General features: G+C 32.7%; 11 protein-coding genes and 1 pseudogene across 13 annotated transcripts; 2 read left to right on the top strand and 10 right to left on the bottom strand.

The window, feature by feature from the left end:
- Positions 1-667: 667 nt before the first annotated feature.
- Positions 668-6,820, bottom strand: LOC146931484 (glucan endo-1,3-beta-glucosidase-like). The gene is made up of 2 exons (XM_085702972.1): positions 6,689-6,820; positions 668-1,749 (listed from the first exon to the last, which is right to left on the bottom strand). The coding sequence occupies exons 1-2, from the start codon at positions 6,741-6,743 to the stop codon at positions 815-817; spliced, it is 990 nt and encodes a 329-aa protein (XP_085559098.1). The 5' UTR covers positions 6,744-6,820; the 3' UTR covers positions 668-814.
- A 4,695-nt stretch (positions 6,821-11,515) lies between these two features.
- On the bottom strand, positions 11,516-15,316 carry LOC146931483 (glucan endo-1,3-beta-glucosidase-like). Its single transcript, XM_085702970.1, has 3 exons — positions 15,157-15,316; positions 11,963-12,906; positions 11,516-11,639 (listed from the first exon to the last, which is right to left on the bottom strand). The coding sequence occupies exons 1-2, from the start codon at positions 15,209-15,211 to the stop codon at positions 11,972-11,974; spliced, it is 990 nt and encodes a 329-aa protein (XP_085559096.1). The 5' UTR covers positions 15,212-15,316; the 3' UTR covers positions 11,516-11,639; positions 11,963-11,971.
- A 6,112-nt stretch (positions 15,317-21,428) lies between these two features.
- Positions 21,429-25,648, bottom strand: LOC146931482 (glucan endo-1,3-beta-glucosidase-like). The gene is made up of 2 exons (XM_085702971.1): positions 25,349-25,648; positions 21,429-22,504 (listed from the first exon to the last, which is right to left on the bottom strand). Exons 1-2 carry the CDS (start codon positions 25,401-25,403, stop codon positions 21,570-21,572), a joined length of 990 nt encoding a protein of 329 aa, XP_085559097.1. The 5' UTR covers positions 25,404-25,648; the 3' UTR covers positions 21,429-21,569.
- Positions 25,649-34,842: 9,194 nt separating this feature from the next.
- Positions 34,843-37,313, top strand: LOC146931481 (uncharacterized; annotated as a pseudogene).
- A 4,903-nt stretch (positions 37,314-42,216) lies between these two features.
- Positions 42,217-43,978, bottom strand: LOC146931480 (glucan endo-1,3-beta-glucosidase-like). The gene is made up of 2 exons (XM_085702969.1): positions 43,648-43,978; positions 42,217-43,237 (listed from the first exon to the last, which is right to left on the bottom strand). The coding sequence occupies exons 1-2, from the start codon at positions 43,700-43,702 to the stop codon at positions 42,303-42,305; spliced, it is 990 nt and encodes a 329-aa protein (XP_085559095.1). The 5' UTR covers positions 43,703-43,978; the 3' UTR covers positions 42,217-42,302.
- A 3,652-nt stretch (positions 43,979-47,630) lies between these two features.
- Positions 47,631-49,219, bottom strand: LOC146931479 (glucan endo-1,3-beta-glucosidase-like). Its single transcript, XM_085702968.1, has 2 exons — positions 49,106-49,219; positions 47,631-48,745 (listed from the first exon to the last, which is right to left on the bottom strand). The coding sequence occupies exons 1-2, from the start codon at positions 49,164-49,166 to the stop codon at positions 47,811-47,813; spliced, it is 996 nt and encodes a 331-aa protein (XP_085559094.1). The 5' UTR covers positions 49,167-49,219; the 3' UTR covers positions 47,631-47,810.
- A 2,943-nt stretch (positions 49,220-52,162) lies between these two features.
- Positions 52,163-54,607, bottom strand: LOC146931478 (flotillin-like protein 2). Its single transcript, XM_085702967.1, has 2 exons — positions 53,558-54,607; positions 52,163-52,814 (listed from the first exon to the last, which is right to left on the bottom strand). The coding sequence occupies exons 1-2, from the start codon at positions 54,488-54,490 to the stop codon at positions 52,308-52,310; spliced, it is 1,440 nt and encodes a 479-aa protein (XP_085559093.1). The 5' UTR covers positions 54,491-54,607; the 3' UTR covers positions 52,163-52,307.
- Positions 54,608-64,753: 10,146 nt separating this feature from the next.
- On the top strand, positions 64,754-73,737 carry TPR16 (Heat shock protein DnaJ with tetratricopeptide repeat-containing protein). 2 transcript variants are annotated; one of them, XM_085702966.1, is made up of 12 exons: positions 64,754-65,254; positions 65,402-66,440; positions 66,839-67,078; positions 67,585-67,714; positions 68,498-68,650; positions 68,862-69,106; positions 69,238-69,307; positions 70,513-70,719; positions 71,043-71,278; positions 72,307-72,385; positions 72,464-72,601; positions 72,983-73,737. In XM_085702966.1, the coding sequence occupies exons 1-12, from the start codon at positions 64,846-64,848 to the stop codon at positions 73,166-73,168; spliced, it is 3,132 nt and encodes a 1,043-aa protein (XP_085559092.1). In that variant the 5' UTR covers positions 64,754-64,845; the 3' UTR covers positions 73,169-73,737. The 2 variants fall into 2 exon arrangements, with proteins under 2 accessions (XP_085559092.1, XP_085559090.1); XM_085702964.1 differs by having other exon boundaries at positions 64,754-66,440.
- A 728-nt stretch (positions 73,738-74,465) lies between these two features.
- LOC146931476 (Saccharopine dehydrogenase) lies at positions 74,466-82,643 on the bottom strand. 2 transcript variants are annotated; one of them, XR_015006743.1, is made up of 13 exons: positions 82,316-82,643; positions 82,117-82,214; positions 81,090-81,172; positions 80,831-80,957; positions 80,539-80,608; positions 79,657-79,754; positions 79,473-79,557; positions 78,456-78,579; positions 77,263-77,364; positions 77,037-77,101; positions 75,058-75,131; positions 74,856-74,935; positions 74,466-74,754 (listed from the first exon to the last, which is right to left on the bottom strand). XR_015006743.1 is itself a non-coding variant. In XM_085702963.1 (13 exons), the coding sequence occupies exons 1-13, from the start codon at positions 82,510-82,512 to the stop codon at positions 74,697-74,699; spliced, it is 1,269 nt and encodes a 422-aa protein (XP_085559089.1). In that variant the 5' UTR covers positions 82,513-82,643; the 3' UTR covers positions 74,466-74,696. The 2 variants fall into 2 exon arrangements, 1 of the variants encoding a protein (XP_085559089.1); XM_085702963.1 differs by having other exon boundaries at positions 75,058-75,139.
- Positions 82,644-83,821: 1,178 nt separating this feature from the next.
- On the bottom strand, positions 83,822-92,546 carry LOC146931475 (beta-adaptin-like protein C). The gene is made up of 15 exons (XM_085702962.1): positions 92,418-92,546; positions 90,953-91,150; positions 90,576-90,689; positions 90,185-90,435; positions 88,910-89,045; positions 88,608-88,787; positions 88,394-88,486; positions 87,632-87,843; positions 87,463-87,526; positions 87,200-87,379; positions 86,559-86,651; positions 85,882-86,270; positions 84,878-85,067; positions 84,591-84,794; positions 83,822-84,359 (listed from the first exon to the last, which is right to left on the bottom strand). The coding sequence occupies exons 1-15, from the start codon at positions 92,502-92,504 to the stop codon at positions 84,060-84,062; spliced, it is 2,691 nt and encodes an 896-aa protein (XP_085559088.1). The 5' UTR covers positions 92,505-92,546; the 3' UTR covers positions 83,822-84,059.
- A 4,518-nt stretch (positions 92,547-97,064) lies between these two features.
- UBC20 (ubiquitin-conjugating enzyme 20) lies at positions 97,065-99,377 on the bottom strand. Its single transcript, XM_085702961.1, has 6 exons — positions 99,199-99,377; positions 98,290-98,317; positions 97,834-98,061; positions 97,670-97,733; positions 97,423-97,482; positions 97,065-97,329 (listed from the first exon to the last, which is right to left on the bottom strand). The coding sequence occupies exons 1-6, from the start codon at positions 99,303-99,305 to the stop codon at positions 97,277-97,279; spliced, it is 540 nt and encodes a 179-aa protein (XP_085559087.1). The 5' UTR covers positions 99,306-99,377; the 3' UTR covers positions 97,065-97,276.
- A 5,108-nt stretch (positions 99,378-104,485) lies between these two features.
- Positions 104,486-117,684, bottom strand: LOC146931473 (PHD-finger and DNA binding domain-containing protein). Its single transcript, XM_085702960.1, is given in 11 exon segments — positions 104,486-104,603; positions 104,606-104,737; positions 104,963-105,634; positions 110,299-110,327; positions 111,326-111,783; positions 112,163-112,287; positions 112,385-112,673; positions 113,449-114,487; positions 114,980-115,591; positions 115,667-117,453; positions 117,562-117,684. Coding segments are annotated over 10 exon segments (5,130 nt in total). The 5' UTR covers positions 117,406-117,453; positions 117,562-117,684; the 3' UTR covers positions 104,486-104,568.
- Between the last annotated feature and the right edge of the window lie 26,495 nt (positions 117,685-144,179).

Here is a 144,179-nt window from a genome sequence, read left to right as displayed (position 1 = left end):
TTACTACTCTTCGTGTGATAATTATAGATCTTTCATTTCAACAAATTATGATAGCATAAGTTATGTTTTATGATAGCATAAGTTATGTTTCAACTAAATTATAATAATCCTATAATATCCTGTAGTTGTTTTTTTTTTTTTTAAAGAATGTCTTGTAGCTGTTTGATAGATACGAATTTTTTTGGTGGTGATCGGGATTTGAACCCCAGACCGTGCATATATTATGCATTGTCCATACCAACTGAGCTAAGTTCACGAGGACGTTTGATAGATACGAATATTATTCCTTTTACTTGCTGAAGAAGCAACATAAATATATACTTCTATATATCTTGGATAGAAAAATAGTATGGCCGCGTAAATTTCAAATTATGCTATATATATGGTATATAAATTATTAAATATAACTTACTAGCAACAACCCCGTGCTTAAAGAGCCATCCCTTGGCCTTCAGATCATCAGTACACAATCAACCCTTCCAAATATCACAAATTTTACAACACCACTTCACTCACCTACCTTCCAATCAGGATCATTCTTTTGCCACAAAATTTCACTTCCATATTCCTATGCACAAAAGAAACATTTTTCAACACCAACAATATGTTTTTCAATTTGCTCAAAAAGAATCTCAAACTCAAACTAAAATATAATGCAATGGCAGAATTACATAAGTAACAATATATGATATTTCATTTATTTATTTCATTACATTACATACATAGAAAGATGGAAATAACATGTGCACACATGGCACAATTATTCATAGTTAACTATATTTAGCTGCATATCTTTTTTAAACTATCAATTTATTCAATTGAAACTTGTTTGATATTTAGATGATTTGTCAGGATTAAAGAGACCAAAATGTTGTTCGGTTGCTGCACCAGTCTTCTGATTTTCATCAAACATTGCGAACAAGTAAGTCTCAATAGCTCCGGGTCTCTTAGGAGTCCCATTCTTGACGTGATTGATCAAATTAGTATAATATGTGGAAGCATTGTCAGTTGAGGCACTATCTCCACCATCAGATGGCCATCCACTCTCGGACACAACTATCTTCACATCGGAACCCCCAACTTTCTCAAGAGCCGCATATACCGAGTCTAACTGGGCATCAAAGAGGTTTTGGTACCCAACCTCATTGTTTCCTTGTTGTTTAAAAAGAGCATAGTCAAGAGAAATGCTTTGCTTATTACCGATATAAGCGAAGTACGGATACACATTGGCAAGAAGTGGTGCTCCATTGTTCTTTAGGAAGTCTATTATTGGTTGTAAATATTGTTTTGCTTGGTCAGTGAAAACACCATCATTGGGTGGATATGAATTACCAATCAAGGTCATGTCAATTGCTGTTGAGACCTTGATTTGGCCTTGTAAACTTGCAGATGAAATTGCATTTTGAATGTTTTGCATGGCAGTGGCAATGTATTGGGCTTCATTGTCATTAGGTTTAATTTCATTTCCAACACTGATGTACTTGATTTTTACATCTTGAGCATAGGGTGTCACATACTTTTGGACCCAATTTGTAGCTTGATTGGCATCTGTGAGAGAAGAAAGGGTTTCCTTGGCCACATCAAGGATCAATTCTATGTTGGAACCTTTAAGGGCTTGAAGGGCTTGTTCGTCTGGGGAGTATATACGCATTTTGTCAATGCCATTTGACTTGTATAAATCCACAACTTCTTGACTTGATGGTAGATTATTGCCAAGCATTCCATAGCAAACTCCTACGGATTGCACAACTGCGTAACAATAACGAACCAAGTGTGAGTCGTTGCAAACGACAAATTTTAGGGTTTATGATGCACATGTATGCGTAAGGTAACAATGCGGAGAATAAGATACAGTAGTTTAAAATAAATTAAAGTAGGAGTACGTCAATAAAAATTTTGAGTTTTTATATAGTATAACATGGGAGGACTAAATTATTCAATTCACATCACAATAAAAAGTTTAAAAGTAAAAAATTGTGTTTGGTTATGATAATCAACATGCTTAAATACACAAATAATATTATAATAATACATCAAAAATCCACAAACATCACTCACAACGAAAGAACTAAAAAAGTAGATCGTACCAAACAAGTATCATACGTGTACCAGTACAGGTACTTAACCTCTTTATAAATACGCTTGCTTGAGAGGTTGATGGTTAGTTTGTTAGGCAACAAAAAAAATTGTTAGCAACTTGGACATTGAACCTCAATCTTAATTTATACTTGGGTTAATAGGTCTTTACCCTCCAATAATATAGATCATTTCCGGTTTTCCTTCCTGTAATTTTTTTTTATTTACCCTCTGTAAAAAAAAATTGTTTTGATTTACCCCCTAATATGCCAAACAAAAACGAAAATTTCTTAAAAAAAAAATCGGTTTTTGTTTGGCCTATTAGGGGTTAAATCCAAACAATTTTTTTTACAGGGGGTAAATCAAAAAAAAAATTACAGGGGGAAAATCAGAAATGACATATATTACAGGGGGGTAAAGACCTATTAACCCTTTATATTTTTTCATCGTCGTAACCTATAATACAAGTAACCTACATATTCAGAATTTTAAGTAATTAAATTAAATTACTATATATAAAATAATTGTCTAAAGTGAGCTGGACTTCAAATTTAAAACAAAAAAAAACATTTTTTTTAATATTTATGATGGCCGAGGTTGAACTCCGAACCTTACATATATTATGCATTGTCCCTACCAACTGAGTTAAGTTCACGAGAACAATATTTGTAATTCTATCTACTCGGATATAAACACAACTGTGTCGAAGTAAAAAAAAAATGTAGATGCACAAATGAGAAATGAGATTCCTTTTCTAATAACACTTGATTCTATCATTTTGTAACAACTTTTTATCTCAAACTTACATTATGTTCTTTTTATTATTTTTATTTTGTATCAATATCTAATTTTCTTTGTATATCTTTGATTGTTTCGTCAATTGTCCCACAAATAGTTCAAATAACAAACCTCTGTGGAAATTTGCATTCCCTTGAGCAAAATGTCGGTTGACAAAAATGGAATTGCAATCAAGATATACTTTTAGTTTTGAAGATTCCACTTATACACAGTAAAATATTAGAGTCGTGCTAACTTGTGCCCTAAAGGCACAAGCTAAAGATCTAAAAAAAGAATTAAAACATAAGTTTTATATTGAAAAAACAAGTTTTTAAACTTTCAAGATATTAAATTTTTATATTTGACTTCTAAATTTGTGACTTCAGGATACAAATGAGCATTTCCCAAAATATTATAATGTGAACTCTCATAATTGACAATTTATTGTGTCCCTTGAAAGGTAGACATAGTCATTTGGACCTTATTTTATTGAAGTTACACATCCTTAAGGGTGAGGCCTCACACTTATGAGGTAGGTGTATGGCTACTAGTGTAACACTCGTGCGTTTGCACGGGTTAACGTATCTTTTATCGAATAATATAATTTGATTTTGGACAGAATAAAAATATTTTTTTTTGAAGAATTGGATAAAATAAAAATAATGAAAACAAAATTCAAAATGATTTAACAACATAAACAACAAAATAAGGTTAAAAAACATGACATGCAACTTACAAAATAAAGTTTACAAATTACACTACACCATCAATATGAAATCAAGATATTCAAAGTGTTTCGATATAAAGTTTCAAAGCCTAGTAATAATTAATATCGAAAATTAAATCTTAGTTGATCGGTTGTATTAAACTCATTTAATATAATACATGCAATATTACAGACCAATATGCACCAAACGGAAAAAGAAAAAAACGACACATGATTTGAAACACTTCATAGTGCGAAAATACATCGTTCATAGTGATTTGAAATACTACAGATATTAAAAACATGACACACAATTTATAAAATAAGAATTACCAATTACACTACACAATCTATACGGAATTAAAAAATGCTGCCATCCCTTCGCCAATAAAATAAGATAGGTTTAAGTTAATGATTTAAAACCAAATTCAAGTTAAAAAAAACAGATACTATTTAAATTGTTTTTATTATTTTCAATAGGAAAATATCTTGGATAAATTTTTGAAGATAAATTTTAGAGTGTAAGTATTATTTTTTTTGGTAGTGAGAGTGTACGTATTTTGAAAATTAAGTGATATGAGTTATGGGTTTGAAATTATTTGATTAAATTCAATAAAAATTTAATTTTTAATGTCAAGTTGCATTTATTTCAAGCTCTAAAGAGCTTTTACTGTTGTAAAATAATTTATACCATGTGCAGGTGTAAAATGTTGAAGGAAGACATCCCATATATTTATGCTTTTTTTCAAGAAAAAAAGAGATACAATGAAAGAAAATATGAACTCAATAAAATATTTTTGATAAAATATTATGGGGGACATCCCCTGTAAAATCCATAGGCTCTTCTCATAGGTTTAATGTGGGACACCCCCTATAAAATTTTTGAATTGAATTTTATATTCAACTTTAATTCTAGATCATTCATTTGATAAAAACTTTAATAAACAATGACATAAAATTTTCTTAGAAGCTTAGTTTTTACTGGTATATATAAGGTTTTTTGATGATATAGAACACACATACATAAATATTAAATACTATATTTTAATTTAAGTCCGTATAAAATTGTAAATTCTAAAGTTATAGGCCATATATTTTTCTAAAAAAAAAAATAGAAAGTTTAGGCACTACATAAATTTTGTTAAATTTTATTTTATATTTTATTTTTAAAATAATAAATACAAAACTAACACTCAATTTAAAAAAAAACAAATAGAAATAAAAATGGACAAATTTATGTAAAGACTAAACTCAAAAGTTGTAATGTAAAAGACTAAACTCAAAAGTTGTAATGTAAAGACTAAACTCAAAAGTTGTAATTAAAATTTTCTTAGAAGCTTAGTTTTTACTGGTATATATAAGGTTTTTTGATGATATAGAACACACATACATAAATATTAAATACTATATTTTAAGTCCGTATAAAATTGTAAATTCTAAAGTTATAGGCCATATATTTTTCTAAAAAAAAAATAGAAAGTTTAGGCACTACATAAATTTTGTTAAATTTTATTTTATATTTTATTTTTAAAAGAATAAATACAAAACTAACACTCAATTTTTTTAAAAAAAACAAATAGAAATAAAAATGGACAAATTTATGTAAAGACTAAACTCAAAAGTTGTAATGTAAAAGACTAAACTCAAAAGTTGTAATGTAAAGACTGTAATGTAAAGACTAAAGTTGTAATTAAAAGTTGTAATGTAAAGACTGTAATGTAAAGACTAAACTCAAAAGTTGTAATTAATAGGACTTTTTTTTTGTGAAATAGGACTTTTTTTTTGTGATAGCCGGGGTTCGAACCCCGGATCTTGCATATTTTTATGCATTGTCCATACCAACTGAGCTAAACTCACGATATATTTGATTATATAAGTAATATATACAATAATACGAATAAATACAAAAAAAATGACATAATGGATACATTAATAACGAAAACAACAATATGATGACATCATTTTCCTAAATATTTTATATTTTTATTAACTTACTTGGTTAAATAAGCTTCATTATTTGTACCAAAAAAAAAAAAATAAGCTTAATTATTATAAGGAATAATTTTGTGACTATGAGTAAAAAAAACTAATTCACCTTTCGACCCTATCCAAATGTGGACTTAACTATTAATAGTAAAATTTAAGAAAATATTATATTTATTCTTAATTTTTTTATTAATATAAAATTTATTATTCTTGATAAAAAAAATATTTGTTCACTACTAGGAAAAGCAAAACTAGGTAGGGAAATTAGTGATGGAGAAAAATAAAATACCTCACAAATTCTTTGGTTTCAAAATTTAGTGACTGAATTAGAGAGAGATTTTATGTTCTTCCTCACTAAATTTTCCTCGCTAATTTTTGTTTTTTTAGTAAATTTACTGAATATGGTAACGGTCCACTTTGAACTATTTTTGAGAGGTCCATATTTAGCTCCGTCAAAAACAAAAAAAATTAGCTTCGCGACTAAACAACCTTTCAAAAATTTATATATACTAAAAGTTAATAAATAATTTTTTTAAGTAAAAATTAATTAATTTTTTCAACATAAAATAGTTTATAACACACATATTCAAAATAATTATAAAACAAACATATAAAAATACTTGTAAAAATATGTATAGAGTAGGTAGAGATATGTTCATAAAAAGAGAGTGCATAAACATGTAATTAAGCAAATCATTATGCTTTAACAATAGAGACATAATATATTGATGCTCACATTATTATAAGTCAAATCCTAGATATAAAAATATATAAACAAAATGATGCTCGAGTTAGCATTCTTAAACATATCATGAAAAGCAAAGGGTTAATAGCCATGTAATATAGGTCATTTTCGGTTTTCCTCCCTGTAAATTTTTTTTTTTGATTTACCTCCTGTAAAAAAAAAAATTTGTTTTGATTTACCCCCCTAATAGGCCAAACAAAAACCGATTTTATTTTTTATTTTAAGAAATTTTCGTTTTTGTTTGGCCTATTAGGGGGTAATTAAAAACAAATTTTTTTTACAGGGGGTAAATCAAAAAAAAAAATTCAGGAGGGAAACTGGAAATGACCTATATTACAGGGGTAAAGACCTATTAACCCTAAAGCAAAAGAAAAATGAAAATATAATGCAATACAGACCTGGAAATTTTAGTCCGATGGACAGTATACCAACAAGTATAAAAATGATAGACATGATCGATCAAAGAGTTTCTTTTAATGAGTGTATTGCTTGAATTATACCAAAGTATAAACCAAGTATGCAGCTCTGATATCCTTATTCCACCTGCTAGTCCATATTTATATGCATAATAATAAGAAGAAACAAATACTATTCCTAGTACTAATTGCAGGGTTAAAGACTCTGAGCCCCGTCAATCACTCAAAGGAAAATTAATGCTATGGTTTTTAATTCCAACTATTTTTCCTGGTGAAAACGCATATATTGTTGAATGATGACCTGCCTAATGCATACAAGACTAATGTTAACCAGCCGCCATTGATTTTGTATACTAGTTAGTTAGCTTAGCTACGTGAAGGAAAGGAAACCTTCTCAATTATATAACTTATTCAGTACGTTCAAAATTTGAATTTTTTTGTTGTTGTTTTTTTGTGGGGAAGTCTATGGAACTAATTAAGATGACGTGATAAATTCATATGGTTATTTGTAAGTGACTGGAATTCGTAACAAGTCATTAGTTTTGTATCACCTACAATTCTGACTGACACTTTTAATAGGCATGTTTGATGTCAGATTTGTGTCAGACTTCGATACAACACCAATGGTGTGTTTGATGTCAGATATGTGTCAGACTCTCCGATACAACACCAATACATGCGATTATTTTCAATCAACTTATTTTTATTTTTTTTTAAAATTTACTACTCCATTTGACATATAAAGCACTAACATAGTGATATACTTAAGTCGCTTCCGATTCGTTACGAAATCTCCCTATAAATGGAGAGTTCGCTTCACTCATTCAGCACATCGAAAAATGTTGTGATACTTTCGATATTTTTATTCTCTCTCCCCTTTTCGACTTGAGTTGACGAGTTTTTCTTCTTTTCTTCTACTCCTTATGTCCCTTCGCAAGGCCGTCTCCGACAATTCAGAGGCCACGTTGTAATCTTGACAATTTTAATTTAAAAAGTTTTGCTTAAAATAAATTGAACACCACTTAAAATGATAAACATCTACGTTCTAGTAAAATATACGAGTAATGGTTCAAACATGACTTTTACCCACATAAAAATAGACATTTACCTAAGGACAATGTATAATCAACGGCAAAATAGTTGATTTCTGGACTTTTATCTACGGAAAAATGACGTTTAGTAACGGATTTTGTCCGTAGGTAAAAGTTTTTTTTTCCTTTTTTCAAATGTTCAGCCCCCTTTAAGTTTGAGGCCCTGTGCCAAGGGCCTTGATACACTTGTGCAGGTCCTTCCATGTCCCTTCGGTTTCGAGTGGTCTTCGTATCATATAAGAGTGGTTTTATACCATATTGAGGGTATTATTTCTCGAACGATTACTTACGGTACAGTACGTAATCGAACAGGGGAATTAGACTATTTTATCTTGAAAGTGGCACGGTTGATAGCTTACCTTGCACAAATTTGGATAGTGTCGTGAAACGTCTTAAAGAAAGCATAGTCGTGACTCAACTCAGTAATCTCTTCAGTGATGATTTTTCCTTTTTAAGGTATACTTTTTCTAATTCCAAAAACCACAAGATTTTTCAAATCTAACCAATCATTTTTACCCAAGTTTAAATTACTCTAATCTACTATATGCTACAATTGTCGCTAAATATATGATTATTTTGAGAAAATACTGCAATTAAGAAAATTGATTGTTATATTAATTTTGTTGACAATTGCTATTGTTTTACAACTTTATCTTTTAGGGAGAGAATTAACTTACGTTTTCATAAAATATTTATTATTACATATTGTAGAAAAATATGTAACTTAATAGGGATATATTGATAAAGAAATAATTAATGCACTTTGAAATTTGAAAAAAACTTAAAATTATATTATATTTAGGGATGGAGGCAGTAATTGCTGTATGTATTCCTTCATTATCATGCATGCAACAAACCAATCAACCCATCGAGATACCGGCTTGATCTATTATACTTCCTTCGTTCTTAAATACATGTGCAGTCAACCACTTCACACATGCCAATAAAGAATTTTGACCGTTAATATCTTTACGGGTCTTACTAACAAGTGTCATAAGGGCATTGTTTAAGGAACTCACAAAAATAAATTTTGTCTTGAAAATAGAAGTCAAACACATATAAAAGTTATAACTACGCAATTTTTTTTATGTAAGATTTGCTACTTTTAGATGCTTAAACAATGTCCTAATGACACTTGTTAGCATTTTCCTATCTTTAATTACTTACAATAAAAACTTATAAAAATTTGATATTTTGAAAATTTCATTGAGACAAATCCAATAATATTTTGCCGTCACTCATTTCTTCTCCTTGTCTACCAAAGAGGGGTGATTTAGGATAAATTTTGACTCAAAATCACCTCTCGGAATTGTTTTTCCTTCTTTTCCAATTGAACAAGTGATTTTCACATATTTTTAGTCTTCTTCTGTTTGTTTTTGTTGAAATATTCCTTGAAATATGTTAGGAAAATGTCCCACATTTGATAATATGAAGAAATATGCAAAGACTTGGCCATATAAATAAAGGCCTTGTGTATTAGTAATTTCTTGCACCAATAGTTAGTGGTTTTGCTATAGCTGGTATTACATCTACTATTCAGCATATGTAATCTGTAATTATCGATCATAGTAGACCTCTTTTTCGTGGCTTTGCCCGTGGATGAGTCATCACATTGCTGGATACCACGTTAAATCTTATGTTGTTTTCATTCTGCCTTTTACTATATATTATTGTCATTATTCTCATGTCGCGTTATAACAAACTAGTATCAAAGCTTGTTCGGATATGTCCAGGCGGGAACGATGGTTGAAGGTAAAATTTTGAAAGTCGACAAGTTCACTGGGAGGAATAATTTTGAAAGCCTGCATCAAATCCTCTACCTGCTGATATCGTCACTCTGGATGAGAAGGCACAATCTACGCTGCTCCTTGATTTGGAAGTATAGACGCATTTTGTCAATGCCATTTTGTCAATGCCATTTGACTTATGCAAAGACTTGGCCATATAAATAAAGGCCTTGTGTATTAGTAATTTCTTGCACCAATAGTTAGTGGTTTTCCTATAGCTGGTATTACATCTACTATTCAGCATATGTAATCTGTAATTATCGATCGTAGTAGACCTCTTTTTCGTGGCTTTGCGTGTGGATGAGTCATCACATTGCTGGATACCACGTTAAATCTTGTGTTGTTTTCATTCTGCCTTTTACTATATATTATTGTCATTATTCTCACGTCGTGTTATAACAAACTAGTATCAGAGCTTGTTCGGATATGTTCAGGCGGGAACGATGGTTGATGGTAAAATTTTGAAAGTCGACAAGTTCACTGGGAGGAATAATTTTGAAAGCCTGCATCAAATCCTCTACCTGCTGATATCGTCACTTTGGATGAGAAGGCACAATCTACGCTGCTCCTTGATTTGGAAGTATATACGCATTTTGTCAATGCCATTTGACTTATATAAATCAACGAAGCACTCCAGAGCAAACTCCATCGGATTCCACAGCTGTGTAGTAATAACAAACTAAGTGTGAGTCGTTGCAAACGACAAATTTTAGGGGTTATGATGCACATGTACGAGTAAGGTAACAATGCAGAGAATAAAATACAACAGTTTAAAATATATTAAAGTAGGAGTACGCCAATAAAATTATGAGTTTTTATGTAGTATAACATGGGAGGACTAAATTATTCAATTCACATCACAATAAACCTTGCTTCCTAACTACTCCCTTATCCATCTTTTAAAACTTGATTCTATTCTACTATGCATATTATGCATATGTGTATATGTTTTTATTATGGATCCTGCTAATCGGTGCCCTCAGGGCACGGGTTAAGGATACTCAAAAAGAAAGTTATTACCATAAAAGGAAAATATTTTTGACTTTTTATAAATTAATTACATAATTTCAATACATTAACTACTATATAATTTTCTCTTTAATATCCTTAACCAGTGTCGGGGGCACCGGTTAGCATTTCCCTTTTATATATAATTAGTAATTACATATGTTATGAGCTATTTATTATAGCTACTTATTTTCATATCTTATTATGAGATATTAGTCCAACGTTATCAATTCTTTTATGGGTCATGTTAACTTGTGCCCTAAGGGCACATGTTAAACAACCCAAAAATAGAAATATTCCATTAATATTTGTGCATTCAATTAATTAAAAGTTAAAAAATTAATTTCAATGTGCGAGTTCCAACAAAAAATTTCTACATTTGATTCATTAACTTGTGCCTTAAGGGCACAAGTTAACGTACATTTCCCTTCTTTTATTTATTATAATTAAAATCTAATAACCATTATACCTTACTATACTAGTGAATGTTATCTGCCAACACAATTTCCTATCTCCTCTCTTATGAGGATTCTAAAATTATAAACCAAGCCAGATGCGAAGGATTAATTCACAAATTTACATGAAATTGTGATTGATTTATTTTTAGAAGTAACATTGATGCTTCAAATATTCTCCCTTCTAACTTTTGAGATAAAAATGCTTCTATTATCTATTGCATAGTGCTCATTACCATCCCACTCTCAATTTTTAGGCCAAATACCTCCTTGGGTTCTTTAAGTTTTAATTACACTTAGTTATAAATATTTATTGCATACTTTTAAATCATGACAATCTATATTTCTTATTCACATATTCAATTTCATAGAATTTTAAAAAGTGAGCTGGACTTCAAATTTTAAAAATATATGATAAAATTGGAGGCTCAGACTGATTTAGTTTAATGACTTAACTACAACCATAAGTAACAATATATGATATTTCATTTATTTAACTCATTATATACATAGAAAGATGGAAATAAGATGTGCACACATGACACAATTATTCATAGTAAACTATATTTAGTTGCGTTTCTTTTTTAAATTACTCCCTCCGTCTTTTTTTATAAGCAAAAAACACTAATTCACACTTATTAAGAAAACCAATACTTAGTGATTTGAGGTATAATTTTTTGTGTTCTCCTTGGAATAAGTTTCATGGAAAGATGTAAAAATAATTCTCATTGGTTAAAAATTATGGAGAAAATAAAAAGAGAAACAAATTGAATGCAACATGCATTTAATTTTATATTGGAAAAGATGATTTGTTTGAAAAAACACAATAATAACATAAAAGTTGGTGTTTTTTGCTTATATTTTGATACAAAGAAAATGAGATTTTTTTGCTTATATTTTAGGACGGAGGGAGTATCAATTTGTTCAATTGAAACTTGTTTGATATTTAGATGATTTGTCAGGATTAAAGAGACCAAAATGTTGTTCAGTTGCTTCACCATTCTTCTGATTTTCATCAAACATGGCAAACAAGTAAGTCTCAATAGCTCCGGGTCTCTTAGGAGTCCCATTCTTGACGTGATTGATCAAATTTTGATAATATGTGGAAGCATTATCAGTTGAGGCACTATCCCCGCCTTCCGAGGGCCATCCACTCTCGGACACAACTATCTTCACATCGGAACCCCCAACTTTCTCAAGAGCAGCGTATACTGAGTCTAATTGGGCATCAAAGAGGTTTTGGTACCCAACCTCATTGTTTCCTTGTTGTTTAAAGAGAGCATAGTCAAGAGAAATGCTTTGTTTATTTTCTTTATAAGCGATGTACGGATACACATTGGCAAGAAGTGGCGCTCCATTGTTCTTTAGGAAGTTTATTATTGGTTGTAAATATTGTTTAGCTTGGTCAATGAAAACACCATCATTGGGTGGATATGAATTACCAATCAAAGTCATGTCAATTGCTGTTGAGACCTTGATCTGTCCTTGTAAATTTGCTGATGAAATTGCATTTTGAATGTTTTGCATGGCAGTGGCAATGTACTGGGCTTCATTGTCATTAGGTTTAATTTCATTTCCAACACTGATGTACTTGATTTTTACATCTTGAGCATAGGCTGTCACATACTTTTGGACCCAATTTGTAGCTTGATTGGCATCTGTGAGAGAAGAAAGGGTTTCCTTGGCCACATCAAGGATCAATTCTATGTTGGAACCTTTAAGGGCTTGAAGGGCTTGTTCGTCTGGGGAGTATATACGCATTTTGTCAATGCCATTTGACTTGTATAAATCCACAACTTCTTGCCTTGATGGTAGATTATTGCCAAGCATTCCATAGCAAACTCCTACGGATTGCACAACTGCGTAACAATAACGAACTAAGTGTGAGTCGTTGCAAACGACAAAAGGTAACAATACGGAGAATATGATAAAGTAGTTTAAAATAAATTAAAGTAGGAGTACGGCAATAAAAATTAAGAGTTTTTTTTTTATATAGTATAACATGGGAGAACTAAATTAATTCAATTCACATCACAGTTGAAAGTTTAAAGTAAAAAAATTGTGTTTGGTTATGATAACAAAAAAGCTTATATACACAAATAATGTTATATTAATACATCAAAAATCTACAAACTTCACTCGCAACGAAAGAACTAGAAAAAGTAAATCGAATCAAACAAGTATCGTACGTGTACCAGTACTGACTACATATCCGATACAAGTAGTTAACCTCTTTATAAATACAGTTGCTTGAGAGGTTGATGGTTAGTTTGTTAGGCAAGAAAAAAAATTGTTAGCAAGTTGGACACTGAACCTCAATCTTAATGTATACTTTTTCATCGTCCTAACCTATAATACAAGTAATCTACAAATTCAGAATTGTAATTCATTAAATTAAATTACTATATATAAAATAATTGTCCAAAGTGACCTGGACTTCAAATTTTAAATAATAATTATTTTTTTAATATATGTGATTCTATCTACTCAGATATATTCTTTTTATTATTTTAATTTTGTATCAATACCTACTTTATTTGTATGTCTTTGATTGTCTCGTCAATTGTCCCACAAAGAGTTCATATAACAAACCTTTACACGAATTTGCATTCCATTGAGCAAAATGTCGGTTGACAAAAATGTAATTGCAATTCTTAAAAAAAAAAATGTAAATGCAATCAAAATATACTTTTAGTTTTCTAGATTCCACTTACACTGTAAAATATTAATGTGAACGTACTCTCATAATTGGCAATTTATTGTGTCCTTTGAACGGGAGACATAATCCTTTGGACCTTATTTTATTGAAGTTACACATCCTTAAGGGTGAGGCCTCACACTTATGATATAGAAACACACTTACATAAATACATAAATATTAAATGGGAAATGCTAAAGAGTGCCCTTGGGGCATTGGATAAAAGAAAAAAAAAAATAGAAATTTTGTGTTGGAAAGTGATAAAAAGTGGACAAATCAACTTGTAAAAAGTTTACAAATTGTTGTTTCCAATGCACCATTACCCTAAGGGCATTGGTCAACAAGACCCATATTAAATATATCTTAAGTCCGTATAAAATTGTAAATTCTAAAGTTTAGGTTCTACACAAATTTTGTTAAATTTTATTTTCTATTTTATTTTAAAATATTAAATACAAAACTAAAAACACTCATTTTTTTAAAAAGTTATTCAAATAGAATTATATTAATTGGACAAATTATGTAAAGACTAAAATGAAAAGTTATAATTTTACCCTATAAGTAATATATACAAAAATATGAATAAATCTAAAAAAAAAAAATTGACAAAGAATAGATACAATAACAACAAAACAACAATATGATTACTTCAAAAAAGAAACAAAACAATAATATGATTACTTCAAAAAAGAAAAAAACAATAATGTGATGAAACTATCATTTGCTTAAATAATTTTTTATTTTCATTAACTTACTTGACTTATTAAGCTTCGTTATTATAAGGAATAATTTTGTGATCGACTATGAGCCAAAAAAAAAAAAAAACTAATTCACCTTTGGACCCGGTCCAAATGTGGACTTCACTATTAGTAGTAAATTTTAAGAAAATATTATATTTATTTTTTATTTTTGTATTAGTATAAAATTCATTATTTACTGAAAACGGAAGAGTTCACTTTGAACTATTTTTAAGAGGTCCATATTAGATGCACCTTAAAATATATACTTAACTCCCTAAAAATAATTAGATTAGCTTCGCCACTTTACATCCTTTCAAAAAGTTATATTACTAAAAATTAATAAATAATTTTTTTTAATTTTTTTTTGACAAAAAATAATTTTTTTAATTAAAAATTAATTAATTTTTTCAACATAAAATAGTTGTATAACACACATATTCTAGTTATAAAACAAACATATAACAATACTTGTAAAAAAAAAATGTATAGAGTGGATAGAGATATGTTCATAAAAAAGAGAGTGCATATACATGTAATTAAGCAAATCATTAAGCTTTAACAATGGAGACATATGCAAACAAATATGTTGATGCTCACATTAATATAAGTCAAATCCTAGATATAAAAATATATAAACAAAAGAAATAATTAACATATAATGCAATACAGACCTGTAAATTTTAGTCCAATGGACAGTATACCAACAAGTAGAAAAATGATAGACATGATCGATGGAAGAGTTTCTTTTAAAGAGTGTATGCTTGAATTTTTTTTGGTTACTATGCTTGAATTATACCAAAGTATAAACCAAGTAAGTATATATGCAGCTTTGATATCTTTATTCCACCTGCTAGTCCATATTTATATGCATAATAATAAGAAGAAGAAACCAATACTATTCCTAATGCTATGGTTTTTAATTCCAACCATTTTTTCTGGTGAAACGCATATATTGTTGAATGATGGCTTAATGCATACAAGACTAATGTTAATTAGCCGCCATTATTTTGCATACTAGTCAGCCAGCTTAACTACGTGAAGGAAAGGAAACATTCTTAATTTTAACATTTGAATTTTCTTTTTTTTTTTTGGTACAAAAATTTGAATTTTCTGTTGTTATTTTGTGGGGAAGTCTTAAGATGACGTGATAAATTCATATGGTTATTTGTAAGTGACCGGAATTCGTAACAAGTCATTAGTTTTGTATCAACCTACGTACAATTCTGACTGGCCCTTCTAATAGGTGTGTTTGATGTCAGATATGTGTTAGACTCCGATACAACACCAATACATGCATGCGATAATTTTTAATCAACTTATTTTTTTAAAAAAAATTAATAGTATTTTGACGTCTCCATGTCGGTCTTGTGTCTAGTACATATGTGTGTGTTACTGCTTCATACGTGAGTATCACCCTTGTTTGAGACTTTTCTTTAGAGAAGCCAATTCGTTTAAATGCGTATCCGTCAACTGGTTTATACTACCAACTTGAATGTGGAGCGGGCCATTTTATTTTAGAGAAACTTATACCTATGGAGCCCTCATCTATATATAAATCTAGATTTTTCAAATCTAACCGATCATTTTTACCCAAAAAAAAAAAAAAAACTGGTTTATATAGTTTAACTGTCTTCCTGTGATTCATTAACCTTGGTTTTTTAAATGGTAAATAATAATTGTTATTTTTGTTAGTGAGAAAATTTAACCTATAACCTCCTCATAATCTCCATTAGGTTAGAGTTTACGACATCATCAACATCGTCTATAGGTGATTGTTTTATCAATGTTTTACCAATTAGTCTTGTCATCTCTGATGTAGATTCTTATACATATCCTGTCAAGAGAGTCCGAAAAGGAGGCGTCAACATTGCATTTATACATACTTAGAAATCGAAGGATATGTTCTTTGTGTTATTCAATTTAGGATTTTTTTTTTCTTTTCAATTTGGGAATAAAAAATTAGTTTAGGGTTTCTAAATTTATTCTCCAATTCTTTTTTATTTTAATATTAATTTCTTATTTAATTTTATGATTATATTTAAATTTTAATGAAGTGGATATAATATGTCAAAAGATGTGTCACATACACAATGTCACATAGGATCCACGTCATTAATGAGCTTGTCACAACATCCAAAAAGGAGGGGGACCAAATTTTTTTGTTGACTTTCTAACTAAGGGATGAGAAAGTTGGTTTTGAAAAAAGGGATGTCAAAAGTTAACAATTTTGAAAATATGGGGATCAAAATTGCATTTAAGGCAAAAAAAATTACACATATTATTTCATGATATCAATCTTTAATATATTGTCGCGTCATTTTTCGGAGATCAATGCTATTTGATTAGCTTATTGACTCACTAATTATTTCACGACTTTGAAAAAAATTTATTTAAATTGGGGGGTCCGGGGTTGGTTATATTTAGGGAAGGTATTAGCACCCTAAATATTCGTAGTACTCTACGAGAACCTTTTGATTTTTATTTAAATAATGTGTTATAACTTGCTTATTTTTTTGGAAAAAAAAAAGAATTTGATCTTCAATTGATTTGGAAGGACGAGTGTCCTCTGCCTACGTACCCGTGAGGGATCAAAACCTTGTAGTTCGGGGTAGAAAATGACGTTTGATTGGTGGAGTGCTTTTTATTAGTTTTGAAAAAGGTTTTGAAATGAAAAATCCAAGTGGCAAAATAAGTTTGTTTGTATTTTTTATGTTAAAAGGAAATAGACTTATGATAAAATTAAATTGATTGATGTTTGACTTAAGAAAATAAAATAAAAAGGACGGTCACTTGATTTAGGATCAAGGTTTATTATAGAAAAATATTTTTGTGAGTTTTGTAATATTTGCATGTTTTTGTTGTTTTTAAATGATAATTAAACTAAAATTGAAACTAACGGAACAGGAAAAATAAAAACTTAGGCACTTTGTGGTGACGTTGGATCACCACAAAGACCATTAACCTAAAACTATAAAGCATAAAAATAAAGCATACACACACACACGCACGCACACATGCACCTAAAGCTATTAGCTTAAGCCTATTATACATTCTAAAGTCTACGGAAAAGGTAAATAACAGAAAAATAAAATATGCATGATTTACATTAACCCTATATTTACATTCTAATATCCATGTAATAAAAATAAATGACGGAAAATAAATATGTAATAGGTGGAATAATAAAGATGCATGAGAATTAAAAAAATAAAATGCTAAAGAAAAGAAAAAAAATGCATGAAGAAGAAATAAAAAAAAGAAATGCAAAGGGGTCACCAATTCTCTTTATGATTGAATCTTTTAACTTTGGAGAGCAGCCACGACCTTGCAATTGGAATGGAATAGAAAAGCCAATGCAAACACCTACAACAAGCTGTTAACGATGGATTCTCTAGATAAAAGAAGCGGTTGCTACCTGAAACAATTCAAAGCAATATGATATCGATAACAGTGCATCCACGCAGCAGTTTATGCATATGTATATATGTGGAACACGGCAGTCAAAAGTAACAACAGCAATAGTGGTGCTCAAATTGTAATATGGAACTAGAAAATTGAAAGAAAAAAAAATTGCCTCCAACAAGAATTCTAAAAAGTATATTATATTATGGTAGCTGGACGGTTTGGAGCAGTGACGTAGTAGGAATGAAATAAAATAGGAGGCAATCAATTGAAAATAAAGCAGCGCTAAAGGGACTCAAATGAAATAAGGTGAATAGTAATCGTATGAAGTAGCAATTAAATTCAAATGAGTGTTGACGGCTGAATGGAAAAAAATTACAGGTTCAAAATATTATACGGTGGTTAGCAAATTTAAATTCGATGAATTGGAATCAAACCATGAACAATAGCGATAAAAATGAAGGAATCAATGCAAAACTTAAAATTGAAACCAAGTTAAATATTCTGCAGAACTCTCTTGTAAAGTGCGGTGGCTAGGGTTTTGAAATATTTTGTGTGTTGCAGCTTTATGCGTCCTTTCTTTCTTGGCTGTGCAGCTTTGGTTTTATAGTGTCAAGGTTTTGATTTAGGGTTTGTTAAAGAGTAGCAAAAAGTGTGGCTTGGAGAGGAGGAAAGCAGCTGTGTTCCTGCAGATGAGGCAAAGCTGTTTTTTTGGATTGGAATGAATGAAACGTACAGGCTGTGTTTGGACTGAATTTGATTGAACCTGGACTATTTTTTGACTTAAACACTTTATAATAAAAATAAGTAAATAAAATGAAAGGTAAAAAATACCAAGAGATAAATATGCATATTTTTGGGTTTTTTTATGGACATAATAACAAAATAAATAAAAACAAAATAAAATAAGAAATAAAAATGAGATAAATCAATATATATACATATATTTAAAAAGAAAAAGAAATTAGAGTCAATTAATTAAAGAAATTAACTAGAAGATGGAAATTAAAGTTAATTAAAAAAGTGAGAAGAGGGCCCGACTTGGAACCAAAATGAGGTATTTTAAAATACCTCTCTGCCAAAATTTTCACTGAAAAGTCAGAGACTGATCAGTGTTAAACGACGTATGAATGTAGGGTCCATCGACACGTGTCAGTGATATCTTAGGTCAAAAATTGGGGTATGACATATATTTAAAGTAATTTTTAAATCAAATATTTTTAAATTTAGTTAATGGAATAATACTAAAAAGAAGTTATTAAAGAGTATCCTTTCAGCATTATTCAACTTTTAAGAAGTCAAATATTGTTGTTTCCGGTGCAAAATGTCTATCTTTTGCTTTCTTAACAAAAAATTTTAGAATACTTATTAGCAAGACCCATAAGTAATTTAAAAAAATTAAACATTTTGAAATCATGTTACTCCACATTAAAATCGTTTGTGGTCTTGTTTTTCTGGCACAGTTTATCGTTTTTTTGACGTGCTTTGGTGATTTGATTTTGTATTAGTTTTGGTCACTGCTTGTGTTGCGGTTCTCTGCAGCTTCTATTTGTGGTTCTATGTTGCTCATATATTTTACCATGGGTATTTTATTCTTTACAAGTTCTTCATTTGTGTATTTTACTGTTGTCCTTGCTTGATACAATTAGGTCACATAGACAACTCTCTACAATATGTTAGTGTCCAATTAAATGGGTAAAACTAGTGTTTATCGGAACTATGTAATGAAAAAAGTTAAAAGAAAAGAAGATGCCGAGTTATATTGATATATAGAACCTCTATTAAGCCCACAAATAAAAAGATGAGAAGTATTTAGAAACATGTGATGTTAATAATATGAAGACCCTTCAAAAAAAAAAATATGAAGATCTTTACTTTGATCAATAATTATATTTCTCAATGGAAAGGTATGCAACTTACATGCCCAACATGCTTAAAGTTGGAAGATAGTGACGGATCCAGAAATTTTAATAAGTATGGTCAAGTTATATCATAAAAAATTTATAAACACGTAAGCGTGCAAAAATTATACAAGTTATATTTATAATTGCCCTAAAATGTTGATTTTTTTAAAATATTTGTCCATTTATTGCAGGATATAAATAATATAACCATAATTAATTATTTTTTCACCACCAACGTAGCGTCAGTCACAACATTTTTCAACAAATATAAGAATAGTTTATATTATAATAATAGTTGTATGGTCTTGCTAATGATATGCTCTGAGATAATTGGTTAAAGATTTCATAAAAGAAAATTTTATCTTAAAAATAAGCATTATTTGTATTGATATAATAATTATAACAACTTTTTTTATAAAAAAACTACTTATTCTGATTTATTAACTAGTGCTCTTAGAACACTGGTTAGGATCCTTTTTAGTTTTGTAATATTTTATATGTAATAAATAGGGGTGCAGATCCTCTCCATTTTGGGAGGAAATTGCAATCTCAATTTCCATTGAGGAAAACATGACACGTGGAAAAGGAAAACATCAATGGCTCAAATTTATTTCTAACACATACTTCTATCAATTATTTATTTCAGAAATAAAAAATAATAATAATTGTTTATCCCACTCCTCCTTATTCGGTTTCAACAACACACCCTTCATCTTCAACCTTTCACCATCGACACTGTGCCCTTCACCTGTTTCCATCAACTGCTTTACAACCACTTGTCGCCTCCTATCTAAACTTATTTCCTCTTTCTATGTGACTGTTGTGTTGTGTTTGCAGTTTAATGCTTAAAGTTCAATCTTAATCTTTAAAATTCTTCTGTTATAGTTTCTCGTAATCTTCTGGTGTTGGGTTAACCAATTTGAGTTTTTACTGGGTTAAACATGAATTGAGGCATAAACAGACCAATTTTTGTATGGGATAAACAGACCCATTGACACCCACCTCCGATATAACTAAGATAGAAGGCCAATCAGCGACGGTAACAAGAAAAGCCTTTGCCTCCCTACGACGTCGAAACTATTATGAGTCGGAACAGCGACGGCGACATAAAGACGAGTAGTAACAGTGACGAAAACTTCATGATTGGCAACATGACTATGACGGCGGTACGGAGAAGTTATGAGGTGTGGCCGGCGACGATAATGGGTTCTGCAAGGCTGAATTCGCAGCGAGAGAGAAGGAAAGGGCATGGTTTTCTATATTTTTTATTAAAATAAAATAAATAAATCATTGAATGAATCAGAACCATTCATTTTTAAATTTACACGTGTCATGTTTTCATGAATAGAAATTGAGATTGCAATTTCCTCCCAAAATGGAGAGGATATGCACCCAATAAATAGAGCATGTAAAGACAATAATATTATATAAAGAGGGGTCAAACTAGATATATATTTAAATTTGGGTTAAAAATACAATACACGTGTGGAGGCAAGTGGGGTCGCTTGACCCCATTGCCCCCACACTAGATCCGTGCCTGATCATATGGGTAAACCCTAAATATTTGCATACTCCACAAGTTTGATGTTTTCCACCATGACATCAAACACAAACTAAAATATAATGGGAGAATTACATGAGTAAACAAGATATGATATTTCATTTATTTAATTCATGACATACATAGAAAGATAGAAACAACATGTGCACACATGACACAATTATTCAGTAGTAAACTATTTAGTTAGCTACATAGCTTTTTTAGATTATCAATTTATTCAATTGAAACTTATTTGATATTTAGGTGTTCTGTTAGGATTAAAGAGACCAAAATGTTGTTCAGTTGCAGCGCCAGTCTTCTGATTTTCGTCAAACATGGCAAACAAGTAAGTCTCAATAGCCCCGGGTCTCTTAGGAGTTCCACTCCTGACGTGATTGATCAAATCACGATAATATGTGGCAGCGTTGTCCGTTGAGGCACTATCTCCACCTGCAGATGGCCATCCACTCTCGGACACAACTATCTTCACACCTAAAGCACCAACTTTCTCAAGAGCGGCGTATACTGAATCTAACTGGGCATCAAATAGGTTTTGGTAACCAACTTGATTGTTTCCTTGTTGTCTAAAAAGAGCATAATCAAGAGAAATGCTTTGTTTATTATTGATATAAGCGAAGTACGGATACACATTGGCAAGAAGTGGTGCTCCATTGTTCTTTAGGAAGTTTATTATTGGTTGTATATATGGTTTTGCTTGGTCAGTGAAAACACCATTATTAGGTGGATATGAGTTACCAATCAAAGTCATGTCAATTGCTATTGAGACCTTGATTTGGCTTTGTAAATTGGCTGCTGAAATTGCATTTTGAATGTTTTGCAAGGCAGGGAGAATGGATTGTGCCTCATTGTCATAAGGTTTAATTTCATTTCCAACAGTGATGTATTTGATTTTAACATCTCGAGCATAGGGTTTTACATATCTGTTGACCCAATTTGTGGCTTCATTGGCATTTCGGAGAGAATTAAGGGTTTCCCTAGCCACATCAAGGATCAACTCTATGTTGGAGCCTCTAAGGGCTTGGAGGGCTTGTTCGTCTGGGAAGTAAAGACGCATTTGATTAATGCCTCTTGATTTATATAAATTCACCACATCTTGCCTTGATGGTAGATTATTTCCAATCATTCCATAGCAAACTCCTATGGATTGCACAGCTGCATATAATAATGAACTATTGTAAGTCATTAGGGAAATAATCTTTTGGACCTTGTCCTTTCAAAAATAAAAAAACTTTTGGACCTTGTCCTTAATAGTATAGGTTACACATCCTTAGGGGCGAGGCCTCCACATTAGGGTTAGGTATGGCTGCCTAATATGATACAATTTACAAACATAAGGATTAAGTATATTTTAAGTCCGCATAAAAATTGTAAATTTTTAAGTTTTTTTGGTAGTGGTCGGGGTTTGAACCCTGGACCTTGCATATTTTTATGCATTGTCCAACTAACTGAGCTAAGCTCACGAGGACATTTTTAAGTTTACTTTCTACAAAAATTTGTTCAATTTTATTTTCTATTATGTTTTTAAAAGAATAAGTACATGACAATAAACACATATTTTTGTATTTTTTTAAATAGAATTAGATTGGACCAAATTTATGCAAAAACTAAACTAAAAAATTATAATTTTATTGGACTAAAAATATATTTAACTCTGTAAACAATTTTTAGAAAAATATGAATAAATACAATGATAACAAAACAATATGATGAAACTATTCTTTCAAATAAAAAAAAATATGCTGAAACTATCATTTGCTTAAATATATTTTTTATTGTTATTAATTGACTTTTTTTTAGTAAATTGTTATTAATTGACTTGGTTACTTAATAACTTTTTATGGACCTTTCAAAAAAAAACTTTTTATAAATTAATAGTTAATTATTCTTACAGTAAAAAATTATTAATTTTCTACTAACAATATATAAAAATTGAAGTATAACAAAATTTCATAACCGTCCTTTTTAAAACTCATAATCTCCTTAATATTATGTGCATAAAGGTCATTTCACAAAATTTAATTTAAAAAAAAATGTATTACGGATAATTGTTTGTAACAAATTTTTAGATAACTATCAAGTAAATAATAAGTAATCACAAGATTTTTTCTTAAGGAATAAGTTATCACAAGTTGTAGAGAATTATCATTTTGGTAAAAAAAAAATCTACTAACAATATATAAAAATTGAAGTATAACAAAATTTCATAACCGTCCTTATTAAAACTCATAATCTCCTTAATATTATGTGCATAAAGGTCATTTCACAAAATTTAATTTAAAAAAAATGTATTACGGATAATTGTTTGTAACAAATTTTTGGATAACTATCAAGTAAATAATAAGTAATCACAAGATTTTTTCTTAAGGAATAAGTTATCACAAGTTGTAGAGAATTATCCTTTTGGTAAAAAAAAAAAGTGATCACAAGTTTTTTTTTTTTTATGGAAAAGTAATCACAAGTTGTAAAGAAAAATTTGTTACAATAAGATAAAAATTTGATTAATAGAAATATGTAACCAAATGTAATCACAACTTAATTTTTAAGAACTTTGATTGGTGTTTTTCATATAAAATAAAATTTTAATTAATAGAAACACTGTATTAATATTGATATTTTGAAAATAGTGTCCTCGTGAACTTAGTTCAGTTGGTTGGGACAATGCATAAAATATGCAAGGTCCGGGGTTCAAACCCCGGTCACTAACAAAAAAAAAATATTTTGAAAATGGTCACGAGTTTTCAAAAGTTTTTCATATCGACTATCACATATCGATAAATTTTCATTTCGACTATCACATATCGATATAAATTTTCTAAGTTTTTCATATCGACTATCACATATCGTTATAAATTTTCTTCTGCATATATAAACATATAAAATCCTCAACGAGTGTGATTTAAATATTTAATGGTGTTTTAAATATAAATAAAAACTTATTTAATAGACACACTTCATTAATGATATTTTGAAAATAGTTATGAGTTTGCATATCGGCTTTTTCATATATGTATATAAAAATTAGTTTATGTAAATTTAAATACATAAAATTTGCAATGGATGCGGTGCAAACATTGAACGATATTTTCCATATAAAATAAAAAGTTACTTTATAGAAACGCTACATTAATTTTGATTTTGAAAATAGTCATGAGTTTTTAAAATTTTATCATATCGACTTTCTCATATATGTATATAAAAATTTGTTTTCGCATATATAAGCAAATAAAATCAATAACTGGTGTAACTCAACTATTTAACAAATTTTCATTTAATATCTATAAACATTCTACAATATTAACAATCTAATTATTTTTATATAATTAACAATCTAATTATTTTTATATAATTATTGCAATGTTACACAACCCGTGCGAAAGCACGGGTCTTTTACTAGTTTCAACATAAAATAGCACACATATTCAAAATAATATAACGCGCATACTATTGACTAATATTTTCATAAAAAAGAGAGTGCATAAGCATATATATGCAAACAATTTCCTATAAAATAAAATACGTGCAAACAATTTTATACCGTTATTGGCATCATGGCCGGTCCTAAGATGTTTGATGCCCTGGACGAAACAATAAAATTGTGCCCTTTTAATTATTCTAATAGTTTTCTTCTTACATTTTTTTGTTGCAAAAGATTCATTTATAATCAAAGTTTTCTAAATATATATTCTCAATATAATTAACAAACTGAATTAAAGTTTACTAAATAAAAATAATAATTTTGGTGCCTCTAAAATAATGGATCATTAGGCTGCCGCCCCTCCCGCCCACCCCAGAGCCACCCCTGATTGGCATTGGTACAGTAGTCATACTCAAATAAACACATACAGAGATGGAAATTAAATATGGCGACCCGGGTTTTTAAAAATGTCCTCATAGTTAAACCACTGCAATTGAAACATATGCAAACAAGCAGAAAAATATAAAGCAATACTAAATAACATATAGTATATATGATAAGAGAGAGCTATATATATAGACCTGTTAATTTTAGTCCAATGGACAGTATACCAACAAGCAGAAAAATGATAGACATGATCGATGGAAGAGTTTCTTTCTAAGTGTATGCTTGAATTATACAAGTATAAACCAAGTATGCAGCTTTGATATTTTTATTCCAATTGCTAGTCCATATTTATATGCATAATATTCTGTGTTAATTGCTGGATAGTGCTCCAATAAGGAAGACTTTTAGCCCGTCAATCGATCAAAGGAAATTAATGCTATGGTTCTGAATTCCAACCATTTTTTCTGGTGAAAATGCATATATTGTTGAATGATGGCCTGCCTAATGCATACAAAACTAATGTTAATCAGCCGCCATTGATTCTGTATACTAGTCAGCCAGCTTAACTACGTGAAGGAAAGGAAACATTCTTGATTATAACTTATTCAGTACGTCCAAAATTTGAATTTAGTCTATGGAACTAACTAAGGTGATGTAATTAAGATGATGTGATAGATACATGTGATTGTTTGTAAGTGATAGGAACTCGTACGAAGTCAATATTTTATTACTGACACTTCTAATCGAAAGTGTGTTTGGTGTTCGACATATGTCATTATTTGACATGTGTACAATACTGATACATCATACATGTGATTATATTCAATTAATTTAGTTTTTAACATTTAAATCACATTCTCGGTCAAAAAAAAAAAACATTTAAATCACATTTGTCAATGTCTTTGTGTTAATATTGTGTCCGGTGTTTTCTACGTGTCATTGCTTCATAGATCCTTATCTTGTTTAAGACTTTTCTTAACAAAAGTTAATTCACTTAAATGTGTATCTATCAACTAGTTTATACGTACCAACTTGAATGGCATTTCATTTTAGAGAAACTTTTTTTGAGGGGAACATTTTGGAGAAACTTATAACCTATGAAGCCTGGATACGTAGTACGAGTACGATACGATACGGATACGCGGATACGCAAAGTTTTTAAATTGTAGATATGGTACGGCCAAGATACGTTAACAATATTTATACTAAAACTTATATGCATGTAAAATACTTGAAAAAAATTAGCATTGATTACTCTTCAATATTGTATAACCATAAAAATCACAATTTACAAAAAATAATACATATGATCAAAATAAAAAAATAAATATAAAGTTTTCGTATAAATCATATTATATTTTTATTCATATGTTAGGGTATCAACAAATGCTTCAAGAAAAGAAACGTTTGTCGATTGAATCTCTCTCTCTCTCTCTCTCTCTCTCTCTCTCTCTCTCTCTCTCTCTCTCTCTCTCTCTCTCTCTCTCTCTCTCTCTCATTGTAGTGATTCATATCTTAAATTGAATCATATGTATCTCCATTGAATTTTCACAACACAATCTCACTTCTTTACCCTTCATTTTTTTTCTCTCCAGGATACTTCTCTTTGAAGTGCCTTATAAGTATTTGTGTGTCTATGTCGAGTATCTTATAAGTATCCAATAAAATATATATTTTAAATTAAAATAATTAATTTTGATACTCCGTAGATACGTATCTGCGAGTATCCGTAGAGTATTGATATCTGATACACATATATGATACGGATACGTCTCCATTTTAGAGTATCAGAGCTACATAGCTTATAACTATCGAGCCCTCATCAATATCAAAAACCAAGACTTTTCAAAACCAACCAATCAATTTTACCCAAAAAATGAAAAAAGTCTTATAAATTCTAAACATGATTCATTAATCTTGGTCTTTTTTTTAATGGGAACTAATTACAAACTCGTGCTTCGCACGGGTTCAATAACGTATCCGATAAAAAAAATTCTTTGAAAGAAGAGATGTTAAAACGACGAAACATTGTGATTTATCATAAAATATGTATGGGCTGATTAAGAGAGCATGTAATCAGTTTATGAGATTAGAAATTGACATAATATTTAGGATGAAAACAATTGGAACCAATAAAGGAACCAATAATGTGTGAATTTACATATTATACAAAATTATAAAAAAAGAATGTTGTTGTTATAGAGTTACCAAAAAATGATTGATACCCATATTTACATCAAATGAAATCAAGCAAAGAAGTAACATCGGTGAGTGAAGATAATCTAGTCTAGGATTAGATTTAAGGTGATCTGTTGAAAATGCGGATCATGAACACCAAATCTTTATTTGGAAACGACTTGAACGTGCATATTTTTAGGTGGCTTCTCTAGATCAAAAATTAACTTATCACCTGCCTCTAACATATGTTCTCGGCAAAATTAGAATCATTGGCCGCCTAAGTATTTTTTGTAACTTGCTCTCTTTGGCGTTATCAAGCGACACTTATACCTTTTTTGAGCTTGTTTGTCGATGAGTGTGATTGTTTTCCGTGTTCCTTTTAGAAATGTCATTGATATCTCATTTGAGAAGTGCTAGGTATAAAACAAATTGCAGTGTTAATTAGAAGTTATATATATGTACATTTCTAAAACATTTACCAAAGCATTATAAAGATTTACTGTAGGAAAATAGCATGTTTTATTTTGTTTAAGAGATTAGGAAAACAACATTACAATTAACATGATACTAATTGGAACCAATGAAGGAACCAACAATGTACAGATTAACGTTACATAATAGTTAGGTTTATAAAAGAGATTGCAAGTTTCATAGACTAACCAAAAAGGGATTTTTGCCAATATTTACACCAGACAAAATGAAAAGAACAAACGACATCCCAAAGTCAAGATAGTTTACGACTATAGTTCAAAGCGATACGTCAAAATAGTAGAAGTTCAAATAGTTCAACAACAAAGATCTACTTTGGAGCAACTCGAATTTGCAAGTTCTTTTGTGACTTTTCGAGATCAAAAATGATTACCACCTTCTTCCATCACTCGTTATCTGCAGAAATTGAACCACTGCCCACCCAAGTAATTTTCATAGCTTGCTCTATCGGCGATAATGAGGTATCAATTATATTTTCTCTGTGTCTGGTCATCAATGAGAGTGATTGTTTTGCGCTTTCCTTTCAGAATTGTTCTTGACACCTCGTTTGGGAAATGCTAAACAGAAAAATAACTGCAATATTAGTCTAATGCATATTTACATGGATAAGATGTATGCGAATATAGTTACATATAATTTATAAAATAAAGGTAGCATAACTGACTTTAAGCTAAAGAAAATGTAGCATGACTTCTAGTTTATCTTCCTATTATCTTCCTATAAAGTGTAGATAAATGCATGCATGTACATTATATGTACCCCGTTGACCAATTAACATTGTTGAAACAAATGGAAATTAAGCATCAGCATGTGCATATATAGCTAGCACCATTTGACATTGATGTCTTCGAACATTTGGTGCAACTCTCATAATACAATCCAAAATGGTTAGGATTGAATTTAGTTGTTTTCCAAATAGTGATGCATAATGTTTCCTAACACAAATTATGCACATGAAATAAAGAATAATGCAATATGTATTTTTAATTTGTGCGTAAAAAAACTCAAAGCATGTTTGTGCATAAAAAAAGCAGACATTGACTAAGTTTATAAATTCAGCAATTGGCCTAACCTGAGACAGTTGGAAAAATCGTTGTACGAAGTACGTTGAGAAGAAGTCGAACCCTGACTTAAGTTCTAACTGAAGCTTTGACTCTGAGCTTGAGAAATGTTAAGGTCACGACAACAATTCAAGAAGCACGGTCAAAAAACAATCAAATCGGATTGTGAAATAATAAGTTACTCTAACACTGTATTGTGAAATCATAATGCAAACTTACTAAGTCTTAAACTTCTCAACAACCGGATGATGTAGGTTGATGAGCAGCCTCGAACCTGACCAATTGTTACATATATTTGGGTTGCCATTGACTACAAGTAAAGAACTCAAGGTAAATAGATGCTAAATGATAAAGCTACGGAGTATTTTTCCTATAGTGTTACATCAACTATATTCCCACTACATAAGAAAAGACATCTTTCGGGTCATTATCAAACTTATACAAAATCCTATCATTTGATGCTGACAAAATAGAAAATAATACCTTTTCTATTTAGCAATGTTTATTTTTTTTGAATAAGAAAAAGATATGCATAGTTTGTTACGATATAAAGCTGCAATATATATATATATATATATATATATATATATATATATATATATATATATATATATAAAGATAAGTATAATTTTTTTTAGGCATCTATACCTTTTATGTATATGTGTGTGTGTGTGTAAAAAAGATAAGCATAATTTTTTTAGACATCTATACCTTTTTTGAAGAAAAGACATTTACAATTTTACTTTTAATTAAAATCAAAATTTTATAAAAAATGTACGCAATAGCGTAACAAAAAAACAAACACACATAAAGTATTACTATAAACGCTAATACGTGTGTTTGTATATTTGCAAGGTTGAAGGAAGAAAATAAAAATATTTTGTATCATTAAATGATAGCGTGAATAAAAATATTTGTGAGGTTGTTATGATTAAACGATATTTAAATTAAATATATAAGTGATAAAAAGATAATAAAATTTCTTTGAAAAAAAGGTAATAAAATTAAATGGAACCTCCTTAAAAAAATTAAATGGAACGGCTAAAAAAAATTAAATGGAAGAAAAAAACATATTGAAATATAATATTAGAAAATAAAAGAAAAGGTTCCCAATGTGAATTGAAGAGAGATGCTTGTGAAATAAATTGTCGAGAAGTAGTTTTTTGAAGTAGCAATCAACAATTTTTGGCCAAAGCTCATTCCATTCAATTTTATGCATTAAAAAAAAGTACCTTTTTTAGTAAGTACTTAATTGATATTGCACTTGACCTAACTTCTCCTTAAAAATGTAGAGAAGTTGAAAAAAAAACTGGGTCAAATGGTATCTTAATCTCCCACAACGGCAATGTAGAAGCAACTGAATTTGGAAGAAAAAAAATTAGAAAATAGTTAAAAATAAAAATATTGGAAAATAGTCAAAAGTTTTTAAAAATATGAAAATTGAAAAATAGTTAAAAAAAATCGGTGAGGTAGCACTCAACCAAGCGATACTAAAAAAAAATTATATGCATTAGCGTAACAATAAACAGACAGACGGACATAAATTATTACTTTAAACGTTAATGTGTGTGTGTATATATTCGCGAGGTTGAAGAAAGGAAATAAAAATATTTAGTATCATTAAATGACAGCGTGAATAAAAATATTTGTGAGGTTGTGATGATTAAACAATATTGAAATTAAATATATAAGTGATAAAAAGATAATAAAATTCTTTTGAAAAAAAGATAATAAAATTAAATGGAACGGTTGAAAAAAATAACCTCTCCAGCCACCGCCATCTCTTCCCTCACAACCAAACCTTTCACGATGTAGCTCCGGCGTCGAGGTGGCGCGATCGAATCATCTGATTTCGCGACGTCACCCTCTTCCTACACAAGATTCTCCGGTGGGTTTGGTGGCGGTGGCCATTGCAGCGCCGGTGCATTTTTGTGTGGTGGTCCGTCAACGCGTTTGTGTGTTACACCACAAAACGCGTCGGTTCTGGTTTCTTGTGTGGTGGTCCTTTTTTGATCGGTTTGTTGGTTCCGCCGTTGTGGCTTGTTCACGGTGGAGGATCTTCGTTCCGGATCTGTTTCAATGGGTTTATGAAAAATTCGGTTTCGATTTGTGTCATCTCAGTTTCGATCCGGGTCTGGTATATTAAAATCACTGTTGGCTACGTCGCGGTGGTTAGGTTCTGTTATGTTCAATGTTGTTGGTGTCGATGCCGTGTTGGTCGTATTGTGTTTGTTTCGGTGGTTTGGCACCCTCAGCGTTGTACTGCTCGTCCAAGATCATAGATATGCTTCGTAACAGTCTTCTAGGCTAGAAATGGCCATGCACTTGTTGTCTGTTGTTGCTGCGAATGGTGGGTGCGGGTGTTTCCGTGTTGGTGGTGCTCGTGGTGCTCAGACCCATTGATTGACCATCCCTCGATCTGGCTTCAATTGGTTTTGAGTTGCTTTCTATTGGATTTGGCTAGAAATGGCCGTGAAGCTTTCCGTCGCAGCATAGTGGATTGTAGGCGTGGGGTTATTTATCAGTGTTGGCGGTAGAATCTCTCACCTTCACAAAGTTTGGCTCTATATATTTTGGATGTGGTTTCAAAATCCTCATCGGTCTGTCTGATGTTGGACTGTTTAGCTCGAAAGAGACGTTAGGCTTGTTGCTGTCGCAAGGAGTTGTTGGTTCTTGGATCCATTCCGTGTTGACGGTTTTTCCATACACCACCTGTTAGACATCCACTGGTGTGTTGTTTTTATTTATTTGTATCACCCGTTTGGGTTGGCATACACTTTACGTGGATTGACTGGGTTAGGTTTATGTCCCTCCAGTTCTTTTTTGTATTTATTTTTCCTTTTTTTAATAACATATGCATGAGCTCCTGACATAGACTGGAATCGGTAAGACACTCCAACTTTTGGACTGTTTTCTATTCCTTTTTTTATGTTTGGACTCTTGCCTTATCAAAAAAAAAAAAAGTTAAATGAAAAGAAAACATATTGAAATATAATATTAAAAAATAAAAGAAAAGGTTCCCAGTGTGAGTTGAAAAGAGGTGCTTGTGAAATATATTGTCGAGAAGTAGTTTTTTAAAGTAGCATTCAACAACTTTTGGCCAAAGCTCATTCCATTCAATTTTATGCATTAAAAAACCTTCCCTTTCTAGTAATTACTTAATTGATATTGTGTTTGACCTAACTTCTCCTTAAAAATGTAGAGAACTAAAAAAAACAGGTAAAACGGTATCTTAATCTCCCACAACGGTAGTGTAGAAGCAATTGAATTTGGGAGAAAAAATTGGAAAATAGTTAAAAATAAAAAAATTGGAAAATAGTTAAAAGTTTTTAAAAATATAAAAATTGGAAAATAGTTAAAAAAATCAGTGAGGTAGCACTCAACCAAGCAACACTAAAAAAAATTATATGCATCAGCGTTACAGAAACACAGACAGACGGACATAAAATATTACTCTAGACGTTAATGTGTGTGTGTGTGTGTAAATGTTTGCGAGGTTGAAGAAAGGAAATGAAAGTATTTGGTATCATTAAATGACAGTGTGAATAAAAATATTTGTGAGGTTGTGATGATTAAATAGTATTGAAATTAAAATAATTGATAGTGTGTTTGACCTAACTTCTCCTTAAAAATGTAGAGAAGTTGGAAAAAAGTTGGGTCAAACGATGTAACACCCATATTTGAAATTATCTAGAATAATCAAATGTGCGTTATAAGGTGATATTGGATACATTAATTATACAATACAGAAACGACTTTAAGTCGAGAGTTAAGATACAAAGCTTCCGAGTCATATGTTACATTATTACACACCAAAGTTTTTGCTTCATAAATCTAGTTACGAAGTCTAACAACATAACTTAAATAATATAACATATGCATCCTTAATTCAACTCCACCATGATTGCTGCAAACTCGATCAATCCAAAACTTTTTCCTTACCTTTTCTTTGAGAAACCTGTGAACCTGAACAAATAAGGAGTTGGATGAGACATAATGCCTCAGTGAGTTCCATCTAGCCTAGGCTAGTGATAACCTTGGGGAAAACCTATGGTCATCACGTGTCTAAATTACAACCTGCCGGTTAATTATACGTGTGTGGATTTTGCTTATCTAGACGGTAGTGCATGCTATATCCGTCGTAGATTCTTAAAATCTTACTAAAGGTCTTGCTACTCTATACATGTCATGGCGATCAAGGGAAAAGTCTAAGATCGCTATATCAAGATACTCACTAAGTATCAAGAACTGTCTTCCATGACACATCTCTAAGTCGGACGATTAAGTAAAACCTAACTCGTCATCGACATACTTCCTTTACTTGATTTCTAAACTTGTACATATTAAGTCATATCTTAATTCATACGCAAGCATAATACATGTTCAAACATTAAGTTAGAAGTTAGCGTTGAACAATCAAGAATACCTGAATTCATTTTACGGATTAGTTCCGAGTGGAGTAACCCCGGAAGTTAATCCCTTACTACCGGTATAAATGCCTAGCAAGGCGTACCGGACTCCCTTAGTGAAGTGTGGGTCCCTTACGGCTTACCCCATTTCCCTTGGAAAACCTTTTATACCCATCCTTGATGGAATACAAAAGACACAACACTCTTTCTTGCTTAAAGATTATAAACGTATAATTCTTATCTTAACTTAATCGTGAATAGACTAACTAATCACTATTCTTCTTATTATTCAAAACTCAAATACTTAACTATCTAGTTCTCGATACATATAAATTGAGGCTCTAAGTTCTTTCCCGTTATCTAATTGCATAGCTTGCTACCCATTCTTAACTTAGCTTTTTCTCATGTCATGCTTTGCCATCAAAACAAATACTTGCTTTGCCCTTTTTCTTTAAGAAAACTTTAGGAAGCCTATGCCTTAAGACTTTGCTATGAGGGGTTCACTTTATAAAAGGACTGTTCAACAAAACAGCTCGAAGAACGGCAGAGGGGAAAAAGGCGAACGAACAATGCATTGCTGCACTGACTCACTCGCCGTGGCGAGTACATGAGCTCGCGAGGCGAGCAGCCTTACTCGCCATTGAGAGTAAAAGGCGAGCAACACCCCCCCTTCCGGCCTTCGAGCTCGCCGTTGCGAGCAACTTACTCGCGAGGCGAGATTTGACAGTCCAAATTCACCTAAAATGGTGTTTTTGATCAAAAATCCTCATATACAAGTATCCCAAAGCATAATATGACCTTAATGAACATATAAACCTGTAAAACAGCCTTAAAGCAAGTATTCATAAGCAAAACTGTGAAGAAGATTTCCTTCTTAGACTTGACTGGGTTTTGATGATAACAAACTCACATCACAAAAGAAGAAAAACCATGGAGGCTCAAGTTGAAGAATGAAGACAATGGGACTTAGGCTTCATAGTTATATTTTTGTAAGTATGGTCCTTATCTTTGATTTATCATTCTTAACTTATGGAACAACTTAGAATGCTCAGAAAATAATTATAAACATTTTTTCTAAGTCTCCATATGAAGCAATGCTAAAACGATCATGAAAATAAATCACACACTCACAATGATTTTTAGATAAGTGATTTTGCATTAAAGTATTTTTATTAGGAAAATTCTATTTGATTTTGGAAAATCACATTTCTTTATGGCCATGACTTTGACATTTTGCATTTAGACTACATTCTTGAAATAAGCCTCACGCTATTGGATATGGCTTGCTATAATATGATTTTTACTCATAATGGTTTTGTGTTCAACGACTTTCAAAATGTCTTTTATGAAATTATTACAACGGCTGTTTTCAGTTTCTTGTCACAAACGGCAAGTATTTGAATCGATACCATTTTAATTTGTTTCAATGCTTTATATAATTCAAATATGTTTTGGTAACTTTTTTGAAAGATAGTATTGCTTCATAAACATCTTTTTAGCTTCTATAAATTCAATTGAGAATCAAAGCAATTTATACACAATAACTTTCATTATCTCAATTGACATTTTTCAATATCACTTGTCTTTAAAACTTTCATTCAAATTGTTTGGAAAACTTTGCATACACTTTAACATTTATTAAAAAGTTTTCTGAGCACTAAGTCCATATTGTTAAAGTGATATTGATCAAGATATACAGCCATACAATTTTATTCTTCAATTCATTTGTAACATTCTCATCAATTGTTGGTGGGAATTATTGTTAAAGATAGTGGGGTGCTATCTTGTGATTGTTGTAAAAGGTTCTTTGATTCGGGGAGATTCAAAGTCCACCAAAAGTGTTTGGTGTTTGTGTTGTAATCAAGAGAGAGGGTTTCTTTCTTGTGTTTATGTTAGAAAGATTGTTAGGGGGTCTTGGGGTGAGATTGCTTGTAACAAAGATTCTAACATAGTGAATTCCTTCGCGGGGTGTGAAGGGAGTGGACTGACCCTAAGGTTTAGAGGGGAACCACTATAAACTCTCTTGTGTCTTTTCTTCTTCCCTTGCTCTTTTATTTTTCCGCATTTATACCTTCATCATTATTTACCAGAAAAATAATCAACAACGCGAAACTCTTAAAAATTGACCAATATTCCTAGAAACCTAATTCACCCCCCTCTTAGGTTACAATCTGAACTTACAATTGGCATCAGAGCAAGAGTAAAGATAACTTGCTTCTTTGATCCAGAAAATGGCTTCCGCTAAACCATTTCTAGCAGAAGGTCCTAATTCAAATCGACCACCATGTTTCACCGGAGATCATTATGATTTCTGGAAAATTAGGATGACAACGTATCTAGAAGCCCAAGGTGAAGAAATTTGGGATGCTGTCCAAAATGGTCCTTATGTTCCCACTACAACTGTGAATGGTGTGACTAGTATCAAACCACAAACATCATGGGATGATGGTGACCGGAAAAAAATGTTATTTGACAAAAAGGCAAAGAACATTCTTCAATCCTCTCTTGGGATGGATGAGTTTTTCAGAATTTCTAACTGCAAAACGGCCAAAGAAATCTGGGACACTTTGGAAACAACACATGAAGGAACGGAAGAAGTAAAACGTTCCAGATTGAATACCCTCTCACAAGAGTACGAGATGTTTAGAATGCAACCAGGAGAAAAGATTCTAGACATGCAGAAGAGATTTTCACATCTTATCAATCATCTTGCAGCCCTTGGAAAAACCTTGTCCAACAATGAAATAAACTTGAAGATTCTCAGGTCACTAACAAGGGAATGGCAACCAAAAGTAACAGCCATATCTGAAAAGAAAAGTCTTTCAAACATGTCGTTGGCAGCACTTTTCGAAAAATTACAAGAGCATGAAATTGAACTTGCAAGACTAGAACAACATGAAGAAGGAGTAAAGAAACATAAGAATATTTCATTGAAGGCAGAATCCAGCGTTCTCCAACAAGATGATAGCATCGATGATGATGAAAACATCATTGTTCTTGTGAAGAAATTAGGAAAATTCCTCCAAAAGGATAAAAACTTTAAATTTGGAAATAAAAGAAAATTTCACAAGAAGAACGATGTTTCTACATCAAGTCAAAGTTTCACATGCTTTGAATGTGATAAAGAGGGACATGTGAAGGCAGACTGTCCAACCCTTGCAAAGAAGAATAGCCTTAAGGGAAAGAAAGAATTCAAGCCAAGAAGGGCCTACATTGCATGGGATGACAATGATATAAGTTCATCTTCATAATCAGAGGATGACGAATATGCAAATTTAACATTAATGGCGTCACACCACTCTGATGATGAACAAGAGGTAAGTGATTCTGAATTAAATTTTAAACCTTCTTATGAAGAATTACAAAATGCATTTGATGAATTGTTTGAAGAATTCATTAATCTTTCTAAAACTTGTGCAAAGCAAAAGAAACAAAATGTATCTCTAGAAAGAAAAGCTTTTGATGCACAAGAAGAATTAGAAAAGGTTAAAAGTTCTTCATGTAATAAATGTAAAGAAAATGAAACAAAAATTGTTGAATTAAATCAAGTGATAAAGAAATTTGAAAAAGGTCACAATGGTTTGGAAGATGTGCTTAGTAAACAAAGATATTCCAACAACAAATCCGGGCTTGGTTTTTCTAAATTTGATAAACCAAACACCAATAAAACGGTTTTTGTTAAAGCAAGCACAAATCCCAACAACATAGAAACTAAGAAAATGCATGTTGTTAATTCTTTCAAGAATGTGAATCAAAGAATTAATTCTAAAAGAAGAAATTATTCTAACAATTCTTTTAAGAAAAATAATTCAAATGTTAAGAATAATTTCTCTAAAGGAAATAATTTTGGATCACATTATGTTCATAATTTCACATGTTTTTATTGTAACATAAAAGGTCATACTCCAAATACTTGCTACATAAGAAACTTTGGTTTTCCTTATGGTGAATTTATTTGGGTAAAGAAAGGTACTAACCCACAAGGACCCAAAGAAAAACGGGTACCTATAAAGTTCTATTAATTGTTTGGCAGGTACTTGAAGACCATATTCTAAAATTGTTATATTTAGATTGGTTTCTTCAAGATACAAGACCACATGATATAGTTCGATTTATGATTATTTATCTACGATCATGGTGAAAGGTACACATTTTTATTGTATTATTCTATAATATGGTTATGAAATTTGTTGTATATTCATGAGTATCGATTATTTTAAAGTGTCTGGTTTCCATTGAATTGGTTGCATAGTCATTATCATACGCACTTACAAAATATGTTTGAATGCATGTATTGGTGAAAGTTTTATTCTGACTATCATGAATTTTGTTTGTTTGGTTTATGATTAATGAATTATTCCTTATAAGTGGTGCAAGATCTGCATTCGTTGATCCAGGACATAATTAATTTTAAAATGTGAGTTATATATAATTAGTAGCATTATCTTCATCGTAAAAGAGATGTCCTTATTGGTAGGAATTTATTTATTATACAATGCTACTATTTACTTTTACTAACTGATGTGCATGATGGAAATCATATACATATATATGAATAATTTTAACGTGAAACTCATTTGAATAAAAATATATGATTTGATTTAAAACTAGTCATTTTCTAGTTAAATTTTTGCATGTTATGGTAATATGCATGTTATTTTGTGTGAGAAATTTTTGTATTTAAAATTATGATCTCATATCATATGTGCAAAATAATGTGAATGATTGAATATTCATAGTGAAGAAGATCAATTATTTTTACATAAAATTTATTATTTCCCTATATTTCGACCCTTTAGATTTTATCTTTTTTCTTCTTTTTGATGATGTCAAAAGGGGGAGAAAGTGTATCTTTGTGTTTTGTGCTTAAATTGTTTCAGGTATCCAATTGCAAAACAAAGGGGGAGATATACAAGATAGGGAGAGTTTTCGTTGAGCAAACATTGTCAAAAAGATATGGTTTGTCATCATCAAAAAGGGGGAGATTGTGAAGAAGATTTCCTTCTTAGACTTGACTGGGTTTTGATGATAACAAACTCACATCACAAAAGAAGAAAAACCATGGAGGCTCAAGTTGAAGAATGAAGACAATGGGACTTAGGCTTCATAGTTATATTTTTGTAAGTATGGTCCTTATCTTTGATTTATCATTCTTAACTTATGGAACAACTTAGAATGCTCAGAAAATAATTATAAACATTTTTTCTAAGTCTCCATATGAAGCAATGCTAAAACGATCATGAAAATAAATCACACACTCACAATGATTTTTAGATAAGTGATTTTGCATGAAAGTATTTTTATTAGGAAAATTCTATTTGATTTTGGAAAATCACATTTCTTTATGGCCATGACTTTGACATTTTGCATTTAGACTACATTCTTGAAATAAGCCTCACGCTATTGGATATGGCTTGCTATAATATGATTTTTACTCATAATGGTTTTGTGTTCAACGACTTTCAAAATGTCTTTTATGAAATTATTACAACGGCTGTTTTCAGTTTCTTGTCACAAACGGCAAGTATTTGAATCGATACCATTTTAATTTGTTTCAGTGCTTTATATAATTCAAATATGTTTTGGTAACTTTTTTGAAAGATAGTATTGCTTCATAAACATCTTTTTAGCCTCTATAAATTCAATTGAGAATCAAAGCAATTTATACACAACAACTTTCATTATCTCAATTGACATTTTTCAATATCACTTGTCTTTAAAACTTTCATTCAAATTGTTTGGAAAACTTTGCATACACTTTAACATTTATTAAAAAGTTTTCTGAGCACTAAGTCCATATTGTTAAAGTGATATTGATCAAGATATACAGCCATACAATTTTATTCTTCAATTCATTTGTAACATTCTCATCAATTGTTGGTGGGAATTATTGTTAAAGATAGTGGGGTGCTATCTTGTGATTGTTGTAAAAGGTTCTTTGATTCGGGGAGATTCAAAGTCCACCAAAAGTGTTTGGTGTTTGTGTTGTAATCAAGAGAGAGGGTTTCTTTCTTGTGTTTATGTTAGAAAGATTGTTAGGGGGTCTTGGGGTGAGATTGCTTGTAACAAAGATTCTAACATAGTGAATTCCTTCGCGGGGTGTGAAGGGAGTGGACTGACCCTAAGGTTTAGAGGGGAACCACTATAAACTCTCTTGTGTCTTTTCTTCTTCCCTTGCTCTTTTATTTTTCCGCATTTATACCTTCATCATTATTTACCAGAAAAATAATCAACAACGCGAAACTCTTAAAAATTGACCAATATTCCTAGAAACCTAATTCACCCCCCTCTTAGGTTACAATCTGAACTTACAAAAACAAGCATCACATGAAAAGGGGTAAATAATCTATATATATATATATATATATATATATATATATATATATATATATATATATATATATATATATATGTAAACCCTAAACAAAACAACTTCTATTTCACAAGCAACACACCAACCCTTGGGAAGGATCTACCTAAGAACTCACCTTAAATAAGTTGACAACAAGCTCAAGTTCTTGAAGACAAGGTCCTAAGAGCAAAACCCTAGATGAGAGAGAAGTGTGTTAGAGAAGCTTGCTTCCAACCCTTAGCAAAACCTTACTTAGTTCTAACTTATGGAAGATTAAGAGAAGATTGAATGATGTGTGTAGAGGAGAGTGGAGGAAAGAAAATTCTTAGAGAGAAGGGAGAGCAAAAGTTGCAAACCCTAGAGAGAGAATGGAAAGAAAGTTATGAAGATTTGTGGTCCTAACCCACATAAATATCTTCTCCACGTGAAAGGTCTAAAATACCCCTTGCATCACTCGTTTGCATTCTATCGTTCCAATTAATATATCAGTCTTTAAAAGCGGGATGTTACAAACGATACCTTAATCTCCCACAACGACAATGTAAAAGCAACTGAATTTGGGTGAAAAAATTGAAAAATAGTTAAAAAATAAAATAAAAATTGGAAAATAGTTAAAAGTTATTAAAAATATAAAAATTATAAAAGTTATTAAAAATATAAAAATTATAAAATAATTAAAAAAAATGGTGAGGGGCAAAATGGGAAATGCACCCTAAAAATGATGAGGTGGCACTAACCACACTTCATCAATAGGAAATTACTAAAATACCCCTCATAGGGGCAAAATGGTAAAATCCTAGGGATTTATCTTTATAATATAGTAAGTAGATAATATTTGTTATTTTTCTTAGGTGGAAAGTTGAATATGTAACCTCCTTGTAAACTCCATTAGATAAGTGTTTTCAACATCATATAAAGGTGGTTGTTTTATCTTCTTTTTTTTTTTTACCAATTAATCTTTTTTTAAAGGGTCTTTCTCTATCATTTTTCTGAATAGTTAAAAATATATTGAAAGCACCACTATAACATATGTTTGGCGAGGCCCTCTCGATTGTACTTCTCATTGGTAGTTTGTTCTAGCTACCTCTGTCTTTCTAGAAGATAAATGGTATTTATACTGTTGTTCGCGGATGACTGAAGGATCTCAACCTGCAAAACAAGAAAATAAAACGTAAAACCTGAGGCGTGACTATGTCACTGGACTAAGGAGTTATGTGCAGAATTGCGCAACTCCCCCAGAATACAACAGGTTCATCTCGGCGGTAATCGTACCGAGGCTATCAAAACACGAGAAATAAACAGAGTAACTCGGGCATTAGTATTTTTGAAATGGAAAAAGAAAAGCAGAACGGAAGTTTAATGGTGTGAGATGAAAACAAAAGCTCATAGTTTTCTTAAAGAAACCCTCCTATCATTTCAATAGCTGTTGTTTTTGCCCTAAAAAACCTACAAAAAAACCCAAAATCTGAACACTCCACATTGTGTCATTGTTGAAGCAGTGAAATGCAGCTTGGCAAGACAATTTGATATGCGACTCAAATTTGTACATAGAGCCGTTGTGGACTTGTACATTTTTGCAAACTCTACCAATTGTAACAAAGGACGACCGTAAATTCTAGCAGATATTATTATTAAATTGTTGCTTCAAAGTTTGTCTTCATGTCTTTAGCAAATTGTTGTCTTAAAATCTTTAAGAACTTTTGACTCCTTTGCAATTCACTTGGTCCAGAGAAAACAATGTAGAAGAATTGTTCGGAAATGAGTTCATTTGACAAATGATTAAATTAGCGGATTGGACTTTGATGCTTTGATTATTAACGATATGATGTTGATCCTTGTACGAATATAATGGATCTAGTGAATAAGTTTTTGAGTGAATGCTTTCAACTTGATCGTATGTAATGATATAAACCAGGGCCGTCTTAACAAATTCATAGGCCCAGTTTTAGTTTTATAAGGGATGCAAAAAAAAAAAATATATGGGCCCCAAAAAAAATAAATAAGACATTTTAAAAAATAAATAAGATATTTTAAAAAAAATACTATACTTTGGTGAGGCTTGAATAAAAAAAATACTATACTTTGGTGAGAAAATAAATAAGACATTTTAAAAAATAAATAAGATATTTTAAAAAAAAATACTATACTTTGGTGTGGCTTGAATAAAAAAAATACTATACTTTGGTGAGGCTTGAACACATGACCTCTCACTCAACAAAAGCTACCCACACCACTGAAACACACTGAGCGGAATGATGTTACTTGCTCTTAATATATATATAACCATTTTTCAGTATCTTAAATATTAAAAAAATGATTTTGGGCCCCAAAAAATTGGAGGCCCGGTGCCGTAGCCCAGCCTCGACGGGCTATGGGCCGGCCCTGATATAAACAATAGTACATCTTGACTTCGTGAACAACAACTCAACAATGAACCAGATAAAATGTTTTACTTCTAGAAGAGGATTTCCCTTTTCTTCGATTTGCCTTCATGCACCGAAAATTTCAATTACATTAATTAAAGATTGTCCAACCTCTTAAGCTTTACTTTATTCATTACATACACAGAAAGATGGAAACAACTTGTGCACACATGGCACAATTATTTGTAGTAAACAATATTTAGCTATTACATATCTTTCTTAGATTATCAATTTATTCAATTGAAGCTTATTTGATATTTAGGTGATTTGTCTGGATTAAAAAGACCAAAATGTTGTTCAGTTGCTAAACCAGTCTTCTGATTTTCATCAAACATGGCAAACAAGTAAGTCTCAATTGCTCCGGGTCTCTTAGGAGTCCCATTCTTGACGTGATTGATCAAATTACGATAATATGTGGCAGCATTGTCAGTTGAGGCACTATCTCCAGCTGCCGATGGCCACCCACTCTCAGATACTACAATCTTCACACTGGAACCACCAACTTTCTCGAGAGCGGCGTAAACTGAATCTAACTGGGCATCAAAGAGGTTTTGGTAACCAACTGCATTGTTTCCTTGTTGTCTAAAAAGAGCATAGTCAAGAGGAATGTCTTTCTTATCACCGATATAAGCAAAGTACGGATACACATTAGCAAGAAGTGGTGCTCCATTGTTCTTTAGGAAGTTTATTATTGGTTGTATATATGGTTTTGCTTGGTCACTGAAAACACCATCATTGGGTGGATATGACTTACCAATCAATGTCATGTCAATTGCTGTTGAGACCTTGATTTGGCCTTGTAAATTGGCTGCTGAAATAGCATTTTGAATGTTTTGCATGGCAGGGAGAATGGATTGAGCCTCATTGTCAAGGGGGTGAATTTCATTTCCAACAGTGATGTACTTGATTTTTACATTTTGAGCATAGGGTCTCACATATTTGTTGACCCAATTTGTGGCTTCATTGGCATTTCTAAGAGAAGGAAGGGTTTCCTTAGCGACATCAAGGATCAACTCGATGTTGGAACCTCTAAGGGCTTGGAGGGCTTGTTCGTCTGGGAAGTATATACGCATTTGGTTAATGCCTCTTGATTTATATAAATTCACAACGTCTTGCCTTGATGGTAGATTATTTCCAATCACTCCATAGCAAACTCCTGTGGATTGCACAGCTGCATATAATAATAATATAAACTATTGTAAGTCATTGCAATATTGTTTAACAACAAATGTTAATGGCTATATGATGCATAGGTAAGGTATGATACCAGTATAAGGTAAAAGATACTACATAAGGATTAAATATGTTTTAAGTCCGTATAATGATTATAAATTTTTAAGTTTACCTTCTACATAAAATTTGTTAAATTTTATTTTCTATTTTGTTTTTAAACATGACTAAAAACACACATTGTTTTTATAATATTTTTTAAAATAGAATTAAAATTGGACCTAATCTATGCAAAGACTAAACTCAATAAGTTATCATAGTTAAACAACTACAACTGAAACATATGCAAACAAGCAGAAAAATACGAAGCAATACAATATAGTATATGATAAGGGAGAGGTATATATAGACCTGTAAATTTTAGTCCAATGGACAGTATACCAACAAGCAGAAAAATGATTGACATGATCGATCGAAGAGTTTCTTTTAAAGAGTGTATTGCTTGAATTATACCAAAGTATAAACCAAGTATGCAGCTCTGATATCTTTATTTCCCCTGCTAGTCCATATTTATATGCATAATATTTTATATTAATTGCAGGGTAGTCCTCCAATAAGGAAGACTTTTAGCCCCATCAATTGCTCAAAGGAAATTAATGCTATGGTTTTTAATTCCCACCATTTTTGCTGGTGAAATGAAAATGCATATATTGTTGATTGATTGCCTAATGCATACAAGATTGATGTTAATCAGCAGCCATTGATTTTGTATACTAGTCAGCCAGCTTAACTCCGTGAAGGAAAGGAATCATCCTTGATAGATACTTCCAAAAATTGAAGTCGTCGTTGTTGTTATTTTGTGGGGAAGTCTATGGAACTAATTAAGATGACATAGTTAAGATGACGTGATATATAGTAAGTGATAGGAAACTAGTAAGAAGTCCAAGTCCATATTGCTGGCACTTCTAGTTTATAAGTACCAACTTGAATATGGCGGGGCCATTTCATTTTAGAGAAACGTCTTGAGGGGAACATTTTGGAGAAACTTATAACTATGGAGCCCTCATCTATATAAAAACCAAGACTTTTCAAATCCAACCAATCATTTTTACCCGGAAAATGAAAACAGGCTTATAAAGTCTAACCGTGATTAATTAATCTTGTTTTTTTTCCTTAAATATTTGTTATTTTTCTTAGTTGGAAAGTTGAATCTATAACCTCCTTATAAACTACATTAGGTAAAGTGTTTTCAACATTATATATAATGGTGATTGTTTTATCATTTTTTTTTTTAAAGGGCCTTTCTCTATCATTTTTATGAATAGTAAAAAAATGTATAGAGAGCACCACTATAACAGGTGTTTGGTGGGGCCATCTTGATTGTACCTCTCATTTGTAGTTTGTTCTTATTATATCAGTTTTTTTAGAATAGAAATGATATTTATATAACTATTTCTTTGTATATATTTGGTTGTGTTGTAAATTGGCTTGATGTTTACTGGAGTTTTGGAGTTGGGAGCTTACTTAGCTAGCCGTTCTTAGCTCAATGTTTTTGTTTGAGAATTTCTTTTCCCACCGTCCACGTTTTATTTTTCTCGCTTTCCGAATTTCCATTTTTTCTCACGTCGTATTATATAATTTGAACCATATCTATATATATGCAGCGATCAGAACCCTCCTCTCATTTCAGTGGTTGTTTTTTGCCCTAAAAAACCTACAAAATACCCAAAATTTGAACCACTCCACATCGTGTCATTGTTGAAGTGAAATGCAGCTTGGCAGGATGTGTTGCTGCTCAATAATACTTTTGTACTTTGTATGTTTTCGTTTATGTTTTACATTGTATCTTTGAATTTGTATCATTTGGCCACAACCTTTTTTTTTTTTTTTGAATATTTTGTACAATGTATAATATTTATGTTATTTTTTGCTTCAACTTTGATGTTTGCCAATAGTGTAGTTTGATTTGGGTTGCAAAATTGGAGTAAATTGTCAAAAAAATATGTTTGCTGACACAGTTTTGATTATATAATTCAAACAATTTTTTTTATTATATTTTCTGAACCGTTTGAAAAAAGAATTACAAAAACTAGAGTGATTTTAGGTGTTTTCCAAGTTTTTATGGGGATTCGGATTATATAATTTGAAATATTATAGAAATGGTTCAGATTATAGAGTTTGAACGAGGTAAAATGAAAAATGTGGAGGGCGGCACTAGAAGTAATTATGATGGGAAAAAATTATCTTTTTGTTTATGCTTTTCTTTCCTTGTACTTTGTTAGTTTGCTTTTGAATTGTGTAGTTCCTATGTGTTTCTCTTGAACTTGAGTACTTCCTTGTATGTTTCTCCCTCTTTTTCTATAAATATTATTTGTCATTAAAAAAATCCAATTAAATTTTTAACTTTTCTTTCTTTAAATTTTCAAAACCCGATTCATACTTTGTATTTAACATTTTTTATTATTATATCCTCTCCATTCCTTTTTAAATGTCTTCTAAGCATGGATTTGTATATTTAATTTTCGTTTTGATAGTTTAAAATACAATTTGTCAAAGGAAAAAGATTAATGGTGCGATTGTTGACCGACGAAAAGCAACGAATTTATTGTAGCCGTTAGATTATACACAAATAGCCATTGGATCTTATCTATGTTTTACTTTTGTTTATATTAAAAATATAAAAGCACTGCCGAACGTTTATCGTGTCCAAGTCGTGCGTAAATGTTTCGCACTATATAGCAAGGCTGTTTGTCAAATATATCCTTTCGCAATTACTCATACTTACTCCTTCTCAATAAAAACTAATTAATGTTATATATTTGAAAAATTCAAGTTTGTTGTTTTAGACAAAATTTTGTTATATATAATAATGGATCCATGAAGAGATGAAATTCTTTAAATAATATCAGTAATATTGTGATTGTGAAGTTGTTTTTTTAGGGAGGAAACATTGTGAAGTTAAAATTGATTAATGGATTTATAATATACCAATATTAACAAAACTTTGAAGTCATAGTTTTTTTTGAGGGAAAGTGAAGAACATAGTTAAATTTGATTAATGTAAAGTTGAAATACATTTTATTTTGATTTACAATTAGCTTCAGACTTTACTGGTTCTTCAATTTTGTCACACTGTTCTTGCAACTTTGCAGGTGGATATATGATTCCTCTCGCTGGAAAACATGTCCTAATTCTCCAATTCGTAAAGCAGTGATGCAGCAGGATCGGTATGTTCGTGCTGAGTTTGAAATAAGGGTCATTGAGGTAGTAAAACACATTTATTTATTTCTATGTTGTGGTAGATTGTTTTTGTCAATGTTCGCAATGCTAATTTTTCTCGGTTTAGTTCTAGATTATTGCTCAATTCAAGAGTCAGGGGCTAAATACTGAATTGTATTGTTATAAAAACAAAACAATGGGAGAGAAACATTCAACATTGTGCCAACAAGTGCAATAAGGTAACTTTGTAGTCTTTCGGGAAAAAACCCATAACTATAGCATTACGTAAAATCTGCTTAATTCTTTGCAGGTGTTTTTGTATTGATGTTTTAATATTTGATATTTCAGTGGCGAAGGAATCCCGGACTTGTTATTTGTGTTGTCTCAGTGGACCTGAAAGACCATGATTTGAGAAATTTACGTACACTGAAGACGTGCAGATTAGCCTTATTTTCGCATAATATTTAAGTGGTTGAACTCTTGAATAATTCTTGATCATTTAACAATAGAGACTTAACTGTTATTTGACTGGCATGGACCAGTGTACTGTTTTGCAAGTCAAGGTTGTTGAAGGCTATGGAACAACTATTGATGTTGTTTTAGTTAATGGTGTTCTTCATGAAGTTGTATCTGGAATGCAGGCAAGCATCTCAGATTCTAACTACATCTGTTAATACTTGCTTTCTACCTCTGACTAATAAAGTTTATAATTTAGGGTCCAATTGTTACCACAATTTGAGCTTTATTGACACCTCATCCAATGAAGGAACTTCGTGTTAAGGTACTGTTATATCTTCTGCATTTGATTAATTTATTTTAGTATCAAATTTGTTTCTTGATAGGAAGCTATATAACATTGGTCCACAACCATCCAGCAAGTGTGCGTGTGGACAGAGATTCTTTTGCACTAGGTCGATAGTATTTTTATTAATCAAAGTAATTTTTTGAGTTTTTATCTCATGATTATTAATATGCTCTCTTTATCTCATATGGGTATGATCTATGGGACTATGATCCCATGATTTTTCACAATTATTGGCTTTGTTTTTGTCTTGTGGTGTTTAAACAATTTGTTTTTGTTTTTGCACTTCTGCTCTGTGGTGATTAAACAGTTTCCATTCTTTCTATGCATTTAGCCTATGGTGTTAGGTAATAGACAAAGCATGCAAGTACAATAGTATACAATACATATTATCATTATTCGTTGGTACAAACATCACAAAGTTGAACCATAAGAGCACGATGCACGTACCTTACTTATTGGCTATTTCAAGTTTCATTGAGTTTATTATTGTAGTTGATTATTATTATTATTATTATTATTATTACACATAATCACTCATCACTAGTATTTTTCAACTGAAACTAATTTGATATTTAGGTGATTTATCGGGTCTAAAGAGACCAAAGTGTCGCTCAATTTCAGAACCCGGCTTCTGATTTTCATCGAACATAGCAAAAAGATAAGTCTCAATAGGTCCATTAGGCCTCTTAGGAGTTCCACCCTTAACATGCTTAATCAAATTCGCATAATATGTCTGTGCATTTCCAACACTAGCTCCAGTTCCACCTTGAGATGGCCACCCACTCTCAGACACAACAATCTTCACATTTGAACCCCCTACTTTCTCAAGAGCAGCATAAATTGAATCCAACATTGCATCAAACAAGTTTTGGTAACCAACTTCATTCTTTCCCTGTTTTGTAAACAAAGCATAATCAAGACCAATGCTTTGTTGGTTATTAACATATGAGAAATAAGGGTAGACGTTAGCAAGAAGTGGTGAACCGTTGCTAACTAAAAAGTTAACAATAGGCCTTATGTAACCACTTGCAGCATCGCTAAAAACACCGTCTTTTGGTGGGTAAGATTTTCCAATTAGTGTTGTGTCTATCGCGGTAGACACTTTAATTTGGCCTTGTAAGTTTGCTGAAGATATTGCTTTTTGAATGTTTTGCATTGCGGGAAGAACTGAATTTGTTTCGGCTGAACCCGGGTGAACTTCATTGCCAACTGCAATGTATTTGATTTTGACGTTTGAGTATGCTTTTACGTATTTGTTGACCCAATCGTTCGCGGTTTGGGCATTTGTGAGTGATTTGAGAACGTCGTTTGGGACACCAAGGATTACTTCTATGTTTGAACCTCTAAGGGCTTGGAGTATACCTTGGTCTGGATTGTATATGCGGATTTTACCAATCCCTTTTGATTTGTATAAATCAACCACTGCTTGCTTTGTTGGTAGATTATTTCCATTTCCTCCATAACAAACACCGACGGATTGGACAACTGCATGCATATTCATATTAACAATTGAACCAATTACCAGAAATATAAGGTTGATAAATGATAATAATATCGAAAAGAAACGAAAAAAGTTAGTAGTTAGTTGTTAGATTAATTGCTACATATAACTTATTAAGTAAGGAAAATACTCTGATTTTAAACTCAAACTACATACAATGCATATAGAATGTTCAACCACTTGACAAGTTATTCTCATAGTCATAGCCAAAGAAAAAAGGAAGAATTAAAAGAGAACTTCTATATTTGTGCTAAAATAAAATAGAAAAAGGAGAAATAATGAGGACATGCATAAATAAAATGACAAGTATATCCATGCTAATTAGAGAGAGGACAGAAATAGACCCGTAAATTCTAATGCAGTGGAAGATAATAATACTCCAATAAGCAGCAATATGATAGACATGGTTGTGTTGGTTTTAACTATATGAAAACTATAAGCTAAATCAACTCTTGAATAATTATGAACTTCACAATTACAACCTATATATAGGCATAGTTTTGGCAAGACTTGGATAACTATATATTATTTTATTTGCCCCGTCAATCACTCCATGAAAAAAATACACACTTTGAAATCTATATCCAATTTCCTGCAAATGAGGATATCACAACACCGATGACTTTGAATAAGGAGAAGCCACCAAAGACAAGTCCAATGTGTTATTCAGCCTAACTAGCACCATCTTCTAATTGACTAAGTATAGTCACAAAATCAATTCAAACGTCACTTATTTTTGTTTGCATGCCTAAGTTATTATAATATTAAAATGACTAAGGCTTTGTTTGGGAGTTTGGAGGGGAGGGGGGGGTTTTGGAGAAAAGGAATGAGCAAGTGGAAGAAATAGAAGACATTGGGAGGAGAGGGCTTTGGAGGTTAATTTTTTACTCATAATAAAAAATCCCCCTCATTTGGGGGAACTCAAAAATTGCATTGGGGGAGGGTTTTGGGGGGTTATGGAGGGTTTATATGAATTTTTCAAATTCAATCTATGTTGTTATAATATTTTTAAAATTAAAAGTATGTTAATCATAAGTATTAGTTTATCATTCTCTAAAAAACTGTTCTTTCAAAAAATGTGAATTTTTTGTCCATTTTTCTATATATTTCCAACCCCCCAAAGCCCTCCCCTCCCTTCCCCTCCAAACTCCCAAACAAAGCCTAAGGTTTACACCTCATGAGCTATACGAGGTCGAATAGTCGCTTGCCATATGTTATTTGCTAATTACGTTTACTCATGTTGCGGTCTCTCTCAAAACGTTTAAACTTCAAAAAATATTCAAGACAGCAAAAAATTTAAATACAGCCGTGTGATTATCTTTGTAACACATACACTTCTGATTGAAAATGTGTCAGATGGCTAGCACCGACAAATGTAATAACATTTAATTAAATATATTTTTCAAATGATCTTCGACGTCGACATATCTGCAGTGATGGATCGATCTTGTTCAAAATATTGGGAAGGACCGTACGTTTTAACTAAAATATTATAACTAAAATTCATGAAAGTTCTAGCTAAAATATTACAATTGTTAAGTGTTTGATTACTTCCTCAAAAAAAAAAAAAGTGTTTGATTACTCGAAGGATTCTTTTCAAGTACATGTTGAAGTTATACAATTTAAAACTTTGTCTGAAATTCTCCTCTTAAAATATGCATCAATTTTCTTATGTTAAACCATTGTATCACTGCAAAAAAAAAAAAAAAAAAAAAAACACAAATCCAAGAACTAAATTTTTAAGCAAATCGATAAATAAAAAAACAAAAATACACAATCAATTACTAACTCAAAACAAAAGATTATGAATCAAAAACCAACAATCACATGCTTTGTTTTCTAATTTGAAAAGGGAGTTAAAAACCAATATCCAATTCCCACAAGCCGCAACACACTAGAACACCTCCCAAGTGGTAATGCACAAAAATATCAGGTCATTGCCACTTAAATTGATTGGCCATAGGGAGTAAATTTGTCATTACACGTATTGGAAAACAAGCAGAAATCTTATCCTTAATTTGAACATGGTCGTCTTAAAGAAATCTTATCCTTAATTTGAACATGGTCGTCTTAAACGATTTATATATCTTGTTCTAATCTTAAATCTTAAGCTCTAAATAGAAGCATTAAAAACTGAAAAAGAGTCATCCTATATTTAAATTAGACTTAAGTGTAGTTTTGGCCCTCCAAATTTCACAATTGCTCGATTTTAGCCTTGAAAGTTTCAATTGCTTGATTTTATCCCTCTAAGTTTCACAATTGTTCGATTTTGACCACCAAATCTGAATTGCTCAATTTTAGCCCTTCAAGTTTACCACATATTGTATTTGCTAGCCCCCTACTGACATTTTGACTAAAACATTGACGTTTGGTCTAACAATTTTAATGTTTTTGTTAGTTGATCTAGAACTTGTAATATATTCATATGAAAATTTATTTGTTGACCAACATGTCACATTCATATTTTTACGAAAATGAAAATTAGTTGTGATATGTAGTGATGAGAGCACTTTAAGTGACTCATGTTCATTACTGGAAAACGTGATTTGTTGCAGTCACACGGTTGGAATATCAGTGACCGTTCGATTTTGATCTAATGACTATAGAAGAGGCAAGTTTAATTTTTATTTTCCAATTAACATTACCAAACTTAAGTGTTGACCGTCCGATCTGAATTGAATGTCTAAGATTGCATGACTTCGTCAATTTATTGACTGTAGTGAATCAAGGTGGCACTAATTATGGCCTCTTATTTTTCGCTAACATATTTATTGCTTTTTAAAAAAAGGAAACAAATGCCGCAGTGGAGAGACAAATTTAAGAGCAAGTACTACTTTGTTTTGTTATCAATTTTATTTTTAACTATTCATATATGAGAACAACAAATCAAGTTGATGACAATTAAACTTGCTCATCAAGTTATTTATAAATGGTTTCTGGTGATAATAGCCTCCTATACAGGATTTGAAACAATTAATGCATATGCGGTCCTTCTATATTATAATAAGGGAAATAGCTAGGTCAAATATTGTCCATGTCACTGAATTACAAAGCAATATGTTACTCATTCTTGGATTCTCTAACACATTACTTGATGCATTACACCAAATTCCTGGCCTTTCATTGTAGGTTGCTCTATGCCATTAGCTCTGCTTTCCATTTCTCTTTCATTTTCTCACTGGCACTATTCATATTACTAACTAGCAATTCAATTTATTACCTCTTTTTGACACAATGTCAACATTCACTAACTATTCACTCATACTATCGATAAGAGCTCTTTTCGTTTCATGACTTACACATACAATAAATAAAAAACCACAATGTGATGTTAGTCTTTGTCAGGAGTTTTGTTTTGAACGCCAAAATTCCATTTAAAAAATAACAAGCATCTAAAAATGTAAATTAAATCATCATATGATATAAGATTTTAAACCCAAAACAAATAAACGACTAGTGTATCAAATATGTATCGATCACATAATAGAAGGTACTACTAAATTACCAAAACCAAGTACTACTACTACTATAAACCTAATACTTGCATCATCCTGATTGAGAGCTTTTGTCAGATAAGGATCCCATCCAAGCAGGAGGCAACATGCCTGTTTGCTCATGGACAGTCTTAAACAAAGGTGGCAACATCTTGTAGACACCAGCAACTTCTTTCATAGCCATGGCACCTTCAGTTTTATCACCACCATTAGTCCAAATACTAATCTTAGGCTCAAGTCCGCGTATAGCCTCAGCATTAATCTTAGCAATCTCTTGAAACATGCCACCATTTATCATCAAGTAATCCCTTACAGCTGTGTAGTTGTTTCCAAGTGCATTGAGAAGTGTACTTACATACGCTCCTTGAGCATTCCCAAGTGTCACAATTCCTTCCGCCTCCTTTTTCTTTGCGTATAACTCTGCTTCAGCTTCTTGCTTGCGAGCATAAAATGTTGCATCTGCCGACGCTTTCTGTGCTTCTGCCTCTGCCTTCTTCTCATACAGAATTGCTTCAGCCTCTTTTTGTTTCTTGTACAGCTCCCAGTTTGCTTCTTGTACCTACACCATCCAAAATTTTAATCACCAAAAAAGTAATCCAGTATAGTTATATAATAGCCAACACTTAAAAGTAAATATTTAAATTCATTAATCCAACATAGATCACAACTGTTTCATGTTAAACAAGCTGAAAAGTGAAAAGGCTGGTAGTTATATTTCCATATTCTTCAATTCAAATTACATACCACAAGTTAATTACCACATGATTAATTTTATAATATGATACAGTAAGTTAACTGATAAATGTTCAACAACTCTTCCATCATGAAATTATAATTCACTTACTATACTTAATTGTATAATAATTCATAGGTAATATTAACTATGGTGATTGTATAATAATTCATAGGTATAATAATTCACTTACAACAGCAATCTTTTTTTTTTTTTTGAAGAAACTTACAACAGCAATCTTATTGCTATTATTTAATTTCAGCAAATAAAAAATGAATGAAGTTATATATATATATATATATATATATATATATATATATATATATATATATATATATATATATATATATGGGTTTTGTTACAAGTCACCCTTTGGTGGTGTGTCTTTTAACAAGTCACACCTTAAGGTGTGATTTTCACTTTTTAGTTATAACTTTGCTAAAAGACACCTTTATAAAAGTAAGTTGGTGTCTTTTCGCAAATGCTCATAGAGTAACTTGATAAAAGACACCTTCATAAAAGGTATCTTCTATCATAACCCTATATATATTTGCTTGGACTAAACTAACCTTGGTTTCATATTGAACACTAGCTTTGCTAAGGAACTCTGCTTTAAGCTTTTCAGTAGTAGTCAAAGCATTCATCCTCTCAACTTCACCTTGTAACTCAGCTTCCCTTAGAGCCACGGCCTTCTTCGCCTCAACTTCAGCCACCTGAGCCGCCTTGGTCCAAGCCGCTTTCTTCTTAGCCAACTCAGAATTAGCTTGAGCCACTTCAGCCTCTCTTTGATTCTCAAAAACTTTCACTTCACTCCTCACTTTAATTCCCTCCTTGTCACCCTCTCCTGCCCTCTGCATCGCAATAACCTTCGTCTCTGCATCAATTTTCGCTGCATTCTGCAGCGTTTGTCCTTCCCTCAATTTTGAACCAATTTCACCTTTCATCTTAGCTTCTGACACGTCAACCCTAGCTTGATTCTTGGCTTCCATCTGCGTCTTTTGACCCAAATATGAGAAATACTCATGACCAGGCACATCCACCAATTGCTTAACATTTGCATTGTAAATCAATAATCCGAATTGATTCAACTCAAGCTGAACTTTGTCGAATACTTCTTGTTTAAACTGTTTTGTTCCTCTGAAAACCTCCTCCATTGTCATGGAAGCAGCGAGGACACGTGTCTCCCCTTCGATGATTCCTTGAACGAGTTCATTAACGTGGTTGGAGTGGCGATCATGAGGTGAAATAAGTTTGGCATATTTGAGAAGGCTTTCCTGATCGTCAACACGAGGACCAATTGTGAAGACAGCGGGGAGAACAAAAGGAAGTTTCTCGGCACTCATAGCTTGAACTTCAAATGTGTAGTTTACCGGTGAGAGGTCCAAGACGGTGCAGGATTGACCGGGAAAAATCCATGCTTTCTTTTTGAGTTTGATGTCTTTGATGAAAATACCTGTTATCACAAGGTACTCTGATGCTTTCGCGACCCGGTAAATTTTCATTCTTGATGATTTTTGAGAAGAGACGCACTGATTTTGGTTAAAAGAAAATTAAAACAGAACGAGAGAGAAACGATTGTGAAAATCGATCAGATTAAGTAACTGTGTTGTTCTTTATGGCCTAAGATACTTGGTAGGCTTTGTATATTATATAGAAATTTGTTAGGTTAAACCCAACGCGGTAATTAATGAAAGGAAAGTAGTCCGAAAGAGAGAATAGAATAATTGAAAGATAAACTAGTTATAATTTGTTATGTTTTTTTTTATAACAAAATCTCATTGATGTTTTTTAGGAAGGAAAAAGGAAATATCCTTATTTGGGTTAATCCAATCTATATAATATAGGTTGATTCTGATTTTAGCCAATGTTAATAAGTTTGTTTAGATTCTACCCCTAAGAATGCTAGCCAATTTATCAATAACTAGCGATAGATGGGTTAATTTTTCCACTAATTTTATTGTATTAATATATGTATTTTTTTTTATATAGGAACTCTAATGTTTGTAGATTATTAACAATATTTTATAAAAATTTACGTCTAAATTACAAACGATAGTTTATATAAATGTTTTTTTATAAATTATAAGTACAGATATCTTGTCAAAAAAAAGTATAGATATTTGAGACTTTTAAATTCCCTCAAAAAAAATATTTAGGACTTTTAAATGTAACAAACTTAACAAATTATGATTACTTTTTTCAATTACAACAATAATATAACAAATATAACAAAAAAATTTATCTTAGATAATAACACTAACAATGTTCCTTCAAAAAAACACTAACAATGTAAAACAACAATAATATAACAAATATAACAAAAAAATTTATCTTAGATAATAACACTAACAATGTTCCTTCAAAAAAACACTAACAATGTAAAATTTTGTTTAAGGGTATAATTAGAATTAAAAAAATCCCCCCAAAATCACATATTCTCTTTATATCTACTAGCGAAAAGACGGGCACTCACGTGTCCGTCTTTCCACTCTTTTTATTGCTTTAACATTTGAAAATTATGAACGCTATTTTTTTATGAAATTAAAATTTTGATTAAAAGTCAAAATATAAACTTTTTTCTTTTAAATATAATAGATCAAACTAACCATGATTATATATTTCAATGAAACCAACAATATAACAAAAAATATAATCTAAATTCTAATTTTTTTTAATGACACCAACAACAATTTTTATTCCTTCAAAAAAAAATCTTTATTATAGAAAAAGTTGTTGTTTAAGAGTATAATTGGGATAATGAAAAAGTAAATATAGATACAATAATCTAGTTTGTTTCACTTTTTAAAAGATAAAGGAAAAAATTGGACATTTGTGTTTGTTACACTTTTATTTTATATTTACCTTTATTCTTATTTATTTATTACATGTGTTATTTTTATTAAAATTCTTATCTATTATATTTACTTTTATTCTTATCTATTTATTACATGTGTTATTTTTATTAAAATTCTTATCTATTTGTTACAAATGTTATTTTTATTAAAAATTGAGGGCATTTTTAGAATGAAAAAGCCAACCCAAAAAAGTTGAAAGGGGTTGTTTTCTTTATATATAGTATAGATATAATATATATACTATATACAAAGAAACTACCTCTTTCAACTCTTTTGGGTTGACTTTTACAAAGAAAACTACCTCTTTCAGCTCTTTTGGGTTGACTTTTTCTTTCCAAAAATACCCTCAGTTTTGAATCCAAATAACACATGTAACAAATAGATAAGAACAAATTTAAATATTAAAAAAATGTAACAAACACGATATGAATATATATATATATATATATATATATATATATATATATATATATATATGTTTATTCAACCAACTGACAACTTGTGTGTAGGCGGTTGTGGTTCTACTGAAACGACGGATCATCTCTTCATTACGTGTGATATATTCGGGAGAACATGGTATCTTATTTGCTTGTGGCTTGGTGTTCCTTGTGTTTTTTCAGGTTCGGTAAAGGATCATTTTTATCAGTTTATTCATTGGCGGGTATGCCGCGGCTTTCCCATTCTTTCTTCAAGATTATTTGGCTGGCTTGTGTTTGGGCAATCTGGAAGGAGAGAAATAACTGTGTTTTCAACAATGTGGTTATTGATCCTATCAGTATAGTTGAAAAAGTGAAGCTGAATTCTTTTTTATGGCTTTCGTCAAAGGTTGTTCCTCTTTCTTTTGGCTTTCACGATTGGTGGAGATGCCCACTACCTTGTATGGGTATCATGTAATTGTTTAGTTTTTTTTTCCTTTGGTGCGGGCACCATTGGTAGGTGCCTGTTGTTTGTATCAGACTTTGAGGGTTTCATCACTTTAGCACACCTTGTGCGGGGTGAAACTCTTCTCTTTTGAGCAATATATCCCATTTTGATTTGTTCAAAAAAATATATATGTTTATTTTTCTTTATCATTTAAAAACTGTAACAAACTATATCATTACTTTTTTATTATCCCAATTATACCCTTAAACAACTTTTTCTATAATAAAGATTGTTGATGGTATCATCAATCAATAGTATATATATAAAGTAAGGTTTTTTATGCCATGTGTCACTTCCACGTTTATTCTCAATATTTTTATTATTTTTTTATATTTTATTTGACATGAATATCTCAACAAACTTTTGATCTTATCCACTAAATATTTTATTTAATTTTATATTTAATTTCTAATATTTTATGTAGCCAAAATATCTCAACAAACTATATATAATACTTTCAATATTATCCATTAAATCTTCCTTTTTTCTTCTTCTTTTTTTTAGGAAAAGAAGTTTCAATTAGTTATTATATAATCTTTTAGCATCATATTATTCAATTAGTTTTTTCATTGAGGAAAAAAAGGCTTCGGTTTGTTTTTTTTTTAACTATAAATAAATGAGCTTTTGTTAATCACCAAAATCACATATTTTGAGCAGAAACCGAAACTCAAACCTTCTTTGTTTCATATACTATTATCTCACACTGGGTCTATTTGATGCAATAGAAATACCTTTCTGTGAGTTTTTGACAGTTGTTCATGTGCACGTTTACTTTCATATTAACGTTTATATTTTTGTTTACTAAACTCATTTCTCTATCTAGCATAGACATCTCAAGTTCTCAACAAATAATCCACATCTACTTTGATTTTATCGTCCAAATATTTTATTTGTTTTTTTTTATTTTCTAATTTTATTTTATCATCAATATTTATTTCGTTAAATTCTTATATTTCTATGGAACAACCACCTATATTTTCTTTATAAATATCTAACCGCTTATATTTTTTCCATGGAAACTAACCAATTATATTATTCTCACACTTTTTTACGTGTTTTATTCATGATGTGATATATGTTATTATTTTATCCATAAACAAAATACTATTTTTTTATCTTGCTTTCTTTTTCCCCAACACTCTTTGTCATTCTATTTATTAGGGATTTTTCTTACTTTATAGTATTTATCTTTGACTATTTTCCTTTCAGTATAATTATTCTTATGTTATTGTTTCATCTTATTATTCTTTATTTGTTGTATGGGTGTTTCTTTTTTCTTCTGAAAATAAAGAGTGAAAGATACTCATTTATTTTTTAGTACGTTTTCATTTTGTTTTGCTATGCTTTGTGGTATACAACTAAAAAAGATACGATGTTGAACATTTTCATTTGTCAAAAAACAACTGAAAAAGCTAAATTTATCAATGTTTCTTTCATTTGTTCTTCTTAGATGTTTATTTTCTTATATATTAACAAAATTTTGTTGCAGATATTTATAATATAAAATAAATATTTATCATTTTTGAATCTATTATCATAAGGTTTGTATTATTTTTGGACTCGGAACAATTTTTTTCTCTTTATACTTTGAGATTATTTTTTTTATGGAAGTGTTAGTTTATTATTATTTTTTAATATAATTATTATTATGATTATTTTATTGTTGTTGTTACTATGCTCTTACCGGAGATGATAATGGATGTCCACGGGTATACGTAGAAGTTATCTCTCTTTATTTGATAAAAATGATATTTATGTTATTTTCACATTTGCATGAATATCCGCCAAACGAGTATTAGTGGATATTAAGATATTTACAAATATTTGAAAATATCAACGTGTAAAACAATTTTTTTTTATACAAAAAAATGCATTATTAAAAAATTAATGAAATTATGTAGAATTTATTCGTAATTTTTTGTATTAATAAGTGTGATTCTAATGATCATTTTACAACCGTTTCATGTGAGATTTGGACAACATCTCTTGAAGTTACAAAGTCAGACTTTTACCCAGGGGCGGATCTGGACTTTCAATACTAGTGTGGCAAATTTTTTTGGTCAAATAAATAAATAATATTAAATTTAATAAGAAGTTTTTTTAAAAATAGTTGTAGCAAGCAAAATTACAAAGAAAATAATCTAACTAAAATTATATCATTACTAATTGTTCTAAGAACATCTCTTTATATATAAGTTACAAGAGATGTCAAATGACCTCTAATAGGATACCCGTGCATACGGACGGGTGAGTGTGTTGCGCTCTTTTTAGGAAGCAAGTCGCAATTGCATAGAAATTATAAAAAAAATCTTTGTATTGATATATGAATAAAAATATAGACATGTGCATAAATTAAAAAAAAAATTGGTCCCCGTATTAATATATAAGTTAAAATGTAAACACATGTATAAATTAAAAATAAATAGGTTCTCTTATACAAGTAAAATTATAGACATGTGTATAAATTACAAATATAATATGCCCTGTATTAATATATGAGTAAAAATACAGACGCATGTATAAACATAAAATAAATAAATTAGGTGTTTGTATTAATATATGAGTAAAAATATACAATGAGCCGATAAAAAAAATATAAAAAAAATAAATCGGACCTGAACTGGTGTGGCACTTGCCACACCATGCCTTGTTCAGGTCCGCCCCTGCTTTTACCACTGAATTGACACATCTTAGACTTATTCCTTCTATTTTTTTAAGACAAAAATATTATACCACACACTTTCACTTGACAAGAAATTACTAATCAAACAAAAATCATTAATTAGACAATACAATTATATTTTATTTGATGACGAGAAGATTTTTATTTAAGTAATATGACATTTGTATAAATTTACTAATATAATAATGGGTACAAATTTTTGTAAGTTTGAATACTTAAAAAATGTTTATTTTATTCTATATATATATATATATATATATATATATATGTTAATAATTTTACTAAATCCAGTTAATTATATTTGTATGTGCATCTATAAATTTAAGAGTATACAAAATTATATGCCTAACCCGGGCAACGCCGGGTAAATATACTAGTTAAAAAAAGAATTTAGATTGTATTTTTTTGTTATATTGTTGGTGTCAACGGAACAAATATTTATATTTTTAGTTTTAATCCAAATGAAAATTTCATAAAAAAACACAGTTAATAATTTTCAAACGTTGGCGCAATAAAAAGAGCGGAAAGACAGACACGTGAGTGCCCGTCTTTTAGCTAGTTGAACTAAAAAAAAACCTATATTATTATCTCAAAACAGAAAGGAAAAAAAAAACCACTAACTCATGACAATTGAAAAAAAATGCAAACATAAGCCATATATAATATAAAAAATTTCATTTGTCGAAGCTAATTTATTTTTTCATAAACAAGAATTTAAAACCTTAACCTTTTTTTTTTACTAAAAATAAATATTATTCATTCATTCAATTAATAGAATACATTGATACATAACATATTCGTTATAAATAAAAAGAATGAATATACGAACAAATTCACAACAATCATGTTAATAGCATAAAACTGTAAAGTACATAAGTCTACAGATATGATTATAATTAAGTGTCTGAAATACTCATGTTTATGGATCTATAACGTTGAATACATCAAAGTCATTGATTGAATATGCAATAAATCGAAGTTGATCTGATAATCTTAACCGAACAAACATCGTAAACAGACTGGAAAGCTAAACAACACAACATAAAGACGGGAAAACAAAACAATGTCGCACTAAAACACGAAATCACGAGGAAAAAAAACTAAATAGATGTAAAAATCATTTATTTAAATAAAAGAGGATGCCGAGCTTTGCTTGGCTGAGTATTTGGAATTCGCGGCAGTTACTTTTATATGGATGTAGGTGGACAATTGGAAATGGGCTGCAAGTCAGTGTGATGAATGATCCATGGGTACGAGGTGTTCATGGTAGCTGGATTCAATCCCCACAAAGTCAAGGTGTGCATAGTTTGAGTGTGTCTGATTTGATAGTTGTCGAGGAACGAGTTTGGGATATTGATAAGATTGAATCTTTGTTTTCAGATGATATGGTGCAAGCTATTATCGACACCCCTCTGTTTGCAGAAGTTCAGAATGATAGAATAACATGGATAATGGAACGTACCGAGAGGTATACTGTTAAGTGTGGTTATAAACTGGCTATGATGGAGTTACTACATACTAATCGATTCCATGTTGAAGGAGAGTGGCATAGAATCTGGAAGGTGAATTCTCCTCATAAAGCTCGTAATTTGTTATGGAGGATTTGCATAGAGTGTGTTCCGGCGCGTCTCCGGTTACAATAACGACATGTACAATGTGAGATGATCTGCCCCTGGTGTGATGCGGCTGTTGAGGATGATTGACATGCTTTTGTGGGTTGTACGGTGGCGCGTGAGAGTTGGTATTGGGCAGGGCTTTTGACTGTGCTGCAACCGCGGGTTGGAACTATGAGCAGTATGGCAGATTTTGTTTTTGATATATGTCGCACAGAAAGTCGAGACATTGCTGGTCGGGTGGCTTTACTTCTTTGGTAAATTTGGGCTGCACGTAATGATGTCATTTGGAATGACGCTCACCATACTTCAATGAGCATTGGGAAGACAACATTAAATGCATGGCAGCAATGGCAAGAGGTTCATAAACAACCCTCACCATCGGCTGTAAAACACGGGCAGAATAGAGTGCAAGGTAACAACACAGTTTGGGAGAAACCGAGCGGGACGTGGTTGAAGTGCAATGTGGATGCCGCATTCCATGACCGCAACCATATTACATCGTTTGCGTGTTGTGTTAGAGACTCTCATGGGCAATTTATTCGGGCTCAAACGAAATGGCAGAAGGCAAATATGACAGTTTTGGAGGGGGAGGCAGTAGCCGTACTCGATGCCATTCACTTTGCTGATGTGAACAAATGGGACCGGGTTGTCTTTGAGTCTGACTCAGCTACTCTAGTGCAAGCTCTATCGTCTTCGGACCATGGTGATTCGGAATTCTATGCTATTGTTTCTAGTATTATTTATCAGTTATCTTTACATTCCAACTTCGAGATGAAGTTTGTTAGGAGACAAGCGAACATGGTTGCTCATACTTTAGCTAGGGCGGCCTGTTCTTGGGCTAGTCACCGTATTTTTGATTCTTATCCTTATTGTATTGAACATTGGATTGATTAATGTAATAGTTAACTTTGCTTCTGTCAAAAAAAAAAAGAGGATGAGAAAATATGATTTAAAGGGGCGATTTTAGATAAAAATTGACCTTAAAGCACTCCTATTTAGTGTGGAAGAAGATGAAGAAACTAGAGTCGTAAGTAACAACTCGCATATGAGAGATGAACTAAAACGTTAACTGAACTTTTTTTTATTTTTTATCAACAAACCTTATCTTAACTAGCAACATATTTCCACTCCAACAAAAAACAAATGGATAGTTAATTATGGAGTAAATAGTTCCTTTAGTCCTTGACTTTGCACCTCGCTATTACAAAGATCTCTGAATCATGACTAAACACAAAGTAGTCCTTGAATGTGCACTTCCATTATCAGCTTAGTCTCTGACGTTAAAAACTTCTATTAACTAACGAGGTGGCAAATGTCTTGTGCTGACAAAGGTGCATGAGGTGTCACATGGACTAAAGTGAAAGTATAAAATGGTCACTTTGATCCCTGAACCGAAAATCAATATCCCTAAATTGAATCTCAAATCCCTAAATCTCGAATTTAATCCCTAAATCTCATCTTATTCCCTCTTTTATTCAAAATCAAATCTTCCATTAAACACCAAAATCGACTCATATGATGATTGGTGTCAGTGCAAACTCGTCCCAACAAATTGTTGTTCATTCGGCAAGAACTGGGTCATCTTCCTCAATGAAGTTGTCTTGAGCATATAGAATAAACAAACAGAAAACATTAAAAAGGTCATTAAGATTCATGATTGTGCATACTTATCAGTTAGGTCCTTGACAATAAACATTTATTGTCACTAAGATCTCTGACATTAAACACTTATAGACACAAAGTGGCATCATCACATGCATCATCACATGCACATATAAAAATAATCACTACTATGAAAAGTACGTACCTTTTGCATCATTGATTTGCATTCATCATCCTTCCATATAGCTTTGCACCTTTGTTTGTCATTTTTTTTACCACTGTGTACCTCTTCCAAGGTATACAACGTAGGTTCTCACAACTTCTTTAAATATATCCAAAGTTTCAAATTCCATTCCTAACTCCAAGTGAACTTGACCAAACTTTGCATTTGAATTAAAAAGGGAAAATTTGTCTTCAATTTCCATCACCTTCATCATCGGTACTAATGGAGCTTCTTAGTTCTTCAGAATGGTATCTGTCATTGTCGTTAAGAAAATCATTTTTAGCGACATTCTTTTCAACATTAATACCCATGGTTTGTCAGGGACCTATCTGGTAATAAGTATGCACAGTCAGAAACTTTAATGATAATTTTAATATTTTCTGTTTGTTTATTCTATATGCTGAGGACAACTTCATTGAAGAAGATGACCAAGTTCTTCGAGTTTGTACTAACACCTATCATCGTATGATTCGATTTTGGTGTTTCATGGAAGATTTGATTTTGAACAAAAGAGGAATTTAGATGAGATTTAGGGATTTTAGATTTAGGAATTTGAGGATTAAATTTTATATTTAAGGATTTAGGGATTTGAGATTCAATTTTGGGGATATTGATTTTCGGTTTAGGAACCAAAGTGACCATTTTCAACTTCCATTAGTCTCTGTGACACCTCATGCCCTCTATCAACACAAAACATTCACCACCTCATCATTTATAATAAGTTTTTAACGTCAAGGACTAAACTGATAACGAAAATGAACATTCAAAGACTACTTTATACTTTATATTTAATCATGAGTTAGAGACTTTTGTGGCAGCAAGCCGAAGAGTCGGCGAATAAAGCTACTCCATCCGTTTCAAAATACATGTCCAATTTTTGCAATGTGCACTATTCACTTGACTTACTTTGACCATACTTTTTAACTAATGTATAAATACAAATAGGGAAATGCTAAAGAGTGCCCTTGGGGCATTGGATAAAGGAACAAAAATAGAAATTTTGTATTGGAAAGTGATAAAAAGTGATCAAGTCAACTTGTAAAAAGTTTACAAATTGTTGTTTCCAATGTAAAACTACTAACTTTGGTTACCTTAACCATTGCCCTGAGGGCATTGGTTAGCAAGACCCATACAAATATTAGCATGTAAGATGTTGTTTGATTTGTCTCGACAAATATTTTCAAAATATTAAATTTTTTATAATTTTTTACTTTAGATAATTAAAGATATTAACGGTCAAAATTGTGCATTGGCATGTGTGAAGTGGTTGACTTGGACATGTATTTTGAAACGGAGGGAGTACTATTTACTCTTAATTATGCTTACAAACCAATTTTACCAATCTGAAAGAGTTAAGATCCTCTCCATTTGTTATTCTCTCCATTTCATCCATTTGGAAAGATGTAGACACAAAAAAATCTCGAAAAACTAAAAAGTAATTAATGATGGTGGGACCCACTATCTATTTTATGTGTTTATCTCTCTCCAAATTGCATACTCCATTTATTATACAAAATGGAGAGGATCTTTACCCAATCTGAAATATCGAAGAACCTATAATTATAATAATGGATAATGTTTATTAAATGCAAGTGCATTCATATATTCTCTAGTTCACTTGTAATAAATAACACATAAATTCAAGAAGGAAAAAACAAAAGTCACAAATCTTATGTTACACTCCTTTCAATAGATAAAAAAAACCTTATGTTATGTCATGTCATCATAAAAAAAAAAGTAAATTAGACAAATCATAAAAAGACATATATTTTCTTTCAAAAAAAAATAAAAAGACATATATTTTGCTCAAAAAAATAAAATTAAAAAGACATATTTTGTTGCAACATTGAAAAAACATTTTCAACATTTTCTTTTTCCATTTTCAATTTTCAATCATTGCAGAAACTCAAAGAATAATAATCGATCTCTTCATTTTCCGATTAAACGACGATCAATGGAACCGTTAAACTCCGGCGAAGATAGATTCTCCGACGCTTCCACGTCACCTTTCACCTTCACAACCGCCTCTTCCGCCTCCGTTTCCGGCCTTTCCAAGCCGCGTTTCGTGAAGCTTCGCAAACACAACAATGCCTCTGTTTTCAATCGCGACGGTTCCGTCGCCAATGCCGCCGTAACCGTCGTTGGATCCGATAAGGTTGATTCCGCTTTGAATTTTGATAAACGGATCAGTGATCGGTTGAAGAATCTCAAAATCGGAACCGAGGGTTTCGGTAACGCTGCGATTCCCGAAGCAATGATGAGCAAGTTGAAAATTTCAACGGAAGGATTTGATAAGGTTCGTGTTGAATCGGAGCTTGGGAACGAGTTGAAGAAGAAACTCAGCATTGGAGAAAATGAAGGAGGTAACAATGTAGAGGATTCGGCAAATTCGGTTATTCCGCAATTGAATAATTTGAATGTGAATGATGTAATGAATAAAAAGTTTAACCTAGTTGATCAGAATTTTGAACCTAATTTATGTAATTCTTCTGCAATGCCATCCTCGTCAGGTTTAGGTTCGGGTTCTGTGTTATTTCAACCTTTTGAAGTTAAGAAGGATCAATTTGTGTTTCAGAGTAAACCAGAAGCTTCGGGATCGAATTTTGTTGAGTTTAAATCGCATGGTCCCAAGATTGGTGGAAAAGAAGGAAAATTGAAGGAGAAAAGTGGGAATGTGAGGATGAATAAAAGTAGGGTGAATTTAAAGCATTCTACACCGGCACCGGTGCAAGGATGGAATGGACATGGTTTTGTTTTTAAAGGAAGTGTTTTGCAAGAAGATCGTCCTCAGGGTTCATCTGAGAGTTGTTCGCCAATGGAGGTTTCTCCTTATCAGGAAAAACTAGCTGAGAGTCGAACATCAAGGGAAAGTTCTGTGAATTCCAATGAGTCACTTCGTGTTGACGCTGAAGATTCTGTACCGATGAATTTTGTTGATCACATTGATGAAGATTTGATTGGGGCGACTGAGAAAATGAATATAAATGAGAGTAGTGAAGTTGCGAGGGAAGATAGAAAGGAGGGAAAATCGGAGTGTGGTGTACGTGAGGATGTTTGTGTTGAGGAAGAGAGAAAGGATGAGTCTGTTTCTGGGGTTGAAACTGAAAGCTTTAAGTCTGCTAGTGATAGTGTGGACGTAACCGATGATGCTGAATCTGAAGCCCGTGATGGTGAAAGAATGTTGAATTTTGGTTGTAATTTTAGTTCGAGAAATGAAAGTGTGAGTGGGTCTGGCTTCACCTTTGCAGCTGCTTCTTCTGCTGAAGCTCAATTGTCTAGCCCAAAACGCCCTAACAAAAAGAAAACTTGGGTAAATGTTGGTCATGATTCTTACAACTACGCGCCAAACATAAAGGTTCCTTATTCATCACCTTCCGTGCCATTTGCAACGCTTACTGGGAAGCCTAATATTGTGTCGGGGCAAGACATAAAAGCAAGAGTGTCTTTTCCTCAACCCAAAACAAGGGTTTCTGGTGTGAATGAGGAACACAAATTAAGGGAGGATTCTGCTTCTGTTTCTGCCGAAGCATGTGAAAAGTGGCGCCTCCGGTGAGTATACATTTATTATAGTTTTAATTCTAATACCATATCTGCAGTCACTTAATTATTATGTATTAGATTTTGATATTCTGGATTACAAGCCCTGGATTTTTACAGTTGCTTCTGATATGTGAAATGAATAGATTAATGAGTTGGATAGAAATATGGTATATGATAGAGCATTGTGGCGTTGTTTGATTCATGTGGGCGACCCACTTAATGGGATAAGACTTGGTTGTTGTTGTATGTGAAATGAAATAGATACAGTTATATGTTTATGTAAAAATGATAAACAGAATTTGCTCACTAGATTAACTTTAAAATATAGTTTCTTTGATTTTGGCTCCACTCTCTCAACATTGAAATTTGCAACTGTTACTCACAATACTAAATATGCTCTAAATCAGAGGAAACCAAGTCTACAAGAACGGGGATTTGTCTATGGCTGAGAGTTATTACAAACAAGGACTTGGTTGTGTACCTAAAGAACAAGCATCTCGGAGCTGTCTCAGGGCTTTGCTGCTATGTTATAGCAACCTGGCTGCCACACACATGTCTCTTGGTAGGATGAGAGATGCAATAGAAGATTGTCGGCTGGCTGCTGAAATAGATAAAAATTTTCTCAAGGTGCAACTTAGAGCTGCAAAGTAAGTCTCCATCGTTGCCTCTAATCTTTTTGTTTTCTGTACTTTAGTTGCATGAATTTTATGTTTAATTTAGAATTAAAATGACAAAAGCCTTAGGATATGACAGCTGTTAGGACCTCGAATGTGAATGTGGGCTCAAATGGGCTGATGCCATTCCAGAAATAATATTGCTACAGTCCCCAATCCCCATTATTTCCCTTTATTCGATGTTTTATCCATTAATTGCTTAATTTTCTGCTCTGGTTCCTATCAACAGCCTTAGAGTCTTCTTTGATAGAAAATAGTTACTCTAGGGTTGTTAGGTATAGTTGAAGTTAACTAGGGTTGTTGGGTAATGCCTAACTATTATTCAAAGATATGGAAAATACATTTTACTTAAATAATATGTAAATATGTAAGTATCTAGCACCTTGCATACTTGCACTTCATGAGTGCAGTTTTAAGCATCGAGATTAATGGGTGTGTGTATGTATTCCTAAGTCATTTTGTTTTCAATCTTGTTTAAGTTGTTATCTTGCTCTGGGAGAAGTTGAAGCTGCATCACAATATTTCAAAATGTGCTTGCAATCAGGAGCTGATGTTTCTGTAGATCGTAAGATTTCAGTGGAAGCCTCCGATGGCTTACAAAAGGCACAGGTTTGATTACTTGTAATTTTCTTTAATTGATAACTTGATATATCATGGAGGTTTTAATTATTAACTTCTCCTTTTTGTTAATTATTTTTAATTAGCTATATGCTGCATGTGCGATGAATTAATATTGAAAACTTCTTACACTGAACTAGTTTGGGATTGTATTATATTAGCCTTCAATAGGAAAACTGCCATAAGAAAGGTTTTAAAAAATGGTTCATGGCTGCGATTCTAGCAGTGACGTTTTTGATGTCTGCAACCACATTTGCAGCCACAGCTGCCGTATTCAACCACGAATTTTTGCAATATCAGAGGTCGCGATTCAAGATGATTAACACCTTGATCACAAGGATTCAAAGTGCTGTAGCCATTTTTAGTATAAATTATTTCTTAGTCTTTAATCCAATGTTGGACTTTGGGCATCACTAGGTTGCTTTTGGGGGGTATTGTAAGGTTTTCTGATATTATATCTGAAAACATGGTCCTGCTTTAGGTTTATAAAATTATTGGAAATTGGATATATTTTAATAACGAAATTGTTGAAATATTTTGTCAAAGTGGGGCCGTACTAATATAGATAGGTAACGAAGAGAGAGAGATTGTATGTTGCTTTTTTTGTGTGCAAAAAACAGTCTACTGCTTGATGGATCTGTGTTAATTTTGCATTTTCTTCTTCATTCCCGTTCACAAAATCTAGAGGTTTTTGAATTCACAAATTATAAACTGGCTGTGGTGTTGATGTCCACCCTCTCTTCCTAACTGATTAGTATTTTCACTGGATGACAGAAAGTATCAGATTCTATTTATCATTCTGCTGAGCTTTTGCAAAGAAGAACATCCTCTGATGCAGAGAGGGCATTGGAACATATTAATGAGGCGTTGATGATCAGTATGCACTCTGAAAAATTGCTTGAAATGAAAGCAGAAGCTCTTTTAATGGTTGGTGTTTCTTCTTGTAGTATGCTGCAATTTCGTTAAAGCTTATATTATGTATGCTAGAGCATGTGTCAGTTTGAAGTTACAGTTTCTGTATTTTCTCTCAAATTCTCTAAATCTATCAATATCAAAACTCAAGAGTCAGCAGAAGCCTTTTAGTGTAGTAATTTATGCCAATTGATTCGTGTTGGCTAACTTTTGTTTCAAATATCAGCTGAGTAGATATGAGGAGGTGATTCATCAGTGTGACAAGACTCTTAGTTCTGCTGAGAAGAATGCTTGTCCAATTGCTGCTGGTTGCCAAGTCACATATATGGATATTTCAGAACTCTCAAAAGTTGTCTACTTCAGACTATGGAGGTGTTCAATGATGCTTAAAGCCTACTTTCACCTAGGAAAGCTTGAAGAGGGTATTTCTTTGCTGGAACAACAAGAAGAAAAGGTGTCTGCCATAAACAAGTAATCATTACTATCCTATAACCCATTCACACTCCTCTTCCCCAAATCTCGGGCAAGCTGATAAGGCAATAAAAATGAACTTTTGACAATGATGATCTTTTTTATCATCAGCTTTGATACTGTCCTTGCAGGAGTGGAAGCAAGGTTTTGGTTTCACTTATACCACTAGCTGCCACTGTACGCGAGCTCTTGCATCATAAGGTTCGCTTATACAATGTTTCATGATATTTTAATGATGGCCATTTATATTTTAATTTTTGTTTGCTTAATACCTAAAACTAGAACATTTCTGCTGTTAAAGTATGAGTACTTTTTATGCTTAATAATGCCTAGGACACTTCTGTACATTTCTGTTGTTAAAGTAGTTGTACTTTTTTCCCTTTCTCACATACATTTTTGCAGCAGATATTGTGGTTTATTAGACTTTTAAAATGGGTTTTGGAAGTGACTACGACTTTAGCATTGTACATCTGTTCATTTGCAATCGAGTTACTTCTACTGGTTGTGATTGTTGTTGCTCTTGGTGACAATTGTGTTGTGCCTATACTCTCCTGTTTGAATTTGTAAAATTAAATAAAGCCGGGGAGAAAATGTCTCCAACCATGGAACAGGATTCTGATAGGGACCTGGGTATTATGGGGTATCCAAGTCAATACCTATCAACACACTTAGAGAACACTCCCTTAAAAGCTAGCTATCAAGGGGGAAGAACTAAACACTTAAATAATCCACCAAGCATCCCATACTACTCAAAGTGGGATTTTTTTTTTTTTTTTTTGAGGTCTCGAAATGGGGACTTGGTCACCCCATAATATCCTAGTCCCCACCAGATTCATAAGAACCAACTTGATTATTTTTAGGTGTATTTGGGTAAGCTTTGAAAAAAAAAAAAAAGTATTCTTATAATATCACTTTTCCCCCTAAAAAGTTGCTCATTTTAGCTTATGAGATAAGCGTCAAAACTGTTTTTTTTTTTTGACATTTCTTAGAAATATTTATCTAATTATTATCAAACATGAAATATATATTTAAATAAAAAAACGCACACACATACCCAACCAAAAAAAGATACGCACATAAACCCTTGGGCTACCAGTTTGTATTTTATGAGTACTGATGAGTGAGGATGGTATAATTTGTACAGGCCCATTCCAATAGGCAATAACCAATACACGTGCTACTCTGTAATATTCTCTAGTTTCCTTTAAATCGATCACCTTCCACCTTGCTTCTCTACTCTTTTCTAATACAACTTCTCTGCCATCAAAAGGCACCAGAAAAATACTCATATGCCTCATTGAAGTTGTATTCTAAGAAATGTTCATCAGTTTAATTCAGTCTGCCCTGTTTTATGTAACTTGAAAATTGCTTTTTATTGGGATTGATGTAAATCTTTTCAAATGCAGACTGCAGGGAATGAAGCATATCAGGCTGGAAGACACGCAGAAGCTGTTGAACACTATACATCTGTTTTATCTTGTAATTTGGAGTCTCGTCCATTTGCAGCTGTCTGTTATTGCAATCGTGCCGCTGCATATAAAGTGTTAGGTCAAATAACTGATGCAATCGCAGATTGCAGTCTGGCTATAGCTCTTGATGGGAATTATTTAAAGGTTTCTCTCTTCCACTGGCACTTCCTTCTTTTTTATGTAGTTGTTTAACTTGTAACTGAATCAGACGGGGTTCAGGTCAAATATAGAAAATAGGAATAACATGTTGCCTAGTTTGATGAGCATTATCCATGTTCAATCAATAGCTGATCGTTAGGGATGCTACCACTGTGTTCTTGCAACCTCTGCTTTTTAGAAATGTAAAAATTTTGTGCTGTTCCTTCCCTCCATGTTTTATCTGTAATAACTTTTGCATTTGACGGATTTCTTTATTTAGGATTTCAATTGCACAGGATAATGAGAAAAATGTTTTCACACTCTTGCAGGCACTTTCTAGACGTGCAAGTCTGTACGAGATGATCAGAGATTATTCCCAAGCAGCCAGTGATCTCAGGAGACTTCTCTCTCTTCTCAGTAAGGGGGTAGAGGATAATGCCAATCATAAAGGACCATCTGATAGATCAATTAATTATACCAATGATTTGAAACAATATCGCATTCGGCTCTCCGAGCTAGAGGAAGAAGACAGAAAGGAGATCCCTCTTGATATGTATATTATTTTGTAAGCCATCAGTTCTCTTTTATCCTATTATTTATTACTGATCGATTAAACTCATTTTTGAAGCTGTCAAAAATTTTCTCAAAATCACCAGTCACCATCAATTCTACTTGTGTGTATTTCTATGTCAAAACTGTACACACAATCCGTTTGAGGTTGAAATGGGAAACTTTCAGACGTAAAGGGAAGTTTATAATCTTCCTTCTTTGCTTCCTGAACTTTAGTGATCCATTTTTCAGTATCTAGGGTCGGAAACTAAATAAAGTTCGTGTCAGGATTTGACTGAATAAGGATTCATAAGCTTAATAGTTCATGACTAAATTAGTATTCCTCAAATACACATCCAGAATCCAAAAATTACAGTAAAAAAAAGCTCAATTTGGTAACATTTATGTTGGTTTATAAATATTCGATCCATTTTGCATGAAAGAATCCGTAAACAAGAAAGTGCCACCGCCACAGCCACATCATTGTAGTGAAGGTTAAATTTTCTTTAAATCTGTGGTACTCAATGGTTCATCAATAGTGTTACGTTTTAATTCTTCTCAAGTGTCAATGGGTCGTACTTATACTCTAGTTAGAGTATTGATTACCTCGAAGTGTGCACTAATGGAAAACATATGGCAATGCATACACTGACTTTGGAAAAACATGATTGTCATGTAACCTGTTCATTAGACAGGAATCACCTAAAACTTTGGTAGAGATTTCAACTAAAAATAATACATTTGGGACTAACCAAGGGTACTAGTACCTCAATAAGCTGTCAGTCAGTTATTGCTTGCTTGTAATACTTGGTAGATCATAAAGAATATGTAGATGTTGTTAACTTTATGGTACCCTGTAAAAGAACATGGTAGACTCACAGATTTATTTTGATGCCATGCCGTTTTATAATTGTCGTCATTCCACATGTGTTGTGGTTCAAGTATGATTGAAAAAGCATAATATTGAAATCTCTCTGTTGCTAATTTAGGGAAATTTTACATTATTCATTTAAGGCTATGAGCTGATTGAAGTTGTGATTGCAGGGGAGTTGAACCATCTGTTTCAATATCTGAAATCAAGAAGGCATATCGCAAAGCTGCACTTAGACATCATCCTGACAAGGTTTTTTTGATTCAAAACTTAGTTATATACAAATAATATATGTTATTAATTTTATTAACATTTTATTTTATTATGTAGGCTTGCCAATCTTTAACAAAAAATGACCATGGAGATGATGGGATATGGAAGGTTATTGCTGAGGAAGTACATAGAGATGCTGATAGGCTATTCAAAATAATTGGGGAGGCATATGCTGTCCTGTCAGACCCTGCAAAGGTATTTATATATTTCCAAATAACAAGGTTGATAAGATTACTGCTTTATATGGTTTTACAAATGTTGGAGCCCAATGCCATCATTTTTTCCATGGAGCCAATCCTGTGAAGCCCTTGAAGTGGTGAATATGGATTTGTAGTTGTTGATGTTATATGAGAAGTTTCTTTATCTTACAATTAAGGCAATTAACGGTTGCCATTGACCTTATATCAGAAGCTTATAGAGGAAGATTTTACCTAGCAAATAGGAATTCAAGACTGTTTTGCTTCTCACTCGTTTGTCAAGTTTCGGTCATTTTTAAGGGATCTACAAGTCCTTCAAGTTTTTCAAGCTCTATATTAATCTCTGTGTGTATTCATTTTTTCATTATTCTATTTTCAGCGGGCACGGTATGATGCAGAAGAAGAAATGAGAAATTCCCAAAAGCGACGCCCTGGAAGTATGGGTAGAAATAATGCGGAGAATCAGTATCAGTATTGCTCATCTGAACAATCCAATAGGAGACATTGGAGAGAGGTTTGGAGATCATACGGTAATTCTGAAACTGGTCGACCAAGTAGGAAGTAACAAAGTTGCATGGAATGTTAATCCAGTTAGGTTCTGGATTGCAGTATAAGTCGTGGTCGTGGAATGTGACCTTGTTAGGTGGTGCTTTAAATTTTTCTGCTGCATTTGGCCTGCCAAACTTTTGCAGTAAAGTAAATTCGGCGCTGCATTTATTAGGCTATTATGCAGCTTCGATCCTTTGAGTTTTGAAGAGGTGTGCAGGAGGTACCCATTCCTGTAATGACATGTCAGTTGGAGCAACTAAGCTGGTCAATGTTTCGGGTTGCTGGGAGATGTAGACTCTCTCTTGACAAGATAAAGACAACATGGTTGCATTCGATGAGCATTTTATCATTTTTTTTTGCTGACCGTTAATTTGAGCATGGAGTTGGTGTGTTGACTTGGCTGATAACCAAGCATGTGAAAAGGAAGCTTGAATTTTTTGCATTATTGTTGAAGGGTGTGATTTTTTGAAATTTTGTAAATTTTATAGACATTACAGGATGTTGATATTGAGCTGTACAGACGAAATTAAATTGGATAATACCACGATAACGATTGTAATTACAAAAACAGCAGTTGCGTGTGTATGAGTTAATGTTTTCCTCAATGGTTATGAATGTCAATGAAATCTCTACTCCAGCGAGGATTGATTACAACAGACCCGACTTTTCTCCCAAATAAAGAACCAGAAACAAAATGGCAAGAGGTTGGAATTAATACGAGAAATTCTGACTTTGTCAAACATTGATTTATTACCCAATTCGTCTTAGATTATAAGTCGTTTTTGACTATTTTACACAAAAGAAAAGTGAATTATAAGTAACTTTACAAAATTATCTTTCATTAATGGTATAGGGAAAATAAATTTAAATAATCGAAAGAAGAGAGCATTAAAAAATAAAAGGTATAATAGGAAAAAATCATTAATTTTTCGTTGATAATTTGTTTTGAGGGACTTCATTGATATTATAAAGCGAATTATAGATTGGGACAAAACAATTCTCTAAAGCGACTTACGTAAGTTGGGATGGACAAAATATGTTTCATACCACCTTTGGAGGAGACAGAATTGTTTCCAAGTGTAAAATTAATTCCAACCTGTTTTGATCTTCTCAAGCATGATTGATTTTGCCTTCAAAATTATATTATACTAATTTTAAAGTTAAAATTTGGAGCTTTTAAATCTACAATGAATTTTTAACTTCAAACTTACTGTTCAATTCATTAATACATGAATGCATTGAAATATAAATTAAATATACATTCAATTCATTTTTAGTTATATTTAAGTTTATACAGTTCATTCAAAATCAGGTTTTGTCACTACATAACCAAACACGTTTTATTGCGCTAATCATTCTTAATTTTAGGAGAATAATAAGAATGATATGAAGAAATTATTTGTTGAACAGATACAAAGGCTATATATCATACACGCACAGAAAGTAATGATATCTCAACTCTCAAAAGCTATATACACCTACGGCCTTGCACTACAATAGGAAGAATTTTGCTGAAGTATACTTTTTACTTAGGTATGGAAAACTCATACATATATTCCTAATCCAACTTCCTTTGGATTTGTTTCGATCATCCATGGTGACCTGTTTATTTTCAAAACAAATAAAGAAAAAGAAATCAGAATAAAATTTTCCACCAAGTCCCATGAAACATATAACAAAAGCTCAAAGATAAGAAAGCTAACTTGTTCATTGCAAAGTTAATCGTTCCTTGGCTAGCACGCTTTAGAAGAACTTCTCTTGCTTCAATTGGAATTCCCTGAGGCTGAATTTAGAGTTCAACAAAATAGTTACAGCACAAAGGAAACTTATTTGCTTAAATGTTTGATATAACATCTTTGAAATGTGACCAAAAGAAGAAAGATTGAAAATTAGAAGCTAATATACCTCTTCCGGAAACCAAACCCCAGGCTGTGTGCTTCCTTCAAGAACTGCTAGTGCAAATGCAGCTGTCGAAATTCCTACAGATCTAAAAAAAGTATATTTGTATTGTCATAACTAACAAGTATAGCATCAGCATGCACAACTTTAAAGCAAAAATTCTAAATTATTTCGGGGTCCCCTGTTGTAGATCCTGCCTCAGTATGGGCCCACAATTATAATCTCCTATCAATCAATTATGTTATAGATTCAGAATACTTCTAGCTCGGTCCTTGTGGGTCTTTGTGGGATCTACAATCTTCTCTATTTGGTCAACCAGGCTACGGAAAATGCTTAAACAATCCATGTTTCACATTTTGCATTATGAAGAAGGCACGATAAATTTTGAACCAAAAACACTTCAAAATGAAAGCTTTTTAAGAAAGCTTTTATAAAAAAGCAATTATTTTTCTGGAATATTCTGTTGCTAACAATGAAGAGTTATTATAACTCCAATTTTGTTAAATAATAATAATAATACAAGGGTGTCATCGAGATCTGAAACTTGTTTGCAAAGCTACAGTTTCCATTAATCCCTCTTAGCTGCTTAAGTTTGGTAGTTTATGTGGGATACTAATGTTGTAATTTTAGAGTTTTATTTTATTTCAAAAGTTAACATAAATTGGTCCTTTTGACACCTGCTCTAATTCATGATTTTATAAACTACATGTCATGGTGTTTTGACCACGTGATGCTTTACTCAGTCCAAAACTTATTCTTCTAAATTCTGTTTGGTGTTGCTTTGACCATGAGTCTGTTAGAAATTTTCCTATTATCATGCCTTACTTCCCCACTAGTAGGAAAAAATAATGAGCACGTTCCTTCTTTATTTCCTTCATTCTGATCAATATAAATAGTATCCACCAGCAGCAAACTACAGTAGAAACTCTTTAAATTAATATTCAGTAAATTAATAAACTCTCTAAAATAATAAATTTGTCCGGTCCCGACTTGGGCCAATGTAAAAAATTGAAAAACTCGATAAAATAATAAGATAATAATTTTTCGGGAGATCCCTTTATAATTTTCGGTCCCAAGAAAATCATAAATTAATAATTCATAGAAACTGGAAAAAATATATTACACTCTATTGAACATATTTGTTCCTCTTGTTTACATTTACTGTACTTCAAAAGTCATTATTGATTTCCAATGTATATGAACACAGTCGTTACTAATTTATGTTGAGTCTCAAGGTTCGCTGCAACGTAATTTTAAGAGGCATAAACTAATTTGCCTCTTTAAATTAATAACTATTAATTTATCGATAAATTAATAACTCTCTAAATTAATAAATTTCTCCGGTCCTAACATTATTAATTTATAGAGTTTTTACTGTAGCTACCTCTTCTCTTTCAATATTTTATTCCTGGGTTATATCTCCTGTGTTTAGCAAATTCAAGCTGTTCTGTCACCTCCAGTTATGATTCATAACGAGGAAGAACTGTTGTATCCTGGGAGGATATGCGCTTATGAGGCGGATAAAATCCTCAAGGACAGTGACTATGTCACGCCTCAGGTTACATAATAATGGTTTAGTGTTTTGCAGGTTATCACTTTCATGGTTTCATGTTTGTTTACTTCGATTTTGCCGACATCAAATTACCGCAATTTGAAGAAGATAAGTTTATTGTTCTCTCTTTTAGCTATATTTTATTGAGGCTTGTATTTATATATGTTGATTATTATTCAGAGATAATTATTATGACGAATTGATTCAACAACTAAAACTAATTTAGAAATGAAAACTACAGTTCCTTTTATAATGGTATATAAAACAATTTATAGTTATAATATTATATGTTTCACTTCAATATATAGAGAAATAATCATGAAAAATTGCATTGTATAATATTTTATAATAATCGTCCCTTCAATAATTTAACTAATGTGAAAAAAAATGTCACCTGAGAAAAGAAAAAAGAAGGAAAATGATGATGACTTACACTGAAAGTCTCTTGTGGCTGAAAATGCCAATTGTATGGCGTCCGCTTGAACATTCCAGATCAACCTGTTCAGAAGATAAGGAGATTTTTAGTTTAAGGTTCATGTAGATCAGAAAATGACATAATTTATTTACTATTTCATATGAACATGGTAACAGTCCAACAGAATATAAAAGGAATAAAATGAATAAGCGAGTAAAAGTTCAATAGTTTTCATTCTTCTCACCCTCATTGATACACGTTCTCCAGCAAACCCATCCACTGCTCGAACAACAGGATCAAACAACTCAACCAACCTTTGGACTTTACTTCTGTCTCTCAGATATTCCTGTATTTTAAGCTCAGAAGTCAATCACATAATAACTAACATAGAATTTAATTTCGTACTTTCGTTCTCATAATAAGTACAAGTTATTTCACATTTACTTTTATGTTTCCACAGCGTAGTATCATGTTCTTGTCTATTATTCAACTTTATTATGTTGCAGGATTTTGATCTTTAACAAATATCAATGGTAGAGCCTATTAACAAGAACTTTAAGAAATTATATCTTCAGATTCATCAATTTCTATTAACCTGATAGTAGAAATATGATAAAAGGATAAGAGAGGAAAGAGGAAGGGAAAGAAATCATGAGAGGCTTTGGGTAGGAGGCTAAAAGTCATAGCTTGATCAAGTTTATACATGCCCGTTCCATTTAAAAGTTTGAACTTTATTGCATTGCTATCAACATAACATAATCAAAATAAACACACAAGATTATCCAAGTAGATTGTAAAGTAATGTAAATGAGTTCATATGGTTCTTTAACTCTCACTAGTCCCAATCAGGAGTAATATATAGTAAAGTTTTAGTTTGGCTCATTGATATTCAGGGTTATGGTTCATCAGATTTCATTATAAAAGAATTTGAATTTCAGAAAACTCAACTTTTTGAAAAAAAAAATTGTTAGAAATTAGAATATTATTCATTGTATTAATGTATATTTACAAAAGCTAAGTATTAGAAAATGAATAATATAGCAGCCAACATTTGCAGAGCATAGGCTCATAAAATATTAGAAATAGTATATTACCAATTGCCCGATAAGATGCAGCTTGCAATAAGGGAATCAAAGGTTACAAAAACCAACCAAGCTTAAGTATAACTCTCAAAAGAAAATAACGAGATCAAGCCTACAAAACTTGTGCCTGACTTTGCTATCCTACTTGTTTTCATCATTAAATCAGATTCCACGATGTCATACAACTCATAATAGGGATAAAGGAAATATTTCATTTAATGTATAGCAAATGACAGTAACCATTTCATAATAGATTGAGTAGTCTATCAGAACCAATGTTGCATTGAGATTTTGTTTTCATGCACACTGATAGCAATTGCCTAATCTGCAAACAAGCAATATCCAAGTGACTCACCGCTGGAAAAAGTTTTGTCATAACTTCCATACCCCAATTCCAGAAAACTGGTGCTGTTCCAAATCTGGCACTTACGGACGGCACTCCTAGAATCTCATGAGCACTTCTTACCTCTGGCAAATTCCTGAAAACCATATATTCAAGTGGAACCTTAATTTCTCAAGAAAGCAAGTATATAGTGGTAATTAAATCAATTTCTTGTTGGCCTATATTATAATATATGTAATATGACTGAAACAGTGCCGAAATCTATTATGGAAGTTAGGTAAAGAACAGAAAATGACATTAACATAATGAATGTCAACTGATGATATAAAACACAGACTCGATGATGACTTAGGGCTTGTCTAATTGTGTTTTTTTTTTTTTAAAAAACTATTCTGCAAAACAATATTCAAAAACTCTTTCAAAACAAAACAAAAAAAGAACTATTTGGTATATTAGTTTGAAAACACTTTTAGAGATAAGAAAATATAAAAGCATTGATAAATTTGTTTTGAGAACATATTTTAAAAGTGGAGGGCGACAGGTGGAGACAAAACGGCAGTGTCGGACAATGATAGGACAGTAATGGTGAAGGGTGATGGACAGCGGCTGCATTGACAGCAGCGGTGGAGGCAGGTGGCACCAATTGTAATGAAAATGGTGGGGAGTGCCTGGAGGCGGTGGTGGCAATGGTGGAGTGTCGGAGAACAACAGCTAAGGATGTCAGGTGGGGCAAATAGATAACAACAATGAAACAATACACAGGAATAGTAATGAGAAAACAAAATATAAAAACAAAAAACAACTGTAGACTGTTCTTGATTTCTTGTTCTATAAACAAGAACAAGTTTTAAGAACAAACAATTACAACAAACCAACAAGTTTTTTTTTATATAAATATTTTTAAGAACAAAAAACAGTTTTAAAAACTATAATCAAGCATGCCCTTACTACTTCTAGTTTGTTTTGAATCATGGTTAGTTGAGGGGGATATTCTGACTTCCAGCATTTTCTATATAATAATGAACTTACAGCAGATAAACATCTCTTTTGTTGATCCCTTTTCCAAAGTCAATCTTGAGCATTCCACTATATGGCTTCAGTTTGATCTTCTCTCCTAGTTGAACATTCCAGCACCATCATTTAATCCTACAAACAAAATGATAATGTAATCTAGATAAAATAAACAACCTGTACAAACTCTCTAGACAACAACCTTTGTTATAAGCAACTACTTCCTCTCCCAACAGCAAGAAGCTCGTGGCTAATATAGTTGGACCAGCCCCACCAGTTCCAGCTGTGTAGTAGTAGAACCTGAGTTGACCATAGCAGCTTATAAGAGGCTAAATCAACAGGTAAGCCTAGAAAAAAGTAGTTATCTCTGTCCGTGGTTAACCTCATTCCTCTTGTCTTTTTTCTTTACGATCATTTACAGCTAAATCTTATTTTGCCTAGGCAGATTAATAGAAACAGGTAAATAAAGAAAAAGATTCTACGGTACAGAGACCGAAATATATCTTTGAGTGAAGCTGGTGTCCTATGTTAGTGGTTGATAAGAGTTTTGCAAGTGTGGATTAGTAATGGGGGTATTCTCGGAGGTGGAAGGAATTGGTGTTTCTGTATAATGATCAGGAGTGGTTACTTACTGGTGTGTTGGTTTTGTTCTTGGCTTATTGTATTGTATATACTATATACCCTTGCTGTGGCCTTCTATGTTTCAGTTTGTTTTTGTTTCTATTTGGGGGATGGTATTTTAGTCCTGTATTAACTACCATTTACCATGGTTGGCGTGGACTCGTCTTGAGTCAGGATCATTTTTCTTAACAAATTTTTGTTTCTTCAAAAAAAGAAAACTATGTAGATTATTAAAATCATTTGACTAAAAATAACTTAACAAAAAAGAAGGGCCTTGTTGTGTTTGATATATTACATTATGTTTGATTCTTAGCTATCTTAGCTGTCTAGGCATATCATATGAAGGAATCAACACAAGATAATATATCCAATTAGTTAATAAGTAATGACATATCAACTACAATAAATTTGCATTGGTGAAAAAAAATCATAAACTCCAGAACTACATAAGAGAAACGGTCACCTTAGCTTCTCTGGCTTTTCTTCACTTTCACTTTCACTTTCTGCAGCCCGGACTAGCTCTGCTGCCATAACTATGATCAAATTGTAGTAAGTATCATCAATCAAACTACAGTATATGCTTAAAAGAAGATGTAAAAAAAATACTCTCACACACCATAACTCAATACAATTTTACTATAAATTAAATATTACTTTTGATAATCAAGTATTATCTAGGTCAATTCAATATAACCGGTGAACAAATAATTCTAACAATGAGATGGAAAACAGAAGAATAATGAATAGGGTAGCACCATTGCTCACTCCAGGGTATATTCCTGCAGTTGTTATAGCTGGAATATTTGCAGCTAACGCCTTACTCATGAAGGATTTTGCTCGCTGTGAATAGTCTGTGTCGTCACATACATCAATATATGCAGTCTGCAAAAAACCAAAAACCAAACTGTTAAATACTTATGCAAAGAAAAGATAAACATATATAAGCACAGAAGCATAATTTGTAGAGAGATTTCGAAACTGTTGATTATTGATTAAAAATATAATATAAGATACCTTGGTATTAATGGCGGCTTCAAGCACGCTACATTTTTCTGTCTGTTGGAAAGGACCAGCGGCATGAATTACAAGATCCACACCTGCAGAGGCAATCTAACACTATACATAATCGGCATAGGTCATGTTTGGATAAACAACTTACATAATTACTTATAGCATAAGTCATATAAGTGCTTGTGTGTCCGTTATTTTCATAACAAAAGATAAAATAAAATCAAACTATTTTCATATAAGTTATAACTTATTTTCATCAGTTAATCATGGTAGTTTATTCAAATAAGTTAAAAACAGCTTATGAACATATCATAAATTGTTTCCATAAGTTGTCACGAACAATTGTCTATGCAAGTAAGTAAATAAGGTCAAGTACGGCTCAAATTTTGGTAAGGCCAATTTCTGAGCTTTTAGCGGATAGTTTATACTAATAACCTCATGCCCGAAATAAACCTGTTTGGTAACAATTTTTTCACATAAGCTTATAACGTCTTTTAACTAGCTTATAGCATTTTCTGATAAGTTGCTTCAAGTAGTGTTTGATTTTATAGCTTGTTTTTCTCTCATTTTTATCCTCAATTTATTTCCTCTCAATTTTATCCTTATTATCATAATTGAAAAAAATATATTAATTATATTTTTGTTATGTCATTTCATACTTCCCAGACTCTGCGTATGCATGAACTTTAGTGTACCTGGTGCCATTTTTTTCTATTTATATTTTTGTTATGTCATTTCATACTTCCCAGACTCTGCGTATGCAGAAACTTTAGTGTACGTGGTGCCTTTTTTTTTTTTTTTTATTATTGTCATTTCATACTTATCAATTAGTTTCAATTGTAATTTTTAGCAAATACTACAAATTCAATGTGCTGGCCAATCCGCTATTCGTTATAAGTTCATCCGCAATCAACTAGTTTGCGAGGTATCAACTGCCTTTTACCAAACAGTGCCTAAGTCAATCCAATCATGCTCTTAAAATATACACGAAGCAGATAACAAAAGTTAAGATTGAAATCACAAATTTCACCTTTCAATGCAGTTTCCAAGGAATTAACATCATTAATATCAACACGTGCGAAACCAGAATTCCCGCCAAGCTTCGCAACAAGAGCTTCACCTTTCTCTCTGTTACATCATTCCACACACACACTATTACAATTTTATCACATCTAATCTAACAGTGTTAAAACTTAGAAGCAACTTGTATATATGCGCATTGCAGTTACCTGTTCCTTCCGGCGACGACGATCCGAAGGTCAGGACAGAAGTTGGAGAGTGCGGTGGCGGTTGATCCTCCGACACGACCTGTTCCACCGAGAACCAATACTTTTGAGTTGCGGATTTTGTCCGGTAGCTCAGGGAGGTTGGTGGCGGAGGCGGTTACCTTGAAATTCAAATTGAGAGGTAATGAAGTTGGCGCCATTGATTGGTTTGATGAGATTGGTTAGTTTCTCTTCATTTCTCAGTGTTGCGGTTTGTCTTATCGCCAAAAAAATCCTTATCTTATTTCTTTCACTGCTTTTGCCACGTTCGTTCATGCATAACGTAACACTTAAACATTCATTTTAGTTTCTCCATATTTAATTTAATGACTAGGAGAGACAAGTCCAAATTAACTCATCGTTTAATATTTTTTTTTAATTATTTTTGATGTTATTGTTTCTAAGTTTTTGTCAAAAAAAAAATTATGTTGAAAATGAAATTATTATTTTGATTAGCTTTTGAAGAAAATCATTTTTAATGAGCTAGTGAGAGAGATAGTTTATGAGGTATATGTTTTTACTTTTTTAGCCATATTAATGGGGGGAAATTGACTTAAAAGAATAAAAAAAATTATTGTAACTTAACTTGAATGAATTTTCAATCATAATTTATGATTATTATTTTTAAGGGTCCTGCTAACCGGTGCCCCTGGGGCACTGGTTAAACATACCATAAAAAGGAATTATTACCATAAAAGGAAACTGTTTTTGACTTTATTATAAATTAATTACATAATTTCAATGCATTAACTACTATATAATTTCTTTTTTCATATCCTTAACCAATGCCCCGGGGGCATCTGTTAGCATTTCCCTATTTTTAAAACCTCTAAAGAATAATATATGACAAACAAGTCAACTTCATAATCATTTTTATTTTAATCTACAACAAACAAGTCAACTTCATACTCATTCAAATTTATTTAGTTAGTTTAATTTGTTACTGCAAAACCCTTTGAAATTATTTTTTAATAATGGAGTGAATTATTAAATTTTACTAAATAATCAATTCATTTCTTCAAATAAAATGGGATGCATATACAACTTATGTGATAAGTAAAACTCAAATGAAAACGAAAAAGAAAAAAAACTAAGTAGGTAGAACTCAAATTCAAAAAAAAAAAAACTAAACATTTGATATACTATAGAGAAATGCTAGGAACACTCTCTTTTGAGCACTCTCTCTTAAACTTGCAATTCTCTACGGTGTGCGAGTTTTGCCACTAGCTTTCTAAATAAAATAATGGAATGGATGTATTGTTTAAAATGACCAACCTCCCCATCTCAATGTTATTCATTGAAGTGAAATTTTACTAATCTCCATCCTCATCAACTATAATGTTTATTCGATAGTTTCCCTTTACTAATTACTAATATGTATTTATCTGCACACAGTTTTAATTTCTCTTGTTTGATCTTCTTAAAACTTCTACAATGTTAAACCAAGGTTTATAGGCTAAAGAAATGATCTAATACAAAAAGCTAATAGCATAGAAGTAATCATAATCATTGTTTTACATATCAGAATATTACAAGCCATCCAACCTCTCAACAAATGATGTCCACAAAACCAGTTATATATGCAACAGTGAGTGAATTTTTTCAAACTTAAACATCAATTTGGAATATCTATCAATATACCAACAAAAAACAATGTATAAACAAAATTAAATTCAAAAAGAAAGAAAAACAAAAATAAAAAATAATATTAACTCCTAAGAAGAGACTCGATGGCTTCGAAGATAAATGTTGACATTTCAGGGCTTGGTGTCTTGATTGCACATTTGACACCAGGGTTTCCAACCACTGTGGTAAGTTCGATTAAAAGTGGTATCCCTCGAGGCAGTTTAGCTGAGAAGTAAAACACATCCTGGTTCGCATTCTTACGCTTTGCAATAAAGAATATGTTTGATGCGGCCAGTCGTTCCACGGTTGCGTCAACACCACCAATTACAATTGCAGGGAAGTCCTTGGAAACTTCATTTGAATCAGGAAGGGACCTCCATGTCTGCAACACATTCAATGATAAGGTTTCAATTTATACATCCAAGTATAAGTCATGAAAAGTGGCAGTTATTGAATTTATTGAATTTGTTTAAAATTTCACTTTGTCCTTTAGTCCTTAATAACATAGAAATAATCCCATTAAAAAAATTACAAATCAAAGAATCAAACTCAGAAGTTACCGCATTAATGTTATTGCAGTGAAAAGAGATCAAATGAATGGAAAGGTATATACCTCAAGGAAAGCGGCACGCTCCATTCTACCATCCTCGGTAAAAAATGCTTGGAAAAAGATTTTATCGTTGAAATACCACACAGGCTGTTGGTTGTTTTTTAAGGCAACCTGTAAAACTGAGCTAGGCGGACCTTGGGACATGTTCTGGAACATAACCATAGGAAGGAGTGTCCTAGCTGATGTTCCAGGTTGCAATTGTGGAACCTGAAAAGCAATAAGCCATCTATTAGTAGAACTGAATTTCTATCAAAATATTCAAGTAAAAAGCCATTGTATGCAATATTAACCTGCAGGGGCCCAGCAGCTGCAAGACCAAATGTGTTCTTGTTAAATTGGATCATGAATCCATCAAGTGGAACTTGAGAATTGTTCTCAAATAACATATTGTAGAATACTTGACCATCCCGCCTAGTAAGCTGTGCACTGATTTGTAAACCCTGACCAGTTGAAGCAGGCAGTACAACGGGCAAAGGAGGCCTGCAATCAGGACAGAGGAGGATATAATCAAGCATTATTATGTAAATTGCAAGGTAATGAAGCTTTCAGAAATTGCTCAACAATTATATGTGTTGATAGGCCATCCCAAAGTCATGTGAACATGTTTTAATATTTATTAACAAATTACAACATCACATATTATTCAAGTCAATAAAAAAAAACTCACATATTATCATCAATCACAATTCAATACAAAAAAAAATAAAAATCTTTTTGGTTAAATACTATTGTCCCCTAGAAATTCTCAAAACTTGTTTCAATCTTGCCTTTGAAAAGTAACGTGTTTCCGACCCCCAATTTTAGAAATATGACAATTTTTTATCCCTGAAATTGGGTTTCAGTACCCCCGCCCCTTTGATTTCTACCACAAGGACCACAGAGTACATGCCCCCTCCCCAACTAAAAAGTAACGTGTTTTCACTGCCCAACTTTTGAAATGTCAATTTTTGTCCCTGAAGTTGTGTTTTAGTCCCCTGCCCCTTTAACCCCATACAAAGACCATGAACAATATATTTTGTCCCTGAAGTTGTGTTTTAGTCCCGCCCCCCCCCCCCCCCCCTCCCCCCTTTAACGCCATACAAAGACCATGAACAATATATTTCAAAAGTTGCAGGACAAAAAGACACCAATTTTTCAATGAGGGACTTGAACCAAGTTTTAGGGGGACTAAAAAAACATATTTAACCATTCTCTTTTTTTATCGCATGACAAATCATATGCAACTCTTCTAAAATGCATAACAGATAGCAGTAAGCCATTTTACAAGTAACCCACAATACTTAATTTTACTCACCCTGAAGGAGCAGCTGGCTGGTCAAGAGGAACAATAGAACTATTATCCATGCCCATCAAATCACCAAGTAAATCTGGCACTGGTGCAGCAGAAGGTGGAGGTGAAGCTGGTGCCACAGATGCAGGTATTGTATAGCTGGAAGTAGGAGGTGACCCAGGGCCATTAGCAGGATTTACAGATGACTCGGATTCACTTCCATCAGGATAGTCATCATCTTCAGTTTTCTGGGCCGAAGCAAGTGTGCGGGTAACAAATGCTTCAGGGGGCTTGTGATAAACGGAAGATAATGTAGCAATATTGACTAGAAGCTCGTCAAGTAGAGAAGGATCGAGGTTGTTTGAGTCATCAGTTATCACAGGCTTCTCAGCTAACACGACATCCTTAGCTGCCTGGAGAAGACAAGCTAGGTACATCAAAGGGAGGGACAAAATTTATGTCTAACACACAATTTCTGAGAGAAAGTTGTTATTTCCATGTGGCTAGACAAATGATCAATCATATTAAGTGTATTGTACCTTATACTTTAAAGAGAATGATAAAACATATTAAAAACTTCTCTGTAAAGAGTTAAGTTGATAAATTCAGTTTAGGTATACAATCTACAGCCAGGTATCCACCTCAACTAATTAGCTACATATTGAACTGAAGAAACTGGATTTCAATTCAAGAAATCAAACCTCAGGGTCAGTTGAGAGGAGACGCCAATATATGTATGCACGATCTCGCAAATCAGGATTATCTGTCTCCATAGTCGCATTGTTCAAAACAACCTGTAAAGATTAGCTAGAGTGAAACTAACATCGAAGGATTTAAAGAATGTAAATTAAACAGCTATAGATAATTTTATGAAACAATATAAAGAAGGCTCTATAAACAAATAGATAGCAAAGGACGGAAAATTTGTCTTTCAGTTTTGGTTCCAATAATTTTAGGAATTGTTCCAGATACAAGCTCAAATTTGCTAGGTTTTCTATCTTTCACTTTGAAAAAATATTTATCAAAGATTTGTAAAACCAATAATGGTGAACGCACACAGTTGTTTAATTTAAGATATACAACAATTGATAGTAAAAAGAGAAGTTGCTTATATAGACCACTTGAAGAAAGAGGGAAAGGACTGCACGGATTTACATACTTAGTGAAAGGGTTGTCCTACTAGATTTCGGTAGAAAAATATTGCTATATCTTCAAGCTAATTTATCTATAATTTATGAACAGGATTCTGAGGACATTAAAACGAGTCACGCATTTGATATCCATTTGGAATTAAAAAAACATTAAAGCAATGCATTTGAACAAATGTGTTATGAGGAAGGACCTGAATCATCTGCTGTGGGCCCTCAGTTGGCTTCTTAAGGAAAAGTTTAACAGTAGCTGTCAGCAATTGTAGTTGGACTAGCGCAGGTTCTTCGGGGAAACTTTCCAAGAAACTTTCAAGAAGCTCGTCAGCATTGTCAATTCTTTCCGCATATTCACCAATTATCCAGATCATTGATGCCTGTCCAGATAGGAAAGTGGATGAAAAGGTATAAGCATGCTGATGAAAACTGTCAATTACAAAAGCACTCAGAAAACATATACCTTGGCTTCGGGCTCATCCAAGGTGTCTAAGCTCTCACAAAGAGTTGCAATTATGGACTCATATCTGCAAAATGAAACAAATTTTCAAATAAAGTTTCAAGTAATGCTTAATCACCAACTTCTCTATCCCCCACCTCCCAAAAAAAAAGATGAGGAAAGAAAACAATACGTGTTGGGGTATCGTCTAAATATGTCTTTGATAACAATGATTGCCTCTTGAACCACATAATTTACTTTTATCTTGATCAGCTCTAGCAAAACACTAATGCATCTTTCAGCTGCTCTCTCTAATTTAATGGCACAACGACCAATTGCACGAACAGCCTTTCTAACAAAATCTACGTCAACTTCAGTAGCATACTCCTTAAATTCCAACAAAACCTGCCAATGTTGTAACCAATGGGTCAAAAAAAAGGTGAGAAAAATTGTTTATAGAATAGCTGCAACGATTTAAAGTTTCATGAGAAAAATTGTTCTGGCAAATTAAATATTAAATATGTATGCACATAGTAAACAGCAGTTCTGTGTCAAATTAATAAAAGAAAGGTGAGCCTGTTAGGATAATGAATAAGGGGAGTTATAGTTAGAATTAGTAAGGGAACTTCGCTAGATAGGGGAGACTCATTAGAGAAAAATAGTAAATTATATTCATTATGTGAATTAGAAAGTTTGTGTGAATGCAGAAATCCTTTGTGAAAGGAAACCCTTGTTGGAAAGCCTCTCTTCTTTTTTTGATCATTCAATAAAAATGTTCACTTATTTTCAGTTGTTTCAATCGATCTACCAATTCATTTCATAGTGTGTAGTGTTCACTAAAATCACTGGAGCTCACTTTTAACAAAACAAAATTATTTTTTATTCACAAAAAAAATAAAAAAATGGGGAGGGAAGGAAATTATTGAACTGAAAGCTGTATAATGTAAAAGCTTACCTGGTCTATATTTCGGTCTGAAGCAAGTTTTATCATGATTTCTAATTTCTCCATTTTCACATATATAGGATCATTGTATTTGCAGAAGAACACCTACAGATAGAACAGGAGGCCCATAATCATTTGGCGTCTAAAATAAAAGAGGCCCATAATCCGGTGACCTAGTTTGTTTATAACTAAGTGACAAGTTCACAATAAAATTTAGATCAAATACCTTAATTTCATGTGCAAGAATTGTCGGCCTTCTTTGTACAATAAGATTGATATTTCGCAGGGCAACATATTGTATCTCAGGTTCTGCTGAGAGTAATGTCACAAGAGGAGGAGCCATCTTTTTGCAAAGATTCCGGACCACATCAGTGCTGGTGATGAGTTCCATTTGTTGAAGGATCATCTACATGTCATTATAAATTGTGGTTAACACACCAGGCAGAATGTGATTAGTGATTACCGATGCATTAATATTGACAAATGGTCTGCAAGATAATAAGTTACAGGTAAGGGCAGTAGAATCACCTTAACAGCCGACAGTACAACTGCACAATTGGCATGCTGTAACCGTGGGGTAACTCTTTCTACAATGTTTTCTGCCTCACGTGCATCAGCAGCCTTGTATCTAGAAAGAGCGTCCAGTATAAAAACTTGACCCCATCTGGTAAGTGAAACCAAGTTGTGTTAGATTGATTGAAACAACATGTTAAAAGATGGGCAAGGAAAGACAGGATGATGACAGCTGAAACAGTGGCTAAAAAATTACAATACTGCACAATCAACTGGACAAAATAACTTGATATTTTTTGGTTTCATGTTTTATGTCGTCATCAAGATGCATATTAGTTACTACTAACATATATTTCTCTAAGATACAATCTCTACAAAGATGTTTTACCAAAATATATTTCTCCAAAGGGATCAAAATCATCATGAAAATCAGCTATTAAGGATAGCATCAAATTCTACAATCAACTATGGCAATTTGAACTCTTGATCTTAGAGGCAGGGTATTGTCTTTCATTTGTATCATGGTTATAATATTTCAAACAGTTGGACCCTAACAGGGTTTTGTTTTAAGCAACTACAAGCTGTTCAGCTTGAGGACAAGGTGAATGTTTAGGGAGAGAATATTGTAAGGTAACTCCCTTTGTTAGATACACCTTCCATTTCAAATTGAGTGTCGTTTAAGGTTTTCCACAAGGTTTAAGAAAAGCAACAAAAGACTTGATAAGTGGATAAAACTTACTAAATTGTCCTCATAATTAATGGAGTATTGGTCATTGTTATAAATGCACGGTAAAGACGGGTAAAATTGAAATCAAAAATTAAAGTTACATTGAAAAGATAAAATGACACGTAATATGCTTTTTTATCATCTTCTTAGAGCGACAGTCAATATGAAATGGGGGGAGCAGTTGAATAGTTAGTTGGTTAGGTAGTGAGAGATGGTAGGTTATAAATAAGAGAAACAGAAGATTTATTAGAGGGGGCACAATTAATTTTGGAGAGGATCTAAGAGGAGGAGAGACTAGGTCACTCAAATACCTGGAATGTAATAGAGGTTTAACCAATAAACACTGTTTTATTAGAGGGGACATCATTAGTTTTAGAGAGGATCTTAGAGCGGGGGGAGAACTAAGTCACTCAAATACTTGGAATGTAATCAAGTTTCTACCAATGAACACTGTTTTCTTCTATATTCTGAAACAGTACCTATCAGAGGAGTTGCACTATAACTAGAGTCGAAAGTATTTTAAATCTCAATTATAAGAACAAAATTTCAAAACACAGACTTACTCTGTACATTCATTTAATGCAGTGAGGAGCTTTGACAGTGTATGACTAGTGATCTCAAAGATGGGTCTAGTGCTATTGTCCTGAATTTCAGCGAGTGCCGCAACAGCATTAGCAACAACCATTGGATTATTGTCGGATATCAAATCCTTCAGTGATTCCAAAAAACCCCTGTCCTCAACTAACTCTGCATTTATGTCATACAGCTTTGCAACACAAATGGCTGCTGTCTTGCGAACATATGGATCATCGTCCTGTCAATATATACCAAACACAAGCACGGATTACAAATAGTTAGTCCAAATACGAATGTCACCGGAATCAACACAATAAGAAATAAAATCAAACTAAAAAATAGACATGGGAGAATTATAAAAGAATTGTGTATATGCACCTTTAGACATCTTTGAAGGGGATCACATAGATACTCGGTAATTTTATCCACACGAATGCATCCCATTGTTCGCACAGCTAAGGCACGAATTAAAGGATTTGGATCTTGTGAATCCTGAGCAGCATTTCATAAAATGAAAATTTTGTCATACAACATTCAACTGCCATGAGTAAGAGTTGGGGAACAATAAGTTATTCTAAACATAAATTGGGAGCACAAGATGGGGAGGGAAAACATATATAGTATTATATAGACTCGAGAACCTCAAAATCCAAGAAATTAGCAATAGCAAAGAGTAAAAAAAGAAATGATACAAAAAACATTGAATGAAAGTAAGGAAAATATACAGACAAAAGAATGGTCATTTGAGCTTTCACCTTTACAAATGTATTTACTGCGAGTATAGCAAGGTCCGGCTGGCTCTTTGCATAATTTATCAGATACAAGTATACCAACTTTTTCAGCTCCAAATTTTCTGTTTGCATGCAATTCACTACATCTGTAAACAGTGATGACACATCCTTTCCAACCGTCATAGCAGCAATCACTTTTTTCACTGCATCTTTTCTCTTATCCTAAAAAACATAAAATAAATAGAAGTTAGACTCGAGGTAGTCAAATCGAGATTTTACACAAAATCGGGAAGGGGAAATAAAATCGTAAATTGTAGAACCGTAACACTAATTGTAAAATTATGCAAAATTAATAAAACTCATATATATATGCATATAAATTCACATAAATGCATATATAATAGCATTCATAAGACAAAGAAAACATTAAATCACTTGAAATAGCTGACATCTAAGATAGTTACCTTAAATCACACTTCAAATACTAACACAAATTTAAATTCATTCGAAAACATAATCGCAGAAACGTTTTGAAGATAATAGAATATACAATTCAACGATCAACAAAGGGTGATTCCACCCAATTTCACCAAAATAGGATTCAGTGTATATTCTTAATCGCTGAGGGCAAGCATAACCACAAAATCTTGAGACTCTATGATTCAAATCGAGATTTTAACTACCCAGACACCTTACACACAATCCTTGACAATGGAAAATTAAAGTGACTACAATAAAAAGTAAGACAAACACTCTAACAAATTAAAAACAACCAAACACGTATTTCTATTATAATAATGAGTTGTTAATGAGAGTATAAACAAATCGCACCACGATAATAATGTAAATATTCTTAATACAAAAAATAATAAAGTCTAATCCCACTAAGTGAGACAGGCTGCATGGATCGAACGACGCCATAAAGTTCTATTGTATATTAGATCTCCATCCAACTCATTAATCTCTAGATACTTTTTAATAGTTTCTCCTACAGTTTTTCTACGGCATCATCTGCCTCCAGTGATTTGCCTACTACCCATCTGATCTACTCTACTCTCCACCATCTTTTCTAAATGTAAAATATTCATAATTTTCAATGTAATACTAAATTTCCTGGAATCTAACTGATAGAATAAATAATACAAAAATCAAATATGTTAAGCTAGAAACGAAATTCAGAAATAGGAAACATGAACAAAACACAAGTACAAAGAATTTTAATAAGCTATTAACTGAGTAATAACAAACAGTTTAAAGGTGAATCAGTACATAACTGAGAATCATTAATCTACAATTGTGCATCATCAACATTTGCATAATTGGTTCGGTAATTGAATTATGTACGCATCCACGAATCGTAAACACCTAATTATCCAGATCAGAAATACGGAGGTAGAAAAAGATGAAGGAAGTGAAATCGGATGGATCTAGAAATGGAAATTATGAAAAAAGAGAAAACGGATCGGGATCTGAGGAAAAGAAAAGGAACCTTGTACTGAGAATTAAGCTCTTCTTTGAGTTCAGGGATTTCACCCTTCTTCGTTGTGGAGAAGTACTTGGAGTCGTTCCGACTCATCTTTGCTCCGCCCTTCCTTCTGCTCGATTCAAATGTCAATGTCTGGGGAGGAAAAACTTGGATTCTAGTTTTGACGACTGTATGAGAGAAAAGTCCTAAAACGGTGTCGTCCGACTCGCTGTTCACCACTATATATTCATAATAACATTTTAAAAAGAAAAACATAAGCCTTTTTTTTTTTTAACAGTACATAAGTGATTATTCTTTTTTTTGTGAACATAAGTTTTTTTTTTTTTGAACAAGCTAAAATGATGTATATATTAACAACGGATCACCCCGCACAAGATGTGCAAAGGATGAACAATCAAAAGTATTTACACAGTCATAGTGCCCCTAAAATAACGAGCATGAACATAAGTTATTAATTTACTTTTTTTAAGGATGGACACATATCCAGCTACTAAACAACAATTGATAATTTTAAGTTTTCTAATAAGATATTAAATTTTTGTTATATTAATTATTAAAACATTTCAAAAATCTACGTATATTGATATTATTCGATTTGGATTTCAAAAAGTGCACACGCTATATAGTTCCCTTGAGTATAGCTTAGTTGGTATGAACAATGTATCCACTTAATTTTATCATTGATTTAAGATTTGACGGTCAAAATCAATAATTACATTTTTCAAGGTGAAATCAGTAATCTATACCTATATAAAAAGGCAATACTATTTTTTGGTGTAGCATTTTTTTAAAAATCCCAAAATGCCCTTACTTAATGGTAGTTATTAAAAAAAAAACATTAGCCACGAATAATCTCACACACACACACGATGGATGGAAGTAATTAAGAGAAAAATAACTAAGTTCCTTTATTTTAGGAGATGAGCGTGGAACAGGGAGAAAATCAAAGAGAATAATGGACAGTTTTTTTTTTTTTTAAGAAAAGAGAAAAACGGCAGTTTAAAACTCATGAATGTTTTTTGCCTTTTATTAAAAAAACTAATCTATGCATGGATTCTTTTATCATATTTAATTTTTCTTTAATAAATAAAAACGGTCTTCTACTAAAGGTTTTGTAAAAATATCAACTAATTGATTTTCTGTGTTCTGAAACAATGTTACCTTTGATAGGTATAGATTACTATTAATTATTCATATTCATATTTTTAGATTTTTTTAAGTAAATATTGGAAAAATCGGACAGACGGGCACGTCTGTGCCCGTCTGGCCGCTAGTTACATATAATGCAAATTTGATTATGTATGTGTGTCAGACATGTTTGTATTAAAGATGCAAATTAATTAAACTCTTATTATTATAAAATGAATAAATATGGATTTTAGAATTATATATGGATAATGTAGATAAGTTTAGGCTTAATTACATTTGTTAATTAAACAAAACAAAAAAAAACATTACATTACATTTTTTTTTTTGAACAAGAAAACATTACATTTGTTACTTATGTATCTCAGCACAAGTCAATAATTTTCCTACAAAACTATTATACTTTTTTAAGATAAATTAAATCATAATCATTCTTTATTGTCTCCTCTCACTTGATACATAATCTCATTGATTTCAAATCTCTCTCATTTTCACTCATCTTTTCCATGGTTGTTCAATCCCACAACCTTGTCCTCACCATAACATCCATCTCACTCTTCCCTGAAATTTAATCACTAAGATCGGTGGGTTTTGGGTGGCCAGTGGTGGGTGGGGAAGGGTGAAATGGGTGTTTCTGTGGAGGATGAGGGTGGTGGGACGGAACAACCATAGAGAAGATACAAGTGGGGTGGAGAAGATGGATTGGAGAATAGGAAAAATGATTTTACATCAATGCGACTTTGACATGCACATGTAACCAGCCACGTTATATATACTTTTTACTTTGACTAATAGTTTTGGACGAAAATGACCGACTTGTGTTAAAAGACATAAGTTAAGAGGTCAACTATAACAATTTTAAGGTTAAGGATCAGATTCAACTTAAAAAAATAAGTGAAGGTACAAAAAATTAATTAAAGTTTAACACCGACATCAATCATTCTTCGATGCATTGCAATAGCATAAATAAAATTCAAAAACAATACAATGAGTTTAATTATTCAAAAACAATACAATGAGTTTAATTACATAGTAGCATTATAAATAAATTTTGCCCAAATACCTAATAATAATTCATACCTTGTGACATCGTAATATTATTATTAGAATTTATTTGGACTATCTACCAAAAAAAAAAAAAATTAACTGTTGTAAGATCGTCAAATATCAAATATGATTAACTTTATGTGTAAACGTTGCTTACACTGTCCTCGTGAGCTTAGCTCAGTTAGTATGGACAATGCATAAAATATGCAAGGTCTGGGGTTGGAACTCTGACCACCATAAAAAAAAAACGCTGCTTACACTTCCACGGAAGAGTTATTAAACTTTTTTTTGCCTCAAAAAAAATTAAACATTTCTTAGGTAAAAATGTAGGAAAATAAATGGTTTACTCTACTAACCAATAACAAATTATTTTTTATTTTTACTTATGTAACGGTAGCAGGTCAATCCCAGACAGTGATCTTCGGAATTTAGAAGGGGAACACTAAAGCTTGGCCTAAATTTGTTTCTAACACTTATTGGATCATTAGATATGGTAATGATGTGTGATTCTAGAAAGAGAGATGGATCCCAAGTTCCCACATTCTTGAGGACATTGCTATCACTACTCCTTGGCTTCAAATGAAGTATCTAGTGTCTTTGTATGCCTGTGGTGGTTATTATAGTTGCGATGTTTTCAAGAAATACTTCTCAACCTTAGTTTGTGCTAAACTAATCCATGTGAATGTGACTGCCTAATGTTACGTATGACTCTAGATTCTGTCTGTCCTAAAATCCAATCTTCCCCTGGTTCATGTATGCACATATATGAAGGAATTGTGAAGATGTTCTTAGTATCTTTGGAGAACTATATCAGTCAAGTGTGACACACCTTATTTAGTCTTAGTATTTTGGTGCTACACACCTCATACCTTTGGTGTGTTAGTTTGGTATGAGGCATGCCCTCTCCAGACGCGGCTTCTCACCATACACTCAATTGAATGTGAGATCTCTAATCCTATTGCTTCCTGTAATGAAGGTTTCAAACTACACTGTAAGGGCCTCCTTCTGGAGTGTTTAAAGTTAATGTTGATCCCTCTTAATAATAAAAGTTAATGTTGATGGTTCCTTCATGTTATATTTGGATAGTATTTCTTGTGGTGATTTCATAAGGGATGAATTTGACAACATGGTTAAAGGCTTCTAAGTTGAGCTCTAGTAATGTACTAAATGCTAAACTTCTGGTCCTGAATAGTAGTGGTGTCTTCCTGCAACATGGCTGCATTGCCCCGTTTTGCTTGGGGCTTTCATTTTTATGAACAAGTTAATTGATGGTTCTGTTACATGCTCTCTCAGGCACATTATCATTTCAACAACTTATGAAGAAATAACGAGGGGGGTCGTGAGAAATTCCTCCATTGGACAAAGCATGGATGTAATTAATAGTTGATTCAAGTTGCAACTATTGAGTGGTTAATGAATTTTTTGAACAACATTAGAACATAAATTGAAAACTGAATTATCATGAACAACTTTCAGTAAAGATGTGCTTTTAACCATCAAGAGCTATTTTAATACTAAACCATGTTTTTGGTCAGAAAAACAAAAAAATATTCATCCAAGTTTGTAGAAAGTCGCAAATAGGTTCATTAAAATGTTCTAATTTGTAAAGTTGTCAAATTGATCATAACTCGAGTTTTTGTCAAAACTAATGAAATGTGGGACACTAATTTGAGTCGGTTGAATGAACCGGTTGAGAGTTGAAAATTATGCACTTCTTCTTTCACATCAAAGAAAGTCATGCATCCGAAGTGTCAAACCTCCATATGCTTAACTTTCAAAATCTTGAGCATTGCAAGCTAGCTTATGCATTGTAAAGCTATTGCATAACATGCTACTCGAAGGAAAAATGCATAGAAGCATTTAATAGATTGAAAAAACCTGAATGTTCAATTTGCCATTAACTGAAAATAACTAATCCGTGTGGTTATGTCCAGCCAATGGCAAATTGCACAACCAAGTAATTTCAATGCAATAAATAGCATTTTTTCCTTCAAACAATAAGCTATGTCATATCTTTACAACGATAGCATTAGCTTGCGGTGGAGACCGTTTTGAAAGTTAAGCATATGTTGAAGAAGTTTCACACTTTGGGTACATAACTTTGTGTAGAAGTGTGTGTGAGAGAAGAAAAATAGTGTTAAGTAAATTCTAAAAGCACGGGAAAGACTATATTGTATATCTTGTGTGTTATATCTTGTGCATATGAGAGAGTGGAGAGAAGTAATATTCTTTGATATAGTGGAATATTTTTTTGGAGTTTGTCCCCATATTTTTCCCTCAATTTTTGATGGTTTTCCACATTAAAAAATGTGTTCATTATAAGTGCTGCAATAATCGATTTCTTTTGGATTTCAGTAGTTTAATTTACACTCACATTACAGTCGTCAGACATCGAGCCCAACAGAATGAACTACTGTGACAAAATTTTGTTTAAACAGAAAAATTATCATCACTGTCTCAGGGCAAAAAATCATGTATTATAATTTAACTTTCAATATGAAGAGAAAACATAAAATGATTTGTTAAAAGATTTCAAAAACGGACCACATCAGAGCATAACAAAATAAATGGATCACCTAAAACTAAATGGGTTTTCATCATTTCTCTTCTCTAGAGCAGACAGAAAAGAGCCTTTCTCCAACTTGAATGATAAGACTTCCAAAGATCGACTAAGCAGTAGCACTTGGAGCTTTGTACAACTTCTCCACCATCTTTCTGTAATCTGTATAACAAATCATCAAAAATCATTATAACTATATTTGAGATTCACAAATTATATCCATCACAAGACTCATAATGATTGAAGGACTATTACCTTCTGGATTGCTCCAAAGCTGTGCTGCTTGTGGATTTAGTGGTGAACTAATGTTTGGCTCTACATTATTAAAAAGTTAAAAAAAAGTTAGGAAAAGTACAAAGAATACACTAATCTAATTTGTATACGGTGCAAGCCTAAAATAGTTTTACACATATATCTGCATATGAAAAACTTGTTAACAGCATATAAATTTCAGAAAACAATTAATTAAAGTGTGCACAAAATTTTCAATCATTGTGTCTACCTCCAAGAAGACTTTGGATGGACAGTAGAATTGTTCTGACATCATAAGCAGATGACCATTTATCCTATAAACAAACAAACAAACAAATAAGATCAGTATGCCAAGCCAAAACAAGGTCAACAACAAATGCTCATTAAAATGTTCCTTAGATGATTTCACATTACCTGAAGTATGTCCAAGCATATATTGCCATGAAGATCAACATTGGGATGGAAGCAGGTAGTTTCAAACTTGACTTTAGGAGCCTTAAAAGGGTAATCATTAGGAAAAGAAAGTGATAACTTGTAATCTGTGCCTTCAAACACTGTATCTTTGGTTCCTGTTATTGTTCCTTTCCACAAGAATATGTTGTCTTCCTCAGGAAAAGCAGATATACCAGAATCACCGCTCATCTGACAGTCCAATCACAAAAAATGCAAAACATTAATATCTATGTTTTCAACTGATCCACACTATTAGCTAAATACATGTTTGATTCACAATGTGCGAATGTAACTTTGGCAAAAACTCTGAACCTCAACAAAATTAAGGCGTCACTGTGATTCTAAACAAGCAGCCTCAAAAACAATAATGAACGTGTTAGAATCAATAATGATTAATGATAGTTGATATAAGCTTACCATCAAAGACATCAATTCAGACTGCAATCTGCTCAACACACAAATCAAATTGGACCAACACAAAACAAAGAACGTGTTAGAATCAAATCAAATCAAATCAAATGCTGTTACAAATGACAATAATAATAAGGGTTTGCTAACTAGTGTTAGGAGTACTAGTTAAGAAATGGTTAACTCATTGATTTGAAAAAACTAAGCTACACAAGGCATCACAGTTGATCTATGTAGCCGTAACACATAAATGGATGCCCACTTACTTAGACACTTGTAGTAATTTAAGAAAATAATGAAACTAATTAAATACTCCCTCCGTCCCGGAATATCTGACCCATTTTCTAAAAAAAAGTGTCCCAAAATAACTGAGTCATTTCAATTTTCAATACAACTTTCATCATTCCCAATACAATATAACTCTAATTAATACTACTTTCATCATTCCCAGTACAATATATTCCACTTTCCCCTTTATTTATACATTTTTCTTAATCTGTGTGAAAATCCAAACTGGCTCAGATAAAACGGGACGGAGGGAGTATACAATAATGTTGTGCTATTACTCAAAGTGATATCGACACCATTTATCACAATCATTTGTTCGCTTTTATGTCACTTTGGAAACTGACCCGAATGACCCACATGAACGGTATAAGGTGTCGGTGCACTCTGCAGGGACACCGTGTGCCATTGATGTGGATCACACAAGTCCTCATCTAAGAATGCATACAAGCCAACAAAGACCCACTGATCATGCTAATGTATGATGTCGTCGGTATTACTTTGAATGTCAGCATACATTATTTTAAAAAGAACATAAGTGTGATGAAGCGATTGAAAAAACACAAGTTAACACATATTGACATGAAACAAAAACAAGTAAAAGAGAGATTTAATAATAGGTGAATGAGAAACCTTTTGAGAACAGAGGTGGAATCAACGGACTTAGGAGGAGGAAGAGGTTGTTTTGTTGGAGCAACAATGGGTTGAGCAGCATCGGTGTTCCCATTGATGGTAGCCATGAAAATCAAATGAATCGAATCGGTCACAGAAAGAAGAAGAAATGAAAATATGGAAGTGAAGAAGAAGATGGTGAATTGTGAAGAGGGTTTGGTTGATTTAAAATGAAACGATGGTACTAACTAGCCGTTGTGGAATTCACCAACCTTATAGCACAAAAGGTAAAAACGCAACGGCTAGTGTTTGTCAATAACCTTACTTTTTATTTTTCCCTCATTAATTTCCGTGCTTTGCATTGATCATGTCTTTCTTTAATAGACATAAAGTTAACATGTCCTTGACATTTATTGCATAATATGGACATACAATGGTTGAACATTTTTTTTATGTTACAATGGTTGAATCTTTTTTTTTAAGGGTACAATGGTTGAACATAACAAATTGACATAACTTGTACACATCATCTTGAACACAAAAGGGGCATAGTTGTGACATTGATATGTAAATTGAACCATTAGAGACCAAAAACGAAACAAAAAAAATTAGGACGACCAAAACATCCTATCTTTTTTTTGAGAATCAAAATCGATACTCGATATATTTTAAAATGACGATAACCCTTTATTATACGTACAACTAGTAACTATTATTACTCTTAAAATAAATAGTAATGATGACTAGATTCATGTTAATGGTTACTTTGCCAAAAAAAAAATGATATATTTATAGGATCAAAAAATTAATTTAACTAAAAAATATTTTTCATGTAAAACCTCGAAAACACGCTAAATCATGTTGGATTTTAGAATCCGAATAGGGCTTGCAAGAAACTCATAGGATAGAAAAGTAATAACCTTTCCATATTGATTGGCACACTCGATTATGGTATTGTGTTTCTCTCTCGCAAGCCGATTTCACTCTATCTCCCGTTCATTTTTGTCTCATTTTCTGCATCCTTAAGCCAAAGAAAAATGATAGTTTCAGTCCCAATTGGATTAATTTAACAATTGTCATTTTTTTTCTTGCTAATAAACAATTCTCAAATTTGATTTAAAAAAAGATGGAAATGTTGACTCTTCGAAACCCACTTTCTGCAACTTACATGGTGACTTGGTGAATTAACTCTCCTAATAAATGCCTCTGAATAAACGAATTAACATATAAACGGGTTAACTTCTTCAAAAAAAAATATAAATGGGTTAGTTGAATAATTCTGTTGACTCTTTTAGACACACCACTGTTATAACATAAACATTACTTCTGCACAAGCAGCAAATTTTAAGGAATTTATGTCAAATACTACAGGTGGGTGGAGACGGGATTGTAGATGGTTGTTTGGGGAAGATCCATTGGCAGTGGCTGGATTTGGGGGTAGACTGAAGGGAGAGGGAGAGGGAGAGTAGATGGAGGAAGGATTGTGTGAGGAAAGACATACGTGTTCTCACTTTTTTTAATCTAGACCTTTAAATAAATCTGATGATATATAAAAGTGGACCACTGGTGAAGGACTTAATTGCGCTCTCACCTTAGAATCCACCGGAAAATATATGTGCCCGACTGAAGCTTACAAATGCAACAATCATGCATTTCACATCTTGTGAAATTTGATCACATAACCCATTAGAACTCTGCGCGATTTTGGGAGAGGGTGAGGTTTGAACATAAAAAGACCAAAATAATTCCCGATTGTGAGTGCCATAAAAAGTAATTCCTTGTTTAAAAAATAAATAAAAATATCCAAAGTAATTCCTATAACTCCTGCTGCCTCAAGTTCACTCTAAAAAACGGCAGACTAGCAAAAACCTCCCTTACCAAGCAATACTATATCTACTGATTCCTTCAAAAGTTGATTTGAGAGGAATCAGTCAAGAGGGGGAAAAGCCCTAAATTAAAAAATGCAACAATGAATGCAGATGGGTTAGAATAACAATGATGAATGGAATTGATGTATGAATTCTATTTGTGTTCCGATTGCAACTATCTTCAGCCTTTCTGCACCATCATGCTTGTAGTTTCTTCATTCTTCTCTCTTGCCAAGAAGGTTGAAACAGAAAGCATCAGAGCAGAAGCCAGTAAAGCAATCTTTCCTCTTACAGCTATATAACTGAGAAAATTTGTTTTTTTTTTACAACAACATAAACATTTGCCACCATATCCTTGCAGGGAGAAAAATAACCCTACAAGCTGGCATCTGATGTCCAACCACATCCTGTCAAAACAAAACATTAAACCTGCAATGAAGATAAACAAATATAAGAATCTTGCACTTAAGTTATCATTAAACCTGAAACGAAATGAAGATAAACAAATATAGCAAATTTTGCACACAGGTTATTTCTGGCAAAGTCCTTGATTGCGAATTAGTTTAGCCATCAGTCGTACTAGCCTCGCATTAATAGCCGTATCAATGACAATATCTCCAATTCAGCGAAAAGTCATGTTAAGAAAGTATCCACGGTTGTCATGCACACCAACCTAAATTAATTTCAATTTTTTTATTTTATTTTATGCCATTCCTAAACAGTCTTAGAGGATAAACCCTTAAAATGTTCTTAGTGGATTTGAAGTTTTAGTAAGTGTGTAATTGTATGCTAGGATATTAGTATTGACGATCATTCAAGCAAAAGTCTCTTCTTCCTTGGTTATACAATAATGCAACATTTCAACCATCACTTCAGGTTGACAATCATTACATTTCAACCATCTTGCTGAGTTATCTTTCCAGCCAAATTATTTGGAGCTGGTATTATATATTCATCCCTGATGGTTTATTTGTATTTTGTAACAATAAGCTTAGTTAGAGCTTAATAAGCTTTAGCAAGAGGGGGAGGATAACAATATATGAAAAAATTCTCAAAATAGCTGGGTTGTATCTTAGACCAAATATCTGACAATATCTCTTAGGAGTTAGGATCAGTTTCATATTTCTTTATGTATTGATTTGTTTTCTTCTATAATTTAATTCTGATTTAAAATCTAGTATTAGACTACTAGTATAGTTAGAATCTCGTTAGTCAATACCGGATAGCGGCACGGAGCAGCCGACCCCAAAAGTGGGATAGCAGGATCGTAAAGGATAGATTGTATAGAACAGAGGAGAGATTGCATAAAAAACAGAGAACAAAAAAGATATGATAATCCTCTAAAAAAAGGGTAAAATGGCGTTTACCCCCCCCCCCCCCCCCCCCCCCCGCGATTTGGGTGAGTTTTGGTTTACACCCCTGCAAGAAAAAACTTCAGATTCCAACCTTGTAATTTGAAGATTCTTTGGTTTTGCGTGACTTTTGGCTGTACAAAATAGATGATATGGCAGGGGGGTAAACCAAAATTCGCTCAAATTACAGGGGCGAACGTACCTTAAATTTTGAAACTTGATGCCATGAAGGTCCAAAATCAAAGAATCTTCAAATTACAAGATTGAAATACGAAGTTTTTCATTTTTACAGGGGGTAAACCAAAACAAGCTCAAATGGCACGGGGGTAAACACCATTTAACCCATAAAAAAAAGGCAAAATACCTCTTTGGATCCTTTTAAGATTGACAAAAATACCAGTGTAGTCCTTTAAGTTTGTTAAGTTTCAAATAGGTCATTTAAGTTTTTTTTAAGTTTCAAGCAAGTCTTTTAAGCTGTTAATTTAATGCACCTATTTGAAGTCTTTTAAGTTTCAAATAGGTCCTTAAAAGGGTAATAAGGACCTATTTGAAAATTAAAAACCTAAAAGACAAACCTGATATTTTTGTCAAACTTAAAGGACCAAAAGAGGTATTTTTGTCAAATATGATAAAACAATTACTAGTTAGAGATTCAACGTGTCTTTTAATGTCTATTCAAGTAGTAGCTGATTCCAATGTATCAAGCAAAAAAACATAAACAAACATAGAACATGTAATGAATGAAAGAACAGAGAAGAACAAAAAAAAAAAAAAAACATGGGTGTAGGTGAAGGAGGGCGGCGGAGGTGTGAATGTCTGATACGATGGAAAGGAGAAGAGAGAGAAGGGTTTTAGGGTTGAAAACGACGGATACACAGAGAGAATGGAAAGGAGAAAAGGGTTAGGTTTGTGCAAAAAACCTAAATTGCCCTTCAACCAGATCAAATTTTAAGGGCAAAATCGTGATTTTCCTGGAGCGGGACCCAGGAACAGGAGCACGCAAACCGGGAACCCGCTCTCCCACCTGGAGTGGCCGTGAACCAGAAGTGGGCTGGGATTCGCATTCCTGTCGCGGTTTTTTTACTGAGATGCATCGCTCCTTTGGGATCCCGCCGAGATTTACTACCTAGGTTAGAATATAAAATAATATCTCTCAATATCCTGATATTATGCTAGAATATCTTAGTGTATCTCCTCGGATTAGTTTTCAATCTAAGTGTATCTTAGATTATCTATTGGGATTAATTTTCATATTTGTTACTTATTGTTTATTTCATTCTTACTATCATTGGTTTATTGATTTCCCTGTTCATTTAGGATGGAGTATATGTATCCCTATAAACAGGGATTAGCATCGAGTCTTTTGCATCAAACGACTATCAGGTCAGTATCAAGTTTTTGTTTTCTTTTTTTATACAATCAATCACTATCAAGTTATTACCACTGATATTTAAAGTTCTTATTATTTTCTCTCCTTTTATCTAAAATCCCACAACTTCAACAAGTATACAAAAAAAGGTAATTGTTTAGTCTTTTAGTATATAAAATCATAATCACAATTCAAACTCATTACTCTATCTCTTCCTTTATTTGTTATCAAAAACCCTATAACTTCAGCACAATATAACAGTGGAATGGACTACTCTACACATCTACAAAGCACTCGCAACATGAACTAAATTTTTGGCTAAATAAAATAAGGAGAATGCTAACCAGTGCCCCAAGGGCATTGGTTAAGCATCCAAAACAAGTAAGTTTTTATGAAAAAGTTGTGCAATCATTATTTGATCAAAAGTAACATCTTATATTTCCAAGACAAAATTTCTATTTATAGATTCCTTAACCATTTGCCCTGAGGGCACTGGTTAGCAAGACCCATAAAATAAAAAGAACATATTGGATAAGATCCTAATTTCAATATCCCAAGTAGGTATAGTTAGATTGGTGTGCTAAGAGACAATGAAGTAGTTTTAAGCAGGAAGTCCAAGATTCAAATCTTGAAAACTAACAAATAACCACAAACTTCCTAACCCTTTGCCTATCAAAAAAACAATTTTAACTACCATCTATTATTGTGCATTTGGTGAGTTTGACTATGTTAATAACTATATGAGATATCAAATCATAATAGCAAATGACAACACATACCTCCCTCAATGGTCACGATTAGATCATTCCTCCACACATTCAATTACAGCATTGGGTCAGTAGGAGACGGAGCATTATTCTTTACATGGGGACAGATCGGAGCAATCCTACCACGACAAGCATGGCACCTAAACCCAATAAGTTGTCTGGCATTCTCTACAGTGAGACCAAAAGCATCCCCATGAAACCAATCTGCATAATAGCATGGTATGTTCAAAAAATCTAGTACTTGTTCAAAAGGCTTAGTTATCATAACAACCAAAAGAAACAGAACATCTAATGCTTACAGAACATATTTCAAGTGGTATACTGACATTTAAAATATCATTACTTGTAACATAAAATAGATTTTCCTTCCCCGCCCACTCCCTATAACAAAAGGAAGAAACACCAATATGAGGTAAGAAAAGTAGTTACCTTCACAGATTTCACAAGCAATATAATTTGAAGTAGATGCATCTCCACAGCGAAGGCGGCATTCAGGATATTCAAACAAACTAGTAGGAACATCGGAGATAATATGCTTTTTCTCTTTAAAAAGCATCACACGTTCATCATTTGGCTTTTGAGAAAAGCGAAGACCTTTAAGCCAGTAACAGTTAAAAAGTTTTGTTCTTGTCTTACGTGCCGGAGTTACTGCAAACATTTTATGTTGACCAGTAGTTACCTTGAACCTTTGAGAAGTCACCTTCTTGGATTTACTTTGCTTTCCTTTTTTACGCCCTACATTCTTTTTACTTTGTGTTCCTTTTTTACGCCCTCCAATCTTTTGCTTGTGCAGATATAAGGATTTGGCCTTCCTAGTAGAACGACGAAGAGGTACAATTGGTGGGATGTTCTTATTGTTTCGAGATATTGCCTGCGGCGCCTTACTTGATGCCTTTTTGTTGCCTTTAAGATTCACTGATTTACCAACCAAAGGGGAACCTTTACCATTCTGTGACTGAATCTTCTGCCGTTTTGAGTCAACATTCCTTCTATTAGTATTAGTCTTCACATGCAACCCGTCCTGGCATTTGTGACATGAATATGTGCATTCAGCAGCTCTTGTGCCACCAGATTTCCTGGCATGCCTCTTGTGGAAATGTCCTACAAATCATAAATGATAGTCAGATATTGAAGTTCAAATACTGTTCATGAAAAATAGCCAACTTTCAGAAATGAAGTGGCATAAAATAAATACCAAATTAATCAAAACTTATCAACACATACACAGACTACTTCTCTAGTTAAAGAAGTTAAGAAAGAACTTATCGACACACTCAGATCACTGCACAATGAAAAATAATGGATTTGTATCTAATTTGCGAAGATCCTTAAGAATACACACAAAACTGAACATTAAACACCGAAGAAATAGATAGTGAAATTATTATTTGTTTCGCATCTTATAAAGGCCACCTTGGTCATATCATTAATTGATGTGGTATCTCAACAATATTACAACAATAACAGTAACAACAACAAATCTATTACACATTAGAATTTGGTTTCATTTTTTACGTAAATGGATTACTTTTTAACAAAACTATTTTAGATAAATAATACAAGGCCCAATATTAGTTCATTGAGCTCAAGCTACTCGTGAGCTGAAACAAACGACTAAGCCAAACTTGGGCGGCCAACCAATGAACATGGTTTCAAATTGAATAGAGCATGACCCCAACTTAGATCACTCATCTTGACTCATTTCCAACCTTGATTTTGGTTGAATAAAACCTACAAATTGGAATAATTTTTTAAAAGTACTTGGAAGTTGGAAACAGTAACTTGGTATGTGGGAAGGGAGGAAGTAGTTGAACCAATCTTAGTGAAATTTACTTTGTTTTTACTTTTGAAGATTATCCAAGACCAAGAGAAGTGTTTGCTGTATATTATTATTACAATTATGGGTTGAGCCTAACTCACCCCCTACAAAACCGGCTTGTAAACTGTGGATTGCCCCTCACGCCCAGACTGGACATCTAGAGTGTGACCCAAGTGGCCTGATAGCAGGTGGCCCAATGGAACTTGGATAGGCTTTAATACCATATTCGAATTTTGGGTTGAGCCTAACTCAACCCCTACAAAACCGGCTTGCAAGACAGGATTGCCCCCACTTATCTAATGTGGGACTATTAACAATTATTATAAGACAACTTTAATTAGTAATCTTGAAATTACTAGGTAAGATAACTTCACTCACTATTCACTAATTTTGAATGTTACAAAACATGTTACATGGGTGCTAAATTCATTTCTATATTAATCAAGTATCCATTTTTTTTAAGTATATTAAATTCCTTAATTAGATGGATGCTCCATTTAACACTTCTATCATCAAAATCTCTCTTTTCCACCTAATATTAAGCCCAAGAACATGAAGTGCGTTGTGCACTGCACCATGTGACACATTCAGTCATTTGTGGGTGTTATTCAATAAAATCGGGGAAAAAAAGCACTTGGCCATTGCATAAGGAAGAATGCACCAATTGAGAAAATAAGCCATGATGGCACAAATAATCTCATTCAAGAGATGCCTTGCATGGAACATGTCTCAAGTGATCTATGGACATGCATCTCGTGACTCAATCGCTAAAATGAATGCCAATAAGACTTGCGGCCTACCACATACAAAAACATCATTTGGAAGGATGAGTAGTCACACAAAACAAGATTAGAAATTAAAGCATAAAAAGACAACCAGGACAACAAATGTTGTGAAAAAAGGTTTAGTGTAATTTTAGATGGGTTGAGAATGTGTGGAAGAAACCCATAGAGAAGAAACCCATAGAAGCATTAACAAGTGGGTAGATCAAAGGAAGCATAGAGCAATAGCTAATAGAGGTAAAGTGAAACCAAGGAAAACTAACAATGAAGAATGGTTTAAAATCAAGTGGTTTGCCTTTGGACCAAATTATGATTTACAATAGACCATGATGACATTATTAATTCATATAGCAGACAGCATCTATCGAGAAAATGTTCTAGCTGTTGTATAAATTACTTTCAATATTTGTTAAAAAAAATACTTTCAATATTTACATTAAACTATACAGCCAATGTTGGGTCTTCATGTCACAAACTTTGAGGAGAGTTGTTAATTCACATGATATCAAAACTTCTACAACCAATTAGTTGAAATTGAAAGTTCCATCCTCATCACCCCTTTTCATAGATGCATTGAATTTGTAACAAAAAGTAGAGTAGGTTTGTGCATTTTACATGCTTCAAGCTCAAAAAGGTTCATGCATGAAATGACATATTAGGGAAATAAAACCAACCTTGTGCCTTCACTTAAAAAAATCAGGCTCTTGTTATAGTTGTCCCTTGACATTTAAAAAGAATTATGAATTCAAAAAATTCAACAATAAATGACGGAAATCGAAATAATTGATGGATAATATCTGTTCGGCAAAATAACACCATTTTAAGATTGTATCAAGGTTTAAATTATTACCATTTTATTTCAGCTTAAAAAAGTGTCGCGTGTTTAATTTGAGTTGGGATCCTCTTCATTTTTCCTCTCCATTACTGTAGTTTTGAAGAGATTTGAAGTGAACTCTGAAGACTTGGTCTAGTGGTAAAACAACAGGCCTTGAAACCGAAAGTCACGGGTTCGAGCCATGCAGTTTTGACGTGTGTATTAAATAATTGGACCCACCAAATGTCACATTATTGCATTTATACTTCCAAGACTTTGGTAATGGAAAAAATGGAGAGGGTGTAAAATGGTTAGGATCTTGACTCGTTTAACCACAAAATGCAATTTATTATAAACTTGAACTCTGTCTGAGTAAACTATCTATTGTTTCTTTATCTCAATCTTACTGTCCATATCAAGGTTGTCCAGATCTAGAATTAAATTGTAAAATCTTACGATTTTGGGATCCTACTCGCCTCTCCGATCTGAATCACGTACAAGATCCCAGTTTTGTGCAAGATCAATGCGAGATCATAGCAAAATCATTTCTGGATTGTGAAATCGCACGATTGTGTGCGATTCTTAATGTTTCTGGGCTCGGATTTATTTGGGTCATGCGCGACCCGGTTGGGTAACAACGAACAAACCCTATTTTTTTAATACTCCATCATTTGAATTGGTCTCCCTCTCACAACCATCTCTGCCTCTCTCTCTGATTCTCAGAGCCGTGCGGCCTTCTCTGCCTCTCTGAGTCGTGCGACTGCAACCTTCATCCTCTCTCATGAGTCAAGACCATCTCTGCCTCTCTCTCTCTCTCTCAATCTGTTAGTCGTGTGATCTCCTAAAGCAACGATGCAGCCTCTCACTCTCGCACACTCACGCAGTAAGCCTTTTGTTTTTCTGAAGTCAAACTTTCGCAGTAAGCCTCACATCTGACAGCACTTTTCTCTCAGGTTAATTGGTAATTTTTTATTAATTGGTAATTGCTCAGTTTTTGTGTTTTGGCTATTTTTTTTATTTGCATCAATATTGCATTTGTGATTTGTTGTAGACTTTAAGTATTTTCTTTTGTGGACTCAGTTGTTTTATATTGAAGCTTTGAGTAGTTTTGTTGTGACCTTGGTTGTTCTATTTTTAAGCTTAAGAATGTATTCACTATATGACATACACACTAGTGTCTTGGTGGGATCCTACAATCTTACGTTTTACGATCTTGCTATCCCCCTCCCAGTCATACGCAAGTACTTAGGTAGGATTTTTCGATCCTACTTGTGATTTTGCATGTTGCAATCTTGCTACCCCTTCCCGATCTTGGTCAAAACCTTGATCTTGACAACCTACGTTCATATCCTTGTTCCTCTCCTTTCTTCCTTTCCCTTTTAGTTGATCATGAATCAGTAATTATCCCTCTATTCCAGCCACAAATTCATAAAAATTACAATCTGTTGAGTTTTCAAATATGTTCCAATCAATGTACATGCTATAGTCTTATTGTGTTCCATGAACTAGCCCTAAAAAGCTTATGCTGATAGGTTAGTACATGAATGGTTTTATATTTAATACCCCCTCATGCAGTAACCAGTGAAGTGTAGGTCCACCCAAACTTGATCTTAAACTTGGCTTTCTCTTGAGATTCAAGAAGGATGGGAGCTTCAAGGACCGAAATACTGATTACCCCAAAAGCTTAAGCTTAAGCTATTTGATGAAATACATCAAAGGACCTATATCTAACACATGTCAATATGCAACTCATAAAAAAAAAAAAAAAAAGCTTTGCACACATATAAGCATCCTATAATCTGGAGTGTTTCTATAGAGACTAATTTGTGATCGATCTATAATCTAGTGGGATAATACTTGGTATTTATCGGTTTACTGCTTAGTTAGGCCATGTTTTGATAAACTTCAGACTTTCTTGCATCAAATGAACCCATGCATTTAACTTACTAATACAATGTTCAATTGTTGAACAGTGTTTTTGTATTGCTTTCTATTGAGTTTTCAATCATAAAAGATATTAAAACATCAACTCGTCTAGAAGGGTATGCTGCGATGTCAATGAAAATTCTGACTAAGCGCTGCTGCCTACTGATTAAACAATATAACATTGAAAAGGTTTCATAAACAGATTAGACAAATTGACAGGAAAACATAGTAGTGCTGCATCCATATGATAAGATATTTAAATGACAATTTCAGAATTGATGAGATACAATACAAGTTATAGGCGGAAAATGGAATAATAGAAAAAGAATAACAAATATCTACGAGACCGTAAAAACAATTCACCAGCTACAAATTGATATTGATGTGGAACAAGAAAAACACAGATATAAGACAAAAAACACACCTTTGCAATAAATGCAGCTCACAGCTTCCCTGTCAATTTAATAAGGAAAAAAAAAATTATGTATCAGTAGCAAATTAAGTAATTAATAAGGCAGAAATATCTCAGTGCATTAAACCTTCACCTGTGATAAGTAACAAGCAAAATTTAGAAAGATATATAAATCAGTAATTCAAATGATCTCTCATTGGTGTATTTAGTGGCCACAGACAACCAGGCATATACATTGATAAAATGAGAATTCATAAGTGGAAATAAAAGTATAACAAAGGATGACATTCAATTCTCCAATAACTGATTTATTAAATTATCGTGATTTCAACAATAACAAATTATTGATTCAGTACACAGGAGAAACAGATATTATCACAATCAATGAAGATTGAAGTAGCCACTCAGCCTAATACGAACAAAACGTTGATGTTGCTAGAATATAATATGCCACATATCTACATATTAAATGCTTGTGGGGTTTGCCCAAGTAGGGGTAAATCAAAAACTAAAAAAGCTGGTTTGCAATATTAAGTATCAAATCAACCCATGAAATCTTAACCGTTCTACTGCCTTGCACTATCAATCTCCAAACCATCCTAACAATAACAACCCCTACGCAGGTAATATTCATAACATTAATTAAAAACTGGCATTAGAGCAACAAGAACATACCATCTTCATCATACATATGCAGGTAATACTTGATAAAATGACAATATTAGATTAATCATTTAATGAGTATAATAATAATCCCAGGACATTTACTTTTCAAATATATATTTCTTACAGACCACTAATAACCAATTTGAAGGCTAAATTGTATGTTTGGTCTCTTACGTTTATATTAGGTTTAAAGTTGGGAATGATATTTGGTAAAAGAATACATGGTTACTAGAGAAAGGAATCTGATTGGTAACTAAGAAAACATGAGTTTAATCCTCTACCAGATTAAAACAAAAAATATCATGGACAGGGTAAAATACCAAAACAGGAAATCTTCAAAACACTTGTTCAGATAAGTAAATACTGCAAATACCTGATTGGGACATCTTTGTTGCAATGCCCACACTGATGACATTCAGATCTTTCCATTCTAGAAAACAAATATGAAAAACCCCTTTGTTGAGGAGCCCTCTTTACTCTACCGATCTCAAGGATTTTTCCATGTTTCTTATCATTGGACCTGCGGACAATTCTTTTTTCCTCAAAATTCTTTACAAGATGCAAAGGAACATAAGACTCATTCAGCCAATATGTTTTCCTCTCACTTGAGGGTTGCTCCAACAGCGAACCGTGTTTAACAATAACATCTGGAATACCCCTTCTCTTCCCAAAATCAAGAAGGTATTTCACAGATTGTCCTTCGGTGCACTTCCTGCGTACAATTGCTTTTTTGAATAGCCTGACTGATTTTTTAGATTCCTTGTCCAATACATGTAAAGGATGGCTATTCTCAATATCATGCCACCTTATGTTTGAATAGAGTTCTCTAACCTGAAAATGTGGCATAGTTTATCTAGGATTACAAGAGGTAGATATTTCATGAATGAGAAGACAATAAGTTCATCAGCACATACCAATTATAAAAACCAGAGAATAACATTGAACAGAAAGGTACTAAAACATGCATATTTTTCCCCACGAGAATTAATATCTTTACATTGTAATTGCCATAGAAATTCTGAATTTAACACAAACAATTGTAATAAAAAAGTTTTGAACTTTTCATGTTCAAAGTACAGAAACATGCTAAGTGCCTCCAATAATCATTATCAAACAACAACATTAATAGAATGTATAAGAGGGCATCAATAAACCACGAGCACTGGTAAAGTCAGATGCCAAGAGCACCCAGCGAGTAATATAATCATACCTGTAAAGCCAACTGCTCAACACTAGTTGACATCTCGACAGCAGCTCGCCAGGCAACACATCTGCTTCTCTTTGCAAAATCTGAATTTTCAGGATATAAAATACCTGGTATCTTTGTAAACCCAGCTGCAGAATTTAAAACTTCCAAATAAATTCAAAATAATAATTAAGATAAATAACACAACCACCATCAGTGATATACTAAAGAGAACAATTTGCAAACCTTGTCTAGCAGCTTTGGCAATGAAGGACCGAGGCAGGACCTTCCAATTAAACAACTTTCGGGAAAGCCTACCACCTCTTGACCAATACATTACCAAACCACCAGTAGTCTTTGAAGATGAACTGGATTCAATATCCGAATGTCTGGCCCTTTTCTTTCCAACACCATGCTTTGAGGATGTTCGTGATAAATTGACCACAATATGAGTAGCTGATCCCATAGTACCCACAGAATCCACATGCTTTAACCAATCGGCTGAAAGTGCACGATGTCTCAAATTGGATTCCAACTGCATAATTCATAATTATAACGTCAGACGTTGAAATAAGAGTAGGTCCAGTTTAATTGACATGATAGGATGGATAAGGATGGATATATTACAAGAGTTGGTGAGAGGGATATGATATGGACATGATAAGCTTTGATCTTATCTTATTAGTGTACCTTAAACCTTGGAACAGTTTCCAATGATAAGTTTCAATAATTTTGATGGATAAAGGAAACAGGAATTTTGTGGAATGTGCAGACAGATTGTGCTTATTTCTTCTCTATGGTGCTTTGCTCATATTTATCTATAGGGATATTATCTTGCTGGTATGCAAAGATATGGGCAATTCTGTTGCATTTTGAAACAATGACTTGTTTTTTAACTATTTCTTCTTTGTAGGAGTGTTTCTGATCCTCCCCCTCCACAAGGACATTATCTTTTGCATTTATATACTCATTTATAAAAATATTATGTAGGAAAAAGAAAAGCATGCCTTCAACTAACAAATAGTACAAGAAAAAGAAACCGAATAAAATTTTTGGCACAATCCAAGATCAAATCTCAACCACACGCTCATCACGTGCAACGTTAAAACTATATTTAAATAAAAATGATATTTTTGTTTCTTTTCCTTTTTACTGAATTTCCACAAACTCTAAATAGGAAAAAAGAATTTAGAAATGAGCTGACCAATTATGTCAAACGAGTTTTCATAACTTGTAAGCTGGGAACAAGATAACCATACTATTGGTTTCTTAATAAATGATTGACAGAGAGAGAAAGAGTATATCCTTACAAGAAGCAATAATCGTTTGACAGAGAGAAAATCATATGTCTTCAAAAGATCCTCATGCCAAAGATTTGTTTGATGCAGATTCAACCATGGACCCAATAAAAGACCCCGCAGTCGAACCTCGAGAGAGAAAATATGACATATTATCGCACTAAGATGTCCATTCTGGATCTTCCTGGGTTGAAGCTCAACTGAAGTACTTTTAGACACTTCATTAAGAGGTTTAACCACCGAAATGTACAAGCAATCTCTGCCATCATTTGCAACCTTGCAAGAAAAGCACCACCCACATTTTTCCTTTTGGGCAGCTGCGTTCAGATTTTGAATACTTGGCCAACAAAAGTTGGTGGACTTCTTCATGATGGACTTCGTTTGGTCTGAAATGATTTCTTCTTCAGTGATCACAATATTTTTATTGATCTTTTCAGGTGACTTACACATCAATTCCTGTGCAACTAATGAGGGTACCCTAGCAAGGCTGTAATAGTTTATGTAGTCGGTCCCATAAGATGCTTGTGATGTATCCTCATTGCCAGCGATACTGCTAACAGCTATGGATCTATTGGAATCATATAGCCTGTGCATCTGAATACTCTCGATGCCTGATCTCAATTGTGCGGTATCAGCTGATCCTTTTGAGGCAATACCAGGACTTTCTATTGTTGGGTCTAATTGGTTCACAGCTTTTGGAAAGTCTTGGCCATCTTGAATACAACAGTCAATGGTTGAATTTTTCTTCAATTTTTTGTGATCATCAACCAGATTCTTGCCCATACATGGTTCTGAAGAAGTAAAAGGTGCTAAAGATGTAGGCGTAGCATAATATTCCTCCGTCATTTGCATGTTCTTGCAGGAACTTTGATTAAAGACTGCCAAACTACTAGCCTCTGCATTTATGTCGGACGGAAGATCCCAATGCTTGCAGATAGTCATTAATAAATCTCCATATAAAGTACCCATAGACTTTAGAACTTCAATTACAACATGTATATCATTTCTATGGTAGTAATTGAACAAGGACCCCGCATCTGATGAGTTTGAACTGCAGAGGTTTAAGCAGAGAAATAAAATTAATACATATAAATATGTTACACAAAGAAGAGAACAGGTTAGGTGACACTTTCAGCATGTGACATGCTATACACTTTTCACATTGACAAGAGCACAATATCAACTTCAAAGTTCACATTCACGGTACAAAACTAAATTAGGGTAGAGTTTGTTTGTGATGGAAAAGAATGATCAAATAGATGCATGTGACAAAAAAATGCAGGAAATCAACATGTTATCTTCTAGATGCCTTGCATAAATCTTGTCCGACATATTGGGAATAACTATTGAACAAGCTACAGAGCAGTCCAACATTCCAACGGAAATTTATAGGTCACTTCCCATAGTTTTCTGTAACTTTGCAATAAACGTTTTGCAAGCCAAGAGCAGAAAACTAGAGCCAAAAAGAACTATAATGCAAGTTTATTCAGAAAAAAATATAAAAAAAAAAATAAAAAAATAAAAAAAAACATTACACACTTACACTAACAGGTAACCACAGCTATCAAAATAAAGACAGCCGTGAGGATCCGTCCCCAACAAGTCTGCTCCTCGAAGTGATCTTCGTGATTTCATCGAAGCCCGGTGTGTGCCAATAGCACACTCCGGGCAATACCAGTCACCTTCAGGAAGAGCGTCACTTGCAATCCCGACACACCTTGAGTGGAATGCAGCAGGGCAACCATCACAACATATTAAATTTCCATCCATCTTGCAAAGGCAACATTCATCACTGTTCAAGTCAGTTGTGTCATCCACAATCTCCTCGGTCAAGCAAGAGCCACCAGAAACATCCATTGCAGCTCTTTTTTTCTTACCAGTGTCAAAATAAAGATTCTGATCAAAACCCATACCAGTCTCTATTACCAAAGATCTTCTGTTCATCTCTGCCCTTATGGTGTCTGTTTCAATCATATCATCACAAAGGTACTGAAGAATCTCAAGCTTCAAATTGACAGGTAGTTTGTAGTAGTCAGTTCCGAACATTGAGTGGTTAGCATCAAAACTAATTTTAAATTCAGAACTGTGAATCAGAAGGTACTCAGCCATGAACATGGGCCATGTGACAAGGTCCAAGAAATCCCAGTTAAGATTCCTGCATTGAAGGAAAAGTATAAAAATGGAGAACATATTACAGGCATGATCAATGAAAATTTAAAATAACATATACCTCAGGCAAATGGATGCAGATTGGCAACCCTCACTGGAAAGGAATTCCAAATGCTTTCTCAGAGTGTGCAAAATAGAAACATGAATGTTGTCAAGTAATATACTAGGGATTTCAGACTTGAGTGCAGCCACAAAATCTTCCAACTCAAATGGACTTAAAAATAACAAGGTACTGAATGATCTTAAATAAGCATAGACAGAAAAAAATTCAAGAACAGGAATGTCATCTAAATGCAAATTTTGAGAAGAAGAGGGTAATTGCAGCTTCGGAATAGGAACATTGCACTGTTCGTATTTCTCACTTCCAGGCATTGAAGGTTTTTCTTCTGTTACACTGGTTTCCAACGATGACAGAGGGTCATCGGTCACCTGCGCCTGTTTTCTAGCTGACACCCGGCGAGAACTCCTCCTCAAAGCTGTGTCTGGGGTGGCTTTTGGATTATTTGACACTTTTCTTCTTTTTCGCTGACTACTTTCTTGTTTGCATGGACTTCCTGGATCATCTAGGCATTCATTAACTACTGCAAGACCAGTTTCCAAGGAAACATAATCACAATCCCTAACAGAAGGACCGTCTAGAACCATAGGAGAGTCAATAGCCGCCACATTTTCACCAGAAAGACCATCCAGAACCATAGGAGAGTCAATAGCCGCCACATTTTCTTTGCCATCATGACTTTCCTTTTCCTCAATCAAACATAATGAAGCATCTTCAGCTATATTCTCAACCGAAACACGAAATTCCTCCGATTTGACAGCATTAGAGACACAATCCAAATCATCACGAACACCATCAACTTCCATAGACCTATGCTCAACATCTAACCCAACTTCTCGCAGCTGACCCGTCTCGCCATTCACCTCAAAATGCCCATTTCCTTCAGCACAACCCTGAACCTCCTTAACTTCTTCACACACCCCCACATTTAAATCAAATTTACATTCCCGCCGCAACATTTCCCCTCCTAAATTCGCATCCAGATTCACACCCTCGTCACCATTCACATCCAAATTTAAATCAATACCTTCTCTTCTCTCCAAACCACCCTCATCATCAAAATTCAAATCAGACACATCATTCAAATTCAAATCCATATCCTCATTCAAATTAACCCTAGCATTCAAATCAATATCATCCTTAACACAAATCCCATTATCATTATTATCAGAAACACCCTCATTCTCATTCAAATTAACCCTAGAATTCAAATCAACACCATCTTTAACAAAAATCCCATTATCATTCAAATTAACACTACCATTCAAATCAACATCATCTTTAACGCAAATTCCATTAGCATTAATATCAGAAACACCCCCGTTCAAATTTGAAATTTCTTCAAAACCAAACGGATTTCCACTACCTACTCTTCCATCACTCCCATTCCCATTTCCCACAACATCCCCATCATTCCCGCTACTAGAACCATCATCACTGTTCAAAATCCCGCTAATTTCACTACCCGCCAACAAATTATCACTACCACTACCTGAACATGATGTCGTCTCGGCATTGCGGCGTCGTTTTTTAGGTTCCCGGCCAACCCTAGCTTTGACTTTCACCACCTCCGGTTGAATTTCCAGCATCGAAACCACCTCAGAAACTTCCATCTCCTCGCAATGACCATCCTCGAAAACGATCTCCAACAAACCCGACGAAGAATTGTGAGATTTGACAGTTCCGGTGAGAATCCCACCATCGTCCACCGATTTCTGAACAGTTTTTCCGACGAACTCCATCTCCGGCGGAAGAACGACACTGTGATCGGAACAGCGACGGTGTGATCCCTGTGAAAATGAATTGAGAGGGAAAATTAATTTCAAAATTGAAGAAAAAAATGAGAAAAATCGAAATTCGAAGGTAAGAATAACAGAGAAATGAGAATAGAGAAAAACCCTGAAAACTGAAAACTGAGAAATGAAAATGAAAATGAAAGGAATGAGAAAATATAGAGAGAGAAAATGGGTGCGGAAGTTGGGCACGAAATCCAAAGGCTACTCTCTCTCTCTATAAAGTATAAATGGGTCAAACAACTAGTAGTGTGTACTAAGAAGCTTTGGTGGATTTTTTTTTTCTTTTTTTACACAAAGGAACGATGGCAGTATAGAGTCGTCGTTTTACGAATCAAACACATTTTTAGTCGGCGATGAGATTGATAAAATCATGATGATATAGTGTTAGCATTGTTGTTTACTCAGACTCACTTGCCACGTACAATGTATTGACTTAGTTTAAATCTGTGTTGAAAATATTAAATGTCGTAGGAATTATTTTATGCGAAAATATGATTAGTTTATAGTAGAGGCGATGTTGGCGGTTGAGGTTAATGTATGTTTGAAAAACCGGTAAAAAGAGGGTAACATACAATGCATTTAAAACGGTTAGTTGCAGCTTTTGTATGACTAATAATGGAAAGTTTGATTTCCAAAAATCTCACGACCTACCTTTTCCTTATTATACGATATGGTCAAATGCGAGAAAAAATTAATTAATATCTCGCGTATATTAGATAAAAAAAAAAGTAGTTATTATATATAGGCGTGAATTGTTCAGGCTTGGAGTAGAGTAGATAGTTATTGTTCTGAATCAGTCAGAAGATCAACCACACGTTGACACGTGACATAACTTACACCATCTTAAGGCTCCGCCTGAAGGAACACGCCAGCTCAAGTACACCGCGCCACACATGAGCGCGCCCCCGCGCGAGGATCATCCTCATGTGTCCTCTAACCATCCCTAATCATACGCCGCATAACTCATAGATGGTTATCCTCTACGCGCGCCTATATAAGGGTGAACTTGCTTCACCCTCAAGGTATGGTTCACTTTACACAACACTTACTACACACTTTTTCTCAGTTCCTGACTTGAGTGTTGGAGTGCAAACGTGTCTGCATGCACCTTTCGTTCCACCGCAAGGATTCATCGCCGTCGTACCGGAAACCATCACCGTCACACCGGAGCACTTTTCGTCACCGTTGCAACTCATCCATCCTCACCGGACATATCAGTTATCTTATTCTCTATTTATTGCGTCGTAAGTGTGTGCAATATAGAACCAGATATATTGTCTATAAAGACATAATGATACTTAATATTTCAACTCAACAAGGAAATGATCAACAATGTGTATATTGAGAAATAAAGGAGTGGGTAACTTGGTTGGTTGTCATACTCCTATGCTATATATTGAGTTGAGAAATGATATTTGTACAATCATTTATAGACAATTTTTATAGGGTGATGTGCAATGCATTTGAAATGGTTAGTTGCAGCTTTTGTTTGAACGTGCGCTGACGATATAAAAAGTTTACTTTCAAAAGACATGATTAGAAATGTTCGGAATCGTTGCCTACTTTTTTCTTCCTATGCGACGTAGTCAAATGCGAGAGCAAATTAAATAATATTTCGCGCATATGAGTTAAAAAAAAATATTGGTTATTATATTGGTAGCGTGAATTTTTGGACTTCGAATAAATGGTTATCTCATTCTCTATTGATTGAGTGATAAATGTGTGCAACAAAGAATCAAATATATCGTATATAAAGACATAATGATACTTAATGTTTCAACTCAACAAGAGAATGATTAACAGTGTGTATTGAATAGTATTCATACTTTGCGTCGATACAAAAAGTGCCTTGTGTAGTGTTTGGAGAAGGTGAGGTTTAGCATGGGAAAGGGAAATTGTTTCCCACCATGGGAAAGTTGATTATGTCCATTAGATTAAATGAGAAACAAATCCTTATCCTACTCTCTCAACACTAGATTATTGTTTTACACTATCTTCCACCATCTCTCTTTCATGTCCCCACACATCATACCACAACCACCACTAAATCATATATTCAGCAACCACCGCACCACCACACACCACCATATGGAAAATTTCTGATAATGGATAATTGTTTATTCTTAAGTAACCTTGACATTTTTTGAATTCAGAATCATAAAATAGTTTTTGAAATCCTTCTCCTAAGCTCATTAACACAAGCTTTAATCAATAATCCTTCTCCTAAGCACATTATCACAAGCTTTAAAATTCTTTTTGATAAATCTGCCATCTTACTACAATAGTTCTCTAGAGTATCACTATTGAAAGAAAAATGCTACTTGGTGCAACAATAATTTTTGTTGAAACCGTGTGAGTGAAATTGCGCTGCTCACGTGAAATTGCTGTTCCGGTGGTCCTATACTAAATATATACTTGCTTCTTAATTTGATTGCCTTTTTTAAGCTTTGACTCAACAAAATCTAAGCATCACACTTTTAGCATCGAGTTACCAGTGATTATGGTGGATTAAATGAATGAATTTCACCATTTTTACTAAACAAAAGCTTAAAAGGAACTAGAGTGTCTTTGGATAAATAGCCTATAATTAAGCACTTATAAAATCTATGAGTTTTCCGGCAGCAACATGGTTTTGTGTGGTGGTGTGGTGGGCTGAATATATGATTTAGTGGTGGTTGTGGTATGGTGTGTGGGGACATGAAAGAGAGATGGTGGAAGATAGTGTAAAACAATAATCTAGTATTGAGAGAGTAGGATAAGGATTTGTTTCTCATTTAATCTAATGGACATAATCAACTTTCCCATGGTGGGAAACAATTCCCCTTTCCCATGCTAAATGCCACCTTGGAGAAAGAGTACAATTGATCCGTGAAAGAAGATTTTGTTCGATCTTTCCCATATCTCAAAATTTGGGTAAGATGATGATGCTTGAGGCAATGATCTATTGATAATGGTTGAAGACTGAGTTATATATAGCTCTTGTTATACAAACTAAGACCGACTTTCCTGATTATTGTCATGTATGTAATGATAGATATTATTATCATAACAATTGATTACTGTATGACCACGATAATTTAACAAAATAGACCAATTTGTTGACTCAAGGTCCCGTTTATCTAATACTAATCCCGAATCTCACAGGTGTAATTAAATAAAAAAATGAATGAACATCTAATGAACACTTATTCTAGATTCGGTTATGAAACCTAGAATCAGTAGTGATTTGTTTCTTAAGTTCAATTCAATATTGGCCAGGCAAAGAAAAATATTAAATACAAGAATAACTAAATAATCAAGTGATTGGCTCAGATCGATCCAAAGACGTTAATCTACTATTCTAATCTATTGAAATTTAGCTACTCACAACAATAAGAGATATTAAAAAGGAGTTTAGGAAATCATACATTTAAATATGATAATAGAAATCTTCAATCGTGCTTCCAAGGGTGAAAATCACCACCTTCAATCTTCAAATTCACTTAATCGTCATTTCTAAGTAAAACATTTGGACCCTTGCAATGTTTAGCTTATATAGAAAACTGAAGAGTAAAACACACCCGCCCCGGGTTTCATTTCACTCGCCATATGCTTTTGGTTTATACAACTGCAAATATCCAACAATGCAAAAGTGCAAGGCAGATCAGGACAACTTGTTTGGTGTCTAAGGCAAAATTCTTTAACCTTTTGAGGGGAGCAATGCAGGCTAGTCTAAGTCATAAGGTGGTTAAGGCAGTAAGAATCTTCTCATTTGTATAAACTAAAATTGCGAGGCAGCAAGAGATGAACATGATTTTGACAACACTTATCGATTTAAGGAGATAAAAAAATGTGATTTAACATATGTCAATTGCTTCAAAATATAGTTGAACCACTAAGTGTCTGGATGAGAGACTACGAAAAGCACTCTCATTATTTGGTTTCATTCCATTTTTCCATTCTCAAGGCAGAAATGAGATATATATATATATATATATATATATAGAAAGCAGTCAAGAAAGGGTGAGTATGAGTAGAAAATATTGAGAAATCATCTTGAACATTAAACCATTTCTATTTTTCATGTATTGTATGGTTATCATGTCTATGTGAAACTAATTATCTCCTTCATCAGGATTAGATGTAAACTAACCATATGTACTTTGAGTGAACTTCGCCGCTAAATAAGGTTTAGGTAAGGGGTTAACATCCATTATGAATTAAGAGTAAAAAAAAACATATTAAAGGTTTACTTATTTTGTGAAAATATTTTCAATTTCTAAAATTTATATTAATTTTATTTGATAATGATAAGATATTAATGAAGTGAACAATTATCTGTATTTTGACTATATACACATAATATAAAAGGGGATACATTGGTTTAGCCAAATTCTCGTCCAACTATACCCCTCATTTTAACTATTGTATTTAAAATTTTATCATTTTTATAATGTTATTTAAATCATTGATTAGTTAAACCTCGTTTAAATAGGAACAATTGTACCATGGTAGGAACAATATTGAACATTGTAAATAAAACTAATTTTAATTTTATTTTCCTTTTTTTTTATCACTTTATTTGCCAAAAATATTTTAATTACTACACCTCTTTTTGTATATATTATGGTGTTTGCATTACAATTTGATTGATTTTGAGGCTAAAAGTTATTTGAACGGCAAGATAAAAAATATACAGTTTATTTTGGTTTGGTTGACAATTAAAAAAAAAACAAACCAAACCAATGCAATTCGGGTTGCTTTGTTTTTTTTGCGAGACAACATATAATTTAAAAAAAATATTCAACAATTTTGATTATATTAGCTGCAACAATTAACTAGTTTGCAACAATTAGCAATTTTGATTGTATTAGTCGTTGGGAGGGAGAGAGACGATGGAAGAGAGGTTGTCGAGATACAATCTATACTTTTTTTAATGGATTGAAAACAACTAGATTGTACGTATAAAACTAATTGGAAAAAGAAGAAGAAAAACCGCAAACCTAACTATACGATTGAACAAAAAATTGGTCCGAACACATCAAAACCAAACACGTTTTTTTTTGTGCTCTTCTGTTTGGATTGGTTCAATATACGGTTTTCGGTCGGGTTGGTTTGATTTTGAACACCCCTATATATAAACACAATAGAAAAACAAATAACCAAACACGTTATCTAAATAATGATCCAAGTCACGCCATAGTGGGACCTATACTTGACACCTTGCATTGTTGCATGATATAACACTTAGTCATGTTGCATGTGATTTAAATGAAAATTATATGTGCTTAAAGTGACAAATAATGTTAAGGATCGCTGCATGTAATACACTTGTCATATTTCATGTAACATTTTTTATTTGTCCCTCGAATATAAATAAGGTTCATGTCCATGTACTTAAATGTCATTTAAGCATGAGAAAACAAAATCGTGTGGTTTTAAAATAATGTCTCTATTTTCTTTATGGTTCGGTTTTCCCTATATATAAACACAACAAAAAAACAAATAGTCAAACACGTTATCCAAATAATGATCCAAGTCATCCATAGTGGGGCCTTTACTTGACACCTTGCATTGTTGCATGATTTGACACTTAGTCATATTGCATGTGATTTAAATGAAATTTGTATATGGTTAAAGTGACAAATAATGTTAAGGATTGTTGCATGTAATACACTTGTCATATTTCATGTAACATTTTTTATTTGTCCTTCGCATATAAATAAGGTTCATGTCCATGTACTTAAATGTCATTTAAGCATGAGAAAACAAAATCATGTGCTTTTAAAACAATGTCTCTACTTTCTTTATGGTTCGGTTTTCCCTATATATAAGCACAATAGAAAAACAAATAGCCAAACACGTTATCCAAGCCATGTCATAGTCGGACTTATACTTGACACCTTGCCTTGTTGCATAAATATGACACTTAGTCATATTGCATGTGATTTAAATAAAAATTGTATGTGCTTAAAGTGCAAATAATGTTAAGGATTGCTGCATGTAATACACTTGTATATTGCATGTAACATTTTTTATTTCTCCTTCCCATATAAATAAGGTTCATATCCACGTACTTAAGTGTCATTTAAGAAGGAGAAAACAAAATTGAGTGTTTTTTAAAAACAATGTCTACTTTCTTTATGGTTATAATCCAACTATTTCATCATTTTTTAAAGGGAGATTAGTCACTTTAGTCCCTGAATAGGAAATGAGTCGTCATTTTAGTTCCTGACTGCAGATAAATTGCAAAATAGTCCCTGAATATGTAACACCCCGTTTTCCCAACATATAAATATTATAAAATAAATAAGAGTTCATCACAAACAGGATGTCACATTTCGTTCCTCAAAATATCATTAAATATAAATAGAGTTAAAATCCACTCTTTATTTAAAACAACTGCCGTCAATAATTTCAAATATGTCGTAGCGGGAAAATTATTAAATGTTTTAACAATACTTAGCACTAAAGGCCTCAACGTCATCAACATAATTAATTCCATCTAAAAATGGTCCAACAATAAATTCATAAAAAGAATACGTAACAATGGAAAATCAAATACAATTAATCATCATCCCGTTACGTATCAGAGCGACTCCTAAGACGACACGGGGAATCAACTCACATCAACGGTTACTCCTAGTTATCTGCATATTACCCACGTAGAGGCAACATTCAAACAGAAGGTGTGAGATTTCACATTCAATACTAATAAGCATATAATTCATTAAAAGAATTTAACAACATAAATCAACAACAGTACATCAGCAACATTACTTCACATAATTTCAACAACAATTCATCAACAAAACTTCGCTCAACAATGCGACAACAATGCAACAACACGACTCAACAATGCAACAACAACGACTCAACAAATGCAGTATGCATGTGGTACCATCAGAGCATCAAACTCTCTTCGCTAATGTCGTAATTCGACTTGACAGGCTACATCCCCCTTCGCTTAAAATTAACAGAGCTACAACTCCCTTCGCTAATGTCATAATTCGACATGTCAGGCTACAGCCCCCTTCGCTTAAAATGATTATGTATTGACACAATCAATGCAACAACAACAACAACGACGACTTCGCATTATGACTTCATAATTCATCAATCATGAACAACATCATATAACATCATATTCAACACCTAACAATCATTCACATATCTTCATTTAATCATATCAAACTATCCACAAAAGATTTGCCAAGTATTTGGTTTTAAAGATCATTTTCGACAAGGTTCGTCTCTCATTTTACAACTTTAAAATAATTGAAACAAATAAACCAAGACCAAGCAACTAGGATCCAATGCCTCAACTATGGATACACCTAGAGCACATATGAGTGCAGTAGAGTATACATGTGCGTTTCACCGGCTAAATACAATAGAATTATAAAATTCACCAAGATCGACTCATAGTATCATTTTACAAAACCAATTTATTTTCAAAACAAAACCAAGTTAGATTCATCACATCATAGGTTAAATACTCTTAAACACCTTAATTAAACTCCTAACACACAAGTTTTGGAGTTTGGAAACAAACCATAGGGTTTTGGGTTGACTTGGAAATAGTTATGCTAAGTGTCCTTAAAATTTCTCTAAGACCTACTTGGAGTGTTTCCATCATAACTCAAAATCTATAAATCATTTTCAAGTCAAACCAAAGCCATTGGAAAGCTAACAAAATTATCTAAAACTTTAATGTTTATACCAAAAGCCAATTCGAAACAAAAATGTGTGAAAATGACGCAAGAACACGGAAAAGGGCATGCTGTCAAACAAGTAGCTATCGGGAAAACTCCATTTTTCACCCCAAAATCCCAATTTTGAACCCCCTAAGCCCAAATTTGGTCCCAAATTTGTTTAGACATTTATAAACATGAAAAGACACTCAAATCCATATAAAACTTGAACCAAAACATCCTTTCAACAAAAATCACCATTTGACCCATTTTTTATGAAAACCTTCAAGAACAACACAAATTCATAGCAAGCTCTATGATTATGATTACCCATGGCATCAATCATCAACAACAACATCTCATAACAACAACAACAGCAGCAGTTAATCATGAATTCATTGAATTATCTACTTTTCAACAATCAATTCCAAATCAAAACCTAATTTCTCTAATCATCAAAATCAGACAACAACAACCATGTTAAACCCTATTTCAGAATTATAAACCCTTATTATTAGAGAAGCTGGTCCCACCCTTACCTTAGATTGGTTGAATTCGGACTCTACAAGCTTGCTTCTCTTCTCTTCTTTGACTCCTCACTTTCTCCCTTTTTATCCCAAAAGCAGTTTCTACGTATTCTGTATTCTGACTTTCTAATTTTCTATTCTTAACTTAGTTTTTCTCCCTTATTTCCATTCTGCCCCTCAGCCTCTATATTCTATTTTAATTAATAATTCTTCCACTAAATAAAGCTCATAATAGCTACTAGTAAATACCAACATATAACATATCACAAATATTCAAATAAATTATATTAAAAGATACTAAAACTCAATAAAATAAATAAATAATAAATTATGGCGTTACAACTCTCCCCCACTTAGAATATTTTCGTCCTCGAAAAAGTACCTCATTAAAATAACTCTGGATACGACTCCAGCATCTTACTCTCCAACTCCCACGTCAAACTTTCATCAGCCGCTCCTTCCCAAATGACTTTCACAAGAGGTATCTCCTTGCCTCTCAGCTTCTTCACCTCACGACCTTCAATCCTCACGGGTAAGGTCTCAATCATAAGATTGTCTCTCACTTGCACATCATCACTTGGAATCACATGAGAAGGATCCTCAACATACTTCCGAAGTTGTGACACATGAAACACATCATGTAAGTTCGAAAGATGAGGTGGTAAACCCACTCTATACGCAATTGTCCCAACTCTTTCTGAAATCTGATACGGACCAATAAACCTCGAAGTCAGTTTTTTTGATTTTAGCGCACGTCCAACACTAGTCACATGAGTGACTCTCAAAAACACATGGTCTCCTTCTTGAAACTCAAGACCCTTCCTACGCTTATCATGATAACTCTTTTGTCTATTCTGCAACGCTTTCATCTTTTCTCTAATCAACTTAACCTTCCCAGTAGTCTGTTGAACAATGTCCGGTCCCAGTACCACACTCTCATCGGACTCATACCAACACAACGGAGTTCTGCATCTCCGACCATACAATGCTTCGAACGGTGCCATCCCAATACTAGAATGGTAACTGTTATTATAAGTGAACTCGATCAATGGAAGATGACTATCCCAAGTTCCTCCTTGCTTAAGTACACAAACTCTCAACAAGTCTTCCAACGACTGAATTGTCCTCTCCGTCTGTCCATCTGTCTGCGGATGATACGCCGAACTCAAACTCAACTTAGAACCCAACGCCTTCTGCAAAATCTTCCAAAATCTAGAAGTAAATCTTGGATCTCTATCTGATACAATACTCGACGGAACACCATGTAGCTTCACAATCTCACGAATATAAATCTCCGCCAACTGAGATACAGGAAAACTGATGTTAATCGGAATAAAATGGGCCGACTTCGTCAGTCTATCCACAATTAGGGATGGGAATAGGCCAGGCCAGCCTACAAGGGCCTATGGCCTAGCCTACGATAGGCCAGGCTTTTTTCTTAAATAGAGAAGGCCTAGGCTTTTTTTTTAAGCCTATTTAGCTTAAAAGGCAAGGCCACAAGCCTCTCAAAAAGCCTCTTAAGCCTATTAGGCCGACCTGTTTAAGTAATATGAATAATATTATTTATTATTATATTATATTCTGTACTTTGAATTAAAATATAATTTTGTAAACTTTTTCAATAATTTAAGCTTTATTAGTATACATTAATTTTTTTGCATATATAAATGTATTACTATAAACTAGAATACTGATGATTTTATTTTTCCATCAAACTAAGTAAGTATTTTATGTTCGTCTCCACAAGGACCGGCGCGATATTCTAAACAATTCAACAATCAGTATCATTTTGAGCTAGGGTTTTCAATTGTTTTGTTTCATAGACTACAAGACTATCAAAATATAAATGGGACGAGAATTAACAGGGAAATGACTATGCTGGGATTAAACTTCATCAATCTACTTATATGTATTCTCGGATTAGGATTGAGGATTCCAATTATCAATCGATATTATCACGTATCCCTCAACAATACCATTCGTGTCCAAACAATATTGTGAAATCTATTGTATCGTTCAATCGTCGATGTCTCGCACTACTAAACGATCCAAGAGTCATTCTCATCATTCAATCGTTGATGTCTCGCACTATTGTATGATAAGAAAGCATTAGGTTTGGATACAAGAGGTGAATATCAAAACATTTGTTCTATATCTAGCAACTATGTTTTGATAGATGAATATTCTAGGTCTAGATTTAAAAGTATTTCTCAATCACTAATAAATCAAACATAAAGTTTAAAGCACAAGAACAATTTAAAAGTATTTCTCAATCACTAATAAATCAAACATAAAGTTTAAAGCACAAGAACAACATCAATATCTTGAGATAACTAAAATCACAAAACTCCATAATCAAAGGGAATACATACTACTAAAGTTGATTACATCTAATCCCAACAAACGAGGTTAGTTACTCATTGTCATGGTAACCTTACAAGGAGAAGAAAAGAAATGGATGATACCAAGACATGATGTCTCACTAATCTTGTGACTCCTCTTCAATCCTTGAGCTCCTTGTTCATTGATGTTCTCTCTGTTTTCCCCTGCTTCTTCTCTCCCTAAAGTAGCTTCCAATCCAAAAGATTCTCCCTCCAAAATGAGCTGCTGGTGTGCGCTCCTGTTGTTATTCCCAAACGTGAATATGTACAAGAAAAGCTTCCACCAATGTGTGTTCTGTTTTTTCTCATCCCTGTGCGGCTCCTTTCTTTGTTTCTTTCGGGTCAACCAAAATCCACTTGGGTCAAAAGCCCAATTTATAAATTCTAGCACATGACAAGTGTGGTGTGGCATCATTTTCTTTTCTTGTTTTTCTTCTAATTCCCAAGCCTGCTGCACGTGTGGTTCATATAGTAATAACTAAGACATTATGTTGTCAAGAATGCCACACACACCTTTGTTATCTAATCTAGCCATTAGTCATCCCTTATTCTTAAAAGTTGTTAGGTTTGCAACACCTTAACCCTACTTTTTTGGCTCTAAAACCGCATCATTAATTGCTAATTTCCCTCTAATATCCATGCATATCCTCAATTTCAATTACTTATTTAAAAAGAGCAATGCTAAGGACACTTGCTCAAACACTCTCCCACAAATACTCTCTATGTGTATGGTGCCACGTCTCCACTATTTTACCTTTTACTTGTTTATTACCGGCTTTTAAAATAGAGAAAGTTTTTAATGCTTTTTGTTATGTTTTTACCATTGGCATCTCAAAAGTCATCTCTCCAAATGGTTCCATGTCTATCTCTGCCATGTCCAAGTCTCTACTTTTTGTTTTGTTTATGGAAAACAGACTATACAACCGCCATGCTCATCTTCACTATAATTTTAGTACCATTTGCTTCACATCATGGCCATATACAACAAATCAGATTATCTACAATTATTATCAATTTTTAAATTATTAACAAAAAGACTGTCAAAATCACACTTATAGACATTGTTATCAAAAACCCGACTTAAGTCTCAAAATCCTGGTTTTTGCGACTTTGCGTAGCTTCAACGACTCAAATCCATAGCAAAGTCCCAAAAACAGGCAAAATCCTATCAAAATCGCACAAAATCGTGAAATCCATTCAAAATCGCAGGATTTTGATGGATTTTGAAGGATTTTGTTCATTTTTTTTTGATAAGGGTCAATTTTTGACCTGGTTCGTAAATTGACCTGATCTGAATCCATGACCCGTTCTATAAATACCCGAAAGGCCAAAAAATTTCATTCCTTCACTTCTCCCACATTTATGTATATGTATTTTGTGGACTTTGAACTTTAGACATTTATGTCCATATGCAATTTATAACATATATTTAACATTATTTTTGTTTTGGTAGAATCCTCGATTTTGATTGCGATTTTACGAGTCCCGACTTTGCTATCCTACATCGATTCTACAAAAGTCCTTGAGTAAAATCCTTCGATTTTGATTGCGATTTTACGAGTTCCGATTTTGCTACTCCCTTTCGACTTGAAGTAAAGTCCCGATTTTGATAACCTTGCTTATAGATTCCATCACTTTTCTTTTAAAAAATATTAGTTAACATTCAAACTTTGCATCGCAGCAATTTTTACGGGCTGCCGTGGTGGGATGATGGGACCTACAACGGTGGTCAATAGTCCTCTACCACAGAAAACGAATCTGGCCGTGAGGACATTCCGTTAATCAAATCGTCGTCTTCCATCGTCCCCCTCACCGTCTTCCTCGCCGTCTTTGCCGCCCGGTTTTCTTCTTCTTCCGTGGAAGCTCCGTCGTCTTCTTCCGCCGCTGCTCCATCGATAACCGCTTCTTCCTCACCGCACCCCCCTTACCTTCGTCTCTCGTCTTCACCGATGTGTGGCTCAACGCGATTGCCGTTGGAGCCGCGGTGGTTGTTTTCATACCACAACGATGACGTTAGTACAGAATAAAAAAATGTTCAGAAAAAACAAAACTTGTGCTTTCACCTGTTGAACCGGTTAGCAGGTTAGTAATTTATAAAAAAAGGTGACATGGCACCATTCATAAGGAGAGTGTTTAAGAGAGAGTGCATGAGCAACTGTCCTTAGCATTCCTCATTTAAAAAAAATGAAAAATCTGTGTGAATTGATGAAGTGTGTTGTATACCGTGCAGTCTGTGACCTTTTAGTTATCCATGCTATTTGAATTTTGAGATTTCCCTTGCTTGGGCAGCGAACATCATTAATTAATGGCCATTTGGGTTACGTTTTGAAAACCAAAACAACTATCCATTAAGATGCAGTACTCTCTTCCCCACACATATTCTCACGTTCATCCACTCTATTCCTTTTCTATAAATATGAATGCAATATTCGGTCTCTTGGCATTTTCCTGGTCTTTTGTTAAACTTCATTCAATCTGTACGCACTCTAAAATGGTTGGGCGCAATGTGCAGACCTTGCTGTCATACTGACTGGTACGTTTGCATGAGTTTTCTGGTGTTTCAACGTTCCTTCTTTTTTTTTACACACTTCAGATAGTTGTTTATTAGGTTTGGCTATCACTAAACCCTAATATTTTCCCTTTAGATTAACTGAAGTAATTGCTCGCAACTCAACCCTAAAAAATTTCCTCCCATTTAGGTCTGATTTTGAAATTCTTTTGCACTTACTGTGGTTTGAAATTCTTTTTTTACACATTTCAGATTACAGTTTTTAGGTTTCTGATTGTGTTTTTCTTTTGTTTGTTGTTTTGCTAGATCTGTTGGTTACCAATCCTATTTTTGATCTGGACAAGGTTGTCAATAGGTTAAGAACGATGTATAGGACATATATTGTTGAGTACGATGTGGAGGAAGTGGGTTCCTAATTCTTTGTTTGATTAACAACGAACTTTGTATTGTTGAGTAAACTGTATGAAGGCGTTAGGATGAGGCTAGGGATACCTGCTGCTGGGAACAATGAAACAGTCTCTACCAAGTTTATAATAGTTGAGGTTGGGGTGCATGAAACGGGGATTTGCTGAAGTTGATTTCCAAAGTTTTTTTTTTGTTGGTTTTATGAAGGTTTTGTTTCGTTTTTTCTTTTTTTTGGATCATGTTGACTCCTTATTTTGCATTGTGTTGTTGTTGTTGTTCCAGTTGTTGTCCAAGTTTATCACAACTATTTTGTTTTGGACAATTTTAGTTTAATTAAGTATCAAGTTGTTTTTCCATTCCAGAACAGCTTGATTTTAATTTTAGCACACATGTTTCTGTTTAATGAAGTTTCAGGTTATTTTTCATTTCCATGATTAGTTTGTTAAAGTTTAGCACAGCTAACAACCATGCTTTATAATATGTCTCTCTATTTATATGCAATCACAACAAGTCTATCAGAATGAATTATTCAATCTCTATGTACCCAGCTTTAAGTAAACACAGTATAAAGCATGACATCTATGCAATTACTTTCAAATTGTTTAACTCAAGTGTTGCACCACGTTTACTGACAACATTTTGATACTTAAGAATAATAATCCTAAAATAAGACTGGCACACATATTTTATTGGAGTAAAATACTATTTTTAAACATTGACAGATTTTTTAAGCATTATATTAAAGAAAATACTATTTTGTATCACTTGAGATGCTATTAGTGATGCCCAATTTATAAGTTGCTTTGTTATTTTATTAGGTAGATAATACTTTGATAAATATAAATAATGCTACTATTTTATTTGGTTGTGAATAGACAAATTCACACCATTTTTTCGGCCATTATAATTAGGGTAAAAATGATACACCTTCCTTATAACTAAGGCATTTACATAACCAAAAAATATCCAAAAGTTGGTAATCAATAGATTGGTAACAAGAAATGGGACGGTTTTTTGTTTTATATGTAACTTATTGCTTACCTATGGATATAGTTATTGTGTTGCATTGATTTATTTTTTTAAACATTGTATTAAAGAAAAAACTATTTTTTAGCACTTGAGTGAGCTGTTAACTTAAGAGGCTATTGATTTCTATTTAAATTTGAATAAGCTACTATTCTTTTTTTTTTTTTTTTGCTTTTCTATACTGTGTAATTTATAATTGAGCTGTTAAGTTAATAGTGGGATAATTCTTTGATAAAAATAAATAAGCTACTATTTTATTTGGTTGTGACTAGCCAAATTATAACACGTCCATTTATTATGTTGACACATATTTTATTGGAAACTCAGCAATACATTTTCAAAGGCATATGTCTTTTGGTTTCTCCCATCCTTTCATAGTGAGTTGTGAACGTACATATACATAAATACTGTGGCTGTTCACATTTCCTATGTGTTTATTATGATGATAGAGGAATATTTGTTATAATTAATGTTTGTTGGTTGGCATGTGTATGAGTTGATGTATTCAATGTTTTTATTTTAAATACCAACGTGTGCTAATGCCATAATATATACGTCCTTTGAATTCTTCTGTTGTGACTTTCACATTCTCACCATATTGTTTTAGAATAATTATTTTTGCTGTGTTGAACAAACTGAAAGATACGTGTAGTTTTGTTTGATTGTTGCCTACGAAAAGGTTTCAATGGAATTATATGTCAGAACAAAAATCAATTGCATAAGAATGCTTTACAATTTATTAGGTTTTTAACATGTTTAACGTGTAGTTTTTTTTATTGTTGCATATTGGGTTTTTTACATGTTTAACGTGTAGTTTTTTTTATTGTTGCATATGAAAAGGTTTGTATGGATTTATATATCAGAGCAAAAATATGTTTCAGTTGAATGCGTTGCAGTTTATTTGGTTTTCAAAATGGTTAAGGGTGTAGTTTTGGTTGATTGTTTCAGGCGGACAAAATACATGCTACCGTGAGGAAGGCGTTGGTGAAAAGTACTCAGACTAAGGTTCAGGAAGCTGCAGATATGAACTAGATAAACATTAATTTGACTGTTTGTCGAATTTTAATATCTGATACTATATTGTCTTTATGTGTTCTACCTATATAATATAAACTTTTTTTTAGATTTTATTCTTTTTTTCTTATATACGGCAAAAATTTACAACTCATAAGACCCGTGCGGCGCACGGGTCATCAATCTAGTAGTAATAATAGGCACTAGTACACTACTTGACTCAATAAATAAGGACATGACATCTTTATATAATACAAAAGCTTACTTCTATGGGCAAAAGTACATGTGGCATCTTCACATTCTTCATCACATTTAATGTTTTCTTATCATCCAATCAAATTGAATTATGACTCATTTGTTTTTTTATTAGCCAATCAAAATGGACAATGACTCATTTAGTTTTCATCAACCAATCAAAATTCATCATGCCATGATTTTTTTCCCCTATATATAGACAATTTGTTTTTCATTATTTTCATGTGTCTCTTCCCCCATCAACAAATCCTTATTTTTTTTCATTATTTTTTATTTGTTTTGAAATCATAGAAGTTTAATCACTTGGTCGTAGATTATGGGGTTGATTTTCTTTTTTATTTGTATCTAATTGTTAATTGATAATGTTACTTTCTCAGGATCTCATTGGAGAGCATGTGTCTACATTCTACGACTTCAAGATGTTCAACATTAACAATATAATTTTTAGTCAAGACAATGTCTTGCATTTGATATAGGATCAAGATGTTAGAGACATCAACCGATATAACTTTTAGTCAAGACAATGTTTTGTATTTGATATAGAATCAAGATGTTAGAGTTTAGATACCTTAGGTTTATTGAATATTATTTAATGAATTTATATGTCGATAAACTAATCTCAATAAATTGATTTAGCCTTTACCTATATCTATTTTATGAATTTTTGTCTTGCACAAAAACGTATATTACACATGAACTCTTATTTGATGAATCCTACACATGAACTCTTATTTGATGAATCCTAATTGATGATTTTAAACACATCTCCGGATATGTTAAACATCATCATAAAGGTTGCATACAATTGGTTCACATCATCTAATTTGGACAAACCTTTTCTAATAAGAAGACATCTTAAATCATCATGTTTTACTATGATAGCTTTTCACTTATGGTTTCTTCAATAGAATGTATCAAAAGCTTCAATCAACCATTGAGCAATATACATGGTTTCTTTTTTATTTCTTTTGACCATATATGAGATAATACACAATCCTTTAAGTGTCATTTCATCTTATTTATTTGACAATCAATATATGATTTTTTTCTCCTTTAATTTGTCAATTAGATAGTTACTATTAAATAATTTTTTTTGTGGGGACTACTAAATAATATTGTTAATTTTGTTATCTACCCTTTATTATAAATATCATCCATTTGCAAGCAATTCCACCCACCATTTCAATCAAAAATTGTATTATTTTCAATCTTTTGTCTCAATGTCATGCCTTTTTTCTTTTTGTTTTCTTTTTTTTTTCCTTTCTAAGTTTCACGTATTTGGTATTTTTAACAAGCCAAAATGTTTTTTTTTTGAAAAAAAAAAACCATTTAATATAGTTCTCAAATATAACACAAAATGAATTATATTAACACAAAATTTTCATGTATTTTTGTATACTTAATAATTTAATATAGTTCTCAAATATAATTATTTTCACATTTATTAAGGATAATATAATGATAAAGCAATTTAAGATTAATTAATATGTCATTTAAATTAGAATGATTATATAAAGGTTAAAACGTGTCATTTAATTATTTAGAATGAAAATGCCTCATTTGATGGATCAGACAGGAAACAGAAAAAAAATAAATGATAGTGTTAATTATAACCCTTAATTAAAGGAAACAACTAAACACTACCAAAAAAAGGAAACAACTAAACCAAAAAAAAAGGATGGAAACAAACAAATATTGAAGTACTATATTATAAAAAATAAATGGAAGACATTTAAAATTCAAATAGTTCGATTTTCCTATCTGTATAAAAAAATGAATTATTTGAACCTTTTAACCTTTTAATTAATGTTTTATATTCATTTGTTTTAATGGAATATTTAATTTACATAAAAAAGTTTTTGACAAATTCGCAAAAAAAATTTCATTAAATTTTGATTTTTTTTAATGGATTAAATTTTGAAATTTATATTTTTATAATTTAAAATAATTATATTTTATGTGTCATTTTAATTGGGTTGATCCAATAAATATTAAACTGTGTCATTTAATAGGTCAGACAAATAATAGACTAAAAAATAAAAGGTTCTTTAAATAATAGTCATTAATGTGGTAATTTAAATTAAAATGATTCTGTTAAATGTCTCATTTATTTAGTCAGATGAAAAAATGTTATTTAAATGATACCATTATATGATATCATGTTTTGATTCACTATTTTTGCTACTGATAATACTAATAATAGCATTCCTAATCAAGATTGGTTTTGCTAATAATGAGTTGACTCAATTTCAAGGGTGTGGATTCAATCTCCGCAATTAGTGTGAAGATCTCTTTGACAAGGGATCACTAAAAAATTTGAAAGTGCTTATTGAGTCATGAGACATGTCCTGACCTTGATGTATCCTCAATTTTTTTATGTAAAATTAAAGTCTATTTGCCAGATTCTAAAATAATTTTTTTTGTGAAATAATAATAACAAAGATAATTTAAAAGGAGAATTGAATGATATCTAAAATTAAATTTTACCAATAACTCGATAATTTTTCAAATTTCAGTTTTACGAATTTCCTACAATGTTTATCTTGATTTTTTTTTAAAATTATGTCATATGTTTTAATAACAAATGCACGTAATTGTCAAAAAAAAAATAACAAATGCACGTAAATGTGTTTTAATATATAAAAAAAACTTTCTCTATTATAAAGATTTGACTTTAGAAAATGCAAAAGTACACGTGTACGTATATGGTGCTTAAGCTCATTAAATGTTATCAAACTAATCCACATCAGCATGTACATTTTCAGTTTTTATTGAGAAAGGAATGCATTAATATAATATTCAAGATTAGACATTTATCATATCATTAGTCAACTATGCATTTATCCTATAAGATATCCATACATTGATCATATCACAAAATTAAAGGGGTAATTGATGTTTTTCTTTTTTGAGGGGAAGGGGGTAATTGAGGTTATTTAATTGATTTTTATTTTATAAAATATTGTTTCTAACTTTCAACATTTTCACACTGTTTCAAAATTCAACGTTCATTCTAAAATTTGAAATTCTTCTCGAATTCTCAGATCCCTTTTTCGTTGAGTGGAGAGTTTGGTTTTCGATTGTGTCCTCCTTCAATATACGTTGACATCTAAATGTAAATTTTACATATCATATTTGTAATTTTTTTCTAAATTAGAAGCACAATTTAAAGAGAATATATGACGTCTCAACTAGACTTTTTTCATTTGTGCTTATATATATTATATTATTAAAAAAAGGGGGAGATACAAATACAAATTAGGGGGGACATAAACCTAACCCAGTAAATCCATGCAAAAGTGTAGGTCGACCCTAAACGGATAATACAAAAAATTAAAACAACACAAGTGGGTCAGCTTCTAATTAATCCTAAAACTAATCAAAGGTTTTGCGTATATATGTAACTCATCAAATTATTTCCCTAATTTATCTATCATATATTTTTTTAAAAAGCATGTATTTTGTCAACTCAGAATATCACATTAGCGTTTTTCCATTTTTAGATTCCTCCAAAGACAAAAAATGAAGGAATTTAAAATAACGCAAAAAAATAAAATGATTTTTTTTTTATATTTAATATAAAAAATTAAGCTAATGATATTAAAAAACTAACAAAATATTTCATCATAATGTTTGAAGTTATGAGGGAGTCTTCAATGGGTTGGATCTTCATATTTGGCTAAGAGAAACCCCACAAATGAGATTGACACACCCCTAAAAAAAATGAGATTGACACCACATTTCACTTATATGTTGCTCAATATATACTTTTGCATCTAATGTGTAGAAGTTTAACTCACACACGACACATTGACATCTCTCCGTTAAGCGTGAGACTCTTTGTATCTATGATATGGTGAAATAACCAAATAAGGCCATTTCGTAGAGAGATGTTTTCACTCATTTATTTCATGAGAAGAGAAAAAATAGAGTAGAAAAAGAAATCAAATGAAAAAAGAATTTGAACATGAGAGAAAAAGTAAGGGAGAATAGTGAGTTGTTGGTAATTGTATGGGTTTGTTACGTTGAAGAAAATTGAGATAATTTAGTAATTATGCTATCAAAATATCAAACTCATTAAAAAGTCGACATCAATTTAAAATGTCTAATAAACATCTACAATTTTCCTTTTTCAGATTCCACCAAAGACCAATAGTGAAGGAATTTGAAATAATAGATGTTGAATAAAAATATATATTGCCTTGACAAAAAAAATTGCATGAAAATGAATGACGTCCAACATCTAAATGTTAAGATTAAAAATATTAAAAAAATAACACGCAAAAACTAACAAAACAAATTATCATAATGTTGGAATTCCAGGTGTAGCCTACATTAGGTTATATCGTAACATTATGCTAAGAGAAACCACAAAAATTAGATTGATACCACATTTTCATTCAATTTTTTTTAGTTCATATCACTTATATGTTATTCAACATCTTCTCTTTTCTCCATTATAATTTTAACTCACATTTGACATATTAACATCTCTCTCTCAAGTGTGCGAGTCTCCATGTCTGTAATTATGTGACATAGGCAAATAAGGTCAAATGAAGGCACAACATGGTCATAAAGATGGGATGGTAGTAATTAAATAGAAGGAGGTTTATATTTCTTACTTTTATGAGAAGAGAGAAAGGAAATTGAAAAAGAAAGAAGATGAAAAATAAATTTGAGATTGTGATAAATGATACAGGTAAAAAAAAAAATTTGTGTATTTGTCGATGAGGTTATAAGAAATAAAGTGAGTTGCTGGTAATTTTATAGGTCTATCGAAGAAGTTTGATATTTTTGGGTAATTAATTTGCCAAAAAATTATACCTAATTACAAAACACCACAACATTTAATTTTTTTAATAAGCACGAATTATGTCAACTCAACATTGTACGTGAGAATTTTTATATAGTTAAATCCAACCAATGATCAAAAGTGAAGAAATTTGAAATAGTAGAGATTGATTAAAAAATGACCAAAAACTTATATTTAATATAAAAATGAAATAAATGACATAAAAAAATAACAAAATAGTTAATCATAATGTTCGGAGTTTTGAAGAAGACTGAAATAGGTTAGAACAACACATTAAGCTAAGTGCGACTATAAAAGTGAGATTGACACCACATCATCACCAAAATCTTAACACATTAGTTATATTGATCATCTCACGTATCTGTTTCTTAACAATTGACACATTAACATATCTTCGTTAAATGTGAGACTCTCTTCGTTTGAGATCTGGTGACATAGCCAAATAAAGCTAGACGAAGGCAAAACATAGTAAAAAAAGTTGTTTGATGGTGGTTTCATGGAAGGAGATTTATGTTACCACATTTAATGAAAAAGAGAGAAAGAAAAATAGAAAAAGAAATAATATGAAAAAGAAATTTGAACATGAGAGAAATGATAACGGGAAAAAAGTAGTGTGTGTTTTGTCCGTGGAAATATTAAGAAAAGAGTGTGTTAGTGATAATTTGATGGGTTATTTGAAGGAGTAAGAGATTTATGAGTAATTATTTCACCAAAAAATAGACTCAATAAAAAAACTCCACATCATTTTAAAATGTCTAATAAACATGTACACATGTACTTTATCAACTCATCATAACATATATGTAGTTTTCTATTGTTCAATCTCATCAAAGATCAAAAGTGAAAATATTTGAAATATAGAGGTTGGATAAAAAATTGAATGAAATCGAACGACATCCAAAAATATATATTGAATATTAAAAAATTAAGATATTATATTAAAAAAATAAAAAAATTAAATAATTCATCATAATATTTGTAGTTATAAGGGAGCCTACAATGGATTGAATCATCACATTTGACTAATAAAACTCCAGAAGTGAGATTGACGCCACATCTTCACCTAAAACTCAAGACATTAGGCATATTATCAACTCATTCATATGTTGATCAATATTTATTATTGCATCCAAAATAGAAGTTTAACTCACATGACACATTAACATATCTCCCTTAAGGGTAGGAATCTCTGTGTATGTGATATAGTGAGATAGCGAAATCAGATCAAAGATACAACATCGTAAAAAAATTTGGTTGGTGGTGGTTTCATAGAGGAGTGTTTTTGTTTGTTTCTTTCATGTGAAGAAAGAAAGTAAATTAAAAAAAGAAAGAAGATGAACAAGGAATTTGAACATGAGAGAAATTACGAAGGAAAAAACTAAGGAAAGTATGTTTTACCCATGAGAGTATAGGTAATATAGTGAGTTACTGATAGTTTATGGATTTGTTGAAGGCGTTGGCGATTGCTGGTAATTATGCTACCAAAATATTAGACCCATTAAAAAAATACCACATCAATTTAAACTGTCTAATAAACATGTATTTTGTGACCTAACACATCTATATTTTCCACTATGATTCCACCAAACACCAAAAGTAAAGAAATTTATAGTAACAAAGGTTGAATAAAAAAAATTGCATGAAAGCGAATGACATCTAAAAATTAAAATTTAAGGCTAAAAATTCAACAAATGACAGCCAAAAACTGAAACAAAAAAAATCATCATAATATTATGTCTTCTGTGGAAGCCTACAATGGGTTGTATCATCACATTAGACTAAGACCAATCATATAAGTGAAATTGATATTGCACCAATCGTAAGATATTAAATATATGAGTCACCATACTTATATGTTGCTCAACATCTATTCTTGCATATAATGTGAAATTGTTACTCACAGTTGACAAATTAACATCTCTCCACTAAGTATCATAGTCTCTGTATACGTGATCCATCACCAAGAACCGGTCCCCCACAATGTTGAACCGGGATATGATACCGTCGTTGGACCTTCAAGGGGAGACATCACTGGTGTGGATCGGCACATTGGAGAAAGAACAACCACACAAGTGAGAATGATACCACATCTTCATTCAAAACTTTAAGGTTTAAGTATGAGTTTTTTTTTCTTTTTCCATTTGTTTGTTGTTCAACCTCCACTAATTTATCAAATCTTTAGCTTTAATCGATACATGATACATAATAATATTCTCTACGTCAAGTATAACCAAATTCTAGCCCGTGCTTGGCACGGGTGTCCAAACTAGTTTTATTTAGAAGGACTCTAAATTAAGAACTAAACTAATAAAAATAGAATTAAAACTTAATTAAAAAGACTCTAAAAATGTGATATGACAGACTGTCATCAAATACAAATATGATACAATTTATAGTCGAATTCCCTAAAACCTCATGTTGATTATCAAAAGAGAGTTTAAGATAATTGAACTATTAGTTTGCTAGTCCATTTAAACTTAGATCTCATTGCTTATTTAAAGATGTTCATAAGATATAGGCTTTTAAATAGGCTAGTTGGCCGTATCAGGCTTTCAGAAGGTCAGGCTCAGGCCTAAAAAGTAGGCCTATGACAGGCCGCAGGCCAGACTTAGGCTTTAAAAAAATATGGCAGGCTAGGCTTAGGCCTTGCAAAGCCTAGCTCGGCCTAGCCTATTCCCATCCATATCCACAATTACCCAAATCGCATAATGTCATCTTGGAGTATTCGGAAAACTCGTCACAAAATCCATGGATATACTATCCCACTTCCACTCTGGAATATCTAAAAGGGTCAACAACCCAGCAGGTTTCTGGTGTTCAACTTTCGACTTTTGACAAATTAAACACGCATATACAAATTGTGCCACATCTCGCTTCAACCCGGACCACCAAAATAACTTCTTCAAATCATGATACATTTTTGTAGCTCCCGGATGAATACTCAAATTACTTCTGTGACTTTCTTCCAGAATCTTCTTTTTCATTTCTGTATCATCAGGAATACAAATTCTACCCCGAAACCGCAACATTCCTTGATCATCAACTTTAAAGTCACTATCTTTAGCCTGATTGTTCCCAACCATTAAATCTACTAACTTCACATCTACCTTCTGAGCTTCTTTGATACTATTCAAAAATTCACTGTTGATCTTCAACATTCCTAGTTTCACACTATGCGTCGACACTTCACAAACCAAACTCAAGTCTCTGAATTGTTCAAGCAACTCCAACTCTTTAACCATCATAGCAGACATATGTAATGTTTTCCTACTTAAAGCATCTGCAACGACATTAGCCTTACCCGGATGGTAATTCAACCCGAAATCATAATCCTTTAGCAATTCAAGCCACCTTCGCTGCCTCATATTTAATTCTTTCTGGTCAAATAAATACTTCAGACTTTTATGATCGCTGAACACTTCAAATATAGAGCCATACAGATAATGCCTCCAAATTTTAAGTACAAAAACTACTGCAGCTAACTCTAAATCATGGGTAGGATAATTACGTTCATGAATCCTCAACTGCCTCGATGCATAAGCTACTACTTTATTATCCTGCATAAGCACACCACCTAAACTCAACTTAGACGCATCACAGTACACAACAAATGGCTCGTCAGACTTTGGTAAAATCAAAACCGGAGCCGTCGTCAAACGCTGCTTTAGTTCATTAAAACTATTCTCGCACAAAGGCTCTGCCTTTACATGTCAACTGAGTTATTGGAAGTGCTAACTTGGAAAATCCTTCAATAAATCTTCGGTAATAACCAGCCAAACCCAAAAAGCTTCTAACTTCTGTAACCGACTTCGAAGTCTCCCATTGCGATACTGCATCAACCTTAGATGGGTCTACAACAATACCACTACCAGTAATAATATGACCAAGAAAACTCACCTCGTTCAACCAGAATTCACACTTTGATAACTTGGCATATAACTTCTTCTCTTTCAACACTTGCAAAACAATTCTCAAATGCTCGACATGTTCCTCCTCGGACTTGGAGTATATCAGAATATCATCTATAAACACAACAACAAATCGATCCAAATAAGCATGAAAAATACGATTCATATATTCCATAAACACTCCCGGCGCGTTAGTAACACCGAAAGGCATCACCGAATATTCGTAATGTCTGTAACGTGTCCTAAAGGCCGTCTTATGAATATCCTCATCTTTCACTTTGATCTGGTGATAGCCCGATCTTAAGTCAATCTTACTGAACACACGTGCACCCACTAACTGATCCATCAAATCGTCGATCCTCGGAAGTGGATACCTATTCTTTATTGTCACTTTGTTCAACTGCCGGTAATCTATACACAACCTCATGCTACCATCTTTCTTCTTAACCAATAACCCCGACGCTCCCCAAGGCGACACACTTGGCCTTACAAACTTCTTATCAAGCAAATCTTCTATCTGCTTTTTCAACTCAGCTAATTCGGAAGCTGACATACGGTAAGGTGCCATAGAAATAGGTTTCGTACCGGGAATAAGATCTATAGAAATTCGACTTTCCTCTTGTAACACCCCGTTCTCCCAACAACGTAATATTAATTATTATAATCAGAGTAATCACACAACGGAGTGTCACACTACTTTTCAAAAATTCATAAATAGAAAATATCTATTTATTTAAGACCAACATAAAGAATCTTAATAAACTGCAGCGGAATAATTCTTTAAAAATATAATTTCAACCAAAATTCAACATCAATGAAAATCTTGGCACAAAGGCCCCAACATAATTCAACTTTATTTTCAACAACGATAAACTCTAATAGCAAGTCTTATCCAAAATATGTGATACATAAAAGAAATGAGAAGACATTCGCAACGATTTCCCCATCCTAGTATGTATCAGAGCCCTAGACACTTGAGCCGACCAAACCTACAAGTCATCAGTACCTGCACATTACCCACGGTCGAGGCAACATATACGCAGAAGGGGTGAGAAACTTATCCAATAATAATAATATATAATTCATCAAATTAATGAAAACAACAAAGCATATCATAACAGGCATCATTAATAATGTATTTAAATAAACACATAAGCAACGACATAATTATTTTCAGCAACAAGGTATAGCAACAACAACAACAACGTTATCCACAACGACACTGACAACTCGACAATGCGACAACGACAACAACTCGACAATGCTATAACGACAACAACATCCCAACAATGCTACGACAACAACAACTAATGCATCATGCAGGTGGTACCAATCTACGCGCGTTGAATGCTAAGCATTCCAGGGCATAAGCCCTCAACAAATTGGATGGTTAAAGCATCCCAGGGCATAAGCCCCCAACAGGTGAATGATAAACATTCCAGGGCATAAGCCCCCAACGGGTTGAATGATGAACATTCCAGGGCATAAGCCCCCAACAGATGTGAGTATGCAATGGACTCAACTTGTGTATATCAACATACAACTTCAACAGCGACTACAACAACAACATATGTGCCTAAAACAATTATGACACACTCCCCAACTTCGACATCAGATGATTACAACGACATCAACAATGGAAATCAACAACATAGCATATATATGAATCAATTACATTCATCTCAAAGTCTAAAACATCCCCCCAGAAGCAATTAAGTTTTGATCAATAGAACATAAGTCAAATATCCATAAAACACCTCAACTAAATCCCTAACACTTAAGTTTGAAGTTGGGAAACCAACCATAAGTTTTTGGACTAACTTGGGATTAGTTATGCTAAGTTTTCTTAAATTTTGCTAAAGACCCACTTGGACTATTTTTATCATAACTCAAAATCTACAAATCTTTTCCACTCCAAACCAAGGCCATTTTAAAGCTAACTTAATTATCTACAACTTTCATGTTTACACCGAAAGCTAATTCAAAACAAAAACGGATGAAAAAGATGCAAGAACACGAAACAGGGGAATGCTGTCACTGTTACATCGTACTACGATGGAATGCATCGTACTACGATGGGATATACTGAAAAATTTCTTTTTGCTGCTGGAAAAATCGTAGTACGATTTCCCAGCATCGTACTACGATGGGACATGGACAGATTTACGAGAACAGACCAGTTTTCACTCCAAAACCCAATTTTTGATCC

Source organism: Medicago sativa, chromosome 4 (assembly GCF_051527215.1).
Source record: "Medicago sativa cultivar Bolivia chromosome 4, Bolivia_mono, whole genome shotgun sequence".
Lineage (NCBI taxonomy): Eukaryota > Viridiplantae > Streptophyta > Magnoliopsida > Fabales > Fabaceae > Medicago > Medicago sativa.
This window is presented reverse-complemented; position numbering and strand designations above follow the sequence as displayed.

Excerpts from the sequence above, each read along its gene's own strand:
- LOC146931484 (XM_085702972.1), bottom strand. The coding sequence starts at position 6,743 with ATGTCTATCATTTTTATACTTGTTGGTATACTGTCCATCGGACTAAAA. Across the intron at positions 1,750-6,688 it reads CATCGGACTAAAATTTCCAG|TTGTGCAATCCGTAGGAGTT; the intron begins GTCTGTATTGCA and ends ATTGTTACGCAG.
- LOC146931483 (XM_085702970.1), bottom strand. The coding sequence starts at position 15,211 with ATGTCTATCATTTTTCTACTTGTTGGTATACTGTCCATTGGACTAAAA. Across the intron at positions 12,907-15,156 it reads CATTGGACTAAAATTTACAG|TTGTGCAATCCGTAGGAGTT; the intron begins GTCTGTATTGCA and ends ATTGTTACGCAG.
- LOC146931482 (XM_085702971.1), bottom strand. The coding sequence starts at position 25,403 with ATGTCTATCATTTTTCTGCTTGTTGGTATACTGTCCATTGGACTAAAA. Across the intron at positions 22,505-25,348 it reads CATTGGACTAAAATTAACAG|CTGTGCAATCCATAGGAGTT; the intron begins GTCTATATATAT and ends TATTATATGCAG.
- LOC146931480 (XM_085702969.1), bottom strand. The coding sequence starts at position 43,702 with ATGTCAATCATTTTTCTGCTTGTTGGTATACTGTCCATTGGACTAAAA. Across the intron at positions 43,238-43,647 it reads CATTGGACTAAAATTTACAG|CTGTGCAATCCACAGGAGTT; the intron begins GTCTATATATAC and ends TATTATATGCAG.
- LOC146931479 (XM_085702968.1), bottom strand. The coding sequence starts at position 49,166 with ATGTCTATCATATTGCTGCTTATTGGAGTATTATTATCTTCCACTGCA. Across the intron at positions 48,746-49,105 it reads CACTGCATTAGAATTTACGG|TTGTCCAATCCGTCGGTGTT; the intron begins GTCTATTTCTGT and ends ATATGCATGCAG.
- LOC146931478 (XM_085702967.1), bottom strand. The coding sequence starts at position 54,490 with ATGAAAATTTACCGGGTCGCGAAAGCATCAGAGTACCTTGTGATAACA. Across the intron at positions 52,815-53,557 it reads GTGTTCAATATGAAACCAAG|GTACAAGAAGCAAACTGGGA; the intron begins GTTAGTTTAGTC and ends TGGATGGTGTAG.
- TPR16 (XM_085702964.1), top strand. The coding sequence starts at position 64,846 with ATGGAACCGTTAAACTCCGGCGAAGATAGATTCTCCGACGCTTCCACG. Across the intron at positions 68,651-68,861 it reads AAGCAGAAGCTCTTTTAATG|CTGAGTAGATATGAGGAGGT; the intron begins GTTGGTGTTTCT and ends TTCAAATATCAG. Across the intron at positions 69,107-69,237 it reads AAGGTGTCTGCCATAAACAA|GAGTGGAAGCAAGGTTTTGG; the intron begins GTAATCATTACT and ends CTGTCCTTGCAG.
- LOC146931476 (XM_085702963.1), bottom strand. The coding sequence starts at position 82,512 with ATGGCGCCAACTTCATTACCTCTCAATTTGAATTTCAAGGTAACCGCC. Across the intron at positions 77,365-78,455 it reads TGACAAAACTTTTTCCAGCG|GAATATCTGAGAGACAGAAG; the intron begins GTGAGTCACTTG and ends CTTAAAATACAG. Across the intron at positions 75,140-77,036 it reads AGCCACAAGAGACTTTCAGT|ATCTGTAGGAATTTCGACAG; the intron begins GTAAGTCATCAT and ends TACTTTTTTTAG.
- LOC146931475 (XM_085702962.1), bottom strand. The coding sequence starts at position 92,504 with ATGAGTCGGAACGACTCCAAGTACTTCTCCACAACGAAGAAGGGTGAA. Across the intron at positions 87,380-87,462 it reads TGGATGAGCCCGAAGCCAAG|GCATCAATGATCTGGATAAT; the intron begins GTATATGTTTTC and ends CTATCTGGACAG. Across the intron at positions 84,360-84,590 it reads AGCGTGCCGCTTTCCTTGAG|ACATGGAGGTCCCTTCCTGA; the intron begins GTATATACCTTT and ends AATGTGTTGCAG.
- UBC20 (XM_085702961.1), bottom strand. The coding sequence starts at position 99,305 with ATGGCTACCATCAATGGGAACACCGATGCTGCTCAACCCATTGTTGCT. Across the intron at positions 97,734-97,833 it reads TATGCTTGGACATACTTCAG|GATAAATGGTCATCTGCTTA; the intron begins GTAATGTGAAAT and ends GTTTGTTTATAG. Across the intron at positions 97,330-97,422 it reads GCTTTGGAGCAATCCAGAAG|ATTACAGAAAGATGGTGGAG; the intron begins GTAATAGTCCTT and ends TTTGTTATACAG.